Below are 127,309 nucleotides of genomic sequence, written 5' to 3'. Positions count from 1 at the left end.
TCCCAACAGTTGCTTGTTGAATCTATATTGGGTGTGCCTGCCCATCAGACAGCCAATGTTACAAGACTGTCATTAAAAGTCTCACTTTGGCTGTTCTCTGGGTCTGAGTCCATTCTTCGGATGTGGATGGGTGAGTTTATTTCTCATATACCCACGTCATGCTCTTTCCAGCACAAGGCCCGCCTGGAAAGGAGGAAGGTAATAAAAATAACTTTAGCACTTAGACTTCCCATGTTTCAGCAGGTGTGGGTAACTGAAGGCTCTGCAGGTCCCTGGGTCTGGGGGCCTCAGTGTTGTAGACAAGGTCCCAGGAGCCGAGAGTGCTACTGGGGAATGTCAGGATAAGGGCTGGGCCTGCCTTCCCAGAAGATGTCACTTCCAGAGAATCTGCTCAAAGACTGAATTTATCATACAATAGATAATTCTTTCATCCTTTTGCTTCTAGCAAGTCTGGGATAGAGCCACAGAAGGGGCTAACAGCATGTGGTTTGGTTTTGCTTTTTTTTTTTTTAGTTATTAAAAAAAAAAATCTCACAATCACTGCTCTTTAATTAAGGTGTCTAGACCATTTATATTTAATGTAATTATTGATACGGTTGAGCTTAAATATACCATCTTGCTCTTTTTCTATATGTCCCATTTCTTCTTTGCTCCCCCTTTCCTTTCTCCCTCTTTCTGGATTAAATGAGTATTGTTGATTGTCTCACTTTATCTCCTTTATTGGCTTATTTTTTGGATTTCACCAGTTTTCCCACTGATGTTCTTTTTCTATTCCAGTATACACATACAATCCAGGATACTGTGTTGCATTTAGAATAAATACATTTTGAATAAATGAATGAAGCTTCCCAGGCTTCTGGGGATTTCATATAAGTGGGATCATACAATGTTTGTCTTTTTATGTCTGGGTTATTTCACTCAGCTATAATACCTTTAAGGTTCATTCTTGTTGTAGCATATCAGAATTTTATTTCTTTTTAAGGCTGAATAATATTTTATTGCATGTATAGACCACACTTTGTTCATCCATTTGTCCTGTGACAAACATCTGGGTTGTTTCTACATTTTAGCTACTGGGGATAATGCTGCCATAAACCTGTATACAAATACCTGTTCATGTTCCTGCTGTCAATTATTTTGTGTCTATACCCGTAAGTGGAATTGCTGGATCAAATAGAAATTCTATGTTTAGTTTTTATTTTCCTTTTTTTTTTTGAAAAAAATAAAAGAAAATTTATTTTTATTTTTTTATAAACAAGGAAAAAAGGAAAGACTCTGTCTAGGTGTGTCTCCAGGCTGGAGTGAAGTGGCACAATCTTAGCTCACTGCAACCTCTGCCTCTTAGATTCAAGCAATTCAGCCTCCCAAGTAGCTGGGATTACAGATACATGCCACCACACCCAGCTAATTTTTTGTATTTTAGTAGAGATGGGATTTCACCATGTTGGCCAGATGGTCTCCATCTCCTGACCTCGTGATCCACCCGCCTCGGCCTCTCAAAGTGCTGGGATTACAGGCATGAGACACCACACCTGGCCTTCATTTTATTTTTTTTGAGACAGAGTTTCACTATGTTGCCCAGGCTGGTCTCAAACTCCTGGTCTCAAATGGTCCTCCTGTCTCAGCCTTCCAAACTGCTAGGATTGCAGCATTAGCCACTGTGCCAGGCCTATGTTTAATGTTTTGAGGAACTGCCTACTGTTTTCTGCACTGGCTGCACCATTTCACATTCCCACCAGCGGTGCACAAATGTTCCAATTTCTCCAAATCCTCCCTGACATTTGTTTTGTTTTCAAATAACAGCTATCCTGATAGGTGTGAGGTGGTATCTCATTGGGTTTTGTTTGCATTTCCCTGTTAATCAGTGACATTGAGCATCTTTTCATGTGCTTGTTTTTACATATTCTTTGAATAAATGTTTATTCAAGTCCTTTGCCCATTTTTGAATTTTTTTTAATTGTTTCGTGTTAGGAGTTCTCAGTGTATAGATGGTCCCTGACTTACAATGGTTCAACTTACAATTTTTCAGCTTTATGGTGGTACAAAAGTGATACATATTCAGTTGCTCCTTAACAATATTTTCAACTCATGATGGGTTTATCTGAATGTAACCCATTGTAAGCTGAGGAGCACCTGTATAGACAACTGTCTTCTTAAAAAATTTTTGATTTTCTTCCAGACAGAGTCTCTCTCTGTCACCCAGGCTGGAGTGCAATGGTGCGATCTCGGCTCACTATAACCTCTGCCTCCTGGGTTCAAGCGATTTCCTGGCCTCAGCCTTCCCAGTAATTGGGACTATAGGTGTGCACCACCATGCCCAGCTCATTTTTTTTTTCTTTTTAGAACGGGGTTTCACAATGTTGGCCAGGCTCTTCTTGAACTCCTGACCTCAGGTGATTCACCTGCCTCAACCTCCCAAAGTGTTCAGATTATAGGTGTGAGCCACTGCACCTGGCCTAGGCAATTGTCTTTGAGAGAGATTATATATATATACACACACATATTTAAAGACAGGCTCTTGCCATGTTGCCTAGGCTGGCCTTAAACCCCTATCAAGTGATTCTCTAAGCTTAATCTCCTGAATAGGTGGGATTACAGGCACTTTCAAAAAAGAAAAAATCCTACCTTTTGTCTTCCCAAATGGTGGCCATTTCAGGTGCTCTTCATATCTTTGTGTATATGCAGTTTCCATCTGGTATCATTTTCCTCTGCCAAAAAAGCTGCTTTTGACAATTTTTGTAAATCTTTCAGCTTCTGTATGTCTCAAAAGTCTTCATCTCACCTTCACTTTTGAAAGATATTTTCACTGGGCATAGAATTCTAGGCTGACATTCTTTTCTGTCAAAACTAAATTTGGATGTTTATTCAAGTCCTCTGCCCAGCCCATAGTTGCTCACTGTCTGCTTGCAGTTTCTAATGAGAAGTCTTGCTGCCATTCTTTGTTCCTATAAACACAAAGTGTTTTTTTTCCTCTGGCTGCTTTTAGTATTTTTTTTTCACTGGTTTGGAGGAATTTCATGATGATGTGCTTCATGTAATTTTCTCCATGTTTCTATTGGGTTTGTTGAGCTTCCTGGATCTGTGGCTTTATGCTTCCACCAAATTAGGAAATTTTATGGCCATTATCTTATTTATTTATGTAGAGACAGAGTTTTGCTCTTGTCGCCCATGCTGGAGTGCAGTGGCGCAATCTCAGCTCACTGCAACCTCTGCCCCCTGGGTTCAAGTGATTCTCCAGCCTCAGCCTCCCGAGTAGCTGGGACTACAGGCATGCACCACCATGCCCAGCTAGTTTTTGTATTTTTAGTAGGGACCAGGTTTCACCACGTTGGCTAGGCTGGTCTTGAACTCCTGACCTCAGGTGATCCACCTGCTTTGGCCTCCCAAAGTGCTGGGATTACAGTGGCGAGCCACTGTGACCAGCCTACTATTATTTTTTCCAAAAGTTGTCTCTACGCTGCTATGCCCCTGATCCATGGCTCTCCAGTGAAAGGCACAGTAGGCTGTTTGAAGTTGTCCCACAACTCAGGAGTGCTCTGTTATTTTCCCCATTTTTTTTCTGTTCCCTTTTGGATAGTTTATATTGCTATGGCTTTGCGTCCACTAATGTTTTGTTCTGCAATGTCTATTTTGGTTTTAATCTCACCAGTGCATTTTCCATCTCAGGCATTGTATTTTTGTCTCTGGAAGTTGTTTGGGGCATTTTTATGTCTTTCATTCCTTTTCTTAAAATGCTCCTGTTTTCTTCTTTTTTAATAATGGCCATTCTGATGTCCTTGCCTACTTAGTAGACAATTATTCTACTACCTTGTGTCATTTCTGGGTCTGCTTCTACAGACTAACTTCCCTACTCATTGTGTGGTGTATTTTCCTGTTTCTTTCCATGTTGGATTTTTTTTTTTCTTTTTTTCAGACAGAGTCTCATCCTGTCACCCAGGCTAGAGTGCCATGGTGAGATTTTGGCTCACTGTAACCTCCACCTCCCAGGTTCAAGTGATTCTCCTACCTCAGCCTCCCAAGTAGCTGGAATTACAGGTGCGTGCCACCATGCCCAGCTTATTTTTGTATTTTTAGTAGAGACGGGGTTTCACTATGTTGGCCAGCCTGCTCTCTAACTCCTAGCCTCAACTGATCCGCCCACCTCAGCCTCCCATAGTGGTTGGATTATATGCGTGACCCACTGACACTGGCTTCGTGCTTGTTCTAAAAAAAGACAAAACCAAATGTTTTCCCCCTTACTTTTGAGTTTCGTTCTGGATGCTATTAAAGTATCTGCAACCATTTAGTCTTTTTGAGGCTTGACTTAAAGAGTTGTCAGGAAGGAACAGGGCAGTCTCTAGTCTAGAGCTAATCTAGCCTGGATATGGCATCAACATCCTTGTGAGTACTCTATCCTGTTCCCATGAATGATGTTTCTCCACACTTACTGCTGGGACTGTGACTTGCTTCCTGCTTTCTTCCAGTTTCATCACACACAGGAGCCATCAGTCCTGAGCAGGAGCCTTGAGGGGACACTGAGGCAGGTGCTAGTACAGCCCTCCAGCTGCCCTGGGCCCCGGGCATCTGTTCCATCTCAGACATTACTATCCTGCGCTGGCTGCTGTCTGACGTCTGCACATTTTGTCTTTTTTTTCTTTAGTCATCTATGGCCAGTTTCCGTTGCTCTGCCACAGCTGGAAGAGCAAGAAATATTGACTGCAAACATATATGGCGAGTACTGCTTTGGGCAAAGCCCCATCCCTCACGGAAGCGGCATCTCAGTTAGCAGAGAGAATAAGTACATTTGCATATTTGCTTAAATACGCATTATATCCAGTGGTAAAAGTTAGGCAGAGCAAGAAGGACCGTGATGGAAGGACCATCTTACTCATTAGGGCACTGGGATGCTTCTCTGAGCTGAACCCGGGGGAGCTCTATGGACATCCAGAGGACGAGCTCCCCAGGCAGAGGGAGTGGGCAGTGTGCAGGAGAAACATGCTGAGCATTCTCGGAACAGCAGGAAGGCCTGGCTGGGGCAGAGCAACCCTTGGGATGGGGGAGAAGGGGTGAAGCCAGAGGCTGTGGGGCCACAGGACATGTTTAGTCACTGGAGTGTTGGGACAGGGGAGTGACAGATCTGGCTGCTGTGTAAGAACAGACTGCCATGTGCAGGGCAGAAGCAGGGAGCCCAAGGAGTGCTATGCAGGGACCCTACAGGGGAGGGAGGCAGGCTGGCCTGAGCAGTGTGGTCCTGTGGGGCAGGCATGTGGCCGGAGGATGTGAAGGGAAGAGCTGACTGGCCCGAGGAGGCGGTGACGGCAGTAACAGAAATGAGGGCTTGGGTGGCGGTCTGTTGTGGACACCTGGAAGGAGTCAGCACATGGCTGACCGTGGCCACTTGCTGCTGGTGCTCCCAGCACAAAGTGCCCGTCAGCTGCTGCACTCTTGGTAACTGAGTGGGGCTGGTCAAGGAGGTTCTCAGTGCAGGAAGACCCCAGCCAGTCCTCTGCAATCCCTTCTAAGCTGCCCCCTGGAACTTAACCATGCTGACCACCTCTCTGAGGACCCCTCTACCCGTCACACGGGCATGGTATACCCTCAGCCCCAGAGCAGCAAATCCCACTCTGGGCCTGGCTCCAACCCTTCACCTGGGCACCACTGATTTTTCGCGAAGAATCAGCATCATGTGCCCCTCCAAGTGCTTCCCAGGAATACCAAAGGCTCTTCTCGACCCTCCCCAGCACACCCTCCCACCTGCCCTCTGCCCCAAACAGCCTTTACTCTAGTACAGAGCTTCTCACAGGGGCTGTGGCTCCCTGGAAGGGCTGGGATCCACCTCAGTGGACTCATGTGGGAACCCAGTACTCAAGCAGCCTGCCCTCTTCTGTCCTCCAGGCCGCCCCGCCTATCCTGTCAACTCCTCTTCCTTCAAGGCCCCACACAAGCTACACCGACTCCAGAGGGAGCACGGCTGGGGCCACCTCCCCTGCTAGACCAAAGCTCCTGGAGGGCAGGGGCCTGACCACACAGCCGCCAAACAAGCAGAGTGGACACCACGATGTGATGGATCAGGCGTGCATAACAGTGGCATCTGGGTATGGTGGGGAATGTCACCTCTGTACGAGAGCATGTAGTACACTGGCTGTGCACCCTGGAGCCAGACCTGGGTCCTTTCTCCCCATTTACCGCTGGGTGAGCTGGGGAGGAGTGTTGTGGGCTGAGCCTTACCATCTGTAGAGTGGAACGAGTGAGGGGCCTCATGTGATACACAGAGGGGTCTCTAGGAGCTGGCAGGTAGACAGCAGGGGCAGCATGCCTCACCGACTGCCCCTTGGGCCCTACCAGGTGGATGCCCTCCAGCAGGTGGTAGGTCACAAACTCCACCCTCAAAAGTGCTGACACAGAGTCCTCTTGTGCAAATATAAAGAGGTTTATTCATTCTGTCATTAGGAGTACAAAATAGAACATGTAAAAGGCACCCCTCCCGCTCACCCCACAGTTCAGTGTGAACACCCAGCGTGCGTCCAGGGAAGGCTGCCGTGCATGGTGTGGCTCTCAGGGAAGGCAGCCGGCTTGAGCCAGCCTCAGGTCTCGAACATGGCGCAGCTGGTGCACAGCACTTTCTCATACATGTCACTGCAGCTGCGACAGCGCCAGGGAGGGGAGAGAAAAGCTGCTGTCAGGGGCTGAATTGTGTCCACCCCCCACCCCATTCAAACGTCAAAGTCCTAACCCAGGACTCCTCAGGACGTGACCTTGTCTGGTGACAGGACCACCACAGGCATAATCCGTCTAGATCAGGCGTCCCCAAACTACGGCCTGCGGGCCGCATGCAGCCCCCTGTGGCCATTTATCTGGCCCCCCGCCGCACTTCAGGAAGGGGCACCTCTTTCATTGGTGGTCAGTGAGAGGAGCACAGTATGTGGCGGCCCTCCAACAGTCTGAGGGACAGTGAACTGGCCCCCAGTGTAAAAAGTTTGGGGATGCCTGGTCTAGATGATGGCGCTGACATAGGGGCCCTAATGCAACACGACCAGCGTCCTAAAAACACTGCCATGTGAAGAGAAAGACAGAGAAAGAAGACACGACGATACTGGGGGGGCAGGGGGCTGTCTACAGGAAACACCAAAGACAACCAGCAGACATCAGGAGACAGGCCCGGGACAGGTTTCCCACTGCAGCCTTAGGAGCCAGCCCTGCCAGCACGTTCCTCTCAGACCTCTGGCCTCCAAAACCGTGTGACAGCACCTCTCTGCTGTCTAAGCCATCCGTTCTGCAGAACTCAGTTACAGCAGCCCTAGCTGATTCCCACTGCCGATGAACCTGTAAGGGGCCCAACCTGGGTTTCCAGTAGGATAGAAGCTCTCCAAAGACACCTCCAGATGACCTGCCAGAATTCACCGAACCACTGAAACACAGCAACAGTGCTTCGACGCTTTCTTCTGATGTATCAAGACTCTGAGGGTAGGGCTGAGTGTGGTAGCTCAGACCTGTAACCTCTGCACTGGGAGGCCGAAGCTGGAGGATCACCTGAGGTCTGGAGTTCCCTGGACAACACGGTGAAACCCCGTCTCTACTAAAAATACAAAAATTAGCTGGGCAAGGTGGTGTGTGCCTGTAATCGCAGCTACTTGAAAGGCTGAGACAGGAGAATCGCTTGAACCTGGGAGGTGGAGGTTGCAGTGAGCTGAGTATGCACCACTGCACTCCAGCCTGGGTGACAAAGCGAGACTCTGTCTCAAAAAAAAAAAAAAAAAAAAAGCTCTAAGGGTAAAAGCTGCAGAACCCCGCACAGCACAGGGAGAAACTGACTAGGAGAGACGCTTCCAGGAAACAGGACTGGCAAGGGCTACCTCAGATACAAAAGGACCCTGCAGTCACCAAGGAAGCCAGAACTGCTTGCCACCTGGTGTCGAAGAGTTTGCCAGCAGTGCTGTGTGCGAGCCGTGACGACAGCCCCTCCCTGCCACCAGCAGCCAGCTGGAGAGCCCTGCAGAGGGCAGGTCAGGCATGGGCCAGTGCAGGCGGGATGCCGATGGCTGCTGGGCTGCGTCTGTGTTAAGCCAGAGCCATGTGAACAGATCCTTGTTTTCTGCCACTCACGTGACTCCCGGTCCTGAACCAGAAGATGGCAGGAGAGTGGGTACAAGACTGTGGGCGCCACGGGCCAGGCAGCCGGACCTGGGAATGCCAATTCCGGCTTGTGACCTGGAACAAGTGATTTATTTGTGAGAGCGGGCAGAGCCCACCTCCTGTGCTGCGGCTGTGATAGAGGAGTGTGTCCACAGTGGGGACAGTGGTCCACTGAGGCAGCTCATCAGGGACTCTGCGGGTATGAGGGGAAGAAAGTGCAGAAAGAGGGCAGAGGACAGAGGGAACAGGCGCGAGTGTGTGCAGGGTGAGAGGGAGCCCAGCCACGCGGGGCTCTGGGGCCCAGCTCTCCGCTGAACTGTCCACGCTGTGTTCAATTCTGCCTTGGTGAGGGCCACCAGACACTGAGAAGACCCTGCCCTTTTCAGTTTACACAGAAGTAGAAAAGAAGGGGAATTCAGTGGGTGAAAGGCAAAGACAGAGTATCCCACATTCACAGCTAGCCCTGCAGATGATTCCCAACCTGGATGGGGTATGTTCCCCACTCCTGTCCATACTGAAGCCATGGGAACTGACCACAGGCACGAGGTGCTTTCCCCTAGTGTTGCTCACCCCTGCCCAGGGCTCTCAGTCCGGGCCTCTGCCCCAACTGAAGACAGGCTCAAGAGAAAAGACTCGAGATGTGACATGTGGTTTCTATTTTAGATGGACAATTTCAGACATTGTTGGGACTAAGCTTGCTTTGGGTCTACAGAGTCAGTTCCATACGTGTCTGGATCAAGTAATCTTTCTCACGGGGCAGGGCAAACAGGCTCCCACTGTCCACTCCCACCTACCAGCTGAGTAGCCCGGGGGCTAAGAACGCCCCTCCCCACCTTAGGAGTAAGGACAGGATCCAGCCAGCTGCAGCAAACCCACCCACAAATGGGAGACTACGCTAATACTCCACTTCCTGCCTGACAGCACCCACAGCCAAACAGCACACATGACTGTGGTTAGTGGCAGTGTGTACCTGCTGTCACCAACCAGGGATTCCGTGGACAGTGAGCCATTATTCAGGAAGCATGCCTATGAGAAAGTGCTGGCTTGCTAAGTCCCAACGGGGTACCAGGGGCGGCTCAAAGACCAGGACAGAAAGTGCGGACCAGAGCCAGATACAGAGCAGGTCATCTGTGAGGTTCTGCTTTCCCTTAGAGAGGATTACTAACCACTAAAGTTGGGCCAAGCATCTATTACCACCATGTCCTGTTAGGCAATGCCCGATGGCACTGGGTCAGGGATCAAAGATGTGGGTGCTCTGGGCCCTTCCCCATATGGGTGACCCACTCGCCCCCTGTCATGGCTTGCTGGGGCTACAGGATCTTAGCAGCTCCAGGGACTGAAGTACTTACTCCACGAGGCCACACAGGGTACAGGCCACAGCGCCACAGCCCCAGCAGGTGCGTACACACCGCCCACACAGGGCTCGCTCACACTGGCCGCAGATCGCCTTCCCATCCACGGCTCGCACACATGAGGAGCAGGCGATGGACACTACCCCGGATGGGTCTGTGAGGATGAAACGCCATGCTGTCAGCCTGGAAGGAGACTGGAGATTCCGGGACTGCAGGGCTACCTGCCTCCACGCACACTTGAGGACAGAGGGCTCTGACCTGCCTACCCCATCCCCACCTACACTAGATCCTTCCGACAACCCGTGAGCCTGGTACAGCACACAGGACCCCCATTTTACTAGAGAGAGATCCACAGTGAGATGCCTGTAGGTGACTCCAAGTTCAGTGCTCCTTCCCTTACCAGGTCCCTCTGCTACCTGGAGAGGCCAGTGCTGGAAGGATCGCTCTTCCCCTGTTCTTGTCAGAACGCCATGTATCCCACCTGGGTCTCAGTGTGGCCCACTACCTCCCTGGTTAACAAAGAGGTGCCTGGGCTCCTCCCAGACACACCAAGCAGACTTGCAGGCAGGGTCGGGGACTGCCTTTCTAACAGGCAACACAGGTGATGGTGTGAGACCCACACTGCACAGGGATGGGACCGGCGTGTTTCCAGCCATGTGGGACTATCTGAGAGGGCTGCAGGCAAAAGCAGATTCGATACCCAGGGAGTCTGCTGCTTTTCTGGTCCAGTAGTTACATGCTGTTTAACAACTGCCAGTCTTGGATGTGAAACCTCCCGATAATAGGAACCTTCTGAGCCAGAAGGCCAAGCTCTGGGTCAGACTCCTGCTTGCCCAGGGAGGAAAAGCCTGAGCTTCCAAATGAAGAAAAAATGCTTATGCTGCCACCTGCCCTCAGTGCCACAGCCACGAAGGGCTGCCAGTGCCACTCACCAGCTTCAGAGGCCTGCCCAAGGCTCCTGATCAGGCGGCCATCTGGTCCAATCAGCATCTGCCCACGTGCAGCCCTTGGGGCCCCTGTAGGGCCAGGCTTTGGCGACTCTGGTAGGTGAACAACGGTACAGCCTTCATCCCATACACGGTCCAGGTAGGCCTGGGCCCCGAGGAAGAGCAGTCGCTTGGTCTTCTCTGGGGAAGACAAATCATTCTCATGTCCTTCACTGTGTACCAACAGAGCCTCTGCATGGCCACTGAGTCTTTCCAGCCTCACATGGACCCCTTCATCCTATTGTGTGCCCTCTGTCACCCAGTAATTCATGCTGTGTCCTGGCAAGCTGGGTCTTGCTCTGCCTCTACACTGAGATGCTCGTGCCTCCTTTCCTTACCTGGCTTAGCTGTCATCTACTCCAGAGGACTCTGGCCCTGCAGCCCCACCTGTGTCCGATGCAAGGGTACCCTCTTCTACCGCTCTGCTCAATTTCTGCAATTCACAGCCGGCCTTGCCTCACTGAACTTGTTCCCCTTCCTCCCTTTCCTACTTCCCCAGCACTCCCTACCCGGAAAGCAGTCTCTGTGGAATGCACAGAGGAAGCTCTGCACTGTGGAACACTAATTCACAAATCTCGCCCCCTGCCTAGGAAGCAGCCAGAGGCTTGGAGCTGGGCCTGCAACCTCCGGCCAGCGCACACCCCCTCCACCTGCTACAGAGTTGCTGGCAAGACAAGCATCCCAGAACCTTCCAGACCTCTTAGTGTAGAACACACCCTCATCCCTGGGAGCGGAAGTGGCTGCTCAGGATCCAGAGCAGTGGTTTTCCATCAGGCCACAGTTCAGGCACCTCGGGAGCTTGGAAAACTCAGATGCCCAGGGCCAGACCCAGAAATGCTTTGTTTTGCACCTCATCGTCACACAGTTAAAGGCAGAGATCCCAGAAACTCTATGTGGCTCTACATGAAATGGGCAGCAATAACAGAGACAGGGTAACTAAAATGGAGTGGCTGATGACAGCCCATAGCACCCATCACCTCCTCCTCCTGGCCCCCCACACCTTTCCCATCTATAATAAGAAGGGAATGGGAGGTGGTGAGGCTAACCTTGGTCCTCAAGGCCTTGTGCATGATTCAAGGTTAAGAGATCAGGGTGACAGCTGTGGCCTGGAATTTGGAAATTGACACACAGTTCAAAGTACGTGTCCTGCACTTACCTTGGAAGGCTCACTGCACCCAGCAGGTGTCCCTAACCCGACCCTGTGAGTGGCACACATCTGCCAATGCCCCGGTCAGGGCACTCGGGAGAGTAAAGAGCTAGACTGACCCAGGCGCCATTTCCATGTTCCTCTCGACTGCACGGTTTGAATTTTTCAACTGTCCCGAGAGAGGGCACAGGCTTGTGGTCCAGCCACAGTTCCCACTGCATTATTCCCCTTACCTCCGCGTGGCCGGAGACAGCGCTCCCATTCACAGCTGCAGCACACCGGAAACCAGGCATAGAGGAGCCTCAGGAGGGGAAGTCTTTCCCTCACCCCCAAGGCACAAGCAGTACCACGAAAATCACACACCTCCAATCACTCTCTAATTGCTCTACAGGGGCAGACCTCGTGCCCCAACCACTAGGCAAGGTAAGTGCCACTTCGTACCTGCCCCAGGGTATTAATCACCCTAGTGATTAATGATCACTGATGATTAAGATCATTTTCCTCGATGATCAAGAACGCCTTGAGCACGCCTGAAATCTACAGGAGAAAGCCAGAGAAGGCCTGGGAGCTCACTGCACCCCCCATCCCACCCAGAGCTGGACCTGCCAGCCACACGGACTCCTGTTACGCTCTCCTGCTGCCTGGTCTGTGCCTCGGCTGACCCCTCTGCCTGGCTACCTCCTACTCCTCCCACAGGGTGCGGCTCGGACTGTTCTTCCAGGAGGCCTCTGTGCCATCCCTGCAGGTGCGCCTGCTTTGTGCCTGTGCTGATCACCTGCGGTGAGCCCTCCTCCTGCTGGTCTCCCCCACTAGGCTGGGGAGCTCCCGGGAGGCCGGGGCACATCTGCCTCGTCTGCCTCTGGTCTCCCCGGGCAGCCGCAGCGCCTGGCAGGAGGTGGGGGGGGGGCGCTCCAAGACTACGTCTCGGGTCAGGAGGGGCACTCTTCGGGCTGACGCCCTGCAGGACGCCCGGCTCCCGCCCTCTCCCAGGGCATCCAGCACGGGACAGCCCTGAGGAAGCGCCAGGCAGGTGCCGCTGACCGCGGGGCGGCGACTAACCGGGCTCGCGGAGGAGCGCGCGGCGGCTGAGGACGGAGCCCCTCTACTTTCAGGCCGACGGACAGGGTGGGCGAACGCTGAGGTCCTCACATCCCCCTCGCCGACCCCAGCCCTGGTCGTGGGCAGCCTGTGTCCCCGGGGCCGCCCAGCTTCCGAAAACGCGGGGTCGGGAAGCAGGGCCCTCGGGACCCCCGCTCAGGCCTCAGACGGGACGCCGAGGCCAGGCCCGTGCCAGGCCCGACGCCGCGGACCCTCAGCAGTCCGCCCGGCACTCACCGAAGACCTCCTGCGAGTAGCGCTCAGCGCACACGCCGCGGCTCAGCTCCCTCTGGCCCACGCGCACCTTGAGCTGCAGCGGGGCCGCGTCCGCGAAGGGGCAGCCCCGCTTGGGCATCGCCGCGGGCCGGGAGCTACGCAGCTCCGCGGCCGCCAGCCCCTGACCGCCGACGCCGTAACGTCACAGCCGCGCGCCCATCCGCGGGCGTGAGCGAGTTTGAGGGCGAGGGAGCGACGCGCCGCGTGATAGGCTGCGAGCGAGGCAGGAGGCGGGGCTCTTGCGCAGAGCGGCGCGGGATAGGCCGAGGGTGAGATCGGGGGTGGGCCTCGTGCGTCGGTGATCAGCACTGCGAGGCGCGGGAAAGGCCCAGGGGCCAGGTTGAGGCTCAGAGTGGGCGGGTCCATAGGAGGGATTTGTGCGCACGCGGCTCAGAATAGGCCGGAGGAGAGACTAGGGGCGGGGTTCCTGTGCGGCGCGAAGCGAGGCAGCCTGGGAGACAGGTCAGGGGCGGGATTCTGCCGTGCGGGAAGAGCCAGGGGGAGAGGCTGAGGGTCAGGACGGAGCCGAGAAGTCGAGTAAGGGGCGGAGCTTCCGCATCGGGGGCGGGCCTCGTTTGAGGATCGGCGTGGGATAGGCCAGGGCGGTGTCGGGGGCGGGTCTAGATTGAGGAGCGGCGCGGGATAGGCCAGAGCGACGTCGGGGGCGGGCCGGGTAGATGGCGGGATTCCTGTCAGCTTTTGTCTGGTAACTAAACAGGTGGACACTGGTCAAATGTCCTCATCTGCTTCCCGGAAGTTCGGGGCGGCCCGCTTTTTCCTGGTGTTTTCCTTTTAGAGACAGGGTCTCGCTCTGTCACCCAGACTGGACTGCAGCGGCAAAGTCTCGGCTCACTGCGGCCTCCGCCTTCCGGGCTCGGGCGATCTTCCCGCCTCGGCCTCCCGGTAGCGGGGCCCGCAGGCGCGCCCGGCTGATGTTTGCTTTGGGGTAGGAGCGGGGTCTTGCCGTGTTGTCCCGGCCGGTCTGGCCGCTCGCGTGGCGGTCCCCGCCTTCCGGAAGTAAAGGCGTGAGGGCGGCTCCCGAGCGCTCCCGGGCGCCGGTGTGTGTGTGCCCCGCTGTGTGGCGGATGGTGTCGCGCAGCGGGTCCGTCCCACTCGGGGTCCCCAGGCCGCGCCCGCGCTGTCCCTCGTCAGGGGTTCCGCTCACCGGCGCCGCCCTGCTCTGCGCTGCCCCGGCGGGGGCCGGACCGCCGCGTCCCGGGGCGTGGGTTTCGCGCGGGGCCGTGTGCTCGCGGCTCCGTCTGCGCCGCCCCCGGGGTGAGGAGCTGACGCCTGCCCCCGCGACACCCGCCCCCGCGACACCCGCCCCGCGGGACACCCGACCCCGCGGGACACCCGTCCCCGCGGGACACCCGTCCCCGTGACACCCGCCCCCGCGTGACACCCGCGTCGCAGCTGCGCAGACCCGGTCGGAGGCTGCGCACTCCCTCCTGGCCGCGAGCGCCGGCCTCCGAGTCAGAGGGCCTCTGCCTTCTCCTGCCACGCGGGGTTCCACGCGGGGGTCCCCGCGGCGGGGGCCGGGAGGCTGTGTCAGGACGCAATCCGGCGGCCTCGGCGCTTCCTGGCCACCTGGAATTTGTTCTGTTTTGGGGAAATGACCTGAAAGTTGCTCCGTTGGGGTCACTTCTGACCAAACGCACGTTTGGGCTATCCCGGAAATGGATGAAGAGGATTGTTTCAAACGTTTCAGGCCGTGAGGGTTTCTAAAGACGCCCCTGTGCCCGCATGGAAAGCGCCCTTGTCATCAGCATCGTGTTCGGACGCGGAACACCCGGCAGCTCGTGGAGCGGGGCCGTCCCCCAGGCCGCGTGGTGCGTGGAACCCGAATTACTGGCCTGGCTGTCTGCACTGATGCAGCGCTCAGAGCCAGAGCCTCTGGTCTGGTCCACGTGGAAGTGACTGAACTGGTGCTAGGGAGCAGTCCTTCCCCCCGCGGGCGTCTGCTTACCCCAGGGAATTCCTGCAGACCCCCCACGCCCTGCCTGCATGCTTCCATCCTGAGATGGAGGGAAAACCGTGACACTCGTGTTCCAGTGGAGACTCAGCAGCTACTGCAAAACCGAGGTGTGAAGCCCTATTGTGAAGCCCTCAAATTTCAGCGTAAATGGTTTGACTGCAAGGGCCCTGCGTAGGTGTGAGGGCAGAGAGGAGATAGCCCTCAGCCCCTCTCCCCCGGAGCTTACCCTGCCTCGGGGGCTCCCCTTTTGTCCCTCTTGCTATGTCAGGAACGGTGACTGTGTTGCTGTGCCGTGGTCTGGGGCAGGGCCATGCAGTTGCACCGTGTGCTTCCGGTCGTTCACGTCACTGAGGGCCGTTCCTGGCACCGTCTTGAAAAGTTTGCTTGCATCCCTGGAGTCACAGGAGTCTCATAACCCAGCCCTGCCGCTGGGCCCCTGCCTGTTGAACCTAACCCCGCCAGACTGGTCCCTCTGTAGGATCCCCTGTCTTTGAAAGCATGCTGCAAGGGTGGCTGTTTCTCTAAACTGACTCCAGACTCTGAAGATACTTAAGGAGACTCCGCGTTGTTCTGGTGAGCACCGGCCACAGGCAGCTCCGTGCAGCTGCGGTCAGGTCAGAGGCGGTGCAGCCGATCCAATGAAATTCTGAGGGTGCTGACCAAGTGTGTCCAACTAGAGTGAAGAGGGCTGGCAGGGCTCTGTCATCGTGGGGGCAGGGAGTCAGTTCTGGGTTAACCCACGTGGGACCTGCCCGGGTCACAGCGCTACGGTGTCATTTGCTTAATGTGTTTTGTTTTTAAAAACATATTTAATGCACTTGGTCTCTTTTATGGGCTTGTTCTATTTAATTTTCCAAGTAAACACAAGGCTTGGCTTTGTGACCTCAAGATCCTCTAGATTCCTGTCATGGTGAAGTGTTGTATTTCAGTGTCTCAAAGCAACAAAGACAAAGTCAAATCAATCATGTAATGACCACTTCATTCAGTGGCCATTGGAGATGTTTATTATGACACTGCTCCGGCTGGACACGCAACCATGTGACACTAACGTGTCATAGAAGGTCTCTGCTTTGAGTATTTTGGCTCATTTTAAATAGCAGAATTTTAAAAAATATACACAAGGCTGGCTTTCCAATGTTTAAAATCATTGTAGAAACCACCAGGTTGAACAGAAATCTAAAAGTTCAGAAAATGGTTTTCCTGCTTTGGTGTTGTTATGACGGCCGAGGAATGTGATTGCCGCTGTTTACACAAGTCCAGATGCTGCCAGGGACAGTTGGGATCAGCTGTCTGTGACTAAAACAGCTGAATCATTGACTCTCTTGACTTGCCAACACCAACCCATTTGACTGAAAGAGCGAAAAGACTGTTACGATGCACATTGGGGCTGAAAGTTCAGGGAAGGTGTTCTTGAGTGTCATGTCCCCCTGCAGCTCATCTGGTAGAAGGGGCTGTTTCTCTCCAGATGGAGATGGTTCTCATTTTTAAGTTATAAAGGTAGCACATGTAGGGGACTGATCCTCCTGCAGCCGAAAACAGGAGTCTCTTCCCTTCTCCCTCCCTCCTGCCCCTTGGAAATGGCAGCCTTAGTTACTTAGTGACTCTCGCTGGGGGCCCTTTCTCTGTCGGTGCAAATGCCCCTGGGCTGTGAGAGTAAACACACGGATGATATACTCAAATGGCCGGGCTGTGTGCCACCTATGGTTCTGGATGCTAAGAGGCCAGGGTTCCTGGCAATGTCACATGCACACCCTACCCGGGAGCAGCACTGCCCCGAGTCCTCCTCCCCTCTTGCCAACCAGTATATTCACTTGGTGACCACACCTGGCTTTCTTGTTGCTTGCCAAGCCCTGTGCCCTGTGGTCCCTTGGAGCATGCAGGGTGCAGGGAGGGTGGCTGGGGAGGCAAGGCACCCACCTGCGACTCCCACGTGATTCTCCACAAATCGGATGTAGTTCTGGGCCTGCGGGGGCAGGTCCTCCCATCTCCTGGCGCCTGTGGTGTCTGCTTTCCAGCCAGGCAGCGTTTCATATTCGACTTCAACCTTCTGAAGCATCTCCTGGTTAGCTGGGGAAGCACACAGGAGATGAGCGGGGCCCACAGACCTCTCTCCTGTCGCCAGGGAAGCAAATATTTGGTGACACAGCCACCCCCTTGCCCAGGGACTCAGCAGCGGGGAAGGCAGCAAGTAGACAGGTGGCCCAGTTTGATTTTTCTCAGTGTTGGATGATGAGCAGGGGACAGCAGTGAGACTCAGACACTGACTACAAGCCTTCCAGACCAGGGGACATGACACATAATGTGCTGCCCATTCTGCCAGAACCTCCACTGTGCCATCAACTGAGGCACTCCAAGCTTTGGCTGGGAATTTCTAAGAGACTCTAGAATCCTGAAGCACTAAGGGATCCTGAAGCATCTATGTCCTCCCACTCCAAGAGCATCAGCTCCCAGATGAGGGATCAGCCAGGGACCCCCGCTCCATGCGGGACTCTGTGGCTCACAGTAGAAGCCAATCACCCTTACCAAAGGAAGATGCTGGAATACGGGTTCTCGCTGCAAGTGTTTCTGCGTCTCAGAGGCAGGTGGTGTTTGCATGCCCCTCCCCCCAAGACCCTGGACCACCATGAGGAGACCTTGCAGGCCTCAGAAGTGCATCCTCTCAAAGGTCAAGGGTCAGGAGGGTAGGGACACTGCCTGCAAGGACACAGATGGCTCCCGTAGCCAGTGGCCCTCTGTGGTCTACACAGATCTGCCGAGTGGAGAGCAGCCGGGCAGCTCACCCAGGGCGCTGGGGAAAAAGCCGTTGTGGGGAGCAGGGTTAGGACATGACCCTGGACGGAGGTCGAGGGGGCACATCAGATGCACATGACACAGAAATCCAGGAAAACGGCATCTCCTTCATGCTTTCCAGAAGGTGCACAGGAGCAGGGATCCCGGTTAGGTCTTAAAAATCTCACCACAAAGCACATTTTCTCAGATGAAATAGTTGTCCTGTACATCTGCATAGAGCTTTAGGTTTTCCAGAACCGACCACATCCGCTAACTCCTATGCGCCTCCTGTGGCCCTGCCTACCTTTTCCCCAAGGCAGCTGAAGGTCCCCCGGGGTCCCAGGCAAGTCGTCTGTCCCCCTGAGCCATTCCTGAACCACTGGAAGGCACCTGCAGCCACCCTGAGGCCCGGCCAGGCCTCCTGGGGAATGTCGCGGGGAGAAGCCCGGGAGGTGAGGAAGCCATGATGCAGGCTGGTCACCGGAGACAGCTGCTTGCCCTGTGTCCTATGAATGTGAGAACTCACCTCTCACCTCTGAGGAATCACAGGTCCTGTCTATTCCAACGCCCGTGAAAAGGCCCAACAGGCAGAACTGCTGCCCCGCTTCACATACCTGGGAAATAGGGAATCCTTTTCCCGTTCAGCTTGTATGAGACGCCGACTTTAATCTCGCCCAGCACGTCCAGGATGTCCAGCTTCGTCAGGGCCAGCCTGTGGAAAGCCAAGGGGCCAGGTGAACCCAAAAAGGGACCAGCAATGCTGGGGTCTCTTCCATTCAGTCTTCCTGTTATTTATAGTAGGGTCCCCAGTCCCTGGGCTGCGGACCGGTACTAGCTGGTGGCCTGTTGGAACTGGGCTGCACAGCAGATGGGTGGTGGGCCAGTTGGCGCTACGGCCTGAGCCCCACCTCCTATGAGACCAGGGACCCGAACCCTGCTGTGAACTGTGAGGGATCTAGGCTGCGTGCTGCTTATGCGACTCTAATGCCTGATGATCTGAGGTGGGACAGTTTCAGCCCGAAACCGTCTACTGCCATACCCCTGCCAACCGCTCAGTCCATGGGAAAATCATCTTCCACAAAACTGGTCCCTGGTGCCAAAAAGGTCAGGGACTGCTGATTTACACTGAGAAGAAAAGAAAGATTAAGTGATCACAAAAAAGTGCCGTCGGCAAACATGCCAGAGGGTGGGAGCTTCTGCTCGAGCCCTGCACCTCGTCTCTGCCCTTTCAAGTCCCCAAGGGTGCCCTGCTCCCACAGGCTCCACTTTCTCCCCTCCCATCCCCACACATGGTGGCTGCTGCTCGCCTGCGGCTCCGGCTGCACTTTCCCCACAGCACGGCCATGTTTAGGGTCCCAGCGCTACCCTGTGTCCAGCCTGTGAGCATGGCACCCTTGTCCTAGTCATTCCCCGCCCACCCACCCGCCAGTGCCAGTGATGGCAGCCTGGTCCAGCTTCGGTTCCAGGCCCTGTGCCAAGGGCTCTGTTTTTCCTTCTCTCCTTTTGTTTTCCTCCTTCCTGGGGCAAGGTGTGAAGGGGCTCCATGCAGCAGCTATGGATGGGTCTCCTGAGCACTGCTGGCCCTGCCTCTCCTCCATGCTGGCCCTAGCACAGCACGTGATGAGGCTGGCGCCATGATCCCTGCTTTGCACACAAGGAGAGCGAGGGTCAGGGACCCCGGACACCACACCCTCAGGTACTTGATTCCTCTGCTTCCTGTTGCTGGGTTGGCTCCATGCCCACCCAGGAGGGTTCTGGGTAACTCTCCAGGAATTCTGTCTGACGCTGTCAACCTGGTGAAGGATGTGCGACTCCCAGCCTTGGCCTGTCTGACTGAGCTGCAGAGGAAGCCGTGACCCCACCCGTCACACACAGCATCTCTCTGATCCCTGGGAGACAGCCTGAACAGCTGGGCAGCCCGGGTCCATGTGTGGGAAGCAGAGGGGCCTGCAGAGTGGACGGGACAGGCCGGCGCTGGTGCTCCTGTCCTCTAGCAGGATGGCAGTGCACCCTTTGTCCTGGGCACCTCCGGTCTCCACAGAAACCATTTTAACCTCTTACAAGTGCCGGGACGCCCTCATCTTTCACGGCGTCAGTCCTGGGGTGGGCGTTCGTGACACCTTCCTGTGCTCCCAGGGCTGGCTCCACCACACCCTGCGGGCCTCCACACTGCTAAACCCTGGGCCGTGGTTTGTGGAAGGGTTGCGATCAGTGGGAGACCTCGTCCAAGGAGACGTGGTGGCCCTCAGCCCGTGTCAAGCGCAGCTTGCCTCCGCAGGTGTGGGAGTCAGGGGCGGTCCCGGTGGGGATGGCGGCGGCCCGGGTTGCTTACGCAGTGAATCCATTGACCATGTGAGCGTATCTCAGAATCATCAGGTCGAGCCAGCCACAGCGCCTCTTCCTGCCTGTGGTCACCCCCCACTCGTGGCCACGGCTCTGCAGCAGGTCTCCGATCTCCTACACGAGAACGGGGCGGGGTCAGGCGGGCTGTGATGGGAGCCATGTGCTGCCTGGCCCTGTGGCTGCCCCTCCTTCTCTCACGTGGCTCTCGGGAATCTCTGAGGCTGCCCGCCTCTGCCAACAGTCCTCATGTCCAGCTCCCTGACATCCCCACGCCCCTGGTAAGCCCGTCCGGCAGTTAAAGCTCACACCCAGCAGGGCCCACCAGTTCCACTAGTGCCACCCAAGCCAGCAAGTGGTCTTCCTGAGCATACCAGACCACTAGGCTTTGTGAGCTGGGGAAGGCACAGGGCAGCCTTGCTGTCTTCCCCTCCTGCCACAGGCAGCTAGGAGAGGGGGGCTGGCCCTGCAGCTTGGCTTTGGGGGTCAGGGGTGTGTGTATCTCCTGACATCGATCTGTGCACCCCTTCAGTCCTCTCTGGATGGTGTCCGCCGCTCCCCGTGTTAGATCTCCCAGCACCTGCCTTTCCTCCTGCTCAGGCACGACGGCCATGTCCTTGCCCTACCAAGGGTCACAGGGTGATGCTGAGAGAGGAAGGCTGGGGCCTCCTGAGGATTCTGGGGTCACAAAAGCTTCCAGAAACCTTCCTGAGGCTGGAGGGCTGGGCAGGGTTGCGGGGGTTGGCTTTCAGCCCCAATTCTAGCTTGGTTGTGACAGAAGACCCCCCCCCCAACCTGGGGACAAGGGAGAGGGAAGGTGCTTAGTGTCCTCTCTGAGCCAAGGTGAGTCCACCAGCTATCCCAAATGAAGGTGTCCTGAGGAGCTGCAAGTAGCCCCCACTCGCCCGTGGGCCTCACACACTCAGGGGAACAAGGTCATGTGTACGTGTGAGCATGCGCACACCCCGCATAAGCTCACGTGCTGCTGTGGGAATAGGCCAGCCTCCAGCCCTCTTACTAAGCCCCACCCTAGCCTTTGCAGCAGGAAGGGGCCTGCTGGGAGATGGGGAATGGCACTGGCCAGGTCCCCACAGCCCCCACCCTGGCACTGCTCACCCCACCCCTGGCACCCCCGCCTGGCCTCCATGTCCTCCCATGGGGTCCTGAGGGGCTGGGACTCACATTGATCTGCTCGGTGGGGAAGGCCCCGATGCCCACACGTGTGGTGTAGGCCTTGACCACGCCATACACGTCACCTATGTTCTGTGGGGGGATACCCAGGCCTGTGCACACGCCACCCACTGTGCAGTTGGATGAAGTCACAAAGGGGTAGGTCCCTGCAAGACAGACCAGGTTACACGGCTACCTGTCACCCCCTGTAGATTACTCCACCCGGCCCAAGAGGCCTTCTCAGTAAAGGGAAGGGGCAGTTCAAACCCGCTGTACGTCCCTTCTGTGGGGGGTCTCAGCCTGGCCCGTCCTTGGGGAATGGCCAAATGGGGTGCTGTGTGCTGGGCCATGTGGCTCACGTATGAGTCTGGGGGGTAAGGGGAGGAAGCTGCCCACAGCGAGGCCTGAGGTGGCCAGGCCACCTAGATAGTGAGGGTAAGCTGGTACGCCCGTGGAGGTGAGGACGGATGGCTGTATAGACTGGTGGTGAGGAAGGGCTGGCTCTGAGCCACCTTGCCTGGCTCCCTGGCCCCATCCCTGACCTCCTCACCCTGTCCTTTCATCTCTAGCCTGGCCCTTTCTGCTCTCCCTCCCTTGCTAACAATAGGAACACTAAGGACAGGAAGGTGGGCCTGCCCGTCACTCCCCCATCCGTGCCCACAGCTCTCAGAAGCTGAATCTTCCCTGGCAGGCATGAAAGGTTGCTGGCACGCACACGCTGCCGGACATACCGAAGTCAATGTCGAGGAGGGCAGCATTGGCACCCTCCACCAGGATCTTCTTGGGGGGGCCGTGGAGTGCCTCATACATAAAGTAAACACCGTCTCGGACCATGGGTCTGATCCGCTCAGCAAAGCCCTGCAAGGACCAAGCGGCAGAATGAGCCTGTGGCCTCGGGCAGAGGAGGCCCGTGGTCCCCAAGAAGGTTGGCCAGCCCATAACAATGCCTAGTAACGGTGCCCTAGGCAGGACTGCTGGCCTCCCTGGAGGGGCACTTCTGTAGCCCCCACGCTGCGGCCCCGGCTTCACCTTGAGCCTTTTGAGCTGGCCTTCAACGTCTATTTCCAGGGTGGGGAACATCGACTGGTGCTGGTGGGCCAGGTTCTTGAATCTGCACAAGGGACAGTTACTGTCACCCCCTCTCATGCTCCATGCTGGCCCTGAGGGCCCTCCTCACTAGCCACAGTCCCTTCCGGCAACCTGGCCCCATCCTCCCAGGACCGAAGACGGCTCAGGTACCTGGAGGAAAACTCATCAAAATCTGACAGGAGGTCACAGATGCGGAGGCCTGTCCGGGCCGCTTTGGATGAGTAGGTTGGTCCAATTCCCTTCTTGGTGGTACCTATACTGAAAGATGGGGAGTGGGTGCCCGTGAGAACCCAGGAGCCCCAAGGAGCTCAGGCATCCCACTGACCCTGCCCAGCAGCCTGTGGGGCCCAGGCCGGCCCCCTTCAGATCCCAGGGTCTGCCCTATGGATATAGGGTTGAGTGAGGTTACATCAGAGGGTCCGTCCTGGCACCAGTGCCCAGGAGTCTGGGAGGCTGCCACTGGGTGGGCTCCTCCAACAGCCAGTTTCCAGGGTCACCAGGGCTAGCAGGGTGGCAGACTGCCTGGAGCCCCATCCCTCACCACCCTCATTCCCCCAGCTGTGCCCTCTCTATCTTCCTGCTGTCCTGTGCATATTCTGCCTCAGTTTTCCTCTTCAGGCCCAGCACTGAGGCTGTTGCTCTCAGGACCTGTCAGCTGCTGTGTCTGCCTGCACTGGGAGCCATGGCTGTGCCATCCTGAACTCCACTGTTTGCCACGGCCCCCGCCAGCACAGTGACTCCAGTGCTCACCATTGCCACCTGTGTCTGGCTGAGCTGTGAGTGTGTGCACGTGTGTGGATGTGTGCACATGGAGTGTGTGCACGTGTGTGAGTGTGTGCACGTGTGGATGTGTGCACTTTGGTGCATGTGCATGGGTGTGTGGGCTGGTGTGGTGCGAGCATGTGTGTGCATGTGGTGTGTAAGAGCATGAGTGTGTGCCTGTGCATGTCTGAGAGTGAGTGGTAAGTGTGTGACCATCAGCGTGTGACCTCTGAGGCAGGCACCATCTGCTTCACTCCTGTGTCCCTGGCACGTCTGAGGTTCTACTAAACCTTTTTAGTGTTCCTCGTGTCTTCCTGGGGTGATGACACAGCTTATGCACTCCTTGGGGGGCTGCGTGGCAGTGGCAGCCGGTAAGGACAATGTGCAGTTCCAGAGAGAGACAGGCTGGCTCACTCGGGGGTGTGGTCATGCACTGCGGACTTTTGACAAGTGCTGTTCTCCAGGGGCTTTGAGTGGGTTGAGGTACCCTCCTTGTCATGCCCACAACCAGAAACGACCCGCAGTCTACCAGCTTGCCGGCCCTGAAGACTCCCCGAGGGCGAGAGTGTCCCGGCACACTTACTTCTTCCCCTCTTGTGCCTGGCGCTGCACTTCCTGAAGTCCGTCCACGGCCTGGTGAAAATCAAACACTGTGGGGCGGGCCAGGTGAGGACACCAGGGAACAGGAGAGAAGCAGAGGACAGAGGTTTACACAGGGACCTCACCTCCTGCGGGCCTGAGTCTCCCAGGAAGAGGGTGGTCGAGATTTCAGAGGACAAACTGGGGTGTGACCCTGAGTGTGCAGGGCTGTTTCCCCATCTGCAAATGGGCTAGTGATCCCTGACCCAGCTCCCACCTTGAAGCTCTTTAAAAAGGATAACGTACAAGCTAATGCAGCCGCGTGGAAGAAGGACTTGGGGCCAGCCAGGCCTTCCCCTCCATGGCCATCTGAGCTTGGTGGCCATGGAGGGGCAGGGCTGGTCGGTTGTGGTGGGGTCCCCTGTACCCCAGTGGGAAACGTACCAAGGTGGGCTCTGTCAGAGATGATGAGCCTCTTCTCCCAGTCCTTCAGGCCTGCAGGGACATGGCATGCAGGAGGGTCAGTGTTGACAGGTGTGCTGCTGCTCACAGGTGAGGGGACAGAGCTGGGCTAGCTCGCCCGGTTCCCATCTGGGTAAGTCACGTGGGGAGGAGGCCGACAGGGCCACCTCTGCTACGCAGCAGGCAGCAGGCCCACCCCTGGTTGCCTCCTCCCCAGCTGAGGCTCCGGGACCCTCACCCCCCTGGAATACCCACTCTCTTGCCTGCAGGCTTCAGCCACTGCAAGCTAGGAAGCCAGAACTGGTGTGAGTGTTGGGCCTTCCTCCGCACCTACAGCCACTCTGAAGGTGATCTGCTCCCTCAGGGCTTCAGTCTGGGTATCCCCTGATGCCCATGTCCCCAGAATCACATTCTCCTTGCTCTTTTCACCCCCGCCACGCCCCTTGAGCCTGAGGCTGCAGTTCATCATCCTCCTGTCTGCCCCTACCCTCACTGGGTCTGACTTGCCCACACCCCGAACTGGCGGGTCTCGCTCATGGCCTGTCAGCCTCTGCATGCCTGGCCAGATGCTCCTCGGAGCCCTCAGGAGCCACTTCCTTCCCTGCACAGAGTTCGCCCAGCAGTTCCCGCTTCCTGCTGGATGTCTGGGCCCAGGTCCCTGGCTCCTTTCCGGACTTCCTGACCTGAGGCTGCAGGTGCTACCTGGCCCCGTGATGCCAAGGCTACCAGCGTCTGAGGCCTCTGGGTTGCCCAGCTCACTCGCTATCTGCATAGGTAGAGCCAGCGGGTGATGAGCTGGGCCAGCTGAGTTGGGAAGCCCCCTCCGCCAGTCCCCTCTGCACAGCACTGCTTAGAGGACCATGTCTGGACAGGGCAAGGATGCAGGACTTGGACCTACCTTTCTTCTCATTCTTCTCTGCTTCCTCAAACAAGCCTGGCAAGTGGATGACCACCCCGTTGCCTGCATGACAGACAGAGGCATGAGACAGAGTTGTGTCCCAGATATTGGAAAACGTACATTAAGAACAGCATGAAATGGGTGGGTGCCATGGCTCACTCCTATAATCCCAGCACTATGGCAGGCTGAGGCAGGTGGATCATCTGAGGTCAGGAGTTCAAGACCGGCCTGGCCAACATGGTGAAACCCCGTCTCTACTACAGATTCAAAAAATTAGCCAGGTGTGATGGTGCGCACCTGTAATCCCAGCCACTCAGGAGGCTGAGGCAGGAGAATCGCTTGAATCTGGGAGGCGGAGGTTGCAGTGAGCTGAGATCCTGCCACGGCACTCCAGCCTGGACAACAGAGCGAGACGTTGTCTCAAACAAACAAAGCAGCATGACGTGGGCACACCGGTGGTCCCAGCAGCATTATTCATAGTAGCCAAGAGCTGTCCATCGGCAGATGAAGGGTGAGCAGACTACGGTCTACCCATGCGACGGAGAAGCACTCAGGCTTAGAAAAGGAAGGGAATTCCACACAGGCTGCAACGTGGAGGGGCCGCGAAGACATTATGCTAAGTGAAATGAGGCAGCCCCGAAAGGACACAAGGATGATTCCAGTTATGTGAGGTCCCTGGAGGGGTCACATTCATAGAGATAGAAAGTAGAGGGCCGGGCGCGGTGACTCACGCCTGTAAATCCAGCACGTTGGGAGGCCGAGGCGGGCGGATCATGAGGTCAGGAGATCGAGACCATCCTGGCCAACATGGCGAAATCCCGTCTCTACTAAAAATGCAAAAATTAGCCGGGCGTAGTGATGCGTGCCTGTAGTCCCAGCTACCTAGGAGGCTAAGGCAGGAGAATAGCTTGAACCCGGGAGGTGGAGGATACAGTGAACTGAGATCACACCACTGCACTCCGGCCTGGGTGACAGAGCGAGACTCCATTTCTCCATTTCTAAATATATATATACATTAGCTGGTGTGCTGGCACACGCCTATAGTCCCGGCTACTTGGGAGGCTGAGGTAGGAGGATCTCTTGAGCCCAGGAGGTTGAGGCTGCAGTGAGCTAGGATTGTGCTGGTGCACTCCAGCCTAGTGACAGGGCAAGACCCCGTCTCAAAACAACAAACAGACAAACACAAATCTACCCCTGAGCTGTAACCACCTTGATGGAAGATGGAGCCCTGCAGAAGCCCCTGCCACCTCCCCAGGGAACCCCTTTCTCTTTGCCAGTCCCCTCTGAGGCTGGCCATGGCACAGGCTCAGCTGAGGGAGACAGGACTTCAGTCCAGACGAGAGTGACCCAGAGACTATGCAAGCCTCAGTGAGCACAAAAGGTCACCCAAATGCCACGGCGTCCTGAAATAAACGCGCGGCAGAGGCCTGGAGTGTCGCAAGCTGCGGGTGTCTGTGTGAGCCCTGGCACATCCTGCCCCTTGCTAAGCGGTGCCTCCTTGGCCTTGTTTCCCACCATGTGGGGCCCAGGGCTGGGCAGACAAGGCTGGCGGCTGGCGGCTGGCAAAGGCTTCCTGCAGCACAGCCTGGGGCGGCCGGCCAGCGCCACTGCCCCGTCTGCCAGGGGCCAGGGGCTCCTGCAACATGGTGGGCAGGCCACCTCACTGCCTAGGGCTTCCTTGCTGTGAACTAGGGACTGCCCCCACACTGTCCTTGCCCCACTGCTGGGAGGGCCAGGACCGGGTCTGCACCCAAGGGACAGGCTTGGGTGAGTCAGTCCAGCTCAGCTCCTGACCACAGCGGCCCCCACAGCCACCTCTGCAGTACGTGCCTCCCTCTGCCCACGTTCAACGGGCGCAGCCATGTCATGAGCCCCCACTTCCTGACAGGGGCTGGGAGAGGGTCAGATACATCACAAGGGTGGCCTTGCTTAAGTCGAAGGAGCTGGGAGGGAAAGTACAAGAAGGCCTGGCTGGCTTGGCCACGGGGACCAAGAAAAGCTTCTCTGAGCAACGGGGGGTCTTGGGTGCGAGCTGAGGCTGGGATGCACAGTGCGGGCTTCTGACGAGAGAAGGGCGGAGGGAGAGCCACGGAACCCTGGGGGCGGAGGTGGGTCACCTCTTGGGGCACTGGTGGTCACCGGTGGCTGCAGCGAAGTCCACGGGGAGACACAAGTGATGTGGAAGGAAGACCCTCTGCAGCACGGACTGGGGAGAGGCCACAACCAGGCCTGTCAGGTGGCCGCAGCAGCCTGGAAGAGGACAGCCGCATGGCCCGGAAGGGCCAGGGAGGGCACAGCTTCATCCACGCAGCCTGGTTGCCACGCAGCGAGAAGCCAGGCCTGTCACAACCATGTGCGCACTCACAAGGATGCACACGCGGTCACGTACATACGGGCACGTGGTCTCACACGCACACACGGAGTCTGGGACCAGGCACTCGCGCGAATGCCCCGTTCTCCCGTCAAGCCCTGGTCCTCTCAGCTGCGTTCCCAGCCCAGGCTCAGGCCATGCAGGTTTCTCTGCACCAAGTGCCTGTTGGGGTGGGCAAGGTCTGGGGTCCAGCCTAGGCTTTTGCTGCTGCTAGAGCCGTCATACCAGGCTCTGGTGCCCCGTGGGGCCCCTGGGCTGGCTGACACTGCTTTCCTGCTCACACACGGGTGGGGGCAGGGCACTCACCAATGAAGGACAGGGCCTTGGTGTTGATGATGCCGCTGGGCAGCAGGTGGAAGTCATACTCCTTCCCGTCCACTACCACCGTGTGGCCCGCGTTGTTGCCCCCCTGGAACAGAAAACTGGCTGAGCTGAAGGCACTCGAGTGCTGAGCAGCCCCGGACGTGGACTGGCCCACAGGGGGCTTCCGCTGTCCCCACAGGGCAGTGCTGTTGGACTTGGGGCGTCTGGTTTGGTGGCCAGCTCTACTGTGTCTGCACAGGGCGGGGATGGGAACGTCCTGCACCTTGGAAGGAGTGCGGCGGCTCCATCAGGTGCCTGGGTCGGGGAGGGTCTGGCCCAGGCTGGTGCCGACAGCTCCAGGTGGCTTGGTGCACACCTCGCTCTGGAGCTCACTCTCACGCAGGGATGAGGGGCCCGACCCTGCGGCAGAGCACGAATTCACCCCCACAGCCCAGCCTGCCCTCACCCGCTTTAGCAGGGACCCCTCCCTTTGGGCAGGCACCTCCCATCTAAGAAGGCAAAAAGCCATTCTGAGCCAGCCCTGTTCTGGGGAACACCCAGCCACAGGCTTCCCTCTCGGGGGGCTCCTGCTGATGGCAGCCAGAGGGCCTGGGACTGGGAGGTGCAGGTTCCAACCCCCCACCTGCCGCAAGACTGTCACGTGACACAAGCAAACTGGGCCACCGCCCTGGACGCCACTGCCTTCGGTTCCCAAAGAGCTTCTTGTGCCAGTGGAAGCTGGAGGATAAAGTGGGGCCCTTCTAGGTGGGGCGACAAAGCCCTCCTGCCTTTTTCTTTTAAAATATAGATTTTATTGCACTTTACGTTCTGTTCTCCTGCCTTTTGCTTGGGTCTGCTCAGCAGGACCCAGGTCCAGCGGGTGTCCCGTCACCCCCACTCCCTGCTCCTGCAGGGCAGGTGGTGTGACGGATGCAGGGACACCCCAGCCTCAAGGCACAGCTGGCAGGGCTCCCCCACGTGCAGGCAGGAGGCCTCCGCTGCACAGCTGAGGAAGAGGCAGCATCTGCTGGCCCATTGCCCCTGAAGCCAAGCCCCCACCAATGGCAATGGGTGTCCCTCCAGCACCTTTGGGTTTTCATGCCACCATGAGAGACCTGCGTGAGCTAGGTGTGGCAGAGCCTGGAGGGAGCCCCAGAAGGTCTCTGGTCCAGGAGAGAAGGCCAGGTCTCCAGCCCTACCTCCGGCCAGCCACTGGATGGCACGGGGGACCCTCCTTGCTGCCCCCTCTCCTTGAGCTCCACCTGGAGGGGGAGCAGGGTCCCGGTGGGGTGGGGGGACATGCACTGATACCCTGCCCCACAGGCTGGTCTGGCCTTTCCTTCACTACTGCCCTTTTGGGGCCCACTCTGTCCCCAGAACCCCAGAACTCGGATCCAGCCCCACATTCCTGCCTTGCCTCCCGGCAGAAAAGCCCTCAGCAGAGGGGTATCAGCTCCCCTTCCACCTTCAAAGGCCTGGCAGTGGGGTGTCCCACATAGCCTTTCTCTGCTGCTCAGGCAGGACTCAGTGATGGCGGTCCCCTCCCTCCGCACCAGTTCCTCACGATGCATCTGGACGAGATTTACATGGAAGAGCCCTGGCAGCTGGTGGCAGGGCAAACCTGGGGACACAGGGAGGGCAGATCCAGAGATGCCAGGCAGGGGGCTGGCCCTCCTGGGACCTAACTTCACACATCAGCAGATTAAGCAGCACTTGGAGGGAGCCCTAACGCCCCTTCGCAGAGCGGGAGTCCCCACCTTCACGCCCCGACTTCTGCCTGGGCCTGCCCAGCTGGGCCCAGTCCTTGCAGGAAACCAGTTCAGGACTGTGGTTTTGGGTGGGGCTGTGCTGGGTGAACTGGGTGGGGATCCTGGCGGGTGAAGCAATACAGGAAGCCTGGTGGCAGGCGGGAGGGTGGTCTGGGGGAGCTAATGCTGCCAGGCAGTGCAGCAGGGAGGAGGAGGACAGTCAGGGCCCTTCTGCAGCCGGGGCGGACGGGTGGGGCTCAGCCTGTGCTGCTCAGCAGACCCTGAGTCAGCCCTGGGTATGCGGCTTCAGTCCATCAGGACAGGGCAGGCCCTGGTGTGACTTGCACAGGCTCTGGGTTTGGGGGTCATTGAGCTCTCCTGGCTCCACCCTTACTCTGTCCTTGCCTCAGGACACGGGTGGTAATTCCCCTCCATTGGGGTCACAGAGCATGTTCACGCCCACGATTGCGTCTGCTGCCTTTTGGGGGCAGCCCGGGATGACGTCTCTGAGGACAGGTAGGGAAACTGAGAGAAGGGAAGCCTCTCCCTTGTACACCGCTCCCCCTACTCCCCAGGGTGGGCAGGCCGTGAGGGGTGACCTGGCAGCAGGCTCAGGGCCCATGTCAGCAGGCTCAGGGACACCCCACTGGGCACACTCTGGCTCTGTTGGGGGCAAACACAGGCTCCTAGGAACAGGTGCAGCCCGTTCCAGTGACCAGTTCCTGTGTCTAGTGACCCCGGGGCCAGTGCCAGGCCACTCCCAGGAGCAGGCCAGCCCAGGACACTAAGCCCGGGACCTGGTGGCCTGCTAGGGGCTCCCAGTTCTTGGGAGCCCAGGACGATGGCCCCAGAGAGACCCTAGTCTGTCTTCCTCATCGCCAGTGAGGTCTCAGGATGTCAGGCTGCACAGACGTGGTGAGGTTGGGGACAAGAAGTATTCCTGCCCTTCCTCCAGCTTCAGCTGGGACTCCCACGGCAAAGGCACCAAAGGAGGGCTGGGCAAAGGGGACAATGGGAAGCTGGCAGTCAGGCTGGGGCTCTGCACAAAGGCAGGGCCTTCACGTCCAGGCCAGGGTCTGCCTTGCCACGGGAGCTACCAGCCAGGGCTGACCATGGGGCTGGCCACTGAGGAGGCACCAAACATTGGGGCCAGGCCCGCCCTCCCTGGAGAGGCTCCGGGGCCTTCCCTTGGGGCTGCCACTGGCTGTAGGTGGGTGCCAGGCCCCTCAGCAGGGGGAGCAGGGCAGTCCGGAGGCTGCCGCCCTCTCGCACGGCTTCCTGCCCTTGCACAGATGCACAGCTGCTCCAGCCTCCCTTCTCTCCTTCCCTGGCCCCTGCTGGCCCAGTAGATGGGTCCATGGATCCTGCCGCTTCTCCCAGGTGGCCCGGCCCTGAGCCCTGTGTCTGGTCACCGTCCCCGCAGTGCCATGCTGCCGACACTGCCAGGCCTCGCCACACACAGCTTTGTCCTTGCCCTGGCCTCCACACTGCCCAGATGCTGCACGCCCTGCCCCTGCACTGAGCTTGGCCCTTGCGCGTGTCCTGGCCTTGCCCCGAAGCCATTGTCCTGCTCCTGTCCTCCTGTCCCTAAGCCCTTGGGATGCCCCCTGCCATCTACCTGGCTTGGGGACTGTCCACTGGCCTCCTCTGACTTGCCGGGGCCCCCTCCACTCATGGCCTGCTCAGCCGCTGTCCTCTGCTGTGAGAAGTAGAAAGTTCCTTTTTAAAGTTTCCTTTCTTGTTAAAGAATAAGCGTGCTCATAACTCTGTGTGAAGCCCTGTCCTATGTAGCTGTTAGACACGCCGTGCTTACAGGCACCTAGTACGTTCTACGTCCTTGCACTTCAACCACGATGTCTGTGCTGGACGTGCTCACAGGCAGGTCCCAGCTCTCCATGGCTTTCACCTGTTTAGAAAAGTGTTAAGCTGTTAGCCTTCGGGTTTTAGTTTACATGGTGAGGTCTGGCTGCAGCCAACGGAGATCAGACGCAGCAGTGAGGACGACCCCAAATGCGTAACGGATGAATCTGTCTGTTTTCCTTTGTTCATTGTACTCTTGTGGCACGATGGCTAGTAAGAGTACCCCTCCTGCAGTCCAGGAAGTAAAAATTGCATTGCTGAAAGATCCTTTGTCTCTGCTGACTTTTCTTTGTGGCACGGAGCATCTATTTCCATCTGCCCTGCAGTCCACAGGCCCCTTACTGTCATAGATGACTCCTCTGGCCACGGTGTCTGCTTGGCCCAGGCTTCCCAAGGAAGCCCCTTTCTCTCCTGCGATGCAATCCCTGTCGTCAGCCCTACCTGCAGCAGCACCTGTGAGGAGGCTCACTACCCCCACGCACCAGAGCCCCTCCTCCCGCCAGCGTTAGCCGACTGTGTCTCTGACGCCGCCCTGCCCCGATGCCACTGTGCTCTGCCTGCTTCCCCCGCTGCCCTGGCTGTGCCGGGCCCACGCTATACCCATCGGCGCCCATGCAGGCTTGGGGAGGAGGGGATAGTGGAGTGGCCGCTTGCACCTCTCCCACTGGATTGGGAGTGACCAGCTCTCCCACCTCTGTGTCTATTCCCAGCCCTAGACCGGGGCCTGGTGGCCAGAGAGCTCACACCAGGCAGTGAAGGGAGCAGAGGCCGTGAGGCTCCTGGGCCCGACCTCTTGGCACTGGCACCCAATGGCAGAACGCATCACGACTGTGCCTGGCACAGGGCAACGGGCCCTGGGGCCCAGTGTGCACGCGCCTGTGACAGCCCGCGTGGTGTGGTGGGTTCACCCACATACATTGCTTCACTCCCTTCTGGGCTCTGCGTGCAGGCTCCCACCCCTCACTCATTCTTTCAACCCAAATGAATTGTTCTCTGCCCCTTTGGTAGTGGGGTGAGGCGTGGGGCAGAGCTGAGGTCACTGGTACAAGTCTCCACTGCCTGTGACTGGTGTTCTTGCAATGACACAGGGTTGTATGTCACTGCAGGGACCCTCTGTCCTGGAGTCGCGGTCCAATGACCAGCACGTCAGCCGCACAGAGGTGGGGTGAGGGGACGACCTCTTTCTGGAAGCCACCCCAGGCACTTCCTGGCCAAGGCGGCTGCCCCTCTGGCTCCCAGAATGTCTCTGATGCAGCCTGGAGCCTGAGGTAAAGCGTTACCCGAGGCCCCTTGGAGAGGGCGCCCAGAGCCCCAACAGCCACAGCACAGGGGCCCCCAATGTACAGGATGCCAGCTGCCACCTGGCGCTGCCACACCATGGAGGACACCGTGGGAATGCCCCATGATCTCACATCCCTGTGTACATGGTCACAGCCTTCCCCCCGTCTGCCAGCTGGACACGGCTCTGGCTAGAGCTGGAGGGCACGGGAGGCCTGGGAGTGCGCTGTGGAGACCCAGAGAAGGCCCCTCCGCCCGTGTGCTGGGCATGGTCAGACATCAACAGCCCAGGGCCCCGAGGTCTGCACTGCAGCAGGACAGGACTCTAAGCCCCGACCAGGCACGCCGGAGCCTCGCGGTCCTGGGCAGGGAGCCCAGTTATCCAAAGGAAGGAGCTTGGAAATGGAAGGAGGAAGTAGGGGTGAAGGCCAGGCACTGCCCACCTGGGAACAGGGGGCAGGGGAGACCCAGGTGTGCCTGCCCTCAGCTGCCCATCTGAGAAGTAGGAGCTGGACATGCAGGCAGGGCACGCAGGGGAAAGAAACGCGGAGGACACGAGGGAGGAAGTGCAGGCGGAGGTGCCTGGGGACTCCTCGGAAGTGGGATGGGGTGTCCGTGTTCAGAGAGAAGAGACGGAACACAGGAGCCCAGCACAGAGAGGCAGACACTGCGACGTGGCTGCAGAGCAGGGAGGGCAGACCTGGCTCAGAGGGGACTCAGCCTGGAGGGGAGATGGGCCCGGGGGCAGCCAGGGGAGCGGGCAAGGGGGAAGATGGCACAGTGGGGCCAGGGGGCACGGGGCAGCCCAGCAGACCCAGAGCCGCTCTGGAGTGGAGGAAGGCGGCCGAGGTGTGAAAGTGGGGGAGTGGGGGAAGGTGGGGGCTCGGCCTGGGGAAGGGGGGTTGCTCAGGAAGCAGGTCTAGAGGTGGATGCAGGGGGGGACTGTGGAAGGCGAGGACGTCTCAGGGGCCCCCAGGTGCACTCCGACCGCAGGCCCCAAATCGCTGGGATGGGAAAGAATGAGGGGAGCCATGCAGGGCGTGGGGAAGCCCCAGACCTCCTCTGGGCAGGGTAAGCAAAGCTGCGACTCTCGCCAAGTGCCATGGGCCACCGGGGGCTTGAGAGCTGGCTTGAAATGATGGCCCTGCTGGTGCAGGCGTCAGCAGAGGGCAGGGCGAGCCAGAGCCTGGGCGTCCAGAGGCCTGGGCAGCCAGGACAGGAGCACAGCCAACACTCAGGGTAGCTCTAGGCCCAGGCAACCCTTCGGGGACTAAGCAGCAGAGCAGGATGGTGGCCAGGGCTGGTGGCTTCAGCCCTCCTGTCAGCCAGCCTGCCTCCCAGCCCTGCTCCCAGCCCTGCTCCCAGCCCACCCTGCATTGTACTTTCCCACTGGGACCGCTCGGCCCGCCCTGTCCTCTGCTCAGCCTCTCAAGTGAGAGGGTGAGGTCTGGCCTCTGTGTGCCTGGAGACCCCATGTCAGGTCCCTTCATCTGGCTTTAGGCATCGACACACCACGTAAGAAAGAGGCGGACTTCCCTGGGGGCATCCGGCCAGTCCTTCACTCTGCCAGCCTCTGATGGCATGGCGTGTTCAGACATGGAGTGCACAAGAGTGGGAGGTGTTGGGAGCCTGGTGGCAGGGGACAGCCCCCATTGCTAAGAGGAGAGATGGGCACTGTGAGGTCGGGGGTCACTGAGCACTTGTAGAGCCTGGGGCTGGGCCCCAAAGAAGACGGCCTGTCCTTGCCTCTGCAGAGCGGTGCCCCGCTGAGATTCAGATCGGTTGCGGGTGGGGACAAAGGGCCAGGCCCTGGTCTATCATGGTGGGCATCCAGCACCCGTGAGAGCTCCAGACGTCGCAGTGACTCTCATTTCTCCACGTCCGAGCCTGCTTCCCCTCTGTGAAGGATGATCCTGCCTCACTGGCTTGTGAGGAGGCTGGAGGGGGAGGGGAGCTCCAGGGACAAACCTCTTTTATTCCCACTCACTTGGAGAGCCAAGGGCTCCCTCAGGCTGCCCGGTGGCCCAGTGGGGGCACCTGGCAGCCTGAGTGCGAGATGGGCTCCCCTCTGCAGCTGGGGGCTAGTGGGGTCTGGCCCGCTGTCGGGGGACGGGGCAGGGGACAGCAGGGAGAGCCTGGATCCAGGACCATCTCCACAGCTGGGCGTGGAGCCGGCAGCTCACAGGGAGGGGCCTGGGCCTCACAGGGGCAAAGAGGTCTAAGGAGGGTAGGTCTGAGGAGGGAAGCTGCCCCACGCCGAGGGCACCCTAGAGGGGGAAGAGCGGGAGGGCTCGGGACGCCCCCTGGCGGCCAGGGACCAGGTGGCCGGGCAGAGGCAGTGTGGAGGGAGTTGCGGTGGGGGGTGGGGTGTCTGGGGACCATCTCTAGGACTTGGGGGATCTCTGCAGAGAGGGATGAGCTTGCCTGAGGGATGAGCAAGAGTGGGAGGTCCCCCACGGTTCCAGGAAGAACTTTCCAGGAAGCCACAGTCCCTTCAGGCAGGAGGGGCTCAGATAGCCCTGAGCCACACAGAGTGCTGGGCTGACCCCCTTCTCTGACAGGGAATATGGCAAGCCCCAGCCCTCCTATCTGGAGCTCAGGAAGGAGGCCGAAGAACCCGGAGAAGGGACGCTGCAGGGGCCCTTGCTCCGTTTTTGGCAGCAGCCCCAGGCAGGCTCTGACCCCCAGATGCGTGCTTCCCAAAGTGGGCCCCTGTGTGCCTGGAGCTGTAAGTCAGCCCATGGGCAGCAGGACTTGGCTGCCCTGGCATGGGGCATGCATCCCCAGGGTGGTGGCCTGAGTGCCCAGTGTCCAGCTCAGTCAGAACAGATGAGGGCGCTGAGAGCAGCAGGCAGAGGCCCCGCCCTGGGCCCTGGGGACAAGTGGGTCTGGCCTCCTCGGTGGCCCCACCAGCCACCGGGTCAACCTGGCCAGAAGTCTGTGGCCCTCCCTCTCCCATGTCTGGCTGGGACCGTCCCGAGCACCCCCCCCTCAAGCCCTGCCCCAGTTGCCCCCCAGGACGGCCTGGCCCCCTTCCGCCTCTGCCTCTCTCCGGCTGACTCACTGAGGTCACCCCCACCCAGCAGGCAGCTTTCACCCTTCCACCACCCCCGACCCTGCGGGGAGCCAGCCAAGCCCTGTCCCAGACCCAGACAGGCCCCAGGTGGTCACTGCAGAATGTGGAAGGGGGGTGTCTTGGGGGTCCTCAAACCACCCTGGGGCTGGGTCCTCCGGTCCCCTCATGGAGGGTCCAGCGTCACTCCCAAGGCATGTGACGCCGCCAGAGGATCGGGTGTCCCCAACTCAGCGACTTGTATTTATAGCTGAGCCCTGGCCCGCTGCCGGGGTGGTGGGGGAGGGGTGGGCGGAGGGAGGGCGGTGTGTGTGAGTCGGGGGTTGTGTGGGTGGTGCGTGCGCGTGCGTGGGTGGGTGGGGTGGCCCTGGGAAAGGTGCTCCCGGAGGGAAGGCGTCCAAGCGGGTGAGTGACCGGCGGGGGCATGGGAGGACAGGGGCCGTCTGGGTCCGGGGAGGGGGCTCGCTGGGCGGGTGGGGGAGGGACCCGGCGCCCCAGCCCGCACCTGGCAGCGGCTGATGATGTCGGCGTCCGTGGCCAGCAGGTCCACCACCTTGCCTTTGCCCTCGTCCCCCCACTGCGCGCCCAGCACCACCGTCACGCGGGAGCCGGTCGCCGCCGCCTCCTGCTGCAGCCGCCCCCGCTTGACGCCGCCCGCGCCGGGGGGCCGGTCGTTGGAGGCTCGGGTCCCCGACATGCTGGCTTGGCTCTTCCGCTGCGCTGGCCCGGCCAGGAGCCCGCCGCCGCCGGCGTCCGCGCCATTAAATGGAGCGGGCCCGGGGCAGGGGGCGGGCCGGGGGCGGGCGCAGTGACGTCCTGGTGACCTCCGGCCGCCAGATCTCCGCCCCACGGCCGCTGCCCGGGAAGTCCAGCTGAGCCTGAGCACTTTAGGGGCGAGGGGGCGCACGGATCGACGGCCAGGCAGGCAGAGGGCCTGGGGCGCCCCACGGATCTGCCAACGGAGGCAGCTTCCCGCAAGCCCGTCTGGGCCAGTGCTTGTGAACCGCGACCAAACCCAGGCAGACCCAGAACTTCGGGGTTCCAGCAACTGCGGCGGTGGGCGCCCCTCCAGGGCAGGAATGCGGTCCTGCGTCCCACCTGGAGAGTCCGCGCTCTCGGGGCGCGCACGTGCCCTGCGCGGAACCCCGAGTCCCCTGGGCGCGCGCGCGCCCCCTGCCGGCCGCTAAGAGCCCCACCGCGCGTCCTGGCCGAGGACGAAGTGTCCCCTGCACCTGCCTGCATCTCGGCTAGATGGCAGGGGCCCCGCGTCCTGCCCGGGCGCGCTGTTGCTCGGTCCTGGCTGTCGGGAGCAGGCGGGCTTCAGCATGGAGCTCCAGCCCTCAGCACCCAAGTCTGGGGTAAAGGGACCCATGCTGTCAGCCTCACCTGGCTGGCATGGGAGCAACCCCCAGGGGTGCGCACCAGCGTGGGGCCCAGGTTCCCAAGAGGCCTCACATTACACCTTCCCATCACAGTCCCAGCCTATGGGGGGACTAGGCCCCAGAAGGAGGCGATGGTATACGTGGCTCCCGTGTTCCCTGCTGGTTGACCTGCCCGGCCCACCGTGCCCCACCCCTCCTTAGTGGATGAGGCTTGGAGGAAGCTAGCTCTGGTGGCCAGAAGGGTCCTGGGGCAGGGAGGCAGGGCCCTTGCCTCCCTCCCTGAGGGTTCTCAGTTGCCCAAACAGCCTGGAGTCACCAGGCTCCTTGGGCTTTGGGGCAACCCCAAGGCCAGTGACAGGGAGCCCATGGAGATGGGACACTCCCCATGAGGAAGGGAGGGGAGCTTGGGCCTGTCAGGGCAAAGGTCCCTCACACTGAGTTAGTGATTCAGGTGCCGCCGAGGACACCACTGCCCACCCCTCCCTGCAGCCTCCCCACCCCTCCTCTCTGGGCGCCTGCCTGCCCCAGCCTGGGGGAGAGGGGTTGTTCGCAGCTTGGCCTCCCGCGCCTGCTCTTAAGTCCCCAGACCCCTCTTCTTCCACTGGGCACACTGACACTTCCTCTCCCTCGGCATCGTTGCGGGGAAAAGGCCGTTATGTGGGTTCCAAGCAGTAAGGGGGCCTCGGAGGAAATACAGTCTTCATGCCTGAACTGGACATTCTCCACCTTCCTAGTGCCGTCCTGGGGGTGACAGCCGGTGGGGGTGAGCAGACCACCACCCCCAGCTTGGGAAGGGGCTGGAGCAGGGCTGGAGGGCTCCGAGGTTTGGCAGAACCTGGATCCTGCTGAACAGGGGGTGCACCCGAGGGTGGGTCAGTGGGCCTGGGGGTGTCAAGGAGGGAATTTGGGGCACAGCATTAGCTGTGCAGGTGGGGAAGAGGCGGACTGCAGCAGGACAAACCAAGAGGGTCATGGGAGGTTTGTTTCCAGATGAGAGAAACTGACAGTGTTAAATGCCACCAGGAACCACAGAGTACCATCAGACAAAGGGGTGCTTCCAAGGCCTGGCGGGGGCCACCAGCTCTGAGCCCTTCCTGGGGACACCTGCGGCTCTGGGCTAGCAGATGTCTCATAGAGGCTTGGGAGTCTGGGGGGTCACCACCACACCAAGGGGACTTGGACTGACCCTGCAGAGGCGAACGGTAGTGACTCACCGACTTCCCCAGGCCCCGACTATAAATAGCCACGGGCCAGGGTTGGGGCAGGGAGTTGGGCCTTTTCTAAAAACAGCCCTACCCAGGCCCAACAGCTGGGGACCCTGCCAGTCACACGGCCCAGCCCAAATTAGAACACCCCCACCCCACAACCCCCACAGTGGGCCTGTCCCCAGGTGGTGGGCGGCACGGGAGCCACGGAGCTTGGGGCTATCCACCTGGCCCCTGCGGTTTCAATGTGTCCCCTTGAGCAAGAACTAGGGTGCATGGGCTTGTCCACCTGTGCTTTCCACTCTTTGGGGGCCACACCTCCCTGTGGGACCATCGAACACGGTGGTCCAGGACACAGACACCCACAGCCGCCTGCACACACACTTGCAGCTACGAAGCCTCACTGTGCAAGGCACACCCAGACCTCTCATCTTTTTGGCTCCTTTGCTGGCTGAAGCCCACTCAACTGACTTCTCATGAAACAGAGGAAAAACCAGGCTCCAAGAGAGGCAGCCCCTCCTCCTATCACAGGGTCCCCAGCCCCACCTCTCCAGGCAGGAGGGGCCATGGCCTCACTTGCTGCAGGTGACCCTGCAGGTGACCTCGCCCAGTACTCCACAGTACAGTGTTTCTGGCAGATCTGTGTGTGTGTGTGGAGGGGTGGAGGTGGGCCGGGGAGGTGTTGAGCTATTTAACTTAAAAACAATAGCACAGACGGGAACGAAAAATGGTGCAGCTGCTTTGGAAAACAGTTTGGCAGTTTCTTAAGAAGTTAAACATAAACTTAGCAGGTCGCCCAAGTGTTCCTCTGCTAGAATCTACCCAGAGAAATGAAAACTCCATCTGCACGAAGACGATGCGGATGTCCACAGCAGCAGGATTCACTAAAGCCCCAAACTGGAAGCAACACAGATGTCCGCAGACGGAAGAGTGGACAAACAGTGCGGTCACGCATGCAACGGAGTGTGCTTCAGCCGTAAAGCGGAACGGGGTTCCGAGGCCGCCCGCAGCGAGGATGGAGCCTGAAAACACGCCGAAGGACCCGGGAGCGTCCGGAGCTCAGGTCACCGGCTGCCAGGGCTGGGGAGGAGCTCGGGGAGAAGGTGGGACTGATGGGTTCCAGAGGACTTCTTGGGGTGACAGAGAGAGTCTAAAAGTGGATCACTACACAACCTTGATCTGCTGGAAAGCAAATGCCATCACAGCACACACTTAACAGTGAGCCTGGCGGCTTGTCCATTACACCCCTGTAGAGCTGCACCCATCTCACCACTGTTGGGTGCTGTTCATTGGGTCTGCCCTGTTCTAGGTGCTTCTCACTGCCTCCTGAGGGCTTGAGGGACAACCCCTAGCCTGGGGTACCCTCAGCAGTGAATGCTCACACGTGATCTGGGGACTCTCAGCGGTGAATGCTCACACGTGATCTGGGGACCCTCAGTGGTGAATGCTCACACGTGATCTGGGGACCCTCAGTGGTGAATGCTCACACATGATCTGGGACCCTCAGCGGTGAATGCTCATACGGGGCCTGTCCAGTGCCCACCATGTCTCTGCGTGCCTGCGTCTGCCGCCCACCCCCACAGCCTCTGAACACCACAGGCGCACACGGGGCTACATCTGCTTTTTATTGGCCATGTGTCTAGCCACCAGCCTCAGGGCACACACCTGGCAAGGGGCAGGCTCGGGTAGGCTGCCCTTGCTGAGTGGGCAGTGATGGGGCGGTGGCTGCTGGGTGTCACCCTGCAGCCCCTCAGGTGGGACCTGTATTGCCCCCAGGGCCCACCCACCCTGGGCAGCGGGCACTGGGAGGGGTTTTCTGTTGAAGTGCAGCCAAGTCTCAGCTGCGGGGCATTGGCCTGGCAGTGGCATCGAAGGCAGATCCCCTTCCCCCAACTTCAGGGGCTGGACATGCTGGGATGGGGCCAGACCCCACAGGAAGGGACCCTGGCCTGCCATGGCACTGCCTGCCAGCCTGCCCCGGCCCAGGGCCCCCAACTCGGCCACCTCTGAGCTTTAAAGATTCACAAAGCATCGCGTTTTGATTAAACCCCACTGGGCTGTAGGGCAGGCAGGGCCGTGGCGGGCACAGGTGGGATGCAGCCCCCACTGGCCCTGGGCAGGCCGCACCGGGTGCATGCGGGTGTGGGCCAGGGTCGCCTTTAGGAAGCAAGCAGGAGGCTGGCGTGTGCAGGCGGTCCAGGAGGGCACCGGGCCTGGTGGGACACCGGTACCTGTCGGGGTCCCAGCCACAACACTCCAGGAAGGCTCCAGGAGGGCCCCGGCTGGGTAAGGCACGGAGTTTGGTTTCCGGGGCCCAGTCCCAGCCCGGCCCCAGAAGAGCCTCTCTCAGCAGAATGACAGCATGTCCAGCGGCCTGGCCAGGGCTCTCTCACTTGGCCTTGGGCCTGGGCCTGAGGCCTATAAGGAGAGAGGAGAAATGACATCATTAGGAGCAGCTCTGCTGGGTATAACACCAGGTGTCCACTTCTGGGTCCTCAGGTCCCTGAACCCTTCATCGCCACTGTCCAGCAGGTTGTGCCATGCATCTCAGGTCCACTTTGACCCCAGGCTTTCTCTGGAGCAGCAGGACTTATGAGTGGAAGGTGCCGGGACAGACTGGCCAGGCTGGGTTTTGGCAAGGCGTGGCACCCTAAGCCTGTCTCCTTTTTGCTGAGATGGGGAGTCTCAGTGGCCCGTCCCTCCATCCCATGTCTCAGACCCAGGCTGCACACTGTCTATGCTCATTAATCCCCACTGCCACCACCTGGAGCCCTCCATCGCCTCCACATTGGGCCCTGGGCCCCACATGAGGACCTCAGCCGTGCTTTCTCCAGTGGGCTGCTGAGGGCGCTCAGCCCTGCCCCCACAGCTCCCGCCACCCAGATGGCCTCACAGGTCTCCTGCCCGAGACACCCTCTTCATTTTCTGGTCCAGGGGCCCTCGCTTGGCCCTTGTCTGACTGCCTACCCCCACTGCCACCCCAGTGCCAGAGGGTGTCCCAGCTTCCCAGTGGAACAGGGCAGGTGGGGTTTGGGAACCACTGCTCTAAAGAGACGGAGCAAGAAACCAAAAACTATCCAAAACGATCCCTCAAAGAGGGATTTCAACATCATCCCCCACTCAGGGAACCCGGAGAAATGGCCAAGACCAAGGCCTGGGCAGGGGTGGGCAGTCAGCAAGCCCAGGGTGAGCTGGGAGCAGGGGCTTGTGCCAGAGATAGGAAGCACTCAGGGGCCGTGGGTCAAGGGCCCCCACTGGTCCCATCAAATGCATGGCAGTGACAGTGATGGATTACTGCACGTTCAAAACTCACGAAAGGGCAGGGGAGAGGGGGACACGTGGAGGAGGCTGCAGCGGTTAGTCCATGGGTCACCGCAGGGGCTTACTGAGCACAGACAGCGTGGTGCTCATGTGGTGGGAGGTTCAGAAACCACCCCCGCCCGGGCGCGGGGGCTCACGCCTGTAATCCAAGCACTTTGGAAGCCAAGCCGGGCGGATCACCTGAGGTCGGGAGTTCAAGACCAGCCTGACCAACATGGTGAAACCCCCATCTTATAAAACAATAAAAAAAATAAAAGAAGCCACCCCCCTAGCCGCGGTCAGTACTGCTGCCATGAACGGCCCCACCCAGCCGCAGAGGACATGGCGTCCCTTGGGGTAGAACTCCTGCCCCAGAACTCAACCTGGTCCAACTTGGGGGGAGCAATCAGGCAAACCCAAAGTGAAGGTGTCTTCCAGAATCTCAATGTCATACGAGACAAAAAGGGGCAGGAATGTTCTAGAACAAAAAAGACTGAAGCGATATGACAACCAAACACAGCATGTGATTCTAGATAGTATCTCATTTTCAAAAAACAACAAAGCAACAACTAGAAAATGAATTATTGGGACAACTGGCACATCTGCACTGGGACTGAATCTCAGAAGCGCGTGGCTGTGAAGCGCCGCTGGAGCCCGCCCTGCCCAGTGGCACTAGGGAGGATGCTGTGCTCCCAGGAGGTGACTGTGGGCCAGTTTAGGGGTCCAGTGCCATGATGTTTGTAAGGGACTCTCAAATGGCTCAGCTGGAGGGGGGCAGTGTAGCAAAATGGTCACCATTTTGGTATTTTTGGCAAACGTTTGCAATTTTGGGGAGAAGGTGTTAGTCATTCTGATCTCTGTGCAATTTCCCGCGGTGTTGAAGATTTTCTAAATAAAAAGTTGGGGGCCCGGCACGGTGGTTCACGCCTGTAATCCAGCAGTTTGGGAAGCTGAGGTGGGTGGATCACCTGAGGTCAGGCGTTTACCAGCCTGGCCAACATGAGGAAACCCTGTCGTTACTAAAAATATAAAGAAATTAGCCAGGTGTGGTGGTACACTCCTGTAGTCCCAGCTACTCGGGAGGCTAAGAAACAAGAATCACTTGAACCCAGAAGGTGGAGGTTGCAGTGAGCTGAGGTTGCACCACGGCACTCCAGCCTGGATGATAGAGTGAGACTCTGTCCCTCCCCCCAAAAAAAGACCAGTCGTGGTGGCTCACACCTGTAATCCCAGCACTTTGGGAGGCCAAGGTGGGCGGATCACCTGAGCTTAGGAGTTTGAGACCATCTTGACCAACATGGTAACACAGTCTCTACTAAAAAAAAAAAAAAAAAAAAAAAAAAAAAAAAAAATTTAGCTGGGTGTGGTGGCACATGCCTGTAGTCCCAGCTACTGAGGAGGCTGAGGCAGGAGAATCACTTGAACCGCAGAGGTGGAGATTGCAGTGAGCCAAGATCATGCCACTGCAGCCTGGGTGACAGATTGAGATGCTGTCTCAAAAAATAAAAGAAAGCTAGGGAGAAAAGGGCAGAATTCCTTCCTCCTGCCCTCAGCCGCCTTCACGGCAGGGGCTGGGGTGGGTGGACGCCAAGCACGTGCAGCAGGTCCAGGAGGGAACCGGGTGGAGCGTGGAGCGGCACTGGGTGCGTCCACCTGTCACCGAAGCACTGTCACACATGGCTGCCGGCCCCAGGCCCGCATGCTGCCCTGCTCCTTGCACCCAGGGCCAGCAAGTCCAAGTTCCAGCCTCTAAGGGAGATGCCAGCACCTTTCTAAAAAATACATGTGGGTGTTTCACACCAGAGGGCCACACTTGGAAGATGACCCCGGAAGCAAAAGCTGGGACCCAGGGTGCAGGCTGTGCCCCAACAGCGAGGACAAATGTCCAGAGAAGCTTCTCTGGGCTCATGGCTGCTCTGGGCTCTGACGGCACCAGCAGACCTCAGGTGTGCACCTTGAGTCTAGCCCCCGCCCCAGCCCTAGCATATCCGCAGGGCACGGACACTGGGCTCTCTCTGAGCCAGGCTGGAGGTGCTGGAGGCCCCACGACCTGGGCTCACAGAGCTCACAACTGGCCGGGCTGGACCTTCTGGGTCTCTGCTCCGGTTCCTCCTCCCCCCGGCACAGGCCATCTCTCTAGCTGAACGCATCAGCCTCTCCAGCCCTGTGGATGGTGTGGCTGGCTGACCGGCGGGGGCCCTCCCAGAGGACGCGGGGTGCGCTGGGAGTCATCTGCATTCCACAGTCCCACCCATGGCCGCAGGGTAAGGGGACACCCCCGTCCGGCAGGAGGGGTTGCAGGGTCCTTGTCCCTGGTTTGTCTACTCCTGGGACCCTCCCTATCTCCTCACAGACTGCTGGGGACATGCCCCAGGAGGCCCCACCCCACTGACCCACTCAGACTGAATTCCACCGACAGACAGCAGGAAGGCCAAAGGGTTACTGGCACTGCAGTTAGGGCCAGGACACCAGACAGGAGCCACCTCAGCCTGTCCTGCCAGCCAGGAGGTCCCACCCTTGCCCTGGGGCCTCCGGATCCTGCTCGCTGAGGGAGCCGGCTGGCCCTGCCACCCGCCCTCTCGGGGCCCACATGCCCAGAGCCAGCGCTGATGATGCCTCTTGCCCAGGGGAGACACTGGGTGAGCAGGTGACCTGCAGAGAGGGAGGGGACAGAAGGGGGAGCCCACCACCAGCAGCAAGGGAGAGGCGAGGCCACACCAGGCGGTCCGTCGGAGAGAAGCCAGGTTAGTGTCCCAGAGGCGGAGGCGTTTGAGCAGCAAGCTCCGCCCCTGCCCTGCAGCTGCTGTTAGCCCCGGAGCGGAGCGGGCCGGGGACACCTACCTTAGTTGATCACACACAGTCTTTCGGTTTTATTAGCATCAGAATCAGGGGCAACCTCTGCTTTCAAATAAAAGAAATGCACTCAATGGCTTATCTCACAGGAGCAACCCTGGCTTGGAGTGGAGCGGGTTGGGCTGGTGGGGCCGGGCTAGGCATGCCAACACCCTCTGAGGGCGGCACGGTTCTCTGGCTGCTGACACTCATGGCAGCCGCTTGCCCGGGACTGGTGCCCTGTGCCCGGTGTCTGCCCCTACTCCCTAATGGAGGTGGCACAAAGGTGGGTTGGCGAACAGCCGCACGGGTCTCAGCAGCCCTAAAGCTGCCCTCCGGGAAGCGCTGCCACCTCCTTTCACAGGCCGCGCCCAAGCCACCTCTCCTGGGTGCAGCTGGAGCCTGCAGTGCCCAGTGGGGAAGGGGAGGGACCGGCTGGGCGCCAGCGTCCTGGTGTGGGACGGTGCCCGGGGCCCCTCCCTGAGTTACCTTCCTGGCTCCTTGAGGGGCGCTTCTTCCTTCGCTTGCCGGTCCCCTTTGAGGCCCGGCCCCGGGACCTGGGGAGTGTGCTGGGCCCCGAGGAGTCGGTCACCGCATCCTCAGAGAAGGACCTGTCTAGTGATGTGTCCAGCGCGGACTCTGGGGCCGTGTCCTCCTCGTCCTCATCCCTGTCTCCACCCAGGCCTGCCGTCGGGGGTCTGACAGTGTCCTCCCGACCCTGGCTCGTGCTGCCGGCCTCAGCCTGGAGGACGCCCAGCAAGGCGGTGGGATCCTCGGCATCCTGGCTTGAACTTCCAGCCGCCGGGGGCTGGTCACTGGAGAACTTGAGGGGCTTCAGGGCCTGAGCATCTCCCAGAGTCACCGGCCAGGCCCCCTCCAAGGGCTGGGGGCAGTGGGTGTCCTCGGTGGTTAGGTCCTCACTGGCATCCACGTACCAGGAAGAACGCCTCTCCAGGGGCCGGGGACCACCCTCCCCGGACTGCTCCAGGGTGGGCTGAGGGCAGTGGGTCCCGGCGTCCACAAGGTCCCAGGCCCGGGGCTTGTTGGCCACTGCAGCATCAAGGCTGGGCTCAGAGGTGGGGTAGCGCGTGCCATCCACAGGGTCTCCTGCAGGGTCGCCAGTGGCCACTATGGCTGGAGGGACATGGCAGTGAAGGGCAGGCACCCTGCTCCCAAGCCGGCCCAACCGCAGCCTCCTCCATCCTGCTGTCTACCTCAACGCCCTGCAAAGCCTCCTCCCCAGGAAGCTTCCTGTGATGCCTCAGAGCAGGGCCTGGCCTCAGTGTCCCTGGTCTGTCTACACTGTGGCAGGGCAGGGGACAATGGGCCATGCCATCCTCAGCACCCCGAGCCAGCCACCCCAGGAATGGGGCCCTCCCACCAGGGCCTGCAGTCTGCCTTTCCTGCCCCCTCTGAGCCCAGGGGCAACGGTCAGTGGGCCTGACCTCATCGCTCAGGACCAGCACCGGGGCAGGGCCCGTGGTAACGGTGGAGAGCTGGAGGGATCCGAGGGAGGGATGAGGGCTGAGCGGCCGCCTGCCCCCTCAGCTGTCCCCAGTCTTAGGAGCCTCCAGGGTGGCCCGGGGAGAGGAGAGGGCTTTCCAGTGAAGTCAGGAGAGCTTCCTGGAGGAGGGCAGGGACACTGGCAAGGGGACCATAAGGAAGGAGTGGGAGAGGTTCTTACCGGGCTCTGTGGCCCTTAGGGGATCCACGGAGGCTGCCTTGCTGCCCCCCTCGGCGTCCCCGCGGCCCCGGGCCGTCTTCCGCAGCTGGAAGCCTTTCCTGATGTCAGCCAGCAGGGCGTCAATGACGCACACCTCCTCCTGCTTCCTGGGCCCCTTCCTGACTGAGGATCGTGGGACAGTCAGGGAGCGGCACAGGAAACAAGCCCACCTACAGGGTTGGGGGTGGTGGGGGAGGGAGGTTGGGGCACAGACAAGGACCCCAGAGCTGCCCGCTCCCTGCCCCGCCGGTGGCCCGGCCTCACCAGGCTTCCCGTCCTCTCCCAGCGGCCGCCGCGCCTCCTCCTCCGCCAGCTGCCGCTTCCTCCTCTCTGCCTTGGCTGCCTGCTCCTTCCGGTCCTTGTTCTCCTGCACCGGCAGATGTGACCCCGTCACCCCAGCAAGGCATCCCCCAGGGGCTCCGTGGGCCTGCGTGTCCCCCTCCCTGAGCTGTGGCAGGGCAGGGCCCACGTGGCCGTGTCCACCTGACGAAGTGTGACTCTGCCCATCCTGCTGGAGGAAGGCCGGGGGCCTCGGGACCCCGCTCTAGCCAGACAGGCTGTGCCGTGCGGGGCTGCCCCCACCTTCAGGGCGCGGAGGAAGAGTTCCCGGAAGGCCTTCATGGTGCTGAACGTGTCCTCCAGAGACAGCTGCTGGACGTCCTCGCACAGGTAGTCAGCCAGCTCCCGCTGCTTCTGCTCGATGGCCTCAAACAGCTCGTCCAGTGCCCGGAAGGCCGAGATGCTGGCCTGGGAGCAAGGGCATGTGACAGCCTCGTGAGAGCCCTGCGGGCACCAGCTGGGCAAGGCCCTGAGCTGCGGGAGGGTGGCGGCCGCAGGGACAGGCCCTGAGGACAGTGGTCTCAGACAAGGAGCAGGGGCGCGTACCCTGACTGCGCACACCTGGGATCCACCCTGGAGCCAGACTGCACGGCTGCTCACCTGCCCCGCTCTTTCTTTTTATTTTTTTTTTTTGAGACGGAGTTTCGCTCTTGTTACCCAGGCTGGAGTACAATGGCGCGATCTCGGCTCACCGCAACCTCCGCCTCCTGGGCTCAGGCAATTCTCCTGCCTCAGCCTCCTGAGTAGCTGGGATTACAGGCACGCGCCACCATGCCCAGCTAGTTTTTTGTATTTTTAGTAGAGACGGGGTTTCACCGTGTTGACCAGGATGGTCTTGATATCTCGACCTCGTGATCCACCCGCCTCGGCCTCCCAAAGTGCTGGGATTACAGGCTTGAGCCACCGCGCCCGGCTGCCCTGCTCTTTCTATGAGGGCTACGGCTCCTGCCAGCCCCAGCCCCAGCCCAGGTGCCCGCTTGCCTGGAGGCGCTGGGTGTACTGCTCCTGGACCTCGGCCACCGAGGCAGACACCTTCCGCTCCGTCTCCAGAAGCTTCTTCAGGTTGGAGCTGGCCTCTGAGTGGATGATCTCCAGGTTGATCCTGAAAGGTGAGAAGGGCCGGGCAGGGCAGACAGCAACAGCTGATGTCCAGCCTCGCTGGGACAGGGGAGCCCCTCCCCTGCATGACCCCCATGCCCCACTGTGCACACTGCAGGCTGCACTCTGAGCCCCTCCCCCTCCCATGCCGTGCCACCTGCAGCTCTCTGAGCATCTGGGAGGGGACCCGAATGGTCGGCCTCTCCCGCTTGCCTGGCTCTCCCCAAGGCTGGGCAGCTCCTGAGCCAGAGAACCTTCCAGGGCAGGTGGGGCCCGGGAAGCACCCTGTGCTGGGGGCCTAGGCTGTGTAGTGGGGGGCCCAGGCTGTGTAGTGGGGGGTTCCAGGCTGTGTAGTGGGGGTTCCAGGCTGTGTAGTGGGGGTCCAGGCTGTGCAGTGGGGGGTCCAGGCTGTGCAGTTGGGGGTCCAGGCTGTGCAGTGGGGGATCCAGGCTGCACAGTGGGGGGCCCAGGCTGTGTAGTGGGGGTCCAGGTTGTGTAGTGGGGGGGTCCAGGCTGTGTGGTGGTGGGGTCCAGGCTGTGTAGTGGGGTATCCAGGCTGTGTAGTGGGGGGACCAGGCTGTGTAGTGGGGTTCCAGGCTGTGTAGTGGCGGTTCCAGGCTGTGTAGTGGGGGTCCAGGCTGTGCAGTGGGGGGGTCCAGGCTGTGTAATGGGGGGATCCAGGATGTGTAGTGGGGGATCCAGGATGTGTAGTGGGGGGCCCAGGCTGCCTTCCTGCCTGTGTTGTGTGATCTGGGAAGTGACATTGCTCTTCTGAGTCTCAGTTTCCTCATCTGTATAGTGAGGGAGGCCTGAGGCCTGAGGCCATGACACGGCTGTCATGAAGGTTCACCTTGTGAATGGGCTGTATTAGACCTACCCCCAGTGTGACCCTGACCCGGCCAGCCCCTGCCTCAGAAGGGGACAGGCCATGGCAGACACGGTCCTGTCCCAAAAGGAAAGCACACTATTGGCCAGGGCTCCTAGGGGTGGTGGGGCTGAGTCGAAGCTGTGAGACCCAGCCCTGGCGGGCAGCTACCTCACTGGCTGGGGATGGAATTTGGGGCCCACGCCTGGCTGACGGGTGGGCTGGCAGGAGTTTCCTGGGCCCTGCTGAGGGGAGTGGGCAGGCAGGAGCTGCCTGGGCCCTGCTGAGGGGGGTGGGCTGGCAGGAGCTGCCTACCCTGCTGCTTGCGAAGGCTGCTCCAGGTCCCGGGGCAGCTCCAGGAGGTCAGGGTGGCTCTTTTCTGCTTCCTGCAAAGGGACATGTCCAGTGAGCTCCACGGTGGCCACACTCTCAGCCTGGGGATGCCCTGCCCCACCCCTTAGCTTTAACCCTTAGCAATTAAAGTCCGAAACCCCCAGCACTCCAGACCCTCACATCTTTCCCTTGGGCCTGGCTATGACTTTGTGACGTTTCTGCTTTTCCTAGGGACTGTCCCCCGAGACCAGGGGCAGGTATCCTGGGGATACAGGGGACCCGTGCTGCAGGAAGGAAGGAGGCGTGCTGGGCGGGGCCATGCGCAGCTCTGACTGAGGCTGCTGGCTGCAGACGGGGTCCTGAGCGGTGGCCATGGGGGTATGACCGCTACACCTCTGCACTGCAGGTCCGGGGCACTGGAAGCCCTGCCATCGTGCCCCCACTGGTGCCCACCACCACGCCTACCTCCAGCACATGGTGCAGCAGCGTCACGCGGTTCTGCTGGGACTTGGTCTCCGTGAGCTTCAGCAACGTGCTTATCTTGAAACCGTCGGCGTCACCGGTGTGGCTGCCCTGTGGGGGGCAGAGAGTGAGTCTTGCCAGCCCCAGGTGGGCTGGGCGGGCTGGGGGGGCTGCCCCTGACTTACATAGTTGAGGAAGTTCCCAATCCTCAGGATCAGCTGGCAGAAGATGGGCAGCCGGCGGCTAGTGAGCAGGCCTGTAGGGGCAGCCAGGGCTGGAGAGGGGCTGTTGGTTCGGAGGCCCTATGCCCTGGTGTGGGGCGTGGTCCTGCTTGCCAGCGCCCCTGCCCTCCCTGGCTCCTCCCCAGGCTCAGCCCAGCACGCGAGGGACACAGGGCAGGGCCCGGGGGCTGCAAACCCTCCGCCGATGGGAGTGGACTCCCGGTGCGCCTGACAGATGCAAGCTGTGCCTCGGTGGGCCGCACCTGCCCCCTCCCTGCCCAAGGGCCGTGGCAGGTCCCCACTGATTCCTCTTTCAGAGATGGTGCCTGTGTGTGTGCATGTGCCTGTACACATGTGTGAGGGTGTGTGTGTGTGTGTGTGTGTGTGTGTGTGTGTGTGTGCAGGGTCGTGTACGTGCGTCTACGTCTTGTGTGCATGTGTGTGACTGTGCTTGTGTGCCTGTGTCTGTGTGTGCACGTGCCTGGGAGTGGCAGTGGACATGCATGTCTGTGCATCCAGCGGGTGTGTCCAAGGTGGTGGCAGCAGGGAGGTTTCGGAGTGTGGTAAAGGTTGGCACCCTCGGGTGCTCTCCACAGCCATTGAGATTCTGGCAGTATCAGGGGCCCCGGCAGCCCCTGCCCCAGGTTCAGAGGCCTGTTCCTCCTGCACACGCCCCCCGCCTGGCCCCACTCACTTTTGCAGGCAGCCAGCACCAGCTGGGCCTTGGGCTGCACCATGTCCAGCATGGCGGCCGCGCCCTCGCACAGCAGCATGCACTCGATTCGCAGCTGGTAGCTGGGGATGGCACAGCCAGGGGTCAGTGGCCCGTACCCCTACCTGCCCCTGCCAGAGGGGCAGTCAGCACAGGGCTCTGGCTTGGACGGTGGGCAAAGGGAGGGGGTTTCCACCATCTGCCCCGTCCAGGAGGTGCCCTACCCAGCCGGCCTAGAGCGGGACCCAGGCCCTGCACAGGCCTCCAGCCTCACTCTTTGAAGGGAAGGGCTGGGGGTGGGGCTCGAGTGACGTTTAAAAGGCCGACAGCTGCCAGGCTGCTCCTAGAGGCCCCTTCCCCTCCCTGGCTGGGCCCTGCTCTCTATCCCTGCTCTCCCATCTGGGGCCTGGGCCCTGGGGTCTGAGGGCAGCCGTGCTCACCAGGGAATGGCCAGAAGGAGGACGTAGAACTGGTCGGCGTTGGCCAGCTTGGCTCGCTCCTCTGTGAGGGCCCGCAGGTTTTCAATCTGCCGGGAGGACGACCCCATGTGGGATCCCCCACGCCAGCTTCCGCCCTCCAGGACTGCCCGCCGGCCTCAGCCCCTCCGCTGCCCACCACAGCCCGCTGTGGCTCGTGGCTCAGGGCAGAGGCGGGGCTGGGGCACTTCCTTCTCGGTCTCCCCACTGGGAGCTCCCGGACGGCCTTGCCCTTGCTTGGCGTGGGGGTCCCCTCACCTCGTGCTTCTCCGGAAGGAGCTTAAGGAGCTGTTTGAGAACCTCCACATCAAACTTTGTGGTGTCCCCGGCCTGGATCATCGCAGCGACCTCCTCATTGGAGCTGGAGCCGGGAGAGGACCGGGCAGGGGTGGGTGAGGGATGAGTCACCCCCACCCAGCGTCCTTGGGACCCCATCCGGCAGGGTCTCCCCTCGCAGCCATGGGGTGGCCAGGGCAGGTGGGACCAGGGCAGGAAGGCACCCAGGCTGACTCCCACTCTCGCTTTCCCTCCACGGGCCCTGCTCAGGCGAGGCAGGAAAGTCAGGTCCAGCCAGCTCCCTCAGGGGCCAGAGACGGACACCCGCAGCAGGAAGGGACTCCGGGGCTGAGGGTCAGGGCCCAGGTCCTCGCCCTGGTTTAGCCACTGCTTATCTGTGGCTTTGTGGGGAGGTCCCAGCGCTCTCTCCCTGGGAGCCTGGGTAGCCCCTAGCTGGGGCGGCGTGCCGCTGTTACCCTCCTGCCTAGGGGATGCAGTGTGCACTTCCCATGGTGGCCTGCAGAGGGCACTGCCGGGCCCACGTCAGGAGGCTCACGTGGCAGCGAGGCTCTGTGGCCAGGGAGGGGGGCCACCTCCCTCACTCACCACTTAAATTGCTTCAGGAAGATGTTGAGGTTCAGGCTCTTCTTGGCATCAAGGAAAGTGATCTGGAAAACCCCCCGCCCAACAGGCTGGTACCAGAGGGTGGCCAGGCAGGCAGCCCTGGTCTGAGTCCCCTCCCCGTCCCCACCTCCTTGGGCTCCTTCCTGGCTGGGGCGGCTGCGGTGGCAGGTTCCTTGGGCTTGGCTGCAGGGAAGGAGAAGAGCCGCTCGATGCTGGAGAAGTCGGGCTCCACGGCCTCGGCGTGGGGACTGCTCAGGGACGCCCACATGGAGTTGTGCTCTGTAGGGCAGGGACACAGCCTGTGAGAATCGGGCAGCCCCGGGGTTGGCGATCCAGCAGGCAGGCCTCCCAGAGGGTCTCAGGATGCCCTGCCTGGGGCCCAGCAGATCCAACATGCAGCAGGTACCCTACCTGAGCACTGGCCCACAGGAGCGTGTGGAGGGGTCCCTCAGAGGTCACCCCCACTCTGCTCCTCCCCCCTCCCCACCTCAACCACAGGCGCTGAGCCCGGAGCAGGGGCCAGGCTGCCCTGGCCATGCACAGGCAGGACACGCAGACAAATTCCACGTGCCACCTGCCCCTCTCCCCAGCAGGGCCCAGCCCTCGTCCTAGGGGAAGCTTCCCTCTGGGGCCTGGGGACCCTCACCACGTGCCACATTGGATGGCAGCTTCTGCCAGTTCAGTTTCTTCATGCGCAGTGTGGGTGGGTTCACCCGCCGATGGCTGGGGACCCAGGCTGAGCCCAAGCTGTGGTCCACCTGGGCCACGATGACCTCCTCGTCTCCCGCCGCTGAGGGGCTGCAGGTGCCGGGCAGTGGTGGAGGTGGGGGTGGGGGAGGGCCCCAGCCCATACCAGGCAGCGGGGGTGGGGGTGGGGGTGGGCATTCCATGCCTGGAAGTGGTGGAGGTGGTGGAGGCCCACAAGCACCTGGCAGGGGTGGTGGTGGAGGGGGTGCTGGGGGGGCCATGGACCCCAGGCCTAGCAGGGGTGGGGGTGGGGGTGGAGGTGGTACTGGGAGGGCCTTAGTCCCCATACTGGGCAGGGGGGGTGGTGGGGGTGGGGGAGGGGGAGGGGGCTCAGCACTGGATCCAGGGAACAGGGGTACAGGTGGGGGCGGGGTAGGCGCCTGCTGCTCCAGGGCTCTCGGCTGCGAAGCTTTCAGGAGGCTCTCGCTCTGGGCATGGTCCACAGGCTGGCAGGTGGGGGCTGCTGCTGGCTGTTGGCCCTCCACGCCAGCCTTGGGGGTTGCAGCATTTTGCGGGGAGCTGCCCCTCTGACTCTGGCCTAAGTTGGCCTGGACGCTCTTATGGGCCTTGACCAGGGGGCTTGGTCGGGGCCGCCCCTTGACGGACAGGAGCCGCTCAACCACTTCCTCCAGGGTGCACTCCTGGGCTGCGGTGGGGGGTGTCCAGGGTTAAGGGAGAAGGGGGCAGGGGAGGGAGGGATGGGGCTTGAGGAGGAGGCAGGAAAAAGCGGCCACCTCCCCTGGGCAGAGGATGGGCTGGGGTCAAGGATAGGTCCCTCTGCCCGTGGTCTAGGACCCCAGTGTCTGCCCACCAGGCTGTGCCTACACCCCTTCCCGCCCCTCACCGTCACTGGCCAAGAGCACGGCCCGGTTCACCAGGCTCTCCAGGGCCTCCCAGAGCAGCTGGCTGGAGCGAAGGCTGGGCTCCAGGTGCAGGAGGCCCTGCAGCACGGATAGGAGCTGCGCAGACACCGGGGAGCAGCTCACCTGGATGGGCGAGCGCGGGGTGTGGGTCGGCAGCCGGCCCCTCTGGGCGGATTGAGGGCCCCCATCACATTCCCACGGACCCCTAGAGATGAGAGCCTCGGCGACTGTGGTATGGGTGACATGGGGGACTGTCCCGTGCATTATGGGATGTTAAACAGAACCCCTGGTCTCCGCCTACTCAATGCCGATAGCTCTTCCTGGCCAGCCGTGGAAACCAAAAATGTCTTCAGACTTGCCAGATGAGAGCTGCCAGGTTCAGAGAACGGGGGGGGGGGGGGGGGGGGGGGGGCGCCGAGTCTGATGGGAATTCAGCCTCTCAGCCCCTCACTAGGCCCTGAGGCCTCTGAAGTTCGCCTGATGGGGACTGGGCAGCCCTGGTCCCTGGAGGCCCGTACTTCTGGGTCCTTTGGCCCTGGCTTTGCCCCCGGGTCCAGCCCAGCCCCCAGGCTGCCCGCTGCAAGCACCAGCTAGCTTTCCGACCCCTGGCCCCTTGCTCCTTCCTGGAATCTCACCCCAGAGCTGGCACCATGCCCAGGTAATAGCAGGGTCTGACCAGGGCAGGGAGGGCCACTCCAGGCCCAGCCCCTGGACCTCAGGGCCACAGCCTACACCGGGGTGGCAGCCCTCCTCCCTCCAGCCCCCAGCCCACCTTGTGGAACAGGGAGGCAAAGACCTCCTGGTGGCTGCTCATGTCGACCCCACCGGAGACTCGCAGCAGCTCCTCCTCGTCCTCGGCCTTGGCCTCCTCAAAGGCCTCCAGCTGGATCAGCAGGTCGGCGTCCTCCAGGTCTCTGTGTGGGAGGGGCCAGGTGGGCTGAGCCTGCTGCCGCCTCCACCGACAGGCAGACAGGCAGCCCGGCTTGGGGCCGGTGTATCTGCCCCGTGCAGCCCACCTGGGCCTCTGAGCCAGGCCGTGGCCAGTTGTGGCTGACATGTGACCCACATAGCCAGGGATGGTGGCCTAAGAGTGGCAGCTCCCAGGTCAGCACCTCACGCCCTGCCAGGCTGCCCCCAGGTCACCGGGCAGCTGCACGCCCCTGGGAAAGGGTAACGTGCACCAAGGCCTGGGGAAATGGCACATGATGGAAAGGGGCCATGGCCTCGGGGGAGGAAGGTCCTTCTCTGGGTGCTGCACGGCCACAGTCAAGACCACTCCGAGGTGGGTCCACAGGGCTTTGTGGACACAGGAGGGGCGGGGCTCTGGCCTGAGCAGGAGGAAACTGACTGTTCACTGGGCCCAGGGCTTGCCAGTCATCTCAGTCTAGCCAATGAGCAAGTTCTCTGCCGTCAGGGCCAGCCCCCTTCAGCCCGCACTGGTGGGGCACAGGCACCCACACAGGCAAACTTTGCATGAGGCCATTTCTTTTTTTCCTTCTTTTTTGAGATGGAGTCTTGCCCTGTCACCTACACTGAAGTGCGGTGGTGCGACCTCAGCTCACTACCTCCCAGGTTCCAGTGATTCTCCTGTCTCAGCCTCCTGAGTAGCTGAGATTGCAGGCACACGTCACCATGCCCAGCTAGTTTTGTACTTTTAGTAGAGATGGGGTCTCACCATGTTGGCCAGGCTGGTCTTGAACTCCTCACCTCAAGTGATCTGCCCGCTGGCCTCCCAAAGTGCTGGGATTACAGGTGTGAGCCACTGCGCCTGGCCCCTCCAGCCATGGGCTCCTCCAAGCTGACTTCCCTGCACATTGGGACCCTGACCTGAGTATAGTTCTGACTGAGGCCTGGGATACAGGTTCTCGGCCATGTGGGTTCCCAGCAGGGCTGCAGGATTTAGCAAATGAAACTACAGGGTACCCGTTAAATTTGAATTTCAGACAAACAATGAATAACTTTTAGCATAAGCATATCCCATGCAATATCTGGGATATACTTGCACTAAAACACTTGTGTATCTGAAACTTGAATGCACTGCATGTCCCGTATGGTACCTGGCAACCCTAGTTTCTTTTTTAAAAAACTTTTATTTTTATTTTAGACGCAGGGGCACATGTGTGTGTTTGCCACACGGTGGACTGTAATGCCGAGGACTGGCCTTCTGGGGCAGTGGTCTCCAGCCTTTTTGGCACTAGGGACTGGTTTTGTGGAAGACAAATTTTCCGCAGACAGGGGTGAGGGGAATGGTTTCGGGATAAAACTGTCCCACCCCGATCATCAGGCATTCGATTCTCAGGAGGAGTGCACTCGGGTGCCTCACGGGCATGCGCAGTAGCAATCGAGCGCCTGTGAGATTCGAACGCTGTGCTGACCTGACAGAGACGGAGCTCAGGCAGGAATGCCCGCCTACCGCTCACTTCCTGCTGCTCGGCCCCGTTCCTAACAGGCCAAGGGCTGGTACCGGTCTGCAGCCCCAGGTGTTGGGGACCCCTGTTCTGAAGGAGCTGACACCAAGCAGTGAACGCTGTGCCCTGCGGGGTTTTTGACTCCCCGGAGCCCGTGCCCGCTGTCTCCATCTTGCGTCTACAGCACCACCGTGTCGTTCCCACTTGCCGGCATTCCATTTTCTGTGTCTCAGTTGGTTCACTTACGGTCACGGCCTCCAGCTCCATCCACGGTGTGCAAAGGATGTGAGCTCATTCTGTCTTTTCTGCGGCCGCTGCAACCCTAGTTTCTGTGGGCAGCTGCTGGGCACAGTGAGCTGGATTCTAGCCTGAGACCTGCCTTCCTGCTGGACCCCTGGGGCTACTTGGAGGGGTGGGGTGGGACCACCTCCCTGCCCTCTGGAGGTGCTGCTTCGGTGAGGTGGCTGGGATCCAAAGGGCAGGTGGGTCTGGCCTTGGGAGCAGTAGGGGCACGGGGCAGCTGGCAGGACTGCCACAGTGGGCACTCACCGTAGACGAGCCAGGACGTCCAGCAGCTGCAGCCCTGGGAAGGAGCAGACAGAGTCAGAGGGTTTGGAGGCCACCCCTCCCTTCCCCGGTTCACTTCTGCCACCCAGAGCACCCGGCCCTGCTCTGCTACACCCACAGGATTCCAGAGACCCTGAGGCTCCAGCAGGGAGACCTGGTGCTGGATACCCAGTGCCGCTTATTCAGGGCTCACGGCCAGAACAGGCCGGCTGGAAACAGGGATCAGGCCCCCATCCCTCTCCACTGCCCGCCAGCCTCGCAGCTGAGAACGGTGCAGGGTTGACCCCCAGGCATTCTGAGGCCTGCATCCACTGAAGGGGCAGGTGGTGGCAGACCCGGGGCATGCCGCATGTGATATGCTGGCCAAGAGGAGGGCAGGCGTGGGCACTCCAGCAGCCTGGGGTGGGTGGTTACCGATAAATTCGTTCCGCAGCTGGGCGCGTGTGCGCAGGTCCTCGGGGCCCAGGATGATGGCGTTGATCACGCTGAGCAGGGTGACCACATAGGGCACGTTGTCGCTGCCCGAAAGCTCGTTCATGACCACGCTGAAGCGGTACTGCTGGCTGCACACCGTCTGTGGGGAGGCCGGGGTCAGGGCACGCCCAGGCCGGCGGCCCCACACGTCCAAGCCCAGGCCCTGCCGCCCACCTTGTAGTGGTCCAGGGCGTCCAGGGTCAGCGCGTGGCCCTCAGGTGAGTAGATGCACAGGGCGGCCAGTAGTTCAAATACCTGCTTCTTCACCATCACGTTGGATGTGTCCAGGGCTGCCAGGGAGGAGCAGGTGGGCTCAGCAGGGCCAGTGCACCCTTTCCCATGCCTGTGCAGCTGGGCTCAGGGCCTGGCAGGCAGATGCCAGGGGGTGCTGGGCAGTTGCCCATGGCCCACAGCAGTGCTGAGCAAAGGGCTGGGGCTCAATGAGCTACTCGCGCCTCGGTGTCCTGGACCACAGGGCCGGACCTGCAGGACAAGCGTGAGGGCAGTGGCCCCGTCCTGTTGCTGGCTCTGGGCCCAGGTGTTCTCCCAGTGCAGCACTAACTGTGTTTACGGCAGAGGAAACCTGGGACACCTCCTCATTCCTATGAACCCTTGCGGTCTGCCCCATCCCTGGAGTTGTGAGAGTTCTGGGGGTGGCTCTCATCTGACCCTGCTGAAAACAATCCACAAAGGACTCCATAGAGGGGCCTGCCAGGCCCAGGCTGGGGAGACAGGCTGACAGTGGCTGGCTCTTGCCCCTGCCTCTGCCCGCTGGATCCGGCAGAAACGAGGCACCTCTGAGTTGCTTGCCCACACAGGCACCTGCCACCCCCATGGACCCAGCCCTGCCCATCACTGCCCACCCCAGCTGGTCCCCAAGCATTGGTGGGACCTGGCAGGAGCCGTGAGTGGCACAGCAAGGGTTTCTCTCAAGCGGTCAGGACTGACTTTGGGCACAGCCTGGGGAGACTTCCTGGAGGAGGGGAAGTGAGCTGGGGCTGCCCCTGGGTGCTGGTGTAGGGGACAGGGCGGGGAGGGGGATGCTGTGAAGGCGCTGGGAGTTGCAGGGTGATGCCCTCAGCAGGTGTGGACCAGACCGGAAGGGCTCTGTCTGGGCTGAGGGTAAAGGGCTTGGAGCCAGGCAGGTGTGTGCAGGAGCCCCTCAGGTGGACTCGCATCTCTGACCCAAGTGACTCTGGCCGCCCAGAGCAGAGAAACCAGAGGGTGGGAACCAGCACAGGGCTGGGAGGAAGGGTGGGGCAGAGTGGCAGAACAGAGGCCGGGGACAGGGAGACTGCTGGCACAGCCACTGCGGGGACTGCAGTGACCTGGAGGCCTCAGACTCGGAGTGAATGGTGATGTTTTCCCTGAGCCCAGGAAGCCAGTCCTCCTCCAGGAAGCCCTCCTTGCCTGTCTGGCTGCACTTCCTCCTGGTGGGCCCCCAGGCCTCCTGGGGCCTTTTGGCCCGAGGCCTCACGCCAGGCCCCTAGTGTCTGCCTGGGCGGCCCTCGGCACCGTGGCTCACCCTGGGAGAGCTGACGCACGTAGCCCTGGTTGCTGAGGATGTACTCGATGCCCTGCTGTGAGTTCATGACGGCGCGCACGCAGCTGACGCAGGTGAGCTGCAGCAGGGCATCCGAGATGCGTGCCACGCCGCGGCCCGACAGCCGTGCCAGTGCCTCCAGCAGCAGGTCCAGGCCGCTCTGCTCCAGGAACTGCACCATCCAGCTGCCATCACTGCCCTCCAGGCGCTTGCGCAGACCCGAGTAGTTGACCACGGAGGGCATCTGCAGCAGCCGGATGCACAGCTCGGGGTCTGCATTCTCCAGGTTGGCCTCCGTGGGGTCTGAGTCCTGCGGCCCCAGCTTCTCCTTCAGCGCCGCCCACTTGCGCTGTGCGCCCTCCTTCAGTGACATCTTGCCGAGCTGCGGGCAGAGGGGCACAGATGAGGGCTGTTCACCGGAGGGAGGCTGGGCCCCTCCTGGCCACCAGTGCAGGTGGGGCCTTCCCTCAGCCTCGGTTTCTCTGTGGCGATCCCCGCTCGCGCGCCGTGCTGAGGGTTATGAGTAGCACTGTGTCCCCCACTACAATATCTCAGGTTTCTCTGTACCCATCCCTGACTGATTTCAGCAACCGAGGTGACAGGCAGGAAGGGCCCTACTGCGCGCATCAAGACCCCGAGGCTCAGAGCTGGGAGGGGAGGAGCTGGCTCAGAAACCTACACCACGTCCAAGGCTGGCACGGCCTCTCCAGACGGACAGGACCGGATGAGCTTGGGGAGGCCTCGGGGGAGCAGGAGGCTCCGCTGGCGGGAACACTACCGGTGGTAACGATGCAACAAACGGCATATCTGAGGCTCCCTTATCTCACCCCAGGCGCTTCCCCGGCCCCGTGGACAACATGGACGGGGAGATTGTCAACCCCGGGCACTGCCTGGGCTGCCACAGCATCAGGAGCATGGCTGGGGAGGAAAGGCGGCTCCTGGGTCTCCCCTGGGCCTCAGTCAGCCCATCTGTGAGTGGGTGGTGGGCTCACACCAACAGGAAGACGGAGACCCTTGGCACACAGGGTTTCACAGTCTTCAATCACCACAGGTCTGACTCCAGCCCTTGGAATACCCCCATAACAGGCCCAGCCCAGAACAGCCTCAACACATGCCTTTCCCCAAAGGGAACGGCAGGACAGGCGGGCTGCACCTCTACCATCAGCTCCACGCCATCACGTCCCCCCAGCCACTGTCCCCAACCACAGACCCTGGGAACTGGCCTCGAAGGTCAGGGGCATCCCAGGCCCTCCCGCGACCATGTACGGCTCTGATCTTATATTTAGCGTCTGAGAACGGCAGTGTGGAGCCTCAGGGAGGGAGCTCGGGGGCCGGGCCTGGCAGGGACACGCTCTGAGCCTCCACCCTGGCCTAGCACTCTCCACCCTGCCCCTTGGCTTCCCACCACCTGCAAGGCGGGCACTTTATATCCCTGGGACAGGTGGGGAAGTGGAGGCAGCTGGGTCCCTGCCCATACTCCCACACCTGGGCACAGCTGGGCTGTGACTGGAGGTCCCACAGGGCTTTGCTTCAACCTGGCAAGTGCTGCCCAACCTGGTAAGTCAGGAGACCCCAGGCCGAGGGCCATGTGAGGTCACAGGTTCCGAGTGGGGGAAGCACACAAGCACCTGCCTCCCCAGGCGGCTCCGGCCCCAGCCCCACTGCGGTTCTCACCGCTGGAGGCCCTGTTCCTCCTCTCCTGCCTTGGGCGAGTGTCCTGGAGCACCCTCCCTTGAGGTCCCGGGCCCACTCTCCAGCCTGGCCCACGACCAAGCCTGGTGTTTCTGGCAGTCTGCCCCCACTCCCCCCACCGTTCCTCATCCCTCTGCCTGTCCAACGGCCCCGGGGGGCTGCTGGGTTCCTACCAGGAGCAGCCTGGCGGGTGGAAGCCAAAGCTCCGATCTGCGTGTGTTCTGTGTCCCCAGCTCCGGCCCTCACCAGCTGACCCGTGCCCAGTCACTCGGCTTGCCTGTGCCTCAGTTTCCTCCTCCGCACCTCCAGTATCAGGCTCCCGGGAGCACCCTGAGAGGGTGGCCTTGGCTGCCCCCACTCCCTGCAGGGGATCCCAGTCTGGGCGCCGCAGACCGGAGAGCCCGGAGCCCTGACCCACTGTGGTTTTAAGTCACCCTCCCGGGCCCGGCCGTCCACTCACCCAGATGCGCAGGACCTTCCGGCCGCCTCTGCCCACCCACTCCGGGCCCTGCCCCGGGCTGCTCCTCATGCTCCCCTGGCTTCTCATTGCTGCTGACCGCTGAGCTGCCAGAGCCGCCACCCAGGTCCTTCCCTGCCAGAGACAGCCTCAGGTCCTCAGGGCCCCTCCTGACAGCAGTGGGGGCTGCTCACACCAGCACAAAGAGCCAGGCAGCTGGGCCTCTGCACGCATTCCCACCCACCCTGGCTGTGGCTGCCTAAAGAGGCCCCAGAACTGACCCTCCTTCCCTCCCCCGCCTCCACTGGCCAGAGTCCCTGTCCCCTTGGCACAGGCCGAGTGGACGGAGTTATGAACTCTCCCAGGCCCGGCCCCTGGCATCTAGAGTGTCCTCTCCAGCCAAGAGCCCCAGGGGTCCCTCGATGCAAAAAATCATGACCTTTAGAAACAAGCAGTGTGGCAGGCCCCAGGGTGTCCCTGGACGCACAGGGCACTCCCCGATCTGAGTACTGCCCCTCTTGGCCCTGCCCAGTCCTCCTTGCCCTGTGCACACCCCTGCAAGACCCTAGTCAGGAGGAGGCCCCTTGGTCTGTGGGGTGGAGCCTCGGTGGGAGGAAACGCCCTCCCATCCATGCGGGTCCCTGGACTGCTGTTCCCCGGGCACCACGCTCTGCGTCCGTGCTGCCCCAGTCAGCTGTGCCCCATCGGGTGCTGTGTTGGGGCAGTGAGCGTGGCAGGGCCTTGCTGGGCTGAAGTCAACATAGACGGTGGACCCGGAGGCCGAGGCCAGAGCCGCCTTCCTGCTTCTGTGAGGCCCCCAAGGCCGTCCAACCTCATAGGGCCCCCGGTCAGGCCCTGCACTGGGCAATGTTCCAGCTGCTTTCAGCATGGGGCTGAACCTGCACCCAGACATGGCCGGACCATATCCACAGCACTCTGACCCGCAACCTGGCCACTGGCCCTAAATGGCCGGGACCTGGGCAATAACTGACAGCTTCTGTGATGTTTGTCCCATCTCACAGGAGTCCGACTTCCATCCAGCAGCCTCTCTAGGGCATCCCCGAGCCTTCCCTTTGTCTATAAAAAGCTTTCTATGTATAGAGTGAAACATCCATGTGAGAAAACCAGGAGGCTTCCCACTCCCCCGCCCGCCCCAGTCTCTGCTAAATGAGGGTGGCCGTGGCCCACTCCCTGCTCCAGCGGGTTCTGGTCCCACTGGGCGGTGGTGTCCACTTCTGCAAGGGTTCCAAAGGAATCCATGGTGTACTGATCTCAGGGGCTCGGGGCCATGGGGAACACTACCCTGGAAGGTGCGGTGCCAAGCAAGCAGGGCAAGGGCAGGAGACACACGGCTGAGCTGTGTGCCCCCGGGCAGCTCCCCTGCCCCTCCGCTCTCCATCTGTTTAGTGGGCCGGCAGGAATGTGTCCTCAGCACTCCCCAGCCCTGGCTGCAGGGGTGTGGCCACCTCCACAGGCACAGGAATTTGCGTTCTTCCCAATCTGTTTACAGCTGGCAGCAGCTCTGGCTGAGGCAGGGCAGTACCATCCAGGCTCTGCAGGGCCCAGGGCCCATGGCTCAGGCCAGGCCCCATGCCTCGGACAGCAAAAGGGTCAGGGCACCGAGAAGGGGTGTCCCCATCTGCCCCACCCCTGACAGTCCACCGGCAGCAATGGAACTACATGGGGCAGGGCTTCTGCAGACGAAGACCCTGAGGTCTGAGGGGCTCGCTCTACCCACCGTAGTGGGACGTCACCACGGTTCTTCAGTCCTTGCTTTTGTCAACCAGTGGCGTGGGGCTTCCACAGGCTGGGGTCATGCCTCTCCCCTCAGACTCCAGCTCCTGCGGGCAGGGTCCCCCTCTGGGCCTGGGCCTGGCCAGCCTGACATGGTGATGCCAGCACCTCCATCCAAGTGCTTCCACGCTAGGGCAGCTGCACTGACTCTTGGGAAGCCACGGGGCTGCCCCACCTGGCAGTCAACAGTCAAGCTGGACCTGAGTCATGGGGTGGGGACAGGGCCATCGCTGGCCCCCACCACACCTGAGGCCTTGTGCCCAGCCCCTGCAGTGCAGACAGAAAGCAGAGCCAGGGAGTATGGGATCTTCAGGCAGGCCCAGCTCTGAGCTGTGCAGAGTGGCTGCGGGCTCCTGTGTGGGCCCATGGCCCGGAGCGGCACACAGGCCAGGGTGAGGGTAATCAGGCCTGAATCCCAGCACGAGTGTGGGGGTCCTGGGCCCTCAGTCAGCACCAATGGGCCTGGAGGCCCCCCTGTGACATGTTCTGTGTCTGCCTGGGACAACCCCCTGCCCCACGAAGGCCCCATGGTAGGGAAGGGAGAGGTCTGCCTGAGTCCAGGCTCCCCATGAGGAACGGGCCAAGCCCTGAGCCAGGCGGCGCTGGGGAAGCGTACTGCCTTCTGTGCCTGGGACTAAGGGGCTCTGAGGACCCCAAAGCAGTGGTGGGGGCGGGGTAGGGCAGGCAGCTTCAGGCGGCCCTTCTGGCACTGGCAGGGGCCGGTGCTTCTGGGCCCTGAGCCAGCGCTGGTGGTGGGGTGCAGGGAGGGATCTTGTCTTCCACGGGGTGGGCGGGCAGAACAGCGGGAGAGGATTCCGGAACTAGGAGGCAGGGGCTGCCACACTGTATTTTTAGCTCCTCCAAGAGCCCAAATTTTTCCACTCTTTGGCAACCCGTGGATCTCCAGAACCGCACACGTTCCTGGCAGAACCCGGGGTTCCAGGCAGCCCAGGCGCTGCAGGCGGTGGAGGCACCTGGGGCCGAGCCTGTCCTGCCATGACCCCCACTCCGTCCCTCCCACTCAGACTCCGGGCTCCCCTGAGCCTCCCCGCCAGGCCAAGAGCCCCTGAGGGAACTCCACGGACCTGGTGGCTCACAGGGGGCCTCAAGGCAGGTGAGAAAGGGGGTCCGCCCACTGTCACCTGTCCAGAGGCATGGGGCGCACAGGCCTTGGCGAGGGCTGTCCGTGTCCTTGCTGTCCCCTGGCCCGTCTCACACCCCAGGAGCTCTCTGGCCCTCACGCCACCTGCAGTCCCCAAGATCCAGAGAGAGTTTGAGGCTCCTGCCTCAAAGCCCTCCAAGATCTTGCTCTCCCGCTGCTGTGCAAGGACGGCCCCTGAGCCACAGGTGGGCAGAAAGGTGCTCTCAGCGGTGTCACCATCAAAAGACAAAGATGGAAGCAGCCCGCACGGTGACGGAGTTCAACCACAGGGTGCGTGTGACGCCACTGGGACACCTGCCCAAACACTAACCTAAGCTGCAAATGGGATGCAGAGGGTGGTGTTTACACCGGGGAAGAAAGCAAGCAAAATGGCCAGAAGACGCCGACAGCCTCTCACCGAGGGAAGCTGGCTCAGAGCGGTGCAGCCCCTGCTCGGGTCACCCTGGGAGCAGAGGGGCAGCCCAGGGTCCTTCACGGCACTCTGGCAAGTGTTGGCGGAGGCCTCGTGAGTGCAGAGGAGCTGGGGGTCCTGGCTGGCCAGCGCTGAGTGCCAGGGGACACCACTGGTCTGGAGTGGGACCAGAGCTGGGCTCTCTGTGTCCCCAGGCTCCGGGGCAGACAATGGTCCTGTGGGAGGTGCAGTTCCTGGGTTAGGAACAGAGCCCTGTGGAACCACGGGGAGGAGGGTGGCTCTGTGGGGGCGTGCAGCAAACAGGAAATGGGGAGGAGGTCGGCAAGGCAAGCGTAGCCCAGGCAAGGGAGGACGGGAAGGGCGGAGGCCCCACGCCAGGAAGCCAGGCTCTCGCTTCCACCTGCGCCGAGGGTGTGCAGGGGCTGGGTGGGCGCCCAGCTTGCCGGTCACCAGATGGCACCAGATGGGCCTTCTCCAGGACACAGTGCCTCAGCCGCACAAAAAGCAGGGCCAACGGGGTGCTGGCCGCCTCTGCCATTCTCGGGGGTCTGGGCTGGAGTCTGGGGGCCCAGGGAGAGGCGTGTGGGGACCAGCAGCTGCGTTGGGGGCACGTCCTGAGCCTGAGGGCCTGCCAGCGCCTACCATGGCTGTGGCTAGGAGTGACAAGTGCAGATCTGTGGTTAGGGGCTGGGGAGGGTAAGGGCAGAGGGCGTGAGCCCAGGGCTGGCTATCACAGCCCCAGACGCACCCGGCAGGGGCTCCATGGGGGCAGGTAGCCGGGAGCATGGAGACCAGGGGCTCATCACCAGAATCCTCCTACCTGGGATTCCTTCCCCAGACCAGACACACTCAGAGATGCCTCCTCCAAGGCCCACAGGTCCCTCCTCTGTCCTCAGAAAAGGCCTCTCCCAACTTGGGATGGGGAAGGGCAGGGCTGGTTGGAGCCAGGTCCCAGCTTCAGGGTTCAGGTCCTGATTGCCCTGTGCCTGGCTGGGCCCTAGGGTGTCCAGCCTCCACCCTGACCATGCCAGGACAGGAGGGCTGCCCGCTGTCTGCCCACAAGCCAGGCTCCGTTGTCCCTGCCCCAGCCCACATCCCAGCTAGCAGCTGCCTTCCCAGGAGCAGAGAGAACAAAGACAGATTGAGAGTGGGGGACAGGCTGAGCCTGAGCAGCCAGCACGGCCAGGGGCTGCCGCCAGGCCCAGGGTGGGGGTGGCTCTGACTGTGAGCGCCACCAGGCTCTGCTGCTGACCAGCCTGTGACCCACAGGATCTCCTGGTTCCTGTCCTCAAATGGGGATGACCATGTCAGTGCCAACCCTGCAGCTTACTGACAGATCGAGGCGCCGGCTGTAACCAGCGTGCAACCACGCACAGCGCATGCCCTGACCACCTGCCCCGCCGATCGGCCCACCTCCTGCTTGGCGGCTGGGACGGAGCTGGAACATTGCATGAGTCTCCCCAGGCCCTGCTCAGCGTCTCTCAACCTCTGCTCTGGGCAGCCAGTGCCAAGGAGCCCGTCAGGCCCGACCGGGCGAACAAGATCCTCAGCGTGGGTGCAGTGTGCCGCTTGGCATTGCTTGCTGGGACACGAGGGTGTCAGGGAGTCTCTGCACATGGAGGCACAGGCAGGGGCCCTGGGTGACCTTGAGGGGCTCCGGTTCTCAGGCCACTCCCATCTGTGCACAAGGTGGAAGCAGAGGCAGGTGGGGACAGGTGGCTACTCCCTCACCTCCACTCTGTGTCCTCCTCCCAGCCTAGGCTGCGTGCAGGTGACAGTCTGAGCTGTGTCTAGAGCAGGAACAGGGACCCAGGGCACAGAGGGTGGGGCAGGCAGGCTGCACACCAAGGCCACGTCCCAGGGCCCGCCAGGACCCAGGTGCAGATGGGGAGATGGAGGCCAGTGGGAGGCTGGCCCTCCTCACACAGCTGGCCACGTCCACCCCCGACCCGGTGAGGGCCAGGACGGCTCAGGCACAAACAAACCCCTGCACCACTGGCCATGTCCACTGGTAATCCATGCATGTTGGGTGGCCACTGGCTGGGCAGAGCGAGGGGCTGGGGCTGGTCTCTGCCCACGGCAGCTGCATAGGGGGTCAGGGGTGATGCAGAGAAGCTGCTACCCAGGGCTGTGTGTTCTGCCGGCCACTGGTTCCCTCCCCATCCCTCCCAGCTGTGCCCTGGGTTAACCCCAACACTAGGCTTTGACACTAGCCTTCATCTGCAAAATGGGAAGCAGACAGTCTGTCCTCACCACCCTAGGTGTGGTTCCTGGCCGAGTTCTGGGCCACCAAGGGCTGCCTGGGGCCTCTGCCTTAACTGTGAGGTGGCCTGGGGCAGAGCCCTGTAACAGTAGGTCAGCCATCCATCCGCCCCACCCCACCTCTCCCACCCTGGACCTTGGGGTGCTCAGACTGTGTCACGGGAAGGGGGTGGATGGAGCGTGCCATCACAGCGAGGGAGCAGGGGGGCCCTGCCCAGGCCACCAGGGCCAGGAGCCTTGGCAGCATCTTCCCATGTCCTGACCCCGCAAAAGCCCTGATCGGTGGCCAGGGGCCCGGCCAGGCCTCCTGCGGTGCCCAGCTCCTCCTCCCGGGCCTCCATGCCATTTCCAATGCACGGAGGTGGGGGCGGAGGGAGACAGGGTGCCCCAGCCGAAGCCAGTCACCCTTCTGCGGTGAGAACAGGAGCGAGCGGAGGGCACAGAGGCTCGGGACGGCGCAGCCTGGCACTTCTCTCGGGACTCTCCCGGTCCCTCTCCCCTCCCTCCCCTGCTGCCTCTAGGGAAAGCTGCAGGCAAAGGGGAGAGCAGCCCTGGACTTTGCTCTTGGTCACTCTGTCCTCGGGGCCTTCACGCTGCTCATTCACCCAGGCTGTGAGCCAGGCCCTGACCAGCTGGGAGGGTTTCCAGGGTCCGGGCTGGCTGGTTGTCTCACCCAGGCTGTGACCCAGGCCCTGACCTGCCAGGAAGGCTCCAGGGACCGGACTGGCCCTTTGGCGGTTGTCTGTCTGCATGAGCTGCTATGGAGTGACACAGGTGGGTGCCTGGAGGATGGGCCTATTCCTGCCCTCCGCCCCCGCTGCCCCTGAGTTTGGAGGCCCAGTAAGGACTATGTGACCAGGACAGGCCCATCCTATTCCCAGAGTGGCAGTGCCAGGACCCTGAGCCTGCCCTGGTGGTGGCAACAAGGGCTGGGGAGCCTCAGCCTCCAGCTACTCTGTGGGGCTGGCCCGTTTGCACCCTGACCCCCAGTAAGTGCCCTGTGCCTGCCTGGCACATTGCTGAGTGGGGCTGGCCTCCAGCCTCTGGGCACAAAGACAGACATACACAGTAGGGGCTTTATCAGCTCCCCCTGCCAGAACAGATGGCACTGAGTAGAAAGTGGCCCTGACTGTCCTGTGCCTGCTTCCTCATCTGTGAGCTGAATGCTCCTTCAGGACCCACGCCTCACTGGGAGGGATGAGGGTGGGAGACTGTGTGTGGGGACCCGCAGGCTGGTTCATTCCTTCCTCCTTCCCCCATGCACTCAGCACACAGACCCTGCTGAGGCTGGTGTGAATGGTGAGTGGACAGGCCGGGCTTGGGGCTGGCCCTCAGGACTGACATAAGCCCTAAGAGGGGCGACCCTGAGCAGTCCCTGTGGTTCCTTAGTTAATTACAGCTGAGAAAGGGCGGTGAGAAAGGACAACCCCTCACGAGAGGACAGGCACCACCAGTCTGCCCTGCTCTCTCGGCTTGCTGGTCACCATGGTACACCAGGGCTGGGCACGGGGGCAGCTGTGTGAACAGACCCCACCCAGGCTCAGGACCCAGGCTGTCTGGGTGCTCAAAGGCAGACTGGGCAGGACCCTCCCTCCTAGGGTGAGGCTGGCAGGAGCGGGAGCCTCTCTAACGGGGCCAGGTGGTTGAATCCTGCTCACACCTCCAGCGGCGGAAGCCTGAGCCCAAACCATCTCTCCTTTCCACCCAGCTGGTCGCAGCCTCCTTGTCTTTGACATGTGGGGTCCACTAGGCCTGGCTCTGCTGTGGCCGCTGGGGTGGCCCTCCAGAGACTGGGGAGCTCCTGTGTGGCCTCTCCTCCCCGGCTTCCATCCACATCCTGAAACAGGTGGGTGTGCCTCCTCCGAGGCAATGTGTCCACTGGGCCATGAACCACACACCTACCACACACCTGCCATTTGCAAGACGGAGGCAGGGGAGGGGCCTGGCAGCAGGGAGTCAGGTCTCATCCCTGACAACGGGGAAACTTGACCTCCAGGCACCAGCAAAAAGCCAGGGGCTTGCGCTTACTTCACCGTCCCCGTCCAGAGCTGGGCCCACTGCGCCCTGCCCACACCCACAGGCAGCACGAGTTACTTTCCAGTCACCACCCACCCCTCCTGCAGCCTGCACGAACCCCAGAACTTTCCCAACCCGGGAAGCAACTGCACTTTGATGGAAGGCGCAGAGTCTATTTCAGGTAGGAGCTTCCATGTCCCCACATGTGCGGTGAGTGTAATTAGCTTGACAGCCGTCAGCTCCTCCACAAAGTGGGCGCTCACCTGAAGGTTAACTCTGAGCTGCTGAGGAGCCCCGGCTGTGGAAGCCACAGGCGCAAGGGGCCACCGGTCTGCCCTGTGAGGCCCCCTTTGCCAGCCTGCAGGGCCCATGACCATCCAGGGATGGAGGGCGGGGCCTGGGCAGGGGTCAGCTCCCTCGGGTCCCAGGAGGACCCACTGCAGCAACCTGGCTTTTAGGACAGAAAGTGGCTGCTGCCCTGGTGGGGGCGGGTGGGAGCAGCGTGAGGTCTCAGACTCCAGGTCTGGAACCCAATGCTGCTATTTGCTGCACTGGCACTGAGCACACGGGACCAAGAGGCCCCTGGCTGGGCAGCACCCTCAGGGTCTGGAGTGCCGCTCTGGGACCCTACCTTCCCCAGTGAAGGGTGGCAGGGAGCAGGTCCCAGCCTGAGCTGCCGTCCCACCCTTCAGAGTGCAGATGTGGAAACTGAGGCCTTAAGAGAGCAAGTACCCTGCTCCATTCCAGTGCCAGAGTGGGGGAGGGCTGGCAGTGACGGGGTTTCCCAAGTCCAGTGCCTTCTGGCCTGCCTGACCTCTGGCACGGTTCCTGGTTCCCTGCCTGAGCAGGGTCTCTGCCAGGCTGCCTCCTGGTGCTTCCAACTGGCGTGGGTGATAATGCTGTGATCACAGCTGAGCTGCAGAGCCCTGGCTGGGGAACCCGAGCCCCAGAAGGCCCAGACAGACCGACCATCCCCCCACACCTGTGTTCCCCACAGCGGCCTGGGGGCAGAGTCACAGCTGGTCACCCCAGCTTCGCTCCTTAGTCACGGTCACTTCTGGGGCGACTCCCCAGTTAGAGGGTTGACGGGTGGGTGTGAGGGCGCACAAGGTTGCTTCCCACCCCGCCCACAAGGAACAGAGAGCTGTGATGGAGGCTGATTCCTCCAAGCCTGCCAGCGGAGGGGACCAGGGCCCCCTGTGCACCCACTTGCCCGTGGGCAGCTGGAAGCCAAGCAGTCAGGGTGGGGCACCAGGCCGGCGTGCACCTCTGGGTGCCACCCGGGCGGCAGACCCGGAGTTGAAGTTTATTTTCCCAACTGTGGCTGATTCATGGTCAGGATGTGGCAGCCGCGAGGCGCAGAAATCCCGCCTGCCCCGGGAGTAGGCCCGGCCCACTCTGTGGGCAGTGCGCGCTCGGGCGGTGCCTCGGTGCCGGGGACCGGGGTCCCGGGCGGGGCGCGAGGAGCCGGCAGGGCCAGGGGCGACCTGGGGTCCCCACCCGGGACTGTGCCCTGCGCCGCGGGACGGCCCGCCGCCACCTGGGGGGCACACGCCGCAGCCCGGAGCCTCACTCCTGGACCCCAGTGCACCCCCGCCTCCTCCCGGACTCAGTTTCCCCTGAGGCTCCTAGCGGGCCCCGAGGCCAAGGACTTACCGGGTGAGGCGGCGGCGCGGCCAGCGCTCCGTCCGGGGCCGGGTCAGGGGCTGCGGGCAGCCGGCGCCCACTGCGGCGCTGGCGCTGCTCGGACGGCGGCTCCCAGCGGGCGCGGGGCGGGCGGGAGGAAGAGGAGGTGCCGCCCCGCCCGTCAGCGGCCACGTGGGGAGCTGGCGCGGGCCGGGGCGGGGCCGAGGAGGGGTCGCTGGGGTGGCCCCGCCCACCGTAGCCCGCCCCTGAGGGCGCGTTAAGGGGTCTCCCCGCGCCGGTGAATCCCTGGCCGCCCCCTCTCGGCCCCGCTGCGCCGGCTCCTGATGCGCGGAGACGGGGGTGGGACGCGCGGAGCGGGGCCGTCCCCCTCCTGGGCCCCCACCGTCCGCTCCCTCCCTGCCCCCCACCGCCCGCCCCCTCCCTGCCCCCCACCGCCTCCCGTCCACCTACACCCCACATCCTCCAGGCCCGCGCCCGGTGCCGGTAACCTCCTGCTGCCCCGGCCAGGACTCCTGTTCCAGCCAGCCAGATTCGGGGATCCCTCGGCAGAGCTGTCTCTTCCCAGGCTTCAGGGACAGAGGGCCCCCGCATCAACCAGGCCAGCCGTGTGGCCTCCTCTCCGCAGCCCTTCCTGACCCCTCTCCTCCCCGATGGGGCCTCGGTGGTCTTGGGCAGCCGCACTTCACCGGTTGGTGGAGGCAGCTGCGTGAGGGCTGCGGAGGTGCTGCCATGGGTGGGTTTTCTCTGCCACCCCTCTGCTATCGGCCTCATCTGTCTCCTAGACTGGGGGGCACCCATCCGCCAGTCCTCCCATCCCTGACACTGACCAGAATGGAGCACGCCCGCAGCCAGCCTGGCTGGATGAGAGCCAGGCCCCAGCTCTGGAAGTCCCTTCTGACGTCTGACCCTCAATCAGAGCTGCAGGAAACTGCATCAGGCCTGGAGTTTGGGGGTCACTGGCGGGAGGGCGGCTAGAGGGAGAGCAGGGGAAGGCAGGCCTGTGGGAGCCCCATGTGACGTGGGACGGAGCAGACACAACTCTGCCCTGAGAACCGGCTCCAGCAGTCCCTGTATGACCTCAGGCTGGGATATGACCCTGTGGAGCCTCAGTTTCCCCATCTGTAAAACAGAACAAGTACCCATTAAGGGCTCCCTGAGTGTCAAGAACATTCGGATAGTGTCTCTGCTGGCATCCTGACATCCTCCAGAGGGCCTGCTCTGGGGGCAGTGGCAGGCAGGGCTCAGGGCGAGGGCAAGGGCAGCCAGAAGGGCTTTTGCATGGCTGACCAGCCCCAAAGCAGCTTCTGCTTTGAGGCCAGCTGCGCCTGCTGCGGCCGTGGTGCGCCCCCTCTGTGTGGGGACCAGCCCCGAGTTGCTGGCTGCCGTCTGTTTGCTTCCTGTGCCCACCCGGCCCTGCCCAGCAGCTCCAGCCCCGGCAGTTTGCTGGCTCGGCCCCAGTGCAGGAGCGGCTGCTGGCAACAGCCCCGAATGAGCTCCTGAGGGCTGGGTGTGCCCGAGGAGCCAGCCAAGGCAGGCGCTCACTGGACACCCTCCAACCTGGGCGGCGGCTGCTCCTAGACAGGAGCTCTGCAATTCTTGGAATGCACCGGGAAGGCCTGCAGGCTGCCACCACACCTGGCTCCAGGGCCCCTCCAGAGCAGGAGGCTTTCCTGCCCTGCCCCAAGCTGGGCCCTGGGTCTCCCCGTGCATTCCTGGACCCATGCATTCCTGGGCCCGAGCACTGGTGCCTTTGCCGGCACCACCTGAGGGTGAGGGTGGAGGGCACAGGCGGGGCTGACTCATCTGCGTTGGGAGCTGGTGAGCTGGCGCCTAGCTGCAGAGGCCCTGGTCAGTGGGTGTGTTTGTAGATCCAGGGGATGGAAGAATGTGGGGAGGTTGGTGGGCAGTGAGCTTTGACCTGCAGCCCCCTCCCCTGCCCACCAGCCTGGGGGAAAGGCAGAGTCCTGAGCCTCACCCAGAGACTGGAGCCAGAGGCTGGGTGTGGGCCAGGGGTCCACCTTTCCTGGCACTTCTGCAGCTGCACAGATGTGAGGACTCCTGCCCTGATGGGGGAAGGGAGGGCCCAGTGCCCCCAGGGCCACTCTGCCTGAGGCTGTCTCCCTCGTGCCCAGTCATGCTTCTGAGCTGCCACCTGGTCCAGAGAGGCCAGCGCAGGCCAGAGCAGGCCGAAGAAGGTGGGGTGAATGTGAGTTAGTTGGAGGGAGGCTGGAAACGTTCTTGGGGTCGGGAGGGACTGCAGAGGAGGGCTTTGGCCCTGGTTAAGGGTGTGTGTGTGTGGTGGAGGCTGAGGTCAGAGGTCTGGGATGGTGGATGTGTGAACACTGAGAAGGGGCTTCCCCTCAGGCTTGAAGCCCCCTGCCTGGGGCAACAGGGTTCAACCCGCCTTGACCACTGATTCTCTGAGACATACAGAGGTCCCCTCCTGTTTTCCTTCAGTGGCTTACCCCCAACCCTCTGCATCTCCAGCGCCCCCAGACTCCATCCCGGCCCTATTCTGAGCTTGCTCCCTGGGCCTGGGGTCGAAGGGAGAACCAGTTTGGCCTCAGAATCACACCACCTGCGGCCACTACTGGCACCTTCCGGAGCTGCTTCCTGGAAGCCATGGCCTGTCTGGAGGCTCCCCGCCTGGGCATGGGTCCTTCCTCAGAGCTGGGTACACACGTGCTCACCCAAAGCTGTGGGTGCCCAGATGTCTGAGAACAGGAACATGCAGGTACAGGCTGGCGCTGTCACACACCCAGGTAGAGGCACACGTGCCTGGCCACAGGCACAGAGAGTGCGAGGGTGGCCCTGCACTGCGGGCCTGCGGAGAGCTTGCCTCTACCTCTTGCTGGGAAGATTGGGATGAGGGGGAGAGCAGGCTTTGGCACCGCCGGCTTGACTTCTGCTAGAAACAGGCAGGCAGCGTGGGCGTTCCTGAGAGAAATCCTCCCAGCCTGATGTTGACGCCGTGCAAAGTCAGGACATGTGGCAGTGGCCACTTGCAGGCCCAGAAGGGCCACCTGGGACCCACCTGAGCAGCGGTCTGGCCATGGGTTCATCTCCTTTGTCAATCCAGCACCCGGAATGCTTTTTATCATTTTTTAATTTTGAGATTTTTTTTTTGCATCCTACTGGGGTGCTCTGAGATGATCTCTGACCTTGTTACAGAATGAAAGTGAAAACACGCCCACCCACCCGTGTTCACCCACCTGTGTACCCATTCACCCATCCATCCCCACACACCTACGCTTCATCCGTCCACCCACCCTCATCCATCCATCTGCCCATCCATTCATCCATCCACCCACCCTCCCATCCATCCACTCATCCACCCACCCACCACCCACCTGCCCACCAACCCGCCCATCACCCACTCATCCACCTACCCATCCACCGTCATCCATCCATCTGCCCATCCATTCATCCATTCATTCACCCACCCATTGTCCACACATCCATCCTCCACCCATCCACCTAGCCACCCATCATCCACTCATCCGCCCACCTACCCACCCATCTGCCCTTGCACCCACCCACGCACCCTCATCCATCCATCTGCCCATCCATTCATCCATCTACCCACCCACTCATACATTCACTCATCTATTCACCCATCCTCCCATCCATCCACCCACCACCCACCTACCCACCGACCCACCCATCATCCACTCCTCCACCTACACACCCACCCATCCACCCACCCATCCACCCACCCTCATCCATCCATCTGTCCATCCATTCATTCATTCACTCACCCACCCATTGTCCACTCATTCACCTACCCACCAACCCACCCATCACCCACTCATCCATCCACCCACCCACCCACCCATCCAGCTGTGGCACCTTGGGCAGCTGTTCCATCCTGTGCTTGCTGACAAGGACATGAGCCCACCCCCCAGTCACCTCCAGCCAGGTCCTTCTTCCCACATCCCTGCCCCTCCCTCAGCTCTTTGCTCTGTAGCTGGCAGCTTTGCCGCTGGGGCCTCAGAAGCCCCTGGTGATGCCTCTCAACATCTTGCAAACTTCTCGTGCATTTCTCGGTTCAAACTCCAAGAGCACCTGAGTCAGCCTGTCTGTGTCTGGCTGCAGGAGGTAGACATTGGTCAGGGCTTATCCCTGGTCTGGGGTGGGACAGGCAGGTGCTGGGACCAGGCTGCTGTTTTTAGAAGGGACAGTGGGTAGGGCGGTCAGTCAGGGGCTTGCAGCAGGCAGGGAGCTCTGTCCTCTTCTTTTGAATATTGCACACACATACAGTAGAATCTGGTTATTTGCAGGTTCTGTACTTGCAAATTTGTCTACTCACTGAAATTGATTTGTAAACCTAAAACCAGTACTTGCTTAGGAACAGTCTGCATCTCTTGAAAGTGAAATAAAATAAGATCAATACTTGCTGCTGAGGTGACGTGTCCTATGGAGAAAACCCGTGTGTTGGAAAGGCTTTTACAGGCATGAGTAGCTGTGTGTGCTCTTGGCCGGGAGTTCAGTGACGTATATTAACAGAAACACATAAATAAGTCCATTGTGTACAGATTGGCAGCTGAAAAGGCTGGACCGGAGGCTCATAGGAACCTGGCCCTCTATTTCCCCTGGGAGCAGAGGAGTCAGTGTTTGCAGCCACATCACGGAGCGCAGGACGAGCCGTCGCAGAGAGACCTGCTGCATGGCCCGCGTGAGGCGCCCGGAGCTTCGGCCTACAACACTCTGAGCTTTCACATTCATAGAAACTCGCGTAACTACTACCACCCACAGCAAATTATGGAACACTTCCAGGGCCCAGAAAGTTCCACTGCATAGCCCCCTCCGTGGGCACCCCCCAAAGCTACCTGCTGTTCTCATCTCTGCCACCAGAGATCCGTCATTCTGGGATTGCATGAACTGTCAGCCTTGCGCCTGGCTTCTTTTGCTCCGTGGTCTCTGAGATTCATCCACACGGTGCCGTGCATCAGCTGCTCATGTTTCTTGATTTCTGTGAATATTCAGTGGCACAAATCTATCTGCTGAAAGCTGAGGTGCTGGCAGAGCTGGTGGGCCTCCTTTGGGCACCTCGCTGAGCAAGCTGAGCCAGTGGTGTCTGCAGACCCCTGAAGCCAGTGCCGGCCCTGGGGAGACACAGCCCGCCTTCCTGCTGACCTCCTGTGAGTCATTGAGCTGTCCCTCCCCTCCCCAGCCTCCCTCTCAGTTGTCCGGTAGGAGTCCAGATGGTAGGGGTGCTGTTCCCCATGGCAGCACACAGCTTCCTCGAATGATGGGGAGAGCCACTCAGTTTTGAACTATCTTATGTTGGGAGTCCATGCCATCTTTTGCTCCAAGAAGGGGATCTGAAGCTGATGAGGTGAGGAGACACTGGGCCTTGCGACTCCGATGCTGGGAACTTGAGGGGCTGGAGGGAGCCCCAGATGGGTTCCCTGGAGGTCCTCCTTTGAGAGGAGACGTGCCTGAGACCCATCCACACCCCAGCCCAGGGTCTGCGTGAGTGTAGCTGTGTTCTGACTCGCCCTGCCCTTGGCCTTGAACCCTGCAGACTCAGCAGAGGCAGGGCTGGGCGTCAGAGAAGGGGACAGTGGGAGAGGGCTCAGGGCCGGGCCTGTAGGCGCTGAACTGGACCCTGCCTGATCTTGGAGGGAAGGAAATAAAGTCTGGAATGCTTTGCAGGTGATTTTTAGCCGCTGAACTGTGGTTTGAAGAGACTAGTAGGTCTCCAGAGATAATTGTGTGTGTGTGTCGGGGGCGCGGGTTTCAGACATATTTGTGAATGGAATGGTGACTGGAATGAGGACACCGCTATGGGCTGTGACTGTCTGCCCTCCGGCCAGGCCTGCCCCTGCCCCCTTCACTCTCCCCTCCCCCCTCCCATCTCTCCCTGAATGCCTCCCTCCCTCCCTGCCCCACAGCTCTGGGGCCTTCAGGGTCACTGTTGCCAGCCTTCTGCCCTGACACGCCTGGTGGGGACCCAGGCACTCAGGGAAGCCAGGCTCCTGGAGTGGACGGTGGGAGGCAGGGAATGGCAGCCCCAGGCTGGGGCATGCAGGAGGAGGAGTGCTTGGGGTTTATTCCGGACGGGTCACCAAGAGGCCACCGAGGGGTCACCACACAAACCAGTTGGTGCTGCCTCCCCAGGGCTCCTCCTCACCTCCACCTCTCCCCTCCCCCATGGCAGCCACCCGCAGACCCCTCCCCCAGGTCTCTGTGCCTCTGAGGACCTATGTTGCTCTTGGGTTTTCAACATTAATACTCAGTTTATTAAAGTAGCACATTTAAAATCTCATTTTTGCCAGGCACAGTGGCTCACGCCTGTAATCCCAGCACTTTGGGAGGCCAAGGAGGGTGGACCGCTTGAGCTCAGGAGTTCGAGACCAGCCTGGCCAACATGGGGAAACCCAGTCTACACCAGAAATATGAAATTAACCAGCCTTCGTGGTGTGTGTCTGTAATCCCAGCTACTTGGGAGGCTGAGGTGGGAGGATCACTTGAATCCGGGAGGCTGGGGCTGCAGTGAGCTGTGATCATGTCACTGCACTCCAGCCTGGGCCACAGAGCAAGAGCCTGTCTCAAAAAATAAAATAAAGTAAAAAAATAAAATAAAATCACGTTTTTCCCCAGACGTTTGGGTTTATTTTACCAATCCTATTAATTTGGTAAATTCTACCAATCCCTTTCAAGGTGCTTCTCCCGCATTTTGAAGGCACTTATGAATGAATGAAGTATCTCCCACTGTTCTTGCCAGCAATTCAGACGCACAAGCCTTCACCAGCAGCGACTCCATGGCGCAAACCTTTCAATAGACTGATTCTCGAGTTCTTCAAAAATCCCAATGTTGTCTGCAAAGGCAGCTCAATCATTTCCTTTCTTTTCCCTTAAAGTCACAGCTCTGAGTCAGCCACACGTGGATGGATCTGTAACAGCAATGATAACCACGGAAGCACGTTCCACAGATGTCCAGGTGCCAGCTGCAAGTGTGGGTGCTCAGCACGTGGGATCTCCTTCCACCCTCCCTGCTGCATGAGGTGGGCACCGGGGCCTCCACTCTATAGGGCATGCTGAGGCCCAGGGAAGGGTATCGCCCTCCAGCCCCACCCTGAGTGCCATCTGACTGTGCGACGCTGAGCTACCCCAGGCACACCGAACACTGTGAAGGCCCCAGTCACTAGCGCAGCCCCAGCGCACACAGACAACCCCTCAGTTTAACCCAGACGTGATAATCCTAGGGTTGGCTGACTTACTTCCATCCTAGAGGCTGGGCTGGCCCAGGACAGAGGTGAGGGTTTTAGGAGTGGCCACTGCGGTGGCCTTCCCCTAGGTGAGGGCTTGGTTTCACAGTCAGCATTCCTGACTGAAGGTAGTAATTCCCCAGTTCTTTTTTTTTTTTTTTTGGGACAGAGTCTCACTCTGTCACCCAGGCTGGAGTGCAGTGGCCTGATCTCAGCTCACTGCAACCTCCGTCTCCCAGGTTCAAGCAATTCTCCTGCCTCAGCTTCCCAAGTAGCTAGGATTATAGGCTCATGCCACCATGCCCAGCTAATTTTTTGTATTTTTAGTAGAGATGAGGTTTCACCATGTTAGCCAGGACCGTCTCCATCTCCTGACCTCAGGTGATCTGCCTGCCTCAGCCTCCCAAAGTGCTGGGATTACAGGCATGAACAACTGCACTCAGCCTTTTTTTTTTTTGAGACAGAATTTCGATCTTGTTTCCCAGGCTGGAGTGCAATGGTGCGATCCGCAACCTCCGCCTCCTGGGTTCAGGCAATTCTCCTGCCTCAGCCTCCTGAGTAGCTGGGATTACAGGTATGCACTGACACACCCGGCTAATTTTTTGTATTTTTAGTAGAGACGGGATTTCTACATGTTGATCAGGCTGGTCTTGAACTCCTGACTTCAGGTGATCCACCCATCTAGGCCTCCCAAAGTGCTGGGATTATAGGCGTGAGCCACTACGCCCTGCCCCCAGTTCTTACAGAACCTCCTAGTTTCACTGCTAGCTTGGAAATAGATCAGACTCTTTCTTCTAATCCACATCACTTCCCACGTTGATGGGACCCTGCTGTCAGGTGATGCTGGATTCTGGCTGTGTCCTCCCTCACTGGCCTGCAGGTAGCCGCCTGCTCATCGGGGGCCCCTCACCTGCCAGTTTCAGTTTGCTTAGCCCCAGCTGCCGCGCTTTTTTCATGGAAAGGAACCCATTTGCTCCTGAGCTCTTCCAGGATGACAAGTGACAGATTCCAAAGGGGAGACGGTGCTTCCCTTCTGAAGGCCCTCCGCAGGGCTCTGACCCAGCCCTAGGCGCTCCCTGTCCCTCCCCACACTGCGGCCTCCTGCTGGCCTCTTCCTGAGTGCCCAGCACCGCGTTCCCTTTCTCCTGTAGAACAGCAGAGAGACACGTGTTAAAAATAACCAGGAACCCCAAACCCTATCTGACTCTACATACGCTGGCTGTGTCAATGCCCCACCAGGAAACTGGGTCTTTCCCATGCCACTGCACAGGCTGCTGTGTCTTCTGCGACCCAGGGAACTCCTCCAGCCCCTCCTTCCCTCCCTGGAGGCTCCGGCCCCACCTGCTTCCGGCCTTGGGAGAGTGACTGCTCCCTTCCTTCCACAGAGCCTCAGCCTGGAATGTTCTCGTGCAAGCAGCCGTTTTCCGGCCTGGCTCCCTGCCTGGCTCCCCAGTTAGACTTTGAGTTCCAGGCCCGGTGTGGCCAGGGGTCAGCCATGCTGAGGAACCAATGGGGTGTCGTGGGCTCCAGCCCTCATCCTCACCTGTCCTGCCCACCCTGGCTCTCCAGGGGTGCCTCAGAGTGAACCCCAGGCTGTCCTGTTCCACGCCACATGCTGCCCTGCCGTTCCTTGCACTCTGATGCTCGCGGCCACCCCTCGACCTTCTCGGCTACCCCAGTTCCTGACCTCTTACCTTGGCCATCTTTTCAAAATAAAGTAGAAATCCAGTCCTAATTTCATGAGACATGGAGTTTGCTGAGTAGGGGCGCTGGTGCCCGCGTGCCTTCTGCATCAGGAGTCCGAGACGCTGCCCCCAGCCCTGAGAGCCAGATGTGTCCAGTGTCCCCAGGGTGAGGGCCAAGCCTGTATGTGGCTTCCTGTGGGTGGCGTCCAGGAGAATGTTCTATGTTTCTCTTCTCACCTTTCACCCCCGGTGCTCTGGTGGGTGAGCACGGGGCATTGGTGGGCCCCTGCCACAGCGGGGCGCGGGGAGGGCCCTGATCTGCTCCTGCTTGTTGGGGTCCTTGCCCCTTGCCCGCCCTGTTTCTTCCTGCATGTGCCAGTGTGTGGATCCTTCACAGCCTGGTGCCACCCCCCAGATGGCAGTGCGTGAGGTCGGCCTCTCTTCTAGGGCCTGGCTCGGGGAGGAGCCGGTGCTGTTTGCTGGGAGACTGAGTCAGCTGGTAGCTCTGCTTCCGTGGCCTGTGCGAGTTTCTGTTCAGGAGGCACAGGGCGCTCCACAGCCTGAGTGAGCCTCTCGGGCCCAGACACCACCTCGCTGCCCACTGCACCCCACCTGCTCTGGGTTCTCTTCCCTGGGCTGGTGTTAGTTCCGCCGCACCTACCCTGATGGCAGGCCTCTTCTGTGTGCATGCGCCTGCGTTTTCCCTGGGAGGTGGCTCCAGGCTGCCGAGCCTGGTTCAGTTCCAGGGGTCCCGCTGGCCCAGCTCACAGAGCCTGGGCCTTCCCGGGGCTCTCTTGTACCGGCAGAGGGCTGGCTGCGCCCTCCTCCGACGCTGCTGACTCAAGGCCTGAGTCATCGCCAACCTCCCTGTGGCTGGGCTGGGGCATCGCGGGTGCACAGGCCCTGGTGGATGGGAGCTGTCGGCCCACCGCTCAGCACCGCCCTGGCCCGTGCAGCAGGGAGCCCTGCGTGGGCTGCATTCCAGAGCACAGTCCTGGCCTGCCTGGAGGGACTCTTGAGGGGCGAGTGCCCTGTGGACGGTGCAGTCCCGTGGTACGGTGGGAGGTGCTGTGGCCGGGTAGGCCTGGGTCCTGGCTGTGCTCCCTGCGCTGCCTGCTGAGGTGGGGGTGGTGGTAACTGTCCTGCCTCCTAGGGCTGCTGGACGGAGAGGCGTGTGTGAAGCCCCCAAGCTGGGCCCAGCTACCGTCAGTAAAAATGGCCCAGATGCCAAGGCATGGGTGGGAATTCGCAGCCTGGTCAATGGCCCCAGGGCGGGAGCCACTTCAGCTGGGTGCAGGGAAGGCTCCTCTGCAGGTGAGAGTCGGAGGAAGGATGATGGGTTTGTTCCACAAGTGAGGAAAGGTGACAGAGGCTTTGAGCACGGATCAGGGACCCTGACTTACGGGATTGGATTGGAGGATCCCCTTGGCGACGGGCAGAGGTTGGCAGGGCAGAGGGGGCGAGTTGGGGCAGAGCTGGTGGGAGCTGGTGAATGGTTAGGAGTTGTGGGAGTGTGAACCTGAGAGAGTGTGTTTGGGCAGAGGCCAGGGAGTCAGTGATGCCCATGCCCAGGAAGGCCTCGGGCGCCCAGCAGTGGGGCAGCCAGGCTGGCTGAGAATGAGGTAATTTACAAAGGACTGGGGACCCTCAGGGGCCCATCTTGACCCTGTGTTGCCTTCCTCTGGGGCTTCAGTCCTCTGTTGGCCCAAGACCCCCTAGAGAAGAGCCAGGACATCTGGGGTCTCTCGGGAGCAGCCTGGTCCCCTGAAGTCCTTTTCGAGGCCTGGATTTGACAATGCAGGAAGCACAGAGCTGTGCCGGCCCTGGAACCCTGGGATCCCCGTTTGCCTCTGTCCCTGTGGGGCAACCCAGCTGGCTAGTTTGTCCCCATCCATGTGGTGCGGGCCGGGTGCCCTGCCCCAGTGCTGGGCCTGATGAACACCTAGGGAGGGAAGCTGGGCTGGGCCCACCCCTCAGCCACTAGGCCTGGCAGTGCCCATCCTGCCTAAGGATGGGTAGGCTCAGGGCCCAGGCTAGCTTGGGCCACAGAGTGGCTGCTGCGGCTGGGGCTGGAGTCCATGGCTGTGCCTCCCTGACCTGGCTCCACCCAGCTCTTGGCATTTCCGTCCCCAGGAGATGAGCACCTGCACCCCCTTCCCTCTCCCAGGGCCCCCAGCCCTCCCAGTGTCCGACCGGGGAGTCTCGTTTTTCTCAACCTACAGATGCAGAAACTGAGGCTGCAGGAGGGGAGCACCTGGCAGCCAGGAGATGGGGAAGGAGCCCAGCGGCAAGGCGGGAGTCCGCCCAGCTGGGAGGGCGCGAGGGAGTCTCCGAGGACACTGACCTCGGCCCACCAGCGAGGCCGAGGGGTGGCCGCGAGCATCAGAGGGCACCTCTGTGCAGAGCTGTCGGGAGTCCTGGAGGAGAGTAGAAGGGTCACTGCCAGCAAACGGAGGTTGGGCTGGGGCCGGGACCCACGTGGACCTGTGAGCACTGGTGTCCCTGACCAGGTCGCCCACAGGGCTCCCAGCAGGAGGCCTCTCACCTGGGCTGGCTCCTCCTGGTCCTGGGAACCCACTCAGGCCCCACAGGAGGGGCTTCCTGGGTCAGGTGGGGAGCCTTCGGCTGGGGTCCAGGGTCTCTGACCACCCCAGCTCTGCCACTGGAGTGAAGGGACTTGACCCCCTTGAGCCTCAGCATCTGCAGCTGTACCCAGTGCTGGGGGGAGGGGATGGAGGGGAGGAAGGGTTGGGGTGCTGGCAGGCCTTGTTTTAGGGTTTGGGAAGGGGACTCTCAGGAGAGTGCGGTTGCTGGGATGGTGTGTGCCCACATCCCGAGGCAGGCTGTGCCATGTGCTCTGATCTTGGCCAGGCAAGAGTGGGGAGCTGACCCCAGCTGGCCCCCCAAGGGGTTTACAGAGCAGCGGGGGGTGCCGGGATCCTCCTGGCCCAAGCCCACCGCAAAGGGAGCAAAGGGAGCGAGGAGGAGACAGGGAGCTGAGTGGGGGAGTCATGGGGGCTCCCAGCAGTGAGGGTTCCTCTGTGCTCGGAGATCTCCAAGGCTCCCTGGGAGGCCCTGATGTAGGGAGGGGAATGGCCCTCCAGAGCTCAGAGCAGGACCTGGGGCCACGCTGGTGGGCTGGGGTCAGTGTCCTCAGAGACTCCCTGGTGGGCTGAGGCTGGCTCTGCAGCATGCCACGTAGGCCAAGCCTCTTGCTTCTGGAAATCTCTCTTATTTTCCTACCTCCCTGTGTCTTCTCCTGGGTCCTCTCTGGGGCTCCCTCCTAGGCCTCCCCCTCCCCTTCCCTCAGCCCCGTCTCCTGGGCGGGCGGCCACCAGAAGCTAAGAAGCCCTGTGATCACCTCAGTGTGTCCTGGAGATCTGGGGCTGCAGCCCCGCCCACCTGTCCCGCCCAGGCTCACGCCCTCCCCAGTGCCTTCGGGCTGCTGTCGGAGCCCCTGTGCAGGAAATGAGCTGCCTCCAAGGGGTCCTCTGGGGTGGGGCAGGGCAGCCTGAAGCCCAGCGCTCTCCAGATGAGTTGTGGGAGGGGGTCCTCTGGGGAGCCCCAGGGCCCTGCTGTAGGGGAGGGCAGGCTTCTCGCTGCGTGGGGGCTGAGGTGGCAGCTGCGGTGCTGAGTCACGCTCCGGAAAATGAAGGAAGTGGAGTTTCCACCACCATCTGCCTCCTCCTTAGGAGGAGGAGGAAAGGGAGGAGATGGGAAGAGGTGGGGCAGGGCTGCAGGCACAGGGGTGGGGTGAGGGCAGGTGGCTCTTCCCGATCTCTCCTTGGGCCCCAGGAGCCCCAACAAGTCAGGGGAGGGGAGCTGAGTGCTCCGCCCCGGGGAACCAGTCACACCAGGGCCTCCCTCCTCCCTGCTCTGCCTCGAGGAATCAAGCTGCCCCAGGGCTCTCAGGAGCTCAGCAGGCTCAGGTGCTAAGCACCATTGTTGGGGTGTGGCTGGCCGTTCCCAGTCCCCAGAGGCTGGGGGAACCTTGACACAAAGCCCTCAGCCAGCCACAGCCTCCTGTCCCCATAGCCCTGGGAACTCCAGCCTGCTGCTGTGGGGTTCAGGGCAGCAGTAGAGGGGGTACTCTGAAGGGGGTGCGGGAGGGTCCCCCCCAGCTCTCCCTCTCAGAGGCGGCGGCTGTCTGACAGACCCAGGGTGCAGCTCCTCCTCTTGCCTTCACAGGATGGGGTGGGTGCCGGGGATGCCCCTATGTCTGGGCAGCCCCACTCAGGTGCCCTGCCCTCCTGTCCTCCTGGAAGGGTAAGTTTCTCCCATGTCATCTGCAGATGTGGCAACCAACGCCCAGGGCAGGAGGGGGCCCCCCAGGCCCCATGATCTCCCCATGGGTCTCCCCAGAGGCAAAAATGGGAATGGGATAAGGTCTGTAGGTTTCAGCTCTAGTAACCGCAGACCCAGCCTCAGCCCTCTCTCTCCTTGCTGTACTGGACCGAGCATAGAAAGTCGACACCAAGACAAAAGTATGCCAAATTGCAGGGTCTTTATTGCCGGCAGCCACGGAGGACTCGCGTCTCTCCAACCCGTGGCGTTGAAAGGAGGGTGCCAATACTTTTTATATCCGAAAAGCCACCTTGGGAGTGGGGGCGAGGAGCGGGGATGGGGTGAAGGGCTCCAGACATTCCGAGTGCCAGGGGACTTTTGTCATTCCTATTGTTACTAAAGTGGTTTACAGAAGTCAAGATAAACATTAGTTTACAGACCTTAGTTACTTATTACAAGTCGTAGGAGCCAAGATGGAATTAGCTTGAGCTGCTTGTCCTGGTCATTACCGGTAAGCAAAGGCTAGCAATTCTGGCAGTCACTGATAAGAGAAGGTGAGCAGCTTTTGCGGGCATTTTGCAGAACAAACTAGCAGTTTTATTTACAGAAGCCAAGGCCAGCAGTTACTGTTGAGGAGAATGGGGCAGCCATTACAACTTATTTTAAACACAGTTTGGTCTTTTATAAAATGGCATTGCTCAGGTTCTAACTTTAGGCTAGCTATGTTTCACCCTCAGGCGGCTGTGGGGCAGGATCCCTCTTCGTTTCCTAGACGTGTGACTTGCCTCTCCGGGCTTCCCGCTCCTCTACCAGAGTGGGTGGTCCAGACACGGGCAAGCCAGCGGGATTCCTGGCCGGTCTTGGCAGGGGCAGCCCCCAACTGCTATGTGTGGCTCTTTCACGAGGACACAGGAGTCAGGAGCCTTGTGGCCACAAGGGCCAGAGACCCGACCTAGCAAGGGCAGAAGAGGGAGGGGAGTTGATGGGAGCTGATGTCACAGGAGGCAGGGAGGGTGGCCGGGCCAGGACAGCCATCCCCGCCCACCTCGGACTCCACGTGGCCTGGTTGTGCTGCCCCGTACCCTGGGCTGGGGCCATGGAGACTGCAGGTCTAGGCTTGCTGCTCCTTACCCTGGGCCCTGGGAGGAGGGGCAATATTGTTTATGAGAAGTCCACCCCTGGGAATAACCCTGGGAACCCTGGGGGTCCCACGCCCACCCTTCAACAGTCGCTGGGAGGAGGACGGGGGAGAGGGAGATGCTGTGAGTGGAAGCCCCTTTCTAAAACACAAGGTTCAACAATCGGGGGGAGCTTCTGAGTGCGATGTTGGCCAGCAGGTGCACTGGGCCTGCTTACCTGAGGCCCTTCCCCGCCGGTGGAGGTGGCCTTGCTGGAAGGGACGGTGCTCATGAGCGCCCGGCACACTTGTGTCAGACTGGGGAGGCGCTGGCCAGCCTGGTCTTGGCCATCGTTAATTGAAAGCCTGCTATGTGCTGGGCACAGGACTGGCAGTGGTGGTACTAGGTAAGCAAGAGCACAGCATCACCCAAGGGGGTTGCAGTTTTAGTAAATGAAGATACAGGCACGGAGGTAAATTTGAATTTCAGATAACAATGAATAGTGCTTGCTCAGGGCCCAAAGGAAGTCCTCGGTGCTGGGAGTGCAGAGGTCACCTTTGTGTGACTTCTGATTGGGGCTGGGAAGTCAAGGATCCCGGCAGGCAGGACTTTGAAGCCTTCAGGCAAATCATCCCCTGCCACCCCCAGCAAGGCACCCATGTCAGGGACATGCAACCTGCGTCACAGCGCATGGGGCTTCCTCTTGCTGGGGCATAACCAAGCGTTCCCATCTTACAGGTTCAGAATCTCAGCAGGACAGGTGCTGAGAGGTGTCGGGGCCGGGAGTTTTCCCGTCAGCAGGCACTCCCACCCTGGTCCCGTCGTGGGGTACAGGCTGCTCAGTATTCAAATCTCTTACAGAATCCAAATTCTATTCATTTGCCTACTTATCTAGGCATCTACCCATCTATCCACAAATGTGTCTGCCTTTTCATCCACCCAACCATCCACCCACACACCCAACCTGCTGCCCCATCCATCCATCCGCCCATCCATCCACTCACCCATCCACCCACCAATCATCCATTCACCCACCAGTCCACCCACCCCCATCTATCCATCTGCCCATCCATCCATCTATCCATCCATTCACCCACCACCATCCATCCGTCTAACTGCCTACCCACACATCCACATACCCATCCACCCATCTATTCATCCATCCACCCATTCACCTACCATCCATCTATCCCCCACCCACCCCACGTCCATTCAACATTAATTGAGCCGGGCACGGTGGCTCAAGCCTGTAATCCCAGCACTTTGGGAGGTCGAGGCGGGTGGATCACGAGGTCGAGAGATTGAGACCAACCTGGTCAACATGGTGAAACCCCGTCTCTACTAAAAATACAAAAAAATTAGCTGGGCATGGTGGCACGTGCCTGTAATCCCAGCTACTCAGGAGGCTGAGGCAGGAGAATTGCCTGAACCCAGGAGGCGGAGGTTGCAGTGAGCCGAGATCGCGCCATTGCACTCCAGCCTGGGTAACAAGAGCGAAACTCCGTCTCAAAAAAAAAAAAAAAAAAAAACAAAACATTAATTGAAAGCCTGCTGTGTGCTGGGCACAGGACTGGCAGTGGTGGTGCCAGGTAAGCAAGGGCACAGCATCACCCAAGGGGGTTGTAGCTTTAAAAAAAAATAAAGATAAAGGGCATGGAGGTAGATTTGAATTTCAGATAAACAATGAATACTGTTTTAGGATAAGTATGTCTGATATGGTTTGGATTTGTGTCCTGGCCCAAAGCTCCTGTCAAATTGTAATCCGCAATATCAGAGGAGGGCCTTGGGGGAGGTGACTGGCTCATGGGGCGGGCTTCCCTTTTGCTGTTCTCGTGACAGTGCACGATCTGGTTGTTTAAAAGTGTGAAGAGGCCGGGCACGGTGGCTCAAGCCTGTAATCCCAGCACTTTGGGAGGCCGAGGCGGATGGATCACGAGGTCGAGAGATCGAGACCATCCTGGTCAACATGGTGAAACCCCGCCTCTACTAAAAATACAAAAAATTAGCTGGGCATGGTGGCGCGTGCCTGTAATCCCAGCTACTCAGGAAGCTGAGGCAGGAGAATTGCCTGAACCCAGGAGGCGGAGGTTGCGGTGAGCCGAGATCGCGCCATTGCACTCCAGCCTGGGTAAGGAGTGAAACTCCGCCTCAAAAAAAAAAAAAAAAGAAAAAAAATAAATAAAAGTGTGAAGCTCCTCCCCTCCATCCTCTTCCTCCTGCTCCACCGTGGCTGGGCGTTTCCTGAGTCCTCTCCAGCTGTGCTTGTACAGTCCTGCAGAACCATGAGCCAATCAAACCCTGTTTCTTGATAAATTACAAAGTCTCAGGTAGTTCTTCCTAGCAATGTGAGAACGAACTGATCCAATGTCCTATGTAGTATTTGGCACCAGCATGTCCCAAATATCGCAGGGGACACACTTGTCCTGAAGTTTATTTGTTGTTTGTCTGAAGTGCAGATTGATCTGGGAGTTCTGTAGTTTGTCTGACCACCCCACCCTGAGGTGCTTGCTGTCAGGGGGTGACATGATGCGGGTGGGAGACGCCCAGACATCAGGCACACTGAGGGCTGTGGGACAGGGCAGATTTTCCCGCCTGCAGGAAGTTGAGCAGACCTCTCTGGAGAGAGCCCTACCTGCGCGCTGAGCATGTTTTGTCCTCTCAAGAGCCTCCACACCTCGGCTGTGCCTTCAGCCTCTCCCGCTCCAGTCTTCCAGCAGCGCTGCATGGACTCAAGCCTCCTCTGATGCTGCCTGTGTTAGTCTGTTTTAGTGTTAGTCTATAAAGAACTGCCTGTGTTAGTCTATAAAGAACTGCCTGGGACTGAGTCATTTATAAAGGAAAGAGGTTTCATTGACTCCCAGTTCTGCATGGCTGGGGAGGCCTCAGGAAACTTACAATCATGGGAGAAGGTGAAGGGGAAGCAAGTACCTTCTTCACAAGGTGACAGGAGAGAGAGAGCACGTGGAAGCTGCCACGTTTAAAACGTCAGATCTCGGGAGAACTCCCTCACTACCACGAGAACAGCTGGGAAAAACCACTCCCGGGTCCAATCACCTCCCGCTAGGTCCCTCCCTCCACACATGGGGATTGCAATTCCAGATGAGATTTGGGTGGGGACACAGGGCCAAACCTTGTCACTGTCTACAGCAGCAGCACGGGACTGCAGGCCCAAGGACCCAGCCTCACGTAGGAGTCTCCGGGGACAGCAGGGCTTTCCAACCCATCACCTCCTGCAGACAGCCCCCTCTGCCCGAGTCCTCTGCTGGCCCAGGGTCTCCCCCACTCCCCAGCCAGGCAACACCCTCAGGACAGGACGCTGACTCAGACCCTCCAAGCCTGCAGGGCTGGTGCCGTACTCCTCCGCTTCCGCCCACCCCTCGGTGTCCCTGGGCTTCAGCCCCGCTTCGAGCCCGTGGCCGCCCGGCAGTAGGCTGCTCGTGTTGCTCCGTCTGGGCAGATTACCACCTCCTGAAGGGGGGCCTGAGTCTCTTTGCTGCTTTCTTCCCTATTGATGTCGGGCAATAATAATAGCAGCTACTGTGTGTTAAGGGCTCCCTTACTCTATAGGCACTTTGAAAAATAGTCTAATTTAATCTTTCTAAAAAACCCTATGCATTTGATAATATTAGTATCTGCATTTTCTGGTTGCGAAAACCAAGGCTCAGTGAAGGTGAGAAGCTAGTTCCAGGTCACTGAGCTGCTGATGGAGCACAACAGAACTGCTTTATTTTTATTTATTTATCTATTTTTGAAACGGAGTCTTGCTCTGTCGCCCAGGCTGGAGTGCAGTGGTGCAATCTCAGCTCACTGCAACCTCTGCCTCTCGGGTTCAAGTGATTTTCCTGCCTCAGACTCCTGAATAGCTGGAATTCCAAGCATGTGTTGCCACGCCCAGCTAATTTCTGTATTTTTAGTAGAGACGGGGTTTCACCATGTTGGTCAGGCTGGTCTTGAACTGTTCACCTCGTGATCCACCCGCCTTGGCCACCCAAAGTGCTGGGGTTACAGGTGTGAGCCACCGTGCCCGGCAGAGCAGCTTTATTAATTTGAAAAATGCTTGCTATTAAAACGTGAATGAATGCAAAAATGTACAAAAAAAGAGTCTCTCAAAGTCACTTTAAATCCAACCGCTAAGAAATAACCATCATTAAATTGCTAGATGCTATTCCTGATGTCTTGCTTGGTGCTTTTGCAGAGAGGCAGAGACAAGAGCAGGAAGTGCAGGAGCTGAGAAGTGGCGTGGGTAAGACGACAGGCTTTACTGCAAAATAAAATAGCAAATTTTATTTCATTTGGATTTAAATGGAAAAAGTTGCTGCATGCCAGATAAATATTTTACTGCAACAAAAGATACTGGTTCCTAAATGATCTCCTTAGATTTAAAAAAACAACTGTGGAAAACGTTAAGTGGCTGGGTCATTACATTTATATAACCACACATTTTACAATTATCCAGGTCTACTGATTCTGTAGGGAAATGAGAAGCGCTGAGGCTCTTCCCACGTTCCGTCCTTCCTCTGCTTCCCAAATGTGCTGGTTGAATAAATGATTGCATTGAGCTGAATTTTGCTGACCTGTGATGGAGGTGTTGAAAGCTGCAGCTGCCTGGGCACCTTCACAAAGCGAACACACGCCTCTAACCCACACCCAGACAGCATTAGACCATCCCAGCCCCTGTGCCCCCCAGGATCCCTGTGTTTCCTCTACATCAGTACCCCCAGGATAACTGTATCTTTTTTTTTTTTTTTTGAGATGAAGTTTCGCTCTTGTTGTCCAGGCTGGAGTGCAATGGCGTAATCTGGACTCACTGCAACCTCCGCCTCCCAGGCTCAAGCGATTCTCCTGGCTCAGCCTCCCAAGTCATTGAGATTACAAGTGCATGCCACCACACCTGGCGGCTATGTTTTATATTTTTAGTAGAGATGGGGTTTCACCATGTTGGCCAGACTGGTCTCGAACTCCTGACCTCAGGTGATCCACCTGTCTCGGCCTCCCAAAGTGCTGAGATCACAGGTGTGAGCCTCCGTGCCCGGCTGGATAACTGAATCTTATTTGCACCCTTCCCAAAAGGGATGGCACAATGCCTGGCTCCCTCCACTCAGCGTGCAGTCTGTACGGATGCCCTTGCTGCACAAGATCATACATCAGTCATTGTCACTGCTGAGCACCATTCCGGGGGGTGTGCAGCCCCCACTCATCTATGCCTTCTGCAACGAAGGGGCGTCTGAGTGGCTTCTGGCTCTTGGCTTTTGCGTGGCCGTGAATGTGCTCACACAGGACGTGTCTTTGGTGACAAGCGGCGAGCGTTGCTGTCGGTGACGCGCGGCCGTGGGCCTACCTGTGTCCGTGTCCAGCACTTCTCTACAGCGCGTGCATCAGCTCTCACGTGACGGGCATATGTGAGGGCTCCGGTTACGCCACAGCCTTGCCGATAACTGCAAGTGTTCACCTCATTCATACTGACTGCTCTGTGGGTTGTGATATTACATTGTGATTTTAATTGGCATTTTCATGATAAACAAGGAAACTGGCCTGTAACCTTAGCACTTTGAGAGGCCTCGGCCAGAGGAACACCTGAGGTCAGGAGTTTGAGACCAGCCTGGACAACACGGTGAAACCCCGTCTCTACTAAAAATACAAAAAAGAGCTGTGCATGGTGGTGCCTGCCAGTAGTCCCAGCTACTCGGGGGGCTGAGGCAGAAGAATCACTTGAATCTGGGAGGCGGAGGTTGCAGTGGCCTGTGATTTCACCACTGCACTCTAGCCTGGGTGACAGAGCGAGACTCTGTCTCAAAACAAAAACAAAACAAAGAACCTCTCACAGTGCAAGTGAGTGTCCCCCAGCACCAATCCTGGAGCTTTATCTCAAGACAGCACTTTAGAGGTGCTCAAAGACCAAGCCACCAGGATATTTGAGGCACTTCTGTTTAAAATACTGAAAGAATCACCCCAGAAGGAACCAATTTCCAACAATACGTGGATTTGTTGAGAAAACTTGGCTTCCGCACACAGCATAATGTACAGTCATTTAAAAGATTGTGTGAGCGTCAGTGGAAACACGGTCACGCTTTGTCACTGACGGATGTAAGTGGCCTCACTGCCGCCTGCGCTGTGTGATTGGCGTTGCGTCACAGGCGTGGAGGCGTCTGGACAGGTGGCAAGTACCCGTGATCACAGCACTGACCGCGGGGCAGAGGTCCTTGGCCGTTCGGAATTCTTTCGGCTTGCGTTCATTTTCTGATGTTTTAAAACAATGACTAGGTGTTTTTGGTGGCCATGTATTTTTGAGCTACAGTTTACACAGAGTAAATTGCACAGACCTAAAGGTATGAGTTTTGACAAATAAAGTGGTCCGTGGAACCCACACCCAGAACAAGATGGGGCGTTGCACCGCCTCCGAGGGTGCACGGTGTGTGGTAGGGAACGTGCCTTCTCAGCTGGCAGAGAGCTGTGATTAAGCCTGGGCTCTCGGATCACATTGTTCTCACAGGGTGCTCTGCAGCCAGGGGTACCGGGAAGCCGCCCCACAGGTACCCTCTGCCCCAGCCTGGGAGAGGAGGGAGGCCCTGGTGCAAGGGAGCTGGGAGCCATTGCGGCCGCCAAGGAGGCTGCCACTCTCCCGGCTCCAGTGTCACCTTGGGGGGGCCCTGGCTGGGGGGACAAAAGGCCTTTGTACCCGGGACAATCTCAGCCCTGCTGCAGGGGCCGGAGGAGAGAGCGGCCACATTCTGGGGTGGGGGGGTTGCCAGGACACAAGGCCTTTCTTTCTGAGCTGCTACTTCGTGTCAGCCAGGCTCGGGACCCCGCCGGGGCCTCCATGGCCGCTGAGGGCACTTCCAAGAGCTTCATGGGCAGTGGCCCGGGGGGCTGGGGGTGACTCCTGCTCCAGGGCTAGAGAGAGGGGCTCAGTCTCCGGGAGGGTGGTAGGGGCAGTGAGTGGGACTCAGCCGCCCTCAGCTGCTAAGGCTTGCCAGCAGCCCGGCACTAACCCTCGGGGACGGTGCCGTGCCAGGCCCTCGGGGATGGCGGTGGGGCTCCCTGGTGGTAGAGGGTTGCCCAAATCCTCCTCCTCTTCCTTCCCTTGGTTTACACCTGCTCAACGCTTTCCCTCAGGTTCCGGGAAGTGGCAGCGTCAGGTGTGAGAAGGCCAAGGTGCTGTCTCCAGCCGGCAGGCAGCTCCAGGCAGGGAAGGGTGGACTTGGAGGGCGGGGGGCCCTTCGGGATGTTTCCATTTGGAACTGGGATCTGTGGGCCACCGGGGACCTAGAAGCAGCGGGATGAGCGCTCAGAGTGTGAAATCAAACATTCCTGGGAGTGGAAGCTCACTCAGCTCTTCAGGCGAATGGACACCTGCCTTGGGAGCTGGGACAGTTTCACCCTCCCCGCCTTGGGGGTCCCTCCTGGGGCTTCCTCCTTGATCCTCCGCAGAAAATGCTAAGAGCCCGAGAAGGTTGTGAAGCGTGTGTGTGTGTTTGTGTGTGTGTGTATCTGTATGTGTGTCTGTGTGTTTGTATGTGTGTTTGTATGTGTGTCTGTGTGTGTGTGGCTGTGTTTATGTGTTTGTGTCGTTTGTTTGCCTGTGTTTGTATTTGTGTCTGTGTTTGTGTGTGTCAGTGTGTGTCTGCGTGTTTGTGTGTCTGTGTGTTTCTGTTTGTGTGTGTCTGTTTCTGTGTTTGTGTGTCTCTGTGTGTGTTTGTGTGTCAGTGTGTGTCTGTGTTTGTGTGTGTCAGTGTGTTTGTGTGTCAGTGTGTCTGTGTGTGTCAGTGTCTGTGTGTGTGTCTGTGTGTGTGTGTGTGTATGTCTGTGTGTGTTTCTGTGTGTGTGTCTCTGTGTGTGTGCATTGGGAGGGCAGTGGTCCCAGCTCCTTGGGGGCATCAGGCTCTGCAGCAGGTTCCAGCATCTTGGCAGGAGGGGACAACAGCCTCACTCACACTGTCAGGCAGGTCTCTTGTCTCTTGTGACCCTTTCAGCTGGCACAGGTGCCTTCTCTGCCTGGGCTAAGACATCATCCATCATGGTGGTGTTTCTGTAGCAGTGGGGCGGCGGGGGGAGTGGAGATTTTGGGGCTGCAGTCTTCCCCAGCCCAAGGTGCCCCAGGGCTTGCCCTGGGATGCGGGTTCCTGCCAGAAGTGCCTTTGCTGCTTGGAATCCTGGGGAATGTGGGCTCCTCCCTAGTCAAACTGGGGAGCCCCAGCAGCAAGGTGAAGATGGATTTAGGGGATCATGAAAGCAAAACCCAAACCAGACCCCAGTAGAAATCCCCTGGGGAGTTGGGGTCATCTTGAACCAAGGCGAGGGAGGAGAAGGGCTGCGGCCAGGGCGAGAGTAGTGAGCAGGGAGGAGGGTGAAGCCCTGCTCACAGGAGTCGCCCCTGGCCCAGGCTTGGCAGGGATGGGCACACAGGTGCCTGCGGGTGGACGCTGAGCAGTGGAGCGGTTCTCATCAGCTCAGCCGCCCTCCTCCAAGCCCCGGGCTGGCCTGGACTACTTTGGGAAGCTTTGGGGTCAAAAGCACACCCACCCCCTATAACTCTCCCCAGGGGCATGGACACCTGTAGGAAGGGAGGGAGACCAAATGCCTTGGTTCAGATTACAGTGTTTTTCTAAAAATCAGGAAAAGGTGGAGATGTAATCACTGCCCTCAGGTGGAAACTCTACAGCCGGGTTTCCAAACTAGAACCCACTGATGATGGGATTCAGGTGTCCCTGAACTTGGATGGAAAAACGTTGCATCTTTATTTTCACCAACCTCTAACCTAAAGTGAGGGTTCCTCAATTATTAACGCAGCCGAAGGACCTGGCGGCCTCCTCGGAACCTGGGACTCCACCCTCAGCAAAGTCCTGTGTATTTTCCCGTTGTGCTGCAGTTGCTTTGGGGTCTTGAAGCCTCATTTTTGTTCTTGCTTCAATACTGGTTGGTCATGAGAGCAGCTGCTAGATTTGAATCAGCAGATTTTTCTTTTCTGTTGCCCAGGCTGGAGTGCAGTGGCACAATCTTGACTCCCCGGCCTCAGCCTCCTGAGTAGCTGGGATTACAGGCATGCACCGTCACAGTGAGATGATTTTTGTATTTTTAGTAGAGAAGGGGTTTCACCATGTTGGCTAGCCTGGTCTTGAACTCCTGACCTCAGGTGACCCACCCGCCTCAGCCTCCCAAAGTGCTGGGAGCCACTGCGCCTGGCCTGAATCAGTAGATTAACAAGAAACCTCGAATAACACTTACTTTATTATTTTGGTGACCGTATTTCAATATAGTTGGTGTATTAGTCGGTTCTCACACTGCTATAAAGATACTACCAGAGATTGGGTAATACGTCAGCAAAGGAGGCTTTATTTATTTTTTGAGGCCGAGATTTGCTCTGCTGCCCAGGCTGGAGTGCCATGGTGCAATCTCTGCTCACTGCAACCTCCACCTCTTGGTTTCAAACTGTTCTCCTGCCTCAGCCTCCTGAGTAACTGGGATTACAGATGCATGCTACCACACCTGGCTAATTTTTATATTTTTAGTAGAGATGGGGTTTCACCATGTTGGCCAGGCTGGTCTCTTAACTCCTGACCTCAAGTGATCCACCCACCTTGGCCTCCCAAAGTGCTGGAATTACAAGTGTGAGCCAGCTGGCCCAGCCCACAGAGGAGGTTTAATTGACTCACAGTTCTGCATGGCTGGGGAGGCCTCAGGAAACTTACAATCCTGGCGGAAGGGAAAGCAGACAGCTTCTTCACAAGGTGCAGGAGAAAGAAGTGCAAGCAGGGGAAATTCCAGAGGAAGCCTGAGCCCAGGTGATTACTGAGGCTGGGAAGTCCCACGCCTGCCCCCGGCTTGCTGGGACCCAGGGGAGTCAGTGCAGTGCAATCTGAGTCTGAAGGCCTGAGAGCCGGCAGGGGGGTGGTCGATGGTGTTATTCTCAGTGCCAGGGCCAGAGAAGGTGAGGTGAGGTGAGTGTCCCAGCTCAAGCAGCACTGCAGGGAGAGAGGGGCCTTCCTGCCTTCTGCGCTATTCAGGTCCTCAGCGGATTGGGTGACGCCGCCCACCCTGGGGAGGGTGGCCTGCTTTTACAGAGCCCACTGACTCAAATGCTGATCTCACCCAGGAACACCCCCAGAAACCCCCAGAAATCACGTTCAATCTGGCACCTTGCGGCCAGGGGAGCTGACGCACAAAGTTAGCGGCCACACGCCCACGTGAGGGAGGCGGCGGGCGCTGCAGCTGTCTGGACTCTGACCTCAGCCGTGTGGGTCGCTGCAGCCCCCGCCCTGCGTGTCCGTAGCTCCCACCGAGCAGGGAGGAAGCTGCGCCACCACCCACCGGCCACCGACCTGATCGCTAAGCTCCAGTGTGCAGGGGCAGCGGTGTCGGGATTGCTCACCTGGACCCCACGGCCACGCCCCGTCTGCCAGGGTTCGGGACTCCTGTGTGGCTCCGTCTGCTTTTGGTCTCATGGACTTCATCACGTGTGAGGGTTCCCAGGTCAGCCCCTTCCCCCAGCCCCTCTCTACGTCCATAACCATCTAGAGGCTCTGGCCACATACGCCTGCCTTCCGTCCTACACACAGCCTCTTAACTGAGCTTTAAAATTTGCATATATTAAGGCTCACTCTTGCTGTAAAGTTCTATGGGTTTTGACAGACGCATAGCGTTGTGTCTTTGTCATTACAGTGTTGTTCACATTAGTTTCATGGCCCTAAAAACCCCCTGTGCTCCACCCATCCAACCACTTCCTCTTTCCCAAACTCCTGGCAACAAGTATTTTCACAAATGTATTTTTGTGGTGGGTTTTTGGTGAACAACTTGATCAAATTAGAAATATTTCATTTGTTTCAACTTCTAATTTGCTCAGAAATTTAAAAAAGTCACCAATGGCATTACTTGAGACATTGGGACACTTTTTGCCCTGTCATCTAGTCAGAGGGTATTTGCATGGATTGGATTTGGATATTAAACCTTCCTTGAATTCCTGGGAGAAACCGTTACATCTATCAGGTCCCAGCAGGAAAGAGACTCACATTTAGAGCATGTTACTTGCAGCAGGCTGTAACAAAGGGGCTCTTTATGAAGGTGGGGCAGAGAATTGGAAACTTCAAGGGGCAGTGCATGCCTTAGGACTGGCCAAAGGCATGCCTGGTGAAGAGAAGTTTCCGGAATGTGAAGGAGAGTGCTGTGGAGAGGAAGACTCCTGGAGAGGAGCCATGACATTCCCAAGGTCACTTGACACAGTCGTCTGCCATCATCTGCAGATCACGTCAGCTTATTTAGCAAGCCCAACAGAACGGACAGGAAAACAATATTACAAACACATAATTCTCCCCAGATGGACATGATAAATTCAGTGCAATCCTAATCAGAGTCTCACTGGGCTTCAATTTTTTAAAAGAAATCAGTAAATGTACTCTGCATTTTACATGGAAGAATACAGCGCAAAAGCAGCTAAGATGACTTGAGAAAGAAGAAAACAGGGCGCTTGCTCCTACAAAGCCAAGTAACTGAAAGCAGCAATGGAAGAGGCTGGGCCTGTGGAGGGAGACCCAGGATGCCCTGGGTAGGGCTGGGTGGGAGGGAGGGCTCCACCAGGTGTTTCTTCCTGGCACCCTGTGGGGCTGAGGTTTGCCTGATTTGTACCTATACTTGGTGGGAAGGAAGTGACAGCAGAGGGCACCAGGCTGCTGCTTCTCACCTCTGGGCCTCCAGGGTCCCCAGGCGGGGGCGTGCCTATCCTGGCAGGCAGGTCTTGGGCCTCAGGTCTCAACATCTGAATGTCTGTGCACTCCTGCTGGGGCCCCTCTCCATCCTGCAGGCCCCTGGTGCTGGCGGGGGCTCCCTGAAGACACCTGGGGGTCTGTGGGTGCTGCAGGCGCTGCTGGCTGGTTATAGTCACAACAGCCCCCCGAAGTGGGGCAGCGGCAGCTTTCCTCCCACTTCACAGAGAAGGAAACAGGTCCTGAAAGGTAGCAGCTTTCCCACGTGCAGGTGGGGTCAGGACTTGAACCCAGGTCCCTGAGGACCTGAACCCAGGCCTCTGCTCTTGCTCTGCAAGCTTCCGGACAGAGAAGGGGAGGGGGGTGGCAACCGTCATTGGGAGGGGCTCCAGATGGAGGTCGGGGCAAGGGAGCGCCCAGTGGGCAGCCTGCGGTGGAGGCACCCAGGGAGCCCAGATTGGGGCACGTAGGAGGAGGAAGTCCCCAGAGGATGAAGACCCTGCTATTGTGCCTCCAAGGTCAGAACCACCCACTCTGGCCAGGCAGGACTTGCAGCTCCCGGCCACAGCCATCAGAGTGGAAGTTCACGTCTCAGCTGAGGTTTCAGACGCACCTGGCTCTCTGCTAAAAATACTCGGGCAGCGTGGGGTCCAGTGGAGTGCTGCAGGGTGGGTCTGGGTGGGGATCCCAGCGAAGCCAGAACAGGTGCCTATGACCTGCAGAGTGGCGCCATGCGGCAGGGTGGGAGGATGCTGGGCCTGCAGACCAGTTCCACGGGGAAAACTGAGGCAGGGTGGGAAGGGTGTGGCTAGTCGCCGGCCATCAGAGTCCCTGTTTGTGGCTTTGCTGGCACATTGTGAAGTCTGTGCAAGGTGGGAAGCTAGAGGCCATGGGCTGGCAGGAACCTGGGCGTCCTGGGCTGCCCAGAACGTGCTGCCTCAGTTTACCCAGCTCTACCACGCAGAGATCAACCTAGCTCGCCCCTCCCTTTCTCACCGGTGGTCAATAAGATTCGGGTGGTGCAGGACATTGCCTGAACAGACGTGGAGGTGGAGGGGGGTTGAGGTGGATGGGGCTGTGGAGTGCTCTGCAATAATGGGGGGGCAGGTGTTGGACGCTAGGGTACTGGAATCAGGCCCTGTAACCTCAGGGAGGCTTACTTGGCTTCTGCCTCCCAATCCCCAGCTGGGTGAGTGGGCGTGCTCACCTCCTGCAGTGTGGAGGGCTTGCTGGGGTACACGCAGGTGGGGGTCCCTCCCCTGATGCAAGGGTGGGGCCGGAGCAGGGAAGCTTCAGAGGGAGGGGCTCTGCACTGGGAAGGAGGGGGTTCCCGAGGAGGAGGGGGCCCTGTCACTGGTCAGGGCGGGTCACTCTGACGTCGGTCTCACTGTGGAGGGGGTAATATTGCTGAGACCTTTGTGGGCTTGGGGTTCCAGTGGCCCCCAGCAGAATCCAGGACCAACAGGGTAGGGGTGCTGGTGGCTTCTGAGTCCCTTCCCACACTGCCCCCACAGCAGACCCCTCCCAAGAGACTCCAAACACTCCCCACTACCCCGGGGAAGGGTGGAGCCCCCTTCCTCTGAGACCTCCTGCTTGGAGTCACCTCCTCTGGGCCTGCGTAGCCCTCCCGGAGCGGGAGTGCAAGGAAGGTGGCAGCTGGAGGGCTCCCGGAGACTGCCGGCCAGCACCAGGCAGAGAGACCCTGGAAGTCAAGCTGTGACTTTTTTTGAGACAGGGTCTCGCTCTGTCACCCAGGCTGGAGTCAAGTGGTGCGATCTCAGCTCATTGCAACCTCCATCTTCTGGGCTCAAGTGATTTTCCTGCCTCAGCCTCCCAAAGTGCTGGGATTATAGGCCTGAGCCACCACTCCCAGCCTAAAGTGGACATTTTCATGGTCAGTTTCTTTTTCTTTTCTTTTTTTTTTTTTGAGACAGAGTTTCACTCTTGTTACCCAGGCTGGAGTGCAATGGCGTGATCTCGGCTCACCGCAACCTCCGCCTCCTGGGTTCAGGCAATTCTCCTGCCTCAGCCTCCTGAGTAGCTGGGATTACAGGTACACGCCACCATGCCCAGCTAATTTTTTGTATTTTTAGTAGAGACGGGGTTTCACCGTGTTGACCAGGATGGTCTCGATCTCTTGACCTCGTGATCCACCCGCCTCGGCCTCCCAAAGTGCTGGGATTACAGGCTTGAGCCACCGTGCCCGGCCTCATTGTCAGTTTCTTAATTTCCAGGATAGAGGGCAGGAAACTAAATCAGCCAGCTTGGTCCCACGGCAGGGGTTTGAACCCCTCTGAGGGGAGCCTGCTTTCAATTGTGGGGCTGCCTCAGGGGGCCTTTGATTTTGCATTGATGGGATGGTTGTACCACTCACCTTCCAAACCAGGACACCTTTGAGAGAGAAACAGGTGCTCCTACCCCTGACGCCAGGATAGCAGAGCTGAGGCCAGGCTCTGTCATGGGCTGATGGGCCTCAGGCAAAATGCATGTGTTTGTTGCTGTGTAACAAATGCCCCTCACACCTAAGTCCCAGGGATCATGCATTTTGCTCCCAGATCTCCAGTTTGGGCGGGGCTCCGCAGGACCGTTTCATCTCTGTCCATGTGGCATTAGCTCACTCAGCATGGTGGCTGGGGCCCAAGCGTCGGCCTCCAAGGAGAACGAGACGGAGGTGTGTCGACTCCAGAGCTGTGAAAAGAAAATCCGTAATGTCATAATGGAGGTGGTTCTGTCCGGGCGTGTAAAAAGGAGTTCGGAGGGCAGGGGCTGGGAGGGCAGAGCTGGGAGGGCAGGGGCTGGGAGGGCAGTGGCTGGGAGGGCAGAGCTGGGAGGGCAGGGGCTGGGAGGGCAGGGGCTGGGAGGGCAGAGCTGGGAGGGCAGGGGCTGGGAGGACAGGGCTGGGAGGGCAGGGGCTGGGAGGGCAGTGGCTGGGAGGGCAGAGCTGGGAGGGCAGGGGCTGGGAGGGCAGGGGCTGGGAGGGCAGAGCTGGGAAGGCAGAACTGGGAGGGCAGGGGCTGGGAGGGCAGAGCTGGGAGGGCAGGGGCTGGGAGGGCAGTGGCTGGGACGGCAGTGTCTGGGAGGGCAGAGCTGGGAGGGCAGGGGCTGGGAGGGCAGGGGCTGGGAGGGCAGAGCTGGGAGGGCAGGGGCTGGGAGGGCAGAGCTGGGAGGGCGGGGGCTGGGAGGGCAGAGCTGGGAGGGCGGGGGCTGGGAGGGCAGAGATGGGAGGGCGGGGGCTGGGAGGGCAGAGCTGGGAGGGCAGGGGCTGGGAGGGCAGAGCTGGGAGGGCCTCCCACTCCCAGGCTCAAGCGATCCTACTGCTTCAGCCTTGTGAGTAGCTGGGACTACAGTTGTGAGTCATCACGCCTGGCTAATTAAAATGATTCTTTTTTTTTTTTTTTTAAACAGGGAGGGGGCTCTCACTATGTTGCCCAGGCTGGTCTTGAATTCCTAGGCTCAAATGACCAGCTCACCTGGCCCCACAGAGTGCTGGGATTACAGGCGTGAGCCACTGTGCCCAGCCCAATCTAGCTCACTTCTGCTGTCCTCTGTCAGCAGAGACCCAAAGGCCTGCCCAGGTTTGAGGGGAGCAGCCAGAGCCCGGGCTTTTGACGGGGGGAGGCAGGGTTAGGAGGGCTTGTGGGGTAAGACATGAGGTGGTGGCTGTTGTGGGACCCAGCAGCCGCAGGAGGCCTGGGAGATGGCGCTGCTCTCGCAGGGAATATCTGGGTCCTGCGGGGACAGCCGCTTCGCCAAAGCGGGTGGGCACCCATGCTGCTCTGCTCACAGGCGTCTGTGCCTGTGCCCTGTCTGCACAGCTTTCTGCAGGCTCTGGAGGAGCAGCCATGCGCACGGTTTCTGCTTCCTCTTTCTTGACACGCGCTAGCCTAGCCTATGGGTGTCAGGACCCCGCATGCTCTCGGTTCCCCTCTGTGTGAGCGAGCCCAGGTTGCCGTATCGTAAGACCTCAGCCTGGGTGGCTGAGACAATTTCCTCACAGCTCTGGAAAGTCCGAGATCAAGGTGCTGTGGTGTCAGTGCTGGCTTCCGGTGAAACCTTTCTCCTGGCCTTGCTGCGTCCACCCTGGGGGGGCTCCTCCTCTCCTCTTCCTGGAAGGCCACAGCCCAGTGGATTGGGGCCCACCCTTAGGACCTCGTAAAGGTCAGTCCCCTCTAAAGAGCCTGTTTCCAAAGCGGTCACATTGGGGGTTGTGGTTGTACATAAGGGTTTTGGGGGGTCACACTTTAGTCCACAGCACCCTCTCACCTCCCTGGCTGCCCCAGCTCTGCCTCTGCCACCCCTTCCTCTCCCCTCTGGAGAGGGGCCACGCCCCTTCTCATCTATGAAGACCCTGAGTGCGCTGAACCCCGCAGGTCCTGCCCCGCCTCCGGCTCCTGAGCTCTCTCTGCAGCACCAGCCCCCGACCTCCCAGCCCTCCACGCGGAAGTCCTCGGAAACACACCACTGACAAGGCTGAAGGAGCTGTGACTGGCCCGCCCGCCCCCACCATCTGCTTCTGCCTCCTGGGGGACACCCCACCACTGTCCCGGAATCGCCCTGCCTTCCTCCCCTGCCACCACCAGGCCCAGGGGCCGAAATTCTTCCGCTTGCTCTGCGTCCCTCCTCGCTGGCCTGAGGGCGGTCTGCTCCCGTGGGAGCCGGCAGGGTGCTGGCCAGTCACAGATGCACTCCGGCCACGGCTCCCGCCTCCCACGTCACAAACACGCAGCCATTTTCCTGCTGTTAGAATGAAGTTCCGAACCACAGCCGTGAGGCCCCGTCCCACGTGGTGTCGTGGCCACCAGCCTCGTCCCAGACCCTGCTCGGCCTCCAGCCGCCCTGACTCCAGAGCCAGGCATGTGCCTCTTCCCGCCAGCCCCAGGCCCTTTGCACGTTTGGCCCCTACTGCCTGAGTGCTCGCCATGGCTCCGGTTCAATCTGACACTCTATTTTTTCCTTGGAGAGTGAAGTGGAAGTTATATGCTCTATTTCTGTTCTGAAATACTCACTCTCAGGATTTTAACAAGTATATTTAGAATACAAAGACAGCCAGCATCTCCATCCTCCTCCCGATAGATCCCGCCCCTCCTGGCTCACCCATCATGACGACTGCACAATATTAAGGCCTATCTTGCCTTTATTCCTTCGATTTCACAGGTCTTAGCTGCACACAGCCCACGCTGGGTGAGGTTGACACACGTTTGCCCTACTCTTTCTGACAGCCCAGGCGCCCCTTCTTTCTGAGTTGTGTTCTGTGGAGCCTCCTCTGCTAAGGAGCGGGGTGCTGGTGCAGTCATTTTGCTGATCTGATGCCATTTCTCCCACACCCACAGTGGGAGTGGAGGGGTGTGCGTGTCCGGCTGCTGCCTCTGCCCCAGCACTCCGGAGGCGTCATCTGCTTCCGTGCTCACCGTTCGCGGGGTCTGCCTCCAGCAGCTCTCCTTCAGCTGAGTGTATGTACCAAGGGACAGCTAGCTATGGGCTCCTTTTACTCCTCCTGCTTGAGAGGGCTGCACTCTTGAGGCTGAAGTTTCCATATTTTATCAGTTCTGGAAAATTCTCAGCTATATTGCCAGGGAGCCGAGGGGCTTCCCCGTTTTAGCTATTTCTACCTCCTGGAATTCTTTTTCTTTTCTTCTTTTCTTTTCCTTCCTTCCTTCTTTCTTTCCTTCCTTTCTTCCTCTCTTCCCTTCCCTCCCTCCCTCCCTCCTTCCTTCCTCTTTCTTTCCTTTCTTTTTCTTTCTTTCTTTTCTTTTCTTTTTTTTTTTTTGAGACAGAGACTCACTCTGTCACCCAGGCTGGAGCGCAGTGGCATGATCTCAGCTCACTGCAACCTCCGTCTCCTGGATTCAAGCGATTCTTCCACCTTAGCCTTCTGAACAGCTGGGATTACAGGCACCTGCCATCACGCCTGGCTAATTTTTGTATTTTTACTAGAGACAGGGTTTCACCATGTTGGCCAGGCTGGTCTCGAACTCCTGACCTCAAGTGATCCACCTGCCTTGGTCTCCTGAAGTGCTGGGATTTCAGGCGTGAGCCACTGTGCCCGGCCCTTTCTGGAATTTGATCAGAAGTTTGGTAAACCTTCTTCTCAATCTCTCCTACATCTTAACCTCTTCTGACGCCCCTTAGCACCTCCTTATCTGTCTGTGCCGGTCGGGGGTGGTCTCAGTCTCCCCTGCTGATTCCTTTCTTCCCTCTTCATCTGCATCAAATCTGCTGCCAGACCAAACATCTGAGGTTTGTCCCCACAGCATCGTTCGTGTTCAAGTGGACGGCTCAAGGTCAGCGGCAGAAAGGACATTCACACTGCTGCGCACCCAATCTCCAGAACCTTTTCACCTTCCCAGGCTGAAATTCTGAGACGTTAAACACAGCTCCCCACACTCTCCTCCCCCAGCCCTGGCACCCTTCGTTTTGCTTCTGGGTCTTCGGTTTTGACTCCTCTGGGAGCCGGACACACGTGGAGCTGGGTAGCATTTGCCCTTTGCGTCTGGTGATTTCACTTTCATGCCTTCAAGGCTTACCTGTGTGGGAGTCTGTGTCAGGATTTTTTTTTTTTTTTTTAAGGCTGGATAATATTCCCTTTTATGGGCATGACACTTTTTTCTTTTAGAGACAGGGTCTCACTCGGTCGCCCAGGATGGAGTGCAATGGCGCCATTATGGCTCACTGCAGCCTCGGCCTCCCTGGGCTCAAGCAATCCTCCCACTTCAGCCTCCTGAGCAGCTGGGACTACAGGTGCACAATACAATGCGCGGCTAATTTTTGTGCTTTTTGTGTCATGGGTTTTCACCTGTTGGCCAGGCTGGCCTTGCACTCCTGAGTTCAAGTGATCCACCCACCTTGGCCTTCCACGTGTGGGGATTATAGGCATAAGCCACAGCGCCTGGTCTGGATATACCACGTCCATCCATCCACCACGCCCGTCCTGGACACACTGTGTTCATCCATCCACTTTATCCGGCCTGCATACACTGTATTCATGGATACACCGCATCCATCCATCCACCACGCTGTCCTGGACACACACCTCGTCCATCCATCACAGCGCCTGGCCTGTGCACACTGCATTCATGGATACACCGCATCCATCCATCCACCACGCCCGTCCTGGACACACACCTCGTCCATCCATCCACTGTGCCCAGCCTGCGCACACCGCATTCATGGATACACCTCGTCCATCCATTGCTGCGCCCGGCCTGCACACACTGCATTCATGGATACACCGTGTCCATCCATTGCCGCGCCCAGCCTGCACGCACCGCATTCATGGATACACTTCGTCCATCCATCCACTGCGCCTGGCCTGCACACACGGCATTCATGGATACACCGTGCTCATCCATCGCCGTGCTCGGCCTGCGCACACCGCATTCGTGGATACACCACGTCCATCCATCGCCGCGCCTGGCCTGCGCACACTGCATTCATGGATACACCTCGTCCATCCATCACCGCGCCCGGCCTGCGCACACGGCATTCATCCATCCGTGAGCGCCTGGGCTGCCCCCACCTTCTGGGTGCTTCCAGGTGCTGGTGAATGACGTTGCCGTGGACATGGGTGTGCAGATATCTGTTCAAATCCTTGCACTCAGTTCTTGGGACAATACCCAGAAGTGAAATGGCCGGATGATGTGGCAATTCTATTCTAAGTTTCTGAAATACTACGTGAAATAATCGCCATCTGGTTTCCACCGTGGCGGCACCAGTTTACCCGCCCTGCGCTAAACACCCTCTGGGCTCTGCTGATTCATCCCTCCCTGCCCACTAACCCTGGCAACCCCCAGGCCTTTTATTGCCTCCCAGTTTCCCCTTCTCTGGGGTATCCTAGAGCTGGAATCACACAGTATGTGGCCTCTGCAGACTGGCCGCTTCCACTCAGCAATACACATCTAGGGCTCTTCCACGGATTTTCACGGCTTCACAGCTGCCTTTTAGGTTTATTGACTTTATATGTACACATAGTTTAAGGAGTCAACTGGGTCAGCCTACAAGTTTTTCTTTTTTTTTTGTTTGCAAAAGCAATACTGCATCCCAGCTCGGGGTTCCTGGCTCCCTGGCCTTGAGCATCTGATGATTGTGGTTGGAAGGCTAAACGCTGTAGCCTCTTGATATGGAGGACACGGGAGAAGTGGTCACGGGCTTGGCTCTCCACAACCTCCCTGTAAAACGCACGAACCGCCGAGATTGCACCACCAGAGACACAGGGACACGGTCCACAGTAAAGCCGGATGCAGTGCATTCCCCCGGAACGCAAGATAGACGTGGGCAGGAAGAGGCCACCAAGCTGGGGGTTGCTGAGCAGGAGGAAGCTGAAAGCAGTGGTGGGCATCCGTGGGCATCGCTGGGCTTAGGACCCATGGACCTCCTCAGGGGCTTCCTGAGCCAAGGTGGGGATCAGCCATGGCAGGAGGGGGACACACTATTGGCCGGGAGCGAGGACAGCCCAGCCGGAAACGTCCATAACTGCCAGCACGAGCCTCCTGAGGGGAGAGTGCTGGGACCACCTTGAGCAGGAGAGAGGTGGCTCTGGGCTCAGCTGGGAGCGGGGCGGGCAGGAGCGCCCAGAGCCCCACACAAGGTGCTGCAGAGTCACTGCTGCGCCACGTGGTGCCAGGTCTCCAGGCTGGACAGCGGAGCACCTGGGAGATGAGTCCGCAGGCCAGCAGTTTGGTCACGTCTCTGGCCAGCCGCTCCAAAGCTGAAGCAGGCCAATTATTTCACGGCTTCTGGAGCTGGCATTTAGGAGGGGCTCATTTGGGAAGCTCGGGTGCGGGTCTCTCACGTGGTCAGATGCTTGCAGGGGTGGCTGCTGTCTGAAGGGCTGGTAGTGCTCAAGTACCCACCTAGGCGCCCGTGTCAGAGGGAGCCCAGGCCAGCGGTGCCCAGGGTGTCCAGGCAATTCTATTTACAGTTTTTGGTGCAGGCTCTGCTCCTGTACCTGGTGCTGGTCCCTGGGCTCCTCCTGTGGCCACCCCTTATTGACAAGACGCTGCCCCGCTCTGTCCCCAGGTTCTGTGAGTTTGGAAGAGGGGCTTCAGAGCATTCCTTCAACTACCTGGTGGGACGCTGACTCCTTCTCCTGGCTCTTCCCTTCTGGCACCTTCTCACTTCCCTGTGACCCCTGCTGGCGCCCAGCCACCTCCCACACCACGGCTGCTGCCCGGGGTCCAGCTCTTACATGCACTTCCTGAGCACCTTTGGGAGCTCAGCGCCCAGGCCCCCTCATTTCTTGCCTGTCTTGGGAGGAGGCTGGGGCTCACGTCCCCTCTTCCGGAAGCATCCAGAGCCCAGGGTTCAAAGGATCCCCTTCCCAGGTGATGGCCCGGGCTGGCTCCCGCTGGCTGCGGGGCTGTGTGTGCCCTGCCCCCGCCCAGGGCCTGCTCTCTCGCACACGGGGTTGAACGGCAGCGGCCTGTCTTCTCTCACTTTGGGGTCCGTGGCCAGGATAAATCAGTGTAGTTGGCGAGACCTAGAGCAGCCAGTAGTCTGGGCGAGGGACAGCGGCCTGGAGCCTCGGCTCTCCTGGAAGCTTTCCGAAGGCCCTGGAGGGACGCCCTCCTCGCCTGTGGGCAAGTCTAGGAAGAGGAACAGCCAGGAACCCAGCCCCTCTGCCTCTAGCCAGGGAGTTGCAGTCTGTCCCCAGGGGCTCGTGGTGAGTGGCCTGTCCCAGGAGGGCTGGGGGGAGCCCTGTGGATCCTGTTCCATCCACTCCCCTCACCCGACTCTGCAGCTGGGCCTCTTGCCCAGGGCCTCCTGGATTCTCTGCCGTGAATTCTCAGGGGTTGGGATTCTCAGGAGAAGCTCCACACCCTCACACCCCACCCCAGTCCTGGAGGGCTTGGCTGGCTCCTTCTAGGGCCATGTGTTGCCCTGTGTGTGCCCAGGGAAGCAGCTGGCATGGGGTTGCCACTGCAGAGCAGGCTGCTGGCTGGAGCCGAGGGATGAGGACCGGGCCAGCTCTGCACTCCCGGAGGTGGTGGTGGGGTGGCAGGGGAGGGAAGGGGTCTCCCTGATGCTCTGAAGGGCCTTGGATGGGCAGGGCCTGGGACCATCAGTAGAAGACCTTTAGGACGAAGACAGGAAGCTCATTCCCTGGATTCTGAGCCCGCACAGAACTGTCTCCTGCTGAGCTGAGCTCTGCCTCTGGTCATCTCCATTCAGGTGCCAGCTCGGTCCCTGGGCCTCAGGCAATGCCAGCCCCTCCTGCTTCTGAAGCTCCCAGGAGCTTATTAGCTCCCAAGTCAGTCTGATGTCCATACTGAGCCTTTCCTAGTCAGGCCACAGCCAGCTAGAGCCACCAGGCCAGGAAGGCAGGGGTAAGTCCTGCCAACTCCTGAGGAAGGCGCCGTGTCCCCGTGGCTGGAGCTAGCCGTGCCAGGGAAGCTGCAAGCTGGGGTTGGAGCGGGCTGGCCTGGTCTGATGGCGGCCTGCAGTGACGGTCCTCACAGTGCTGGCTGGTGTCCTGGCTGGCGCGGGGGAGGGCCGGGGCATGGCCAGGTGCTGGCACCACGTGGACTCTGCAAAGACAGATCGGCTTAGCCTTCCCAGCCAGAGCCACCAACACTTCTGCTCTGCAGAGGGGGAAATGGAGGCCCAGGGAGGTGAGGTGGTTCCAGGAGGGGCTAGGCTGTGATGGACAGAGGCCAGGGAGGTGATCGCTGTGGGGCCCAGCTCTGTACCCTAGCCTCGCCTCACCTCATGGAGGCCAGCCTGAGGGCCCTCCAGATGGGGAGTCCTGCCCTGCCCGAGAGGCTGGATGTCTTCACTGGTGGTGGCGGCCTCCAGTACAGACCCTGTCCATGCCCTCCTCTTTCTGGATTTCCTGGCAGAGGCCTTATGTGTCACAGGTAGGTAGGCGTGAGGTGGCCAGGTGTGCCCCACTGTGCCCAGCAGCTACTGGGGGTGGGGTGATGCTGGCAGGTGGGCCGGGGCCACCCTTGGCCCTGCATTCCCAGTGTGGGGCTTGCACAGCTTCTGCTGGCCCTGGCCAGGTGTGACTGGCCCCAGGTGTGGGCTGTGAATCCCAGGCCCACCCTCCCACTTCCAGCCATTCCTTGAAGGTGCCCAGGCCCCCCGCACTGGAGCGGGAGGCAGGTGTCTGCAGCGTTCCGGAAAGATGGCAGCGGTTCATGACACCCCGGCCACGCCTTCTGGACAGGCTCCTGTAGGTGTGGGGTGGGGTCCTAATTATAGGGAGCCTAAAAACCAGGCCAGGACTTCAAGGCGTCTTGAGGCTACCAGTCCCCAGACCCAGCAGCTCTGCTCCAGGGTGGGCCCCGGTCAGCCAGAGGAGCCCCAAGGCTGGGAGATGGGAGACTGAAGCCGAGTGGGCAAGCGCTGGGTGGCGCAGGGGTAACCACACCAGGACCCAGGCAGGAGACTTGAAGCCCCCACCCTGCCCCCCAGCCCCTGCGCCTCCTCCCCCCTCCCGCGCCCCCCTCTTCCCCCGGCGCCCCCCTCTCTCCTCCGCGCCCCCCTCTCTCCCCCGCGTCCCCCTCCCTCCCCCGCGCCCCCCTCCCTCCCGTGCCCCCTCTCCCGCTGCGCCTCCTTCCCCCGCGCCCCCTCTTTCTCCCGCGCCCCCTCTCCCCGCCACAGCCCCTCTCCCCCTGCTCCTTCTCCTTCTCTCCCGCTGTGCTTCCCTCGGCCGGGGCGCCCGGCTTCAGCGTCCGTTTGGGGGCACGGCGCGCCCTCTGGTGGTGAGCGGCGGCACCGCCCTCCTCCGTTTGGGAGAGCGGCCGGGAAGGAGGGGGCGGGAGAGGGGAGGGGGTGGAAGGAGGGGCGGGGAGGGGGAGGGGGGTGGAAGGAGGGGCGGGGAGGGGGAGGGGTGGAAGGAGGGGACGGGGAGGGTGGAAGGAGGGGGCGGGAGGGGGGGTGGAAGGAGGGGCGGGGAGGGGGAGGGGGAGGGGTGGGAAGAGGGGCGGGAAGAGGGGAGAGGGTGGAAGGAGGGACGGGAGAGGGAAGGGGTAGAAGGAGGGGCGGGAAGAGGGGAGGGGGGTGGAAGGAGGGGGCGGGAGAGGGGAGGGGGTGGAAGGAGGGGCGGGGAGGGGGAGGGAGGTGGAAGGAGGGGCGGGGAGGGGGAGGGGGTGGAAGGAGGGGACGGGGAGGGTGGAAGGAGGGGGCGGGAGAGGGGAGGGGGTGGAAGGAGGGGCGGGGAGGGGGAGGGGGAGGGGTGGGAAGAGGGGAGGGGAGGAGGGGGTGGAAAAAGGGGCGGGGAGAGGGGAGAGGGTGGAAGGAGGGACGGGAGAGGGAAGGGGTGGAAGGAGGGACGGGAAGAGGGGAGGGGGTGGAAGGAGGGGGCGGGGAGAGGGGAGGGGGGAAGGAGGGGCGGGGAGAGGGGAGGGGGTGGAAGGAGGGGCGGGGAGGGATAGGGGATGGAAGGAGGGGCGGGGAGGGGTAGGGGGTGGAAGGAGGGGCGGGGAGGGGTAGGGGGTGGAAGGAGGGGCGGGGAGGGGTAGGGGGTGGAAGGAGGGGCGGGAAGAGGGGGACATGGAAGGAAGGGCGGGCCGGCAGGCTCACGCGGCTCGCAGCAGCCAATGTCCAGACCCTCGGATTCCTTGGCTCCTCGGCCCCCCGGAGCCTGGGCCCGCCCCGGACGCCCAGGAAGCCACCCTCCACCCTGGGGTTCCCGGGGCGCGCCTCGGATTTGCGGAACCGCTGCGCCAACCCCCCTTTGTCCCCGCAGATTTAGCGTGAACAGAGTCGCTCAGTGGTGGCCCCTGAAACCTAAAGGGCGGGAGGACATGCCACTTGGAACAGTGCGCCTTTTAAATTTTATTTTATTTTATTTGGAGAAAGTCTCTCTCTTTCTCCTGGCGCCCCGCTGGAGCTCAGTGGTGCCATCTCGGCTCACTGCCACCTCCGTTCCCCGGCTTCAGGCGATTCTCCTGCCTCGGCCTCCCGAGCAGCTGGGACTACAGGCGCACGCCACCATGCCCAGGTAATTTTTGTATTTTTGGTAAACTCGGGGTTTCACCATGTTGGCCAGGGTGGTCTCGATCTCTTGACCTCGTGATCCAAGTAACGGTCATCCATGAAAACAGGAGGCAAACGGAAGAAAGCCCTTCCTCCGGAGATGCATTCCCAATGAAAACTTCCTTTTTCTGTATAATAATTTTTAATCAAAATGTATTACACAGGTTATTTATATCCAAATCAGTGGTTTTGATAAACTGTGAGCTAATGATTGTAAAAATAATGAATCCAGTGGAAACATTCAAGGCACGAAGTAAAGAATGAAAAGCGGCATTTCAATGTATTCACATATTTCCATTACAGAAAGCCAGTGGAGGATCTCCGAGCACGAGACACCACGTGTTAGCATAAAATTCTGTGGGAAAGTGGGGTGAAAATACAAGGAAGGAGAAGACATTGACGCCTGTTAAAGACTCGTCTCTGAGAAACTGATGATGATTAAAGCGCCATGATATTTAGATTTCGTTGGATTCATTTAAAAGACTGGTCCAACTGCTATTTGACAAACATCAGTATGAACGAGTGATTTATACAGCAATATGGATGACTTTATGAACATGATGCTGAGCCACAGAGACCTTCCCCGGAACAGGACACGCTCTGTGATTCCTCTTATGTGGCATTCTAGAACAGGCAAGGAATCATGCCAGGGGGTGCCTCCTGGGGTAGGGCGGGGTGGGGCTTTGCCAGGAGAGGGCATGAGGGAACGTTCTGGATTGGTGGTGGTGTTCTCCCTCTTGATAGGTGTATGCTTTTGTTAGAAGTCATCTAGGCAACCACTAATCTACTTTCTTTTTTTTTGAGGCAGAGTCTCACTCTGTTGCCCAGGCTGGAGTGCAGTGGCGCGATCTCGGCTCACCGCAACCTCCGTCTACCGGCTTCAGGCAATTCTCCTGCCTCAGCCTCTGAGTAGCTGAGATTACAGGCATGTGCCACCACACCCAGCTAATTTTTGTATTTTTAGTAGAGGCGGGGTTTCACTGTGTTGGCCAGGATGGTCTCGAACTACTGACCTCAGGTGATCCACCTGCCTCGGCCTCCCAAAGTGCTGGGATTACAGGCGTGTGTCACTGTGCCTGGAGTCACATGTGAACGGAGTCACATGTGAATGGAGTCACGTAGTGGGTGGCCCTTTATGCTTACCTCTTTTCCCTTAGCTTAATGTTTTCAAAGTTCATCCACGTTGTAGCATCAGTAATTCATTCCCTTTATGGCTGAATAATAGTTACTACATGTAAATTTGACTTTAAAGGAAAAAAGGAGGCCAGGTGCTGTGGCTCAGGCCTGTAATCCCAGCACTTTAGGAGCCAAGGTGGGCGGACCACTTGAGGTCTGGAGTTCGAGACCAGCCTGGCCACCACAGTGAAACTCCATCTCTACTAACAACAACAACAAAAAAAATTAGCCAGGCATGGTGGCGGGTGCCATTGCAGTCCAGCTTGGGTGACAGAGACTACATCTCAAGGAAAAAACAACAACAAAAAAGGGGTCAGATGCAGAGGCTCCTGCCCATGATTTAGCCCTTTGGGAGGCTGAGGCAGGAGGATCACTTGAGCCCAGCAATTCAAGACTAGCCTGGGCAACATAGGGAGACACCATCTCTAGAAAAATAAAAAACTTAGCTGGGTTGTGGTGGTGTGTGCCTGTAGTCTCAAATACTTGGGAGGCTGAGGTGGGAGGATCACTTGAACCTGGGAGGTCAAGGCTGCAGTGACCCAGGATTGCACCACACTGCACTCCAGCCTGGGTGACATAGTGAGACCCTGCCTCAAAAAAAAAAAAAAAAAAAAAAAAGAGAGAGAAAAGAAAAAGTGAATCATAAACAAATATTGAATATTCCCATATAATCTGCCTGCTAAAGGGCTCAGAGGGAGAGACTGCAGTTTACTTTAAAATTTATTAAGGGCGGGACATGACGGCTCACACCTGTAATCCCAGCACTTTGGGCGGCTGAGAGGCATGCATCACCTGAGATCAGGAGTTTAAGACCAGCCTAGCCAACATGGTGAAACCCTGTCTCCACTAAAAATACAAAAATAAAAAAATTAGCTGGGTGTAGTGTCGGGTGCTTGTAATCCCAGCTATTAGGGAGGCTGAGATACGAGAATTACTTGAACCCAGGAAGCAGAGGTAGCAGTGAGCTGAGATCGCACCACTGAACTCCAGCCTTGGTGACGGAGCAAGACTACGTCTCAAAAAAAAAGAAAAAAAAAATTATTAGGAGGCTGGGCATTGTGGCTCATGCCTGCAATCCCAGCACTCTGGGAGGCCAAGGGAGGCAGATCACTTGATCTCGGGAGTTTGAGACCAGCCTGGACAACGTGGCAAAACCCCGTCTCTACAAAAAATACAAAAATTAGCCGGCGTGTTGGTGTTGGTGCCTGTAAACACAGGCCCAGCTACTCGGGAGGCTGAGGTGGGAGGATCACTGGAGCCCAGGAGGTGGTTGCTGCAGCAAGCCAAGATCAGGCCACTGCACTCCAGCCTGGGTGACAGAGTGAGACCCTGTCTCAAAACATAAAATAAAGACAAATTAAAGTGAAATGTATTTAAAAAAATAAGACGGCAGAGGGACACATAGCTGGTGGGAAGAGGGAGAAGCCAGGGCAGAGCTAGGACCACACAGGCATTAATGGGAGGCTCTAGAAGGAGGTAGATGGTGTCTGCTACACGATTCTTTCAACTTTGCTGTGTGTTTACAAATGTTCAGAATAAAATGATAGGAAAGATGTTTGAAGAGCCTGTGGAAGGAAGCTTGGGTTTTGGAGTTGGCATGGTGGTCCCTCTGCCTGGTCCAAGCTGGCCGTCCCTCCATTGTCCCTGACCTTGAGAAGTTTCTGCCCTGGAGGCCCTGCGTGTGAGTGAGCAATGAAGGGTGTGAATTCCTGGGCTGTGGAGGCCTGGGGCCGACTCCCCGCATGTAAAGCCTGTTTCTGTTCAAGTTTGGAAGTAACGTGTGTTCCCTACAATACAATAATGCCGCCCAACAATACAGTAACAGCTGGTGTCACTACAGTTGGGGAGGAGATAGAGTAGGGGGAATCAGGGTCTGGACCAGGCTCCCCTACATTTCTTTTGAGTTATGTTTTCTTTCTTCTTCTAGCTTCTTAAATGAAAGCACACTTTCATCCTTTATTACCTACTATTAGAATTACTTAAGGCTATACTTTATCCTTTGAGAGCGCTTTGGCTGCATCCTATGGTTTTTTGATGTGCAGTGCTTTTGTTATGAAATTTGTTGAGCTTCTAATTTGATGTTTCATTTCCTCTAACTCAGAATCATTCAGAAGAGTGTGTGTCTCATCTGACACTGGTGCTGGCAGCTGTTAACATTCACTGAGTGCTGTCTGTGTGTCAGCCTCTGTGCTGCGTTTATTAAGTGTTTCACTGCCTTTAGCTTGCAGAATGCAGAGATGTGTAGGTAACACCCTGGTCCTCAACTGCTGACGAGGAAGCAGAGTCATCTAGCATGTAAGCGGAAAACGTGTCAGATGTAGTCTCTATCCCACATCTAAGCTGAGAGAGGTGAGAACTTTAAAGAAGATGGTTTGTTAGCTCCATGTTTTATTGCACTATGGTCAGAAATGCGGCCGGTGCAGTTTCCCCTTTAGGGAAGGACCTGCTGGGATTTTCTTGGGGTTCTTGAACATGCTCTTTTTTTTTGCTTGTTTGTTATTTGAAAGGAAGGCACTTTCTTTCTTTGTTGAGTGCAAAGTCCTGTAGGTCTAGTAGTTCATGGTGATTAATTGTTCTGTTAATATTCTGTTATCCTTCACTCATTCTTTGATCTGGCAATTACTGAGCAAGGTGTGTTGAAGTCTCCCACTGTGACTGTGGTTTAGAAACGTTCTCCCTGCATTTCTAGCAGCTTTTCTCCATATGTTTTGGAGCAAAAGGTTAATAACTGTGATGTGGACTCAATGGATGTGTCCGTCTGGCTCTGTGGGGGGCCCCGTGATGGTCCCTGCCAAGCCTAGCATCTAGTCTCTAAATTTAATTTCCTCCAAGATTGCGTGGGATTTTGCTCCTTAAGGATTTTAGAAAACAAAACAACCCTGCCTCTTACGCCAGTAAAATGAAACCTGAAGAACAGGAAGCAATAGAGCACCGTGATATCTGCATGTGTCATGTGAGCCAGGATTTCCCTAACTCCAAGATCTGTCCTCTGGGCCTGGCTGGGACAGGGTCTCTGAGAGAAAGGCTCCCTACCAGCCCAGCAAGAGAAAGTTCCCATGAAATTATCAACTCAGACTTCCTGGGCTCGGCTCCTAAGCCACGTGCTGAGACCTTACAGTCGACAGCCCCAGTGCTGACTGCCGCCAAGTCCGGGTTGCAGGTGCCCAGCTGCACAGGGCGGCCGTGGGGGCTGCCTGGGGAGCGGTCTGCTTTCAGATGGGCTTCGGGGAGCCTTACAGACTGACCAGTATTTGCCATCTGAGCAAAGCAGATCACCCTCCCCAGTGTGGGCACCACATCCAATCAATTGCAGACCCGAATAGAACGAAGAGGCCGAGTAAGAGTGAGCTTTTCTGGCTTGACTGAGCTGGGACATGGGTCTTCTCCTGGCCTTGGATTGCAACTGACCCCACGCGCCCTCCTGTCTCCCGCGGGCTGACCACAGACCGGGGGCTTCTCAGCTGCCGTCATCAGGTGAGCCGGTCCTTGAATAGGAAGACAGGCATTCACATCCCATCGGCTGCTGCTCCGGAGAGCCCTGGGCTGCCTCCCCTGCAGGCACAGGGGAGTGCGTGCGTGCTGGGGTCAGAACAGGCAGATGTCACGTGCAGTTAGAAGGATCGCAGAGGGTTTCCCTCACTGGAGGTCAATGTCTGGGTGAACACAGGTCATTGGGCTTGCCAACAGGGTGAATTACACTTTCAACCTAAAAGGAATACTCTATTCCCTTTAATACTTTTGCCCTAAAATCTACTTTCAGGACAAAGTATGGGAATAATATTCCCAGGATTCCACCTCCTTCTTCTCCATCTTTCTTTTTTTAACTCTCCTGGTAGAGCTCCCTGGTGGGGGCCCTGGCTTTCTCCTTAGTCCGTGACCTCTCCAGGGCATGAGGAGCTGGCAGAGGGCAGGGATGGGGCCTGGGTCTCTAAGGAGGCCATAGAGGGGAGTATGTTCTCGGTTGTGTCACCGTGACAGCATCAGGACGCCGGTCCCAGCACAGTTCTGTGGGTCGAGGGGCACCAGCATCCAAGCAGTGTGCCACAGACCCTCCCCCGACTCTCCAGGCCAACTTGTCAGAGTGCGAGGCTGGGGGACAGGTGAGTAGCAGGTGGGGGAGGGGCATGGGGAACCTTCCACCTGTCTGCACAGTGTGAGATCCCAGAAGGGGGCTCTGCGGGGGCTTCCGGACTGACGGCCTCCTGTGCTTCCTTTAGGCCTTTTTCCCCCCAAGATGGAGTTTCGCTCTTGTTGCCCAGGCTGGAGTGCAATGGCGCGATCTTGGCTCACTGCAACCCCCACCACCTGGGTTCAAGCAGTTCTCCTGCCTCAGTCTCCTGAGTAGCTGAAATTACGGGTGCCCGCCACCATGCCCAGCTAATTTTTTGGATTTTTAGTAGAGACAGGGTTTCACTGTGTTGACCAGGTTGGTCTTGATCTCTTGAACTTGTGATCCACCTGCCTTGGCCTCCTAAAGTGGCCACCGCATCCTGCCTCTTTAGGCTTTCCAACAAACAGCCAAGGACTTTCTCCAAAGCTGAGAAATCCCCGTCACTTTCATGCCGCAATTCCCCTTAAGCCCTCGGAAGCACCAGGGGTTGCCAGAGCTGGGTTTTGGGGAGTGAACGCCTTGGGGAGGAAGCTGAAACAGCAGGTCCCCTGTGGTAGGTGTAGCTGCCTGGGCCATCGTCGCTGCGGGGGTAGGGGGTGGGGGTGTGGCAGCAGGTGTAGATGTGGTCCTCTGTGCTGCCCAGCCCTGCCCCCCACCTTTTCCAGCCCACAAGCGCCCGAATCCTTTTGGGGTCAGGTCCAGGTGCTTCCGTGTGCCCCTCTCTGCCTCTGGAACCACTGTGGGCTGCCCAGCCCCAGGCCAGGTTGGGCACGGGGGAGGTTGCCATCCCCTTTGGGGCCTCTGGTCTCTGAGCATGGCTGTCTCTGGCTCCCAGGCTGTCCTGTGTGTGGGTGACCCGCAGAGCCCCCAGGCCTTACTGCTTCAGGGGTCTTGGTCCCAGAGAATGCTCAGAGCTGGTCAGAAAAGGCCCCCAGAACAGCTTGCCACGGGGCTGTCCCCTCCCACCGTCAAGCTGTTCCCTCCCACCATCAAGAAGGCTCCCCCTCCCTGTGGGCCTGGGGCCATTCCCACCTGGCGGGAGCCCGGATGAAGCCCCGAGCTGAGACTTTCTGGGAGGAAGGAAGTGGAGCTTCAGCCGTGGAACCTGTGGTGGTGGCCGACACAGGGCACAGCCACAGAGCAGTCGGGTTCGCCTCCCAGCAGCCTGGGGCTGTGCGTGGACTCCTCCCCTGGGTATCGGGGAGAGGGGGTCCCAGGGTCAGGGCAGACAGAGGAGACTCTGCTCCGGCTCTGCTGGACAAAGACCAGGGGGCGCACATGGGGTCTTGTGAGCCTCACCAGCCCTGGGCAGCCTGCAGGGGCACCTTCACTCATTTATTCAAGTGACAGGGCCTTAGCTCATTCATTCACCCTGTGGGGCCTTCACTCATTCATTCACCCTATGGGGCCTTCACTCATTCATTCATTCTCTGGGGCCTTCACTCATTCATTCATTCTGTGGGGCCTTCACTCATTCATTCATTCTGTGGGACCTTCACTCACTCATTCATTCTCTGGGACCTTCACTCATTCATTCATTTTGTGGGGCCTTCACTCATTCATTCATTCTGTGGGATCTTCACTCACTCATTCATTCTCTGGGACCTTCACTCATTCATTCATTCTGTGGGGGCCTTCACTCATTCATTCATTCTGTGGGGCCTTCACTCACTCATTCATTCTCTGGGACCTTCACTCACTCACTCATTCATTCTCTGGGACCTTCACTCATTCATTCATTCTGTGGGGCCTTCACTCATTCATTCATTCTGTGGGACCTTCACTCATTCATTCATTCTGTGGGGCCTTCACTCATTCATTCATTCTCTGGGGCCTTCACTCATTCATTCATTCTGTGGGGCCTTCACTCACTCATTCATTCTCTGGGACCTTCACTCATTCATTCATTCTCTGGGGCCTTCACTCATTCATTCATTCTGTGGGGCCTTCACTCATTCATTCATTCTGTGGGACCTTCACTCATTCATTCATTCTGTGGGGCCTTCACTCATTCATTCATTCTACGGGGCCTTCACTCATTCATTCATTCTGTGGGGCCTTCACTCATTCATTCATTCTGTGGGGCCTTCACTCTTTCATTCACGATGCGTGGCCTTCACGCCTTCACCCCTTCGTGGGCGTGAGCAGAGAGGTGCTTGCAGGCGAGGCCTGAGAGGGCCACTGGGAAGGTCCCTGTGGCCAAGGGGAGGTTTGGCTGCTCTGGGTGCTGGGGTGAGTGCTCTGTGGTATCCCAGCTGTGGTCACAGCTGTGGGATGCCAGGGAGGGGTGGTGGGAGTGGGCAGGCTGGGTCTGGAGGGACAGGCTGGAGAGAGGCACAGACATAGGGACAGGGGGAGGGTGGCCCAGCCCCAGCACAGCCCTGGTCCCCTTCACCCTGAGTGTCCTCTCCCTCTCTCCCCAGTCTGCCTTCTCAGGGGATGTCTGGGCTGGCTGGGCATGGGTGGGGGTGATGGTGGTGGTGAGGGCCAGCGGGGATGGAGATATGGGCTCCTCACTCACTGGGGTCTTTCCAACCTGAGGTCCTTCACCCCCACGACCCTCACAGGTCTGTGCCCCGGCAGCCTCTGCTTCTGCCTCCTGGCCCAGGCCCTTGTCTGTCTGGCCAGGCTGAGTGAGATGAGGGCGGTGCTGAGCCAGTGCAGGGGGCATCTTGAAGCCCCTGTGGACAGCTGGCCTCTCAGGATCCCCCACTCCTGCCTCTGTGTGGGTGGTTGGTTGGGTCCCACTCAGGAGCCCCTGGGGGCTGTTTCCCTTGCCTCTCCCCCTCCTGGCTTTGGTGGGGACCTGGGGGAGGAAGGGCAGATGGAAGGAGGGGGTGGACACAGAAGCCCATTGGTCCTGGCCCTCGGAGGGTGGAGTGGGCACTGGGGGACGGGTCTTGTACTTCCCATGGGGATCTGTGGAGGGTTAAGCTGTCCACACCAGAGATGGGGGGCTGTCCACACCAGGGATGGGGGAGGTGAGCATTAGGGATGGGGGAGGTGAGTATTAGGGATGTGGGGCCTTGTGCATCAGGGATGGTGGGCCGTGAGCATTAGGGATGGTGGGCCGTGAGCATTAGGGATGGGGGGAGGTGAGCATTAGGGATGGGGGGAGGTGAGCATTAGGGATTGGAGGCTGTGAGCGTTAGGGATGGGGGAGGTGAGCATTAGGGATGGGGGGCCGTGAGCATTAGGGATGGGGGGCCGTGAGCATTAGGGATGGGGGAGGTGAGCATTAGGGATGGGGGGAGGTGAGCATTAGGTATGGGGGAGGTGAGCATTAGGGATGGGGGGCCGTGAGCATTAGGGATGGGGAAGGTGAGCATTAGGGATGGGGGGAGGTGAGCATTAGAGATGGGGGGAGGCGAGCATTAGGGATGGGGTGGCCGTGAGCATTAGGGATGGGGGAGGTGAGCATTAGGGATGGGGGGAGGTGAGCATTAGGTATGGGGGAGGTGAGCATTAGGGATGTGGGGCTGTGAGCATTAGGGATGTGGGGCCGTCAGCATTAGGGATGGGGGGCCGTGAGCATTAGGGATGGGGGAGGTGAGCATTAGGGATGGGGGGAGGTGAGCATTAGAGATGGGGGGAGGCGAGCATTAGGGATGGGGGGCCGTGAGCGTTAGGGATTGGAGGCCGTGAGTATTAGGGATGGGGGGAGGTGAGCATTAGGGATGGGGGAGGTGAGCCTTAGAGATGGGGGGAGGCGAGCATTAGGGATGGGGGGAGGCGAGCATTAGGGATGGGGGGCCGTGAGCGTTAGGGATGGGGGGCCGTGAGCATTAGGGATGGGGGGCTGTCCTCACCAGGGATGAGGGGGGTGGGCAGGGCACAGGACTGGGCCATTTGCACCCTGCATGTGGTGGGTGTCACTAAGGTGGTTGTTATCCTGTGAATGGGAGGGGCCATCCTGCCCCCAGGCGCACATGCTCAGGGGTGCATAGGAGCCAAGGGGAGGTAGGGTCAGGGCTTGGGGCTACTGTCACTCAGCGGGCCTGGGCAGCAGAGGTCCCAGACTCCACACACCAATCCCTGCGAGGAACTCTGGGGTAGCTTCGGCAGAGGGGGCCTGACCAGTGTAGGGGAGGGAAGCCCAGGTCGGAGGGCAGTCCCTCTGTGTGGACAGGGACGTTCTCAGATCATGAAGCAAGTCCCCTGCGGAACAGTGCAAGCCCAGGGCAAGCGTGGGGCTCGGTCCCAGTGCCACACTCGGGGTCTGTGCATCCCGACTGTGACCTGGGTAATCTCTGGCATCCTCGGCTCCCTGGATTCTCCCATGGGGCAGCACGGCTGAGGTCCTGCCCACACGGGCCACACGAGGGCGCCGGAGCTCCACCTTTGGTTGGGCCAGGCATGGCCAGGGCCTGGACCCCTTGGTGGAGGAGCCCAGTCAGAAAACCGGGTCCCCTTGGATGCCAGCTGCAGTGGGCTGGGCGGGGTCGCTGGGTCTCTGAGCCCCTGCCAGGCCAGGAAAGAGGATGGAGGCCACCCTGAAGAACGAGTGCTGCTCCCTCTGGAAGGTGGGCTTCCTGGCGGAGGTGGTGTCAGTGTCAGGAGCCTGCTGGGGCTGAAGGCAAGGCTGGGATATATGCTTCCTGGTCAGCAAGTGTGTGTCTGTGCCAATGGTCAGAGTTCGACACCCACGGAAAGCGGATCCACCTACCCATGGTGGAACCCTTAGCCCCCACGGCCAGGGCTTCAAAGCACCTCCCTGGAAGAAGCCCCAGGAGGAAGGCCTCCGCCTCCATCCCCGGGACTGGCGTTGAGACACTCGGTGAATAATGGATGCTACACAAACAGAGGGATTGGCACAGAGCACGGAAGGGAGGCCCGTTCCTTGTGAATATTTATTAAACCCACAGCCCCATCACTCCGGAGCCTCATACATATTAATTCCCAATTAAACATTTATATGAAGGAGATTGCGTCTCCTCCCCCTTAAAGAACCTGTTTGAAGCTGGACTGCGGGTGGCCGTCAGGGAAGTGGGGTCTCCCAGAGGGCCTGGGGGTGGGGGCTGGAATAGTCCCTGGACTTGCCCCTAAGGCCCCCCTGCAGCCCGTGGCGCCAGCTAGAGCCAGGCCTGCACCTGCCCTCCATGCCCACGTCGCATGGAATGGCCCCCACTGACCCGTCCCAGCACCGCCAAAGTCCCCGAGGCCAAGGCCCTGTCGCCAGCTGCAAAGTCAATGCTGGACCCTGTCTCCCGCACACACCTCGGCGAGATTGAGTGGATGGGGGCGGCTGAGTGCTGGCAGGAGGGGTCCGGAGTGCTGACCTTGTCTGGGGTGGGCCTCAGGCCCAGCGGCGATGCCTGCCAGCAGGCTGGGTGCCACTTTCAGGGGACAACCCAAAGGGGTCCCCAGGCTCCCTCTAGCCCACTCTCCACCCTGTGGGTGGGGGCACATTTCTTTTGTTGACTTTGGTGTGGTCGTGGAGGGTGGTTGCTGGTGGTCCTCAGTGCCTGGGCTGCGTCAGCGCTGTCCTGAGAGTGTGCCTCTTCCCTGCCTCCCCGCCCCCTGCCCAGCCCTTTCCCCATGCCCAGCCTCCTGCCCCCCTGCCCAACCCTCCCCCCATGCTCAGCCCTCTCCCCCAGCCCAACCCTCCCCCATGCCCAGCCCTCCCCCCCGCCCAGCCTCCCCCCCCCCCGCCCAGCCTCCCCACCGCGCCCAGCCTCCCCGCCTGTCTTTGTCAGTTTCCCCTTCAGCCCATCTGCGGCTGGCGTGACTTTGTCTTTATAAGGAGCCACTTTCCCTATGCTGTGTTCTCCTCCTTGATTTGTGGGGGTCCCCTTTTACCTAAGCGAGTCCCACACGTCCCCGAGTCCGTTCAGGGATGGCCTGCTCCTCACCGGCATCGTGCTGGCTTTTATTTTATCTTTCGTTTCCACGACTTCACCGTTCGTCTTCCTTAGGGTGGAGCGAGCCCTTTCTCTTGGCTTGTCAATCAGCCTCCCTTTCAGGGACGTTCACTCTTCCACCGGGCGCTGAGAACAGGGCTGTGGCCGGGTGTCTTTGGAAGGCTGGAACTTTGCTTTGTACGGCACTACTCTGGAAGCTGATTTGGCAGCGCCGTGGGCCTGGTGCTGGTCACTCCCGAGCTGACCACGCTGTCTTCTCCTTTCAGGGGCTTGGCTGGGTCCTTTCACCGAGTTCCAGAATTTTCTCAGTGAAAGGGCAGCCCGTTCCTCCGTAATTTAATTCCTAGCCACTTAACTGCTTCAGTTGCTGAGCGGTATCTCATTTTCCTGCTGATGATGGTGGCTCTAGAGTCACATTATTGATTTTTGTAGGTTTATCTTGTAACTGTTAGTTCTAGCAGTCTGTTGATTTGGTGACATTTTCTACATAAATGGCCACGTTATCCACCAGTCGTGACAGTTTTATCTCTTCCTTTCCAGTTTTTACACCTCTGCATTTCTTAATTATTATTTTTTTTTGTTTGCAGCGTTTCCTGGGACTTTCGAGATTATGTTAAACTGAGTGGCGATAAGGGACACCCTTGACTTCTGTCTGGAAGAGACGGCGTCTTAGATTTCTTCATGAAGTCTGTTGCTACCTGGGGGTTTCTGGAAAGTAGGTTTTGTCAGGTTAAAGATAGAGTTTTTAGGAATTACAAACAGGTGTCGAACTTTACACGGGTCTTCTGTGTCTATTGAGATAACTCCTGTGGTTTCTTTGTTCTTTAGCCCTCTGGGCAGACGGGTGCGTCACCTGAGGGACGGAGCCGGCGGGAGGCGTGCTTCCTCCTCTCGGACAGGCCCTGCTGCACGGTGGGGGATTATTTTTTGGCCATTTTGTGGAATGCCGTTGATCACAATCTGCGCCATTGTTTTATGTACCTCTAAGAAAGAAAAACGCTGCCCGTAAAGCGAGGACACAGTGCTTCATCACGTGGAAGCTCTGCGTCATGTGCTCCGGAGAGTTCTCAGACCTGTTCACTCCCAGGATTTCATCAGGCTCTTGCTTATGCATCCATAAAAGGGAAAGAAAGCAAAATCACGGAGTGCAGGTGGCCCTAAAATGCCTCCACTCTCAGAGCGGGGACCCCCCTTGTGTTTGCACTCGGGTCCCTGTGCCCCCGTTCCTCCTCTTGGAGCCGTGGAATGCAGAGTGCGTGGCAAGTGACACGCGCCTCAGGCAACGGGTGGTACCTGTTCCTCCGGTTTTGCTGCCAGACTGCTCTGTGCTGAGAAGAGGCGCTGCCGTCATGATGGGGCTGCCCCCCAAGCTGCCAGGGCTGACAGTTTGACACTGGTGCTTCCTGGATCTCAGCTGGATCATGGGGGCTCTCAGACAACGGCTGGCCCTCATTCCGCGTGTCTTGTTGCCAGGCCTCCGGAGACGTGACGATCTGCGCCCAGGCAGGTGGTGTGGCTGCCACCTGGATGCCCAAGGTGGGGGTCTCCACCCCAGCCACTGTGCCGAAACACAGCCCTGCAGAGATCGCCCTCGGGTGGCGCAGACCCTGCAGAGCAAGCTGACGAAACTGCCCCCTGCGGATGCCGGCGGCGGGGTAGGGGGTCCCAGGCTGCCCACACTTCTGACCAACTGGCTACACACCCAGGGGTTCCCTTGACCCCCCTTAGGCTTGACAATTCCCTGGACTCTCAGAATCAGGAGAGAGTTGCAGTCACGATGGCTGATTTCTTACAAAGGACACACTGGGGTCAGAGAAGCAGGCCTGCTCTCTGACTCTTCTGGAGAGGGGAGTGTGTGTGTGTGTGTGTGTGTGTGTGTTTGTGTGTGTGTGTGAGACGGAGTCTCGCTCTGTCACGCAGGCTGGAGTGCAGTGGTGCAATCTGGGCTCTCTGCAGCTTGCACCTTCCAGGTTCAAGTGTTTCTCATGTCTCAGCCTCCTGAGTAGCTGGGATGACAGGCACACACCACCATGCCTGGCTAATTTTTGTATTTTTAGTAGAGATGAGGTTTCCACCATGTTGGTCAGGCTGGTCTCGAACTCCTGACCTTGTGATCCACCCACTTCAGCCTCCCAAAGTCCTGGGATTACAGTGAGCCACAGCGCCTGGCCTGGAGAGGGGGTTTCTAAAGGGGAGATGGGCCTGCCTCGGTGCTGGAGTTCCCCTGGCGAGGTAGTCCAGGGTGATTCCTTGGCCTGGCTTCCAAGGCCTGTCATCGGCAGAATGTATGGGTCCCCCTAGTTCTGGGGTTGAAGTCCTAACCCCCATGTGATGGTGTTTGAGATGGGGCCTTCAGGAGGCAATTAGGGTTGGTTCCTGAGGGTGGGGCCCATGATGGGATAAGGGCTCTTTGGCCGCCCCAGAAGTCTGTGCCCAGAAAAGGCCACAGGAAGACACAGCCAGGCACCACGACTACAGACTGGAAAGCTGCCCTCTCGAGGAGCTGAGCCGGATGCCTTGTTCGTGGGCTTCCAGCCTCTGGAATCGAAGTCTGTTGCTGCAGCTGCCCCGTCTGCGGGTTCTGTTAGGAGAGCCCGCGCTGGCTGAGTCCTGGCACCCTCCCCATCCTCAGTACGAGGCCGGGCCTTGGGTGCTCACTGCCCACCTTTGCTTCTGCTGGCCCCCTCCGCTCTCCCCAACCACCGGGCAGGTCCCAAGTCCTCTCCCAAGGTCACTTCTTCTGAGCTTTCACAGACTTCAGGGAGCCAAGCCCTTACGGGGTCTGAGCTCTGAGGCCCGTGTCCACCTTCCCTCCATGTGTTGCCTGAAAAACAAGAAACCACTAGAACTTCCACACAGGGCTGGGGTGTGGGGCTGTGAGGAAGCCCCTCAGGGGCCTGCAAGCCTGTCCTGGAAAGATCCGTGCTACTCCTGGGGAGGCCAGACTCCTGGAGAGTGGGGACAGCAACTGAGACGGGCCGGGGGGTGCTCTGCAATCCTGCTGGGAACAGCTGCCTCCAGCAGCCGGGCCTCCCTCTGCAGGGACCTCTGGAGGTTAGGATTGTGCCTCCTTTATCTGCCTCTGTGTCTCCAGTGCTCTGCAATGGCCAGGTGCCCCGTGCACATTCAGGCAGCTGGATGACTGGGTGGAGGGAGGGAAGGAGGGAACAATGGAGGGAGGGAAGGAGGGAGCAATGGAGGGAGGGAAGGAGGAAGGGAGGGGTGGAAGGAGAGATGAATGGAGAGGAAGAAGGGGAGGGGAGGAGGGAGGGTTAAAGAGGGGTGGAAGGACAGATGCATGGCTGGAGGGAGGAGGGAGGTGAGGAGGGAAGGGAGGAGGGAGGGATGGAAAGAGATGCATGGCTGGATGGAGGAGGGAAGGGAGGAGAGAGGGATGGAAGGACAGATGCATGGATGGATGGAGGAGGGAGGGAGGAGGGAAGGAGGAGGCAGGGGAGGAGGGAGGGATGGAAAGACAGATGCATGGATGGATGGAGGAGGGAGGGGAGAAGGGAGGGAGGAGGGAGGGATGGAAGGACACATGCATGGATGGAGGAGGGAGGGGAGGAGGGAAGGAGGAGGGAGGAATGGAAGGACACATGCATGGATGGAGGAGGGAGGGGAGGAGGGAGGGAGGGAGGGATGGAAGGACAGATGCATGGATGCATGGAGGAGGGAGGGGAGGAGGGAGGGATGGAAGGACAGATGCATGGATGGAGGACGGAGGGAGGAGAGGGGGGGAGGGGGAATGGAAAGACAGATGCATGGATGGATGGAGGAGGGAGGGGAGAAGGGAGGGAGGAGGGAGGGATGGAAGGACAGATGCATGGATGGAGGATGGAGGGAGGAGAGGGGAGGAGGGAGGGGAGGAGGGAGGGAGGAGGGATGGAAGGGCAGATGCAGGTATGGATGGAGGAGGAAGGGGAGGAGGAAGCTCGGGAGGGTGCAGGGGCACCTTTCAGTGGTCTCGTGGGTTCCATATCACTGGAGCGGAGCTCCGCCCTTTCATCTGGGGAATCTCTTACAGCCTGTGCTGTTCTCTCTGAGACTGAGGGTGAAGCACTGTCTGGGATTGGGCCGGGGTCTTCTCAGGGCTGGCTCAGGCCATTGCTCTGCCCACATCCCAGATGAGGCGGGTCAGCCCCCCAGGCCTCCCGGGTCTGGCAGAGCCAGCGCCCACTGTGGGGGCAGTCTGTCCAGAGGGGACCCTGGGGCGTTGCTCTCCTGGTCAGTGCTGGCCCCTCTTACTTCCGGGGATTTGAGGAGAACAGAGGTGGGCTGGATAGCCTGGTTAATTATTCAGTGATTTAAATGAGATGGCGAAGGGCTTTTTATTGATTTGCATATAAAAATTATGAAACCCGATATATCCTGAACACGCACAAATTAGTGGGCCGTAAAGATACGTGAGGCGGGCGATTCCATGAGCTTCAGGCCCCAGGCGCCAGGACGGGATCAAGGTCAGCTGCGGAGACAGATGGATGTGTGGCCTGTTAATGGCCCGGAGACGCGTGTGTGTAAAAATTTATCCTTTTCCACACGACCACCGCTCCTGGGCGTCTGGTGGGTGTCTTAAAGTGCTCTTGTATGTATAATATTAATTTATTCATAAAATAAAAGGCAGTAGCTCAGAGAGGAGCCCATGTGAACCATTAAATTCAAAGTACCGTGTGAAGTATTTGCGGTTCTGGTCGCCAGGTAGGGTGAGGGGAAGGGGCCCCGGAGGGCGCCTCTCCACGCCCACGAGGAATGAATGCCAAGCAAAGCCTCCGTCTCCTCTAGCAAGAGCACTGGCTGTGGGTGCCAATTGGGAGCTTGCTGGGGACCCAGGTGCCCCTAGAATGGGTTGGCTGAGGGCCCCGCTGTGGCAGGCATCCTTTGGGGTGGAGAGTGGGCATGTTAGTGTGAGCCGCAGTGTGCTGAGAGGCTCTTCGTGGATATGGCAAATCCAGGGGCATTTCTGGGGCTGGGGAGAGCTACTGGGGGCCCAACAATCCACAGATGTGTCCAGGAGACAAACACCAGGAGCTGCACCTGCTTCCCGGGCCCAGTGCTGCACTGAGCCTGACTTCCACCTCCAGGACGGTGAGGTGTCTGTGGTTTAACCCCTCAGTCTGCGGTACGCAGTCACGGTGCCCAAGTCAGCTCAGGCAGTTGGAACGGGAGGAGAGGGGAGGGAAGAAAGGATGGAGGGATGGGGGTGAGAGCTGGGGCTGGGATATGGGTGGGGCACAGGTCAGCTTGCAGGACAGGAGAGGGGACACCTGTGGGATCCTTGAACCTCGGAGGGGGTGTGGGGCCAAGATCACACAGCCCAGCCCCGCGGAGGGGATGCAGGGTCAGAATCACACAGCTCAGCACCTCAGAGGGGAGGGGATTCAGGGTCAGGATCACACAGCCAGCCCCTCAGAGGGGATGCAGGGTCAGAATCACACAGCCCAGTACCTCAGAGGGGATGCAGGGTCAGGATCACACAGCCCAGCACCTCAGAGGGGATGCAGGGTCAGGATCACACAGCCCAGTACCTCAGAGGGGATGCAGGGTCAGGATCACACAGCCCAGTACCTCAGAGGGGATGCAGGGTCAGGATCACACAGCCCAGTACCTCAGAGGGGATGCAGGGTCAGGATCACACAGCCCAGTACCTCAGAGGGGATGCAGGGTCAGGATCACACAACCCAGCCCCTCAGAGGGGATGCAGGGTCAGGATCACACAGCCCAGTACCTCAGAGGGGATGCAGGGTCAGGATCACACAGCCAGTCCCTCGTAGCAGGTGTGGGACCAGGATCACGTGGCCCAGTCCCTTGGAGTCCTGTCCTGTCATCACTGGTGGCCCTGGGCTGGGACATGTCCGCTAGCAGGGCAGGACTGAGCCAACCTCCCGGCAGGCCTGGCCAGTCCCTTGGGTGAAGCCCTTCCTCCCCCACCTTCTGGGCATCCTTCAACTGTGGGTGAAGCAGAAGCTACCCCCGCCGGCTGTCACACGCCAACCCTCCTGGAGTGGGGACCTCCCTGGGACAGCAGGTGCATCTCCTGGCTCCGGCCTCTTTATTCAGGCCGCTGTTGAGGGTCCATCTGTGAGATGTGCACAGGCCCCATCAGCTGCAGGTCCCTGGGGCGCCCGGGCTGGCCCCGGGGGCTTTTGGGGTGATGGGATTGGAGATGCCCCTCCTGTGTCCACTGACCCCAGCCCCTCCCCGATTCAGGCAGTTGGGCTTCACGGGACCAGCAGAGCCTGTTACTTCTCCCCTGCCCCGTCGCCCTGGGCTGTGGGTTCTCGTCCGTGTGGGTTGTCGCAGGGTCTCGGCCTGTCAGCCCCTCCTGTGTGGGCCACTGCCCCCTCTACATGCGAAGCAGATCCCAGTGCGGGCCCAGCTTCTCGTGCGGGAGCAGAGGGCTTTTCTGCAGAGAAAACACCCGCTAAGCTGTCAGCTTGAAGCCTCCAGTCCTGTTGGCCCGTGGGGGCCACTGTCACCCTTTCTGCAGCATCCCGGCCATGGCAACTGACCTCTGGGCTCCCTCTGGGGTGGTGCTGGGACTGGGCCCTCTTCCCTTTGGGGTCAGCTGGCTATGGGGGGCCTGGGCATTCATGTCCACCCCACAGCCCTGCCGCGGGGAACACACCCCTTGGTGTGCGGATTGGGCTGCAGGGTGGGTTTACCTCTTTCTTCTCTTTCCCCAGGGGCACAGATTTTGTGATTGGGAGGCCAGGGCAGTGCTCGGTCAGCTTATCTGGCCTTGCTGAGCCTCAGTTTCCCTCTCTGCAGCACAGGAAAGGTCATGACTGTTGTCAGAAGTGCCAGTGTGAGCTCCTCCCTGTGAAGTCCTAGTGGGGCAGCTGGGCAGGGTGGTGGCCGGGAGCCCGTGCTGGTCTCTGTCCACTCACGGCAGGACCTGGGGCAGCGGCTCCATCGAGGCCCTGGGTGGGCTGGAGAGAATAGGGAAGGTGGCAGAGCTGGCCCAGGTCAGTAGGATTTGGGGGGCCTGACAGGAGGAGGTGAAGGCAGGGGACCCGGCCTGCCTTTGGGGTCAACTGCTCACTTCAGTGTGGTCTGCAAAAGGTAGCTGGCCTTTGGGGACAGGGCTTCTGGGCAGCCCCTGGCAGGCTCAGAGCTGACCCTTCGGGCCCCGCTGGCCACATCATCCGTCTCCACATCTGCCTGAGGCCCGGCTTGGAGACCTCAGGCCATGGGGCAGCCAGGGACTTCGGGTCCCAGCCCGGTGGGTCCCCATCCTGCCCGCAGAGTCTGACAGGACAGGTCGCAGCAGTGAGTTTTCCCCTGAAGGCAGACGGATGCTGTCTGTCTCCAGCAGGCTGCTGGGAGGGAGGATGGATGGGACTGAATTTGCCAAGGTCCAGGCAGAGGCTGGCAAGGTGGGCTCTCAGCTGGGAAGCAGTGGTGGCCGTGGCAGCAAGGCTGGGCTCCTGGGAGGGTTGTGTCCACTCCAGTGGGAACCCCGCTTAGCTTCGGGAGGCAGCAGGACAGTGGGTTGGGGCTGGTGGCTGTGGGCTCAGCTCCCTGGAGCCCCGCCACGGCAGCACGGCTGCCTCACACCAGGGACCTCACACCAGAATCACTCTCTGTTCTTGGCACTGCAGGGCCTCAGGCCAGGTCAGGGGGTGGCTGAAGGCCCCGGTCTGCTGCCA

General features: G+C 59.4%; 3 protein-coding genes and 1 long non-coding RNA gene across 7 annotated transcripts; all 4 read right to left on the bottom strand.

The window, feature by feature from the left end:
- Window positions 1-6,390: 6,390 nt before the first annotated feature.
- SIVA1 (SIVA1 apoptosis inducing factor) lies at window positions 6,391-13,147 on the bottom strand. The gene is made up of 4 exons (XM_003933350.4): window positions 12,933-13,147; window positions 10,397-10,591; window positions 9,462-9,618; window positions 6,391-6,621 (listed from the first exon to the last, which is right to left on the bottom strand). The coding sequence occupies exons 1-4, from the start codon at window positions 13,048-13,050 to the stop codon at window positions 6,564-6,566; spliced, it is 528 nt and encodes a 175-aa protein (XP_003933399.1). The 5' UTR covers window positions 13,051-13,147; the 3' UTR covers window positions 6,391-6,563.
- A 2,761-nt stretch (window positions 13,148-15,908) lies between these two features.
- ADSS1 (adenylosuccinate synthase 1) lies at window positions 15,909-36,414 on the bottom strand. The gene is made up of 13 exons (XM_039462906.2): window positions 36,154-36,414; window positions 27,693-27,795; window positions 25,016-25,078; window positions 24,100-24,150; window positions 23,660-23,726; window positions 22,465-22,572; window positions 22,255-22,336; window positions 21,957-22,083; window positions 21,238-21,392; window positions 20,048-20,172; window positions 18,330-18,427; window positions 16,864-17,013; window positions 15,909-16,295 (listed from the first exon to the last, which is right to left on the bottom strand). The coding sequence occupies exons 1-13, from the start codon at window positions 36,343-36,345 to the stop codon at window positions 16,243-16,245; spliced, it is 1,374 nt and encodes a 457-aa protein (XP_039318840.1). The 5' UTR covers window positions 36,346-36,414; the 3' UTR covers window positions 15,909-16,242.
- Window positions 36,415-39,839: 3,425 nt separating this feature from the next.
- On the bottom strand, window positions 39,840-69,696 carry INF2 (inverted formin 2). Of its 4 annotated transcripts, none has more exons than XM_039462905.2 (23): window positions 69,550-69,696; window positions 58,081-58,480; window positions 56,730-56,845; window positions 56,496-56,655; window positions 56,064-56,097; window positions 53,879-54,020; window positions 53,088-53,229; window positions 52,143-52,889; window positions 51,624-51,775; window positions 51,479-51,540; window positions 50,855-50,957; window positions 50,561-50,646; window positions 50,103-50,203; window positions 49,373-49,443; window positions 49,191-49,298; window positions 48,708-48,778; window positions 47,411-47,531; window positions 46,673-46,837; window positions 46,355-46,457; window positions 46,052-46,213; window positions 44,857-45,501; window positions 44,377-44,433; window positions 39,840-40,653 (listed from the first exon to the last, which is right to left on the bottom strand). In XM_039462905.2, exons 2-22 carry the CDS (start codon window positions 58,469-58,471, stop codon window positions 44,378-44,380), a joined length of 3,738 nt encoding a protein of 1,245 aa, XP_039318839.1. In that variant the 5' UTR covers window positions 58,472-58,480; window positions 69,550-69,696; the 3' UTR covers window positions 39,840-40,653; window position 44,377. The 4 variants fall into 4 exon arrangements, with proteins under 4 accessions (XP_039318839.1, XP_039318837.2, XP_039318838.2 ...); XM_039462903.2 differs by lacking the exon at window positions 69,550-69,696 and adding an exon at window positions 60,251-60,503; XM_039462904.2 differs by lacking the exons at window positions 44,377-44,433; window positions 69,550-69,696 and adding an exon at window positions 60,251-60,504.
- A 6,110-nt stretch (window positions 69,697-75,806) lies between these two features.
- LOC141583676 (uncharacterized) lies at window positions 75,807-79,259 on the bottom strand. The gene is made up of 3 exons (XR_012516443.1): window positions 79,101-79,259; window positions 78,449-78,632; window positions 75,807-76,439 (listed from the first exon to the last, which is right to left on the bottom strand). It is a non-coding gene; the product is annotated as an uncharacterized LOC141583676 (long non-coding RNA).
- Window positions 79,260-127,309: the final 48,050 nt, after the last annotated feature.

This window comes from Saimiri boliviensis, chromosome 2 (assembly GCF_048565385.1).
Source record: "Saimiri boliviensis isolate mSaiBol1 chromosome 2, mSaiBol1.pri, whole genome shotgun sequence".
Taxonomy (NCBI): Eukaryota; Metazoa; Chordata; class Mammalia; order Primates; family Cebidae; genus Saimiri; species Saimiri boliviensis.
The sequence above is the reverse complement of the archived record's forward strand: the minus strand, read 5'-3'. Positions and strand labels throughout refer to the sequence as shown.

Bases quoted from the DNA above. Each gene is read 5' to 3' on its own strand.
- INF2 (XM_039462903.2), bottom strand. From the start codon at position 60,337: ATGAGAAGCCAGGGGAGCATGAGGAGCAGCCCGGGGCAGGGCCCGGAG. The intron at 56,846-58,080 runs GTGAGCCACGGT...CCTCCCTGGCAG, and splicing joins CGTGCGTCAGCTCTCCCAGG to CCCTGGACACATCCAACGTG. The intron at 47,532-48,707 runs GTAGGCAGCTCC...CTCACCTTTCAG, and splicing joins CAGCCTTCGCAAGCAGCAGG to GATCAACCTGGAGATCATCC.
- ADSS1 (XM_039462906.2), bottom strand. From the start codon at position 36,345: ATGTCGGGGACCCGAGCCTCCAACGACCGGCCCCCCGGCGCGGGCGGC. The intron at 24,151-25,015 runs GTAGGTCCAAGT...ATGTCCCTGCAG, and splicing joins AGAGAAGAATGAGAAGAAAG to GCCTGAAGGACTGGGAGAAG. The intron at 21,393-21,956 runs GTATGTCCGGCA...TCTGTCTTGCAG, and splicing joins CCTCCTCGACATTGACTTCG to GGACCTACCCCTTTGTGACT.
- SIVA1 (XM_003933350.4), bottom strand. From the start codon at position 13,050: ATGCCCAAGCGGGGCTGCCCCTTCGCGGACGCGGCCCCGCTGCAGCTC. The intron at 10,592-12,932 runs GTGAGTGCCGGG...TGTCTTCCCCAG, and splicing joins CTACTCGCAGGAGGTCTTCG to AGAAGACCAAGCGACTGCTC. The intron at 6,622-9,461 runs GTAAGTACTTCA...GCGCTGTCGCAG, and splicing joins ACCCTGTGTGGCCTCGTGGA to CTGCAGTGACATGTATGAGA.